Raw genomic sequence first — 111,896 nt, forward strand, 5'->3', positions numbered from 1 at the left:
CTTCAGTAATAACACAATAGGCTTTGGTCGTCTTCACAGTGGCAGCAAACATCTCATGAAGTCTTAAGCCCTTCTTTTTTAAGCCTTTAGTCCTTCCCTGCAGGCAATTTTTAAGGGCAAGCTAGCTGGTAGAGAGAATCAAGGGAAATAAAGTGGTCACTGGAAGTTTGGGCGTTGGGTGGGTTTTGTTAGTATCAGGAGAGGATCACAAAGAAAAAAGCTTGATTTGTTCAGAGATGTCAATTTTTCATTAATGAGAACCCCAGTCAGGACCCTGCAGCGTGTCCTTGATAGAATAACAAATAAAATGGTAAGTGTTATAAAGAAGTATATGAAAGACCTCCTCCACCAAGCCACTGTCCTCAGCTGATGGTAATGGCAGCTGGTTCAAACCAAAAACCTCCAAAGCCTTTAAAAGGCAGACAAGTTTGTGCCTTCCAAACTGAGGCAAACAAAACAGCTAGTGGCTGGATATTTCAGTAGGACCTTTCCATAGGCTCTGCCCACTGTTGGCTGAGGAGAGGCTGAAGTGCCTTGGTTTTGTTCATCCTGGAGAAGAGGAGGCTGAGGGGAGACTTCATTGTGGCCTATGGCCTTCTGACAAAGGGAGCAAAGGGGCAGGTGCTGATCTCTCTTTGATGACCAGTTATAGATCCCAAGGGAACGGTATGGAGCTGAGACAGGGGAGGTTTAGGATGGGCTCTTTACTTTTGGTTTAGGGAGAAGTTCTTTACTGAGAGGGTGGCCAGGCACTGGAACAGCCTCCCCAGGGTCACAGCACTGAGCTTGGCTGAGCTCAAGAAGTATCTGGACTCAGTCCCATGCTCTGACTTGGCTGGCCACGTGTTGAGACAGGAGTTAGACTTGATGGTCCTTAGGGGTCCCTTCCAACTCAGCATATTCTATGATACTATGAAATTTCCTAGCAAGTCAATGATAAAATTAATAACATTCATGTTAAACCCCCAAAATATGGAATCTTCTTGTTTCCCTTACAAACTGTAAGGAATTAAAGGTCTTCTTGTCCAAACTCCCTGCCATGGGCAGGGACAACTTCAACGAGATCAGGTTGCCCAAAGCCCTATCCAACACGGCCTTGAATGTTCCCAGGGATGGGGCAACCAATCTGAGCAACCTGTTCCTGTGTTTTTACCATTCTCATCATAAAAGATTTCCTCCTTATATCTGCCCTCTTTTAGTTTAAGACCTACCTACTGAAATAGGCCCTACTAAAAACTCTGTCCCCATCTTTATTATAAGGCACTTTTAAGTATTGAAAGGCCTGTAAGGTTCTCCCCAGGGCCTTCTCTTCTCCAGGCTGAATAACCCCAACTCTCTCAGCTCTCTCCAGGCTGAATAACCCCAACTGCCTCCCCTGCACAGGGGAGGTGCTCCAGCCCTCTGATCACCATTGTGTCTCTCCTCTGGACTCAGTGCCACAGCTCCATGTCCTTCCTGTGTAAGGGACTGCAGAGCTGGACGCTGCCCTCCAGAATCACCTCCTTCAACCTGCTCATCACACTTCTTTTGATGCAGCCCAGGACATGGTTGGCTTTCCAGGCTTCAAGTGCACATTGCTGGGTCATGTCCAGCTTTTCATCCACCAGATGAAAAGCCCACGCAGGGCTGCTCTCCACCTCTCTGCCCCCAGCCTGCATTGATACCAGGGTAATCATGGCAATCAAATAAAAGCAAGAAGCAAAGAATGGAGAAATTTTATAAGATGCTGTGCACACACATGAGCAAGAGGAGACCAAGAAACTGGGAAGACATCACAAAACAAAGCTACAAATATTTCACCAGTCGATGCAGGTGAAGTTGCACAATTTTGGATTGCTTAAGAGTAAAACCAGGTGCTACTGCTTCAGACCTGAAAAAAGGCTTCTGGGACCAAAACCACATTTGTTAGATCAGTTGATACAGCTAGAAAGCACAGACGATACCTGCTCTAACCTCCAAGCCTCACCTTGCTCATGTTCACAGTGACCAAGCCCAGTGCAGCTCCAAGAACTAGGTACATATGCCTGCTAAGACTCTGGGGCAAATCCACACAACCCACAGCCCTGTGCCACAGGCACACCACTCCAGAGCCAAAATATCTGTGCCCAGCCTAAAGGCAGCTCTGGAACAAAGCGCTGTAGCCATTTCTGAGGACCAGGCTCGCACGGTGTGTGTTGGTACGCTGTTCCCCAGGCATACACCAGGCTGCTCAGCAGCAGCCTGGATAGCTCCAGCCTTCTGTCTGCACCCTGTGCTCATAAATATGCCCTTTGCAGATGTGCAACCCCTCTGGATGTTTCACTGACCTATATTCCCACGCATACATCTCTCAGAGCAGCACCGGTACCGCGCAAGCATCATTTCTTCCGCTCATTGCAGCCGTTTTCCACTGAGCCCACCGATGACATTGCACACTGCAAGAAGGACAACTTCCATCACATCCTCAAGCCTCAGATGAAAGCACGGACCTTTGGCTGAGTATTTTGATGTCACCCCAACTCCAACATGCTCACCAAAGGGGTGTGAGAGACAGTGTGGATCTGCTCGGATCACCAGATGTACGACTGTGTCTGAACATCAACAAGCCAGTATGTCAAATGCAGCAGGAGCTTTAGAAAACAGGTCCATTAGCCAGAAAACTAGGGCACTCTGCCAATCAAATTACTGATTTCCAGGCATATTTAAACACATTTAACATGTTCAGCTTTTCTAGTTTTACTCCTTTTGCTGCACTTGGTAACACATATTGGTCCCAGCGCTATCCATTTCTAAAGAACAAGGTGCTTGATGCGGCTGGGAACATACATCAGGGGAAGATCTGCAGTGTGGGAAGCTCTGAAGTACAGTTCCCACTGGTTTTCATTGGGAACGATTCCCTTCAGCCCCATAAATGCTTTTCAACACTTACTCTTTAGGCACATCTTCCTCTGTAAGCTCCACATCAAGTGGTGCTGCCCTTCAGTGTTGGGCAATGTCTGACTGCTCCTCCAAGGTAATGCAGAGAGGTGAAGGGGACAGGAAAAACTTACCTTAGCTTCCACATGCAGAGCAGGGTCACCTTATTAATTTGTTCCTTATAAGTGGATCCAAGAAAGGTTTCCATAAATTCATATATCTGACAGGGCATTTTGAGAGACTTGGGGAAGTAGAAACTACTTTTACACAGTCAGAACAAAAGCAGCAGGCAAAATCAGCTGTTAAAAAGCCTCTAACTCTGAGGACTTTCCCTTGCTATGGTTTCTTGTGACCATCATATTTTAATTTAATAGGTGAACCTCATTTTACTGGTATGCTCTAGCACCATCTAGCTTATACCTAAGGTAACTAAGCTCCATTGTTTTCTCCTCAAGCAGGCAAACTGTGATAAAAACCACCATCATCCTGCAGCAGATGTCAGAAGGCATCCCCTGAGGAGTCAGAGGGCTGATCTCTTTCCCTGAGACTTGACACAAATGCCAAGTCAGCTTTCAGAAGCTGTGAGGGCACTCTAGTCCTGCCTCCACAGGGCTCGTCATCAATACTTGTGGAGACCTCACTTACATTTTGGGGTGGGCTCCTAGCGGGATTGCCCACTTCTCCCTGAAAAGCACCACGAAGATGAACCCTCACTCATATGGCACTGGCTCATGCTGCAGCACCAAGCACTGGAGGAAGCCAAGTTAAGGAGTCAAATTCTCTCCCTCCACATCAGTAATGGATGCAGCCAAATGTCAGCACCTCGGTCTTGGGGTGCCCACTGCAGAGCTCCAGGAACCACAGCCCCTGCTCGTGACATATACTGCATATTCCTTGCACATGGAATAACCCCAGGCTGTCTGTTTGAGTGGCTTAGTTAGGTCCACTGACACAATTAACGAAGGAAGAAAAAGGAAAGGCAAGAAAAAAGCAGCAAGGCCTCCAGGATGCAGCACAGAGCGTGTTCCACTTGCAACACATTGCACCAGCTCTGTAACCCAAATGACCTTCTCCCTGTTCAGACACGCGGCATGCTCCCAGCAAATGGAAGCGTGGAAATACGGGAATGTTTGCTCCAGAGACATAAAAAGGTGAATGTCTGACCCCCATCTGGAGCCCCATCTGGACCAGAGCAGTTTAGCATGATGCAGCATTCAGCAGAGGCAAGTTCACAGAGTTCTTGCTCTGTACTGGCTATTTTCCTGTATTTGTTGCCAAAAACACGGGCTTATCTATTGAAAAAGAAGGAATAATATTCCAGGATATGTTGAACAAGACATTTTAAAAACAAAATCTGACATGGCTACACTGAAGCAGGGCAACACGCTGACCCTGTGTCCTGGGAGTCTCCAGAGCCCTGGAGGGAGCTCTATTGGCACCGTTAAAGTAGATGTGGGAAATGTGCTTTTCAGCACGTTTTGAAATGTAAAATCTTCCCAGAGGGGAGGCAGTAATTGAAGAGAGAACTGCACAGGAGCCTCGGGAGGCGTTATCAAAATCCAGCTGGGCATGTACCTGGAGAAGAAAATTGACACAAATCTGAATAAAACCTGTGGGGAGAGGAAGCAAAGACAAGACACGCAGGTGCCAGCATTTTATAACTCCACGATTCACAGAAATGCCATAAAGCAAAGATTAATTTTAAGGGGAGCAACCTTGGCACTCTCTTCCCATCCTGTGTAGCTTGTTCCCCCAGATACCACACACAGCAGCAACCACTATTCCTCCATCCCCAGAGAATGAGCCAGTGACTCCACTCAACCAAGGGAGAACTTCACTTCTTCTGAGGTAAGCACATTTTGGTACTAGCCTTTTTTTGAGAAACATAAATTTAATTCCACAGTCAGTGAGATCTCACCCAAAGTAAAACTGTCCATCACATCAGCCTTGAGTAAAGAAGGCTAAGAGGGGATCTTATTAATGTTTATAAATATCTCAAGTGTGGGACACAGGAGGAAATGGCCAGCCCCTTTTCAGTGGTCTGTGGGGACAGGACAAGGGGCAATGGCTGCAAGTTGGAGCACAGGAAGTTCCGCACCAACATGCGGAAGAACTTTTTCACAGTGAGGGTGACAGAGCCCTGGGACAGGCTGCCCAGGGAGGTGGTGGAGTCTCCTTCTCTGGAGATATTCAAGACCCGTCTGAACACCCACCTGTGCCACATGTCCTAGGGAACCTGCTTTGATGGGGTGGTCGGACCTGATGATCTCTCGAGGTCCCTTCCAACCCCTGTGATTCTGTGATCACCAGCATGATGGTTGCTGTTCTGAGAAACGTTGTCAGACCGTAAAACTCCTTGCGAGCTTACAGAGCTGGCTCTTTGCCACCCAGTGGAAGGCAGGCACAGAGCAGAGCTCACAAAGGAGGGTTAGGAGACGTCCATAAGAGAGCAAAGTCAAGATGTTGGCTTGGAGGTTGTTCTGTGCTTTGGAAGATGTAGTTTCTGCTCCTTGATCTGGTACAGCCCTCTTGGGAAACCTCATGTATGGTATTCTCAGCCTCTGCTGTTCCTAGCTCACCTTGACAGTTCATCACATTTAGCTCAGCTTCACAGTTTACCACCTTGTCCCCTGCCCATGACATCTGACCTGCCTGTCAGTCAAACTGCCAGTGATGTCATGGTATGTTAGGATACACCACCACCAGTTCACCCTGGGCATTAATCTGATCAGAGCTGAGACACCTTCATATCCTGGGTATTTACTTCTTTACAACCACTGTGAACAAAAGCTTGCAATTGTCTTAAAAGCTGGAAATAACTGCAACCTTTGCAGGCAATACCGGGTTTTCTGTTAAGCGAGGATGATGTTGCTTTCCTCTTCACTGAGATGCATAGGTGAAGGTACACAGCCCATTTCCTTCAGGTTTGATGCTGTTCAGCTGAGGCAAGAGCCTGAAAGCAAAACCTCACTTCTCAATCTCACATTTCAGTTTAAAAGCTTCATTTAAAGGTTCCACAAATGCCCACAGCCTTCACAAGGTGATTAAGCTCAGCAAATGACTTCAGGAAATTGCCTGTGCTGGAAAAATATGCAACCCAGGTTAGACACAGTTGCTCAGCCACCTAGATCCCCACAAGTCAATGGGTCCGGATGGGATTCACCCAAGGGTATTGAGGGAGCTGGTACAAGTGCTTGCCAAACAACTTACCCTATTTACCAGAAGTCCTGGCTGACTGGGGTGGTTCCATTGGACTGGAAGCTGATGCGTTTGACACCCATCTCCAAGAAGGGCTGGAAGGAAGACCTGGGGAACTACAGGCCTGTCAGCCTGACCTTGGTGCTGGGGAAGGTGATGGAACAAATCATCTTGAGTACCATCATGCAACACATGCAGGACAACCAGGCAATCAGGCCCAGTCAGCATTGGTTTATGAAAGGCAGATTATGCCTGACCAACCTGATCTCCTGTGACAAGGTGACCTGCTCAGTGGATGAGGGGAAGGCTGTAGATATTGTCTACCTGGACTTCAGTAAAGCTTTCAACATTGTCTCCCACAGCATCCTCCTAGAGAAACTAGCCAATCACGGAATAGATGGGTATACTCTTTGCTGGGTTAAAAACTGGCTGGACGGATGGGACCAGAGAGTTGTGGTGAACGGAGCTAAATCCAGCTGGCATCAGATCACAAGTGGTGTTCCCTGGGGCTCGGTGCTGGGGCTGGTCCTGTTTCACATCTTCGTTAATGATCTGGACAAGGGGATTGAGTACACCCTCAGTAAGTTTGCAGACAACACCAAATTGTGTGGTAGTGTTGATCTGCTGGAAGGTAGGATGGCCCTACAGCCTGGACAGGCTAGATCGATGAGGAGGGGCCAACTTTATGGGGTTCAACAAGGCCAAGTGCTGGGTCCTACACTGTGGTCATAATAACCCTGGGCAATGTTATAGGCTTGGGGCAGAGCGGCTGGAGATCTCTCTGGAGGAGAAGGACCTGGGGGTGTTAGTTGACAGCCGGCTGAATGAGAACCAGCAGTGTGCCCAGGTGGCCCAGAAGGCCAACAGCATCCTGGCTTGTATCAAGAACACTGTGACCAGCAGGAGCAGGGAGGTGATGGTTCCGTTGTGCTCAGCTCTGGTGAGGCCGCACCTTGAGTGCTGTGTTCAGTTTTGGGCTCCTCACTACAGAAAGGATGTTGAGATGCTGGAGCGCAACAAAGCTGGTGAAGGTTCTGGAGCACAAGTCCTATGAGGAACAGCTGAGGGAGCTGGGACTTTTTAGTCTTGAGAAAAGGAGGCTGAGTGAAGACCTTATCGCTCTCTACAACTACCTGCAAGGCGGTTGCAGAGATGTCGGGGTTGGTCTCCTCTCTCGGGTGAAACGCGATAGAATAAGAGGGAATGGCTTGAAATTGTACCAGGGAAGATTTAGGTTAGGTATCAGGAAGAATTTCCTTACTGAAAGTGTTGTCAGGCATTGGAACAGGCTGCCCAAGGAGGTGGTGGAGTCACCATCCCTGGAGGTATTTAAAAGGTGTGTAGATGAAGTGCTTAAGGACATGATCTAGAGATGGACTAGTCAGGGTTAGGCTGTGGGTGGACTCGATGATCTAAAGGGTGTCTTCCAACCCAGGTGATTCTATGAGTCTATGAAATGAGTGGGATAATAAGCAGCAGTATCTGAGCAAGGCTCTGCAGTTTTCTAAGGATTTTGCTAAACCCTAAACATTATATATATAAATTTATCGGTGGCACCAGTGCCTCTCACAAGTTGCTTGAACTACATTTGTAACTCAGGTCATCATCCAAATGCGTCAGTTGCACACAGTGACACCACAACTTCACCAAAGCTTTAGGCTACCAGAACCAGGACATTACAGCTTTAGGTTTTCTTCGCTTCCCCTGCTAGCACAGCATGAACAGCTCTCTTCCATACATGAGGAAGAGAATGAGGCCTGCAGACCAACTGTGTAGGTCACATTGAACCAGAACCCATGTTATCTCCCCCGAATGAGAGCAGACAGGCCTGAAGGCCACGGTGTCTGCAACACTGGCTCCAGCCACCCTGGGGAACAGCCTCAGCTGCTCCACCACAAAGGACTTTGGCAAAAAGGAACTGGGCAGGCATTGATTTGGGAATCGTTCCCATTTTTGCTGTGCCAAAGCTTTAGGGCGGAACTCAATTGGTTTGTTTTCCTGTCAGCAGCTTCATCACTAAATTAAATGGTGCATTATGAAGTGGTGATGCCAAAAGTTCAGCAACATGGGGAGTCTGGTCAAAAGTAGGTAGATCTAGACATCAAGCAACACCTATCCTTCTGTCTTAGCTGCAGTGCAGCTTTACTCGTTTATGGGAAAAGCCCTTAAGACTGTCAGTCAGGAGCTTGCAACTTAATTTTGCAAATGTGGCAAGTCTCCAAGACTCGAGTCTTTTTCATACAAGGCGATGAAAACCACAGGAACCAGACTCAGCAGGGACACTGTCCTTCAGAGCAATTTAGAGATCCCCGGCTCAGCGCTGTGCCAGGACAAGCCATTTCCCAAACCTGCATTTTCCTGCCCGCAGGTTGCGGTTACACTCGCAGCAGCGGAACGCTGATTACTGGCCCTTACCTAAAGCCCATCCTTCATGACTCGGTGTCCTTACGACATGCCCATGCTGGCATTTTCCTGCACGGGTGCCGCGTCCCTGGGGCAGGGTGCTCACAGGCAGGGTGTGCGGCCAGAGCACGTGCACAGCGCTCAGACAGCTCGCCCACCGACAGCGCTTGGCAAGGCGGCGAGGTTTCACAGAGGATGCTCCATCTGTCACTGTGCTCTGCGGCAGAGCCTGACCCCGCTAGCACTAAGGAAGCCCCAGCAGATTAACATTTAATGATGCTTTCAGTTACAGCCGTTGTAATTTTTCATCTTTCAGAGGGCACGCTTAGAAGAGGAAAAAAGCCATATATTATGTACAGCATATGGGTCGTCTTCTTGCAGCCATCTCCTTTAATATGCTTGACTTTGACAGGTTTGGATCTTTTTTCTTCTTTCTCAATAGAAAAATCACGTTCTCTCCACATATTTTACTCCAGAAACAGAGCATCAGCTGCTGCTTATATACACAGACCATTTTTGGTTTGATTTGCATGACTGGGATACCTAATTCAGGGGGTATGGTTCTTGGCAGTTGTATGAACAGAAGCAAGGAAACTAAACCTGGTTAAGGCAGAAGGATTGAGTGAGATCCTTCAGGTCACTCTTTTGTTGTCTTGAAAAATACATTTAACCACACAAAATGCAAAAAAAAGGGACAGTAAAATGAATGAAAAAGATTTCTTTTCGTTAAGAAGTTAGATTTTTGTATTTTTTGCTAGTGAAGCATTCAGCTTGTGCCCCGTGCTGAGGAGTGCCCAGAGGTCAGCTGTGTATATCCAGAGGAACCCCCATGCTCTGTGGAACCCCACGTGAAGTCAGTAAAACCATCCAGAAACACTGAAGACATTGAAGAAACGACACTGTAGTATGAAAGCTCATGAAATACAGATCTTTTTATAAGTATGGCTGAGCCTCTGATGATTTCTGTCAGTATTTGCAGGAAATAGTGACCTAGAAGAGGGATTTACATGAGAAAACACAGGGACAAAACGGATGGCCCAAAAGGAGGGAGAAACACAAAAGCCAGCAGAGATCCCAAGCTGCTGAGTATCTTGAATTTATGATATTTACCAAGACACAAGGCAACAGACAGATCCTTCAAATCAAGTAGATCACAAAGGAAAGTGGTAAAAGTACGACCAGGAGGACAATTTGAGCTGCTTCGGCCATGATGGTGTAGGGGAAGCTAGATGGGAATGCAGGAGTCTATAGGGAAAGGTCATTGACTGAATGCCACTACCAGTCACTTCTGCAGCCACAGCCCAGCTGCTACATCTGTTCGTTTAAAGAAAGCACTGGAGATGGCCAAAGTCCAATGAAAGTAAGAGCTGTGCAGTCATGAGGAGAAAAACAAAGCAGTTAACCTACCCCACCCAGTAGTCTTTTGGGGTTTGTTTTTTCAAGCAGTGCCCATGAGCCTTCAGCAGCCAGCCAAGCAACGCCCACCAGCACCCCATCAGCAATGAGGTTACCTCAGCAAGCTGTTCGTACAGGTTTTTATGCCTGAAGAAATCAGAGCTTCAAAAACTATTATCAATGCCCAGAAAACCGACAAAAGTAAGTTGGGGAGGAAGTCAGAACTGACTTTTTGCAGCCGAGACCCTATAAAGGAAGAGAAAGGAATTGCTTTTTTGAAGACTAAAACTGCAAAATCATAAGGTTCCACCAGACCCCAAACCAGCCTAGAAAATAAGAAACATGACTTTGAGGAAAGGGCACCCTACAAAAGCTTAAGACGCCCACAAGAAGGTAAAGAACAGCTCCGCTCCCAAATGGAGCCTGTGTTCAGCAGCTCAAGTCATAGGAAACTTCCTCCTTCCTGGTGTCATGCAAGGCTGTGGTTTTAACACTGCACATACTTCCCATCTTCATGGCCTATGTCTGTCCTACTATGCTGTAGGATGGATACTTCTGCAATGGTGAGAGACAACACTGATCTAAGGCGTATCATTCCTTGGACAGAGAGAAAAGCTTCTAGAAAAGTTTGGGGCCGTGACTCTTCAACCTGTGAATCTTACCGCCCCTTGATAAAGCTCAGAGCAGATAGCAATGGCATAGAATTTGAAAGGCAATTTCTTTTTAATAGTAAAAAGGGGTGTTTGTATCTTAGTGCAACTACGGAAATAAAGGAGTAAAGTGCCTAAGACCAAACCAGACACCCCATAGCAAAATTCTGAGGTGTGATATGTGTTAGGTATGAGAACCCACCACCATTTTGTCTTCTTTCTGCCCCAAATGTAAGCACTGACAGAGTCCCCAACAGCAGCACAGAGTAGGACAGGGAAGAGTGCAGCAAAGTCCTGTGGGCAGATCTCTCTACCCATGTAATGTTTTCACTGAGTACTATCCTTAAGCATAGGATCTTGGCCAAAGTAGAGGTGACTACAGGACATAACCACTTTAACTATCCCTAGATGCAAAGATACCCAAATCCCTCAGCAAGAATATCTGCAGTCTTAATTAACGTTGTGAGAAATCAGGAAAAGATAGATTATGCTTAGTTACTGCCTCATTTTGTTAACGAGAGATAATTGAAAAACCACATGCTAAAATGATTGCCTAATCATCACATCAAATTAGTTTTTTAAAAAATCAATTCATCGTGATCAAATAGTTATTTACAAAAAAGCAATAACACACAGAGCACATTACTTGTTTGGGGTGAATCTCATCCAGTCTGGACAAACAGCCTTTGTGCAAGGAGCTTTGTAGAGCAAGGAAGATCAAGGCTGTGCCACAGCACCCTTTGGACTAATTTTGGGAATCACAGCATCCTTCCTACTGCTCCATCACCTTCCATTTGAGAACATTTCCTGTCCTTTTTCTGGGTGTCCCAAGGAACCTCTGACACCTGGATCCATGCTCCCCCTTTTAGCAATACCCTGACCCCATCCATTCTCCCTCTCCCATTAAGGTAAAGGCACTGAGGGTCCACATGAAGCTCTTGCACAGCTCTATGTCTCCAGGAGGCAGGATTAGGCCTACTGACAACACAAGTCTTCTGTCATCCCCACCCCTAAAGACATTATCTAGCCGTTCAGTGAGGAGATGTGTCAGCCAAACACATAATGAATTATTTGTAAGTAGTTTAACCTGAAGGGCTTTGTTCCAACCCCATGTAAGGATCTGTGGATGTAACAAAGCATTCAGGACACAACTTATTTTAGGAATCAGCAATGTGCTTTAGGCAGAAATCTCGATTTGTAAATACCACATTGTGACCCAGCAGATTCCCTTCCTGATGGACCATGACCACTTCATAATTCTAGGGCAAAACCATGAAGATTAATAAAAAGCAGAAAGCGGATTTTAATCAACACAGCCAGCTGGTCTGTGGTTTAGATTATGTTGTGGAAGGAAAAGTGTAACATTAAGATTGAATGAAAAATGCAAAGCACAGCTTACCCTGCAGAGTATCTCTACCAGCTAAATTAACATTAAACTCAAATTTGCAAATCCTGTGCTATTACTGCATGTTGGCAATTGCAATATATTTAACATCAACCAGAAATTAAAACATCCGCCTTTAAAATAATGAGTTTTGTTTTAAATCCTGTTCAGAAAAGTCACTTTCCCTTCTACCCATTTCTAAGAAGATGACCTATTTTAAATGTCATCCTCTAAAAGTGCTGTAAGGAGGTCCTTTTTTTTGGAGGGACTAAAGCAGGGTACGGGATGGCTGGAAAGCAACCAGTGAGGGAAGAGGAGAAGGAGCCTGCTCAAAGCCCAGGAGCAGGAAGATGAAGGCTTTTCCAGTACAGGGATATGCAGCCAAAAGACGGGAGCTGTGGTCTGCAGGGGAACAGATCTGGGTGTCTGGGAGCTGGTGGCTCCTCCAGGAGACTGACCCGTGGAGCCAGCAGAGGCTGCAGCCATGCTGCTGCTCCTGGCTGGCAGATGTAGACAGCTGCCAGCTGCTGCGGGGTGGAGGGAGAAAGGGAAACAAGCTGACTGGACCCAGGCCAAGGAGCAACAAAAGGCTTGTGTGCCATCACCACATCGCCCTGTCTCATTCATCACCCAGGCTGCAGAGTGCCAGAGCAACCAGGGTTAAAATTGGGTCAGGATTGCCAGGGTGAAACTTTGAATACAGGGCCTGGGCTTGCACTGAAACAGTTCATTCATATGATATTTTGACAGAAAACATGCTATTTGGGGAAGCTGGAGGGGAGAAAGGAGACTATATTTACGAGGACACCAGTGACCAAAGTGCTGTGAGAGCATGAACTTTTCTTTTGTTAACCTACACTGGACGTGGACCAGACACGCTATGACTACCTAAAGTGGCTTAACATGTCTAGAACCTCACAGCCACTGTGGTGGTGCTCAGTAAGTCCCATGTCCTGAGTCTCGCTGGTACCTGAGCCTATTTCCCTCCAGACAGTGACCAAGGTGCCCCAGGCACAACAGCCAGGCTGCTGGTGCCAGCTACTGGGATGTGACCACCTCTCAGCGCTTGCCAAAGCTCAGCAGGGCAGGAAGCAAGTCAGTGGACAAAAGAGAAGTCATCTAGGACTGGGACATGCTTTTGCCTTGGCCTGTCCTTAGAAAGTGCTGTTCTTTCAGCCAAATGATTTTGAGAGCGTGTGACATAGCCAGGAGCTGCCACTCCAGCTGTTATTCGATGGTTTGCAGAAGTTATTTTAAATTACTCATTCCATAGTGAGCAAACACATCCATATATTACAAAAATTTAACAAATGCTATTCATGCATAAGCATGAGGGAGGGGGCATGGAATTGTAACAGTGAAAACTGTTCCTTCCAACTACTTGATCACCATTGTCCAGGAAAATAAAAAGATAAATGTTCATACTTTTTCAGGAGAAATATTTCTATAGCCTAATGAGGATTTTGAGTTAACATGGCAAGATCAAAGCACTCCACCTGAAAAGCTGAAGTCAGACCCACTTCTCACTGGGCCTGATTTTTCAAAAGTGCTGAGCATGATGTTTTACTAAAACAGGGTCTGTCTGATTAGTCCCAAATGTATATAATCCTGACACATATGAGCATCTCAGCATGTTTAATACGTTTACCCTTACAACACTGCCCCATTTCCAGTTCCTCTTCTCCTTCAAGAAGGGAAAATACTGTTAGTAAAGTTTAATTAGAGAGCAATGGAGGCATGAAGGCTTCATCAGTGGTCCCAGCTCTACAGGGAAGTGAGACTGAATCCCAGCCTCCTTGTATCAAAGGCGTTATGCAAAGCTCTGGATTTACAAACTAAAATTTCCCAAACACCCTGTTTCAAAAAGCACCACGTCCCCTTAAAAACCCGAGGGCCATCACCAAAGAGTCTTTTGTCCACAATGAACTAAATCCTGGCTCCAAACAGAATATCTAATTTCCAAGCTGATAACATCAACCTCCCTGTACTGCTTACTAGTAATTTTTACTGCTTTGACCAATTACAATCAAATTCCATAGAGGCTCAGCCACATTATGTTTCTACAAGATTCAATAAAATCTAAAGCCAAGAAGAGAAAAAGACCCAAACCGGCACCTACACAAAATCAAGACAGGAACAATTTAATATTTCCAAAGGTGGGTAGGAATTTCCCGTGTGAGGGAGCAGCCAGTTTTCCCCTCCAGTATGAGGACAGCTCAAATTGGTCCTGCCTTTTGCCTCCTCCACCAGGAGGAAGCAAACCTCAGATGGCAGAGAGATCCACAGAAGAGAGCAGGGTGGCTGGGACTTCGGCAGTGGCAGACTGCCAGCGGCACAGGACACAAATCTGCAGGAAATCGTTTCTCTGTGGCACAGTTTGGCTGCGACATTAAGTAGAATTATTCCAAGATGAAGGTAAGATCAGTAAACGATTTCGGTAATGAGTTTCCATCAGTTGTGTTCAATGCTCTTAAGTGTACTATAATGTCAAATATAAAAGCCATGTCTCCATTCATATAAAGCAACATGCCATATAAAAGTCTTAAGGCAGTGCAACTAGTTTATAAATGATGATTTTCTGTGTGTCTTGAAGTTATCTCTATACCTACAATGAGCTGATTTATTTTAAACACACTCTAGCACTCAGATCAACAGAAAGAGCAAACCTGATGTAAATTGGGTTTTCATTTTGCAGCTGGATTGTCTCAGTGTCTACACAATGTATTTGTAATTTAAGAAGTCAGTGACTCCTGAATGAGCAACTTCTTGCACCGTGATCAGAATTTAACCTGCTAACAATCCCTAATGCAAGGATTTTTCTTATTCTAGCAAGCAAGCTATGATCTTGTAGATAAGCAGGACTTGATCAAAAGCTCACCTTAAGGTGTCCTTGCAGACCTGTGCAGTGCAGGACCCCAAACTCAGCTATGGGATTGCTCACATCCCCACAGTAGGCTCACAACACCTCACCAGGTCAACACAAACAGCCTCCTCACTGTTGACCGAGCCTCTTCTGAACCAGAGTCCTTTGAACTGAGCTGCAGCCAGAAAGCAAAATGCCCCTTCACTCACAGCTCTTTACAGTTCCGGCTGGGGCTGTGCCTGAAGGCACATCAGCTATCCCAGCTGCTCACTCCCACACCAGAACCACTCCTTCTGCTCTTCCACCTTGCACTTGGTTTCTCTTGGGTGACCATGTAGGATTTTCCCTTTATGGTCTCTCTGCTTAGTGCTCTCTTGAGAGCCTCTCTGGGCTTTCAAGTGATCTCAGGTCCTTACTGAAAACATCACAGCTGTCACAAGATCAAACTTACTGACAGCAAGGCCAGGTAATCTGTGTTACAGTCAAATAAAAATGTGAATCGCCACATCATGTTCTTGGTATGAACTGCAGATCTTGAAACCCAGATCAGATGGTACCAGATCACCCTGTTCCAGCTCTACCTTTGCCTCCTGTGATTTACAGATGTGTTTGCCACCCAGAGTGCAAGTTTGCTTTGCCTCAGCTCCCTCTCAACTTAATGGGAAAGTTGTGTTAAAAATAGGTAAGCAAAAAGGAATTTCCTGTTCTGGGTAGAATGTACACAAAACATCAAAAATTTGTTATTCAGTATCACCAAAATTGTTTCAAATTACGTTGTCATGAACACTGTTAAAAATTGTTGCAACTTTCTCACTGAGCACATAGAAATGGCAATAAAACCCCCAATTGAGATACTTGAACCTTTTAGAACCATGATTTCCATTTGGAAGAGTCAACCCATGCTTCCTGTAGTTTTTCATGGTCGGAAATGCTGCTGGCCATGTTTTCCATGTAGTATTCTTCTATATTAGTCCTAGATCAAAGTTGTACAAGGGAGAAGAACTGCATGAGGTAGAGAACATCACTAGTCCACCAGTGTCAAGATGAGTTGCACCTCCTCAAGCACAGAAAAGCAAAGACTCAGCAGGCACAGGAATGAGAATCATTTCCAGGCCTTCTGTATTTCCACACCAAAACAGAATGAAATCTGGGCACATACATCACCCACTGTGTGTGGTGTGGGGCTCTGTCACAGTTTAACCCAGAAGGCAGACAAAGATCACCCAGCTTCTCACTCAACCCCCATGTAGGGTGAGAGAGAATCAAAACTGGGAAAAGTCATGGGCTTGAATAAGGACAGTTTAAATAGGTAAAAAAAAAGCCCCATGCACAAGCCAAGCAAAGCCCAGAATTCATTCACCACTTCCCATCACAGGCAGGTGTTCAGCCATCTCCAGGACAGCAGGGCTTGATCATGCCTAACAGTGATATGGGAAGACAAACACCATCACTCCAAATATCTTCCTTTCCTTTTTATTCCGCCAGCTGTACATGCTGAGCATGATGTCATATGATATGGAATATCCCTTTGGTCAGCTGGGGTCAGCTGTCCTGGCTGTGTCTCCTCACAGCTTCTTGTGCACCCCCAGCCATCCCACTGGTGGGTGAGGAGCAGAAAAGGCCTTGGCTCTGTGTAGCCACTGCTCAGCAGTAACTAAAACATCCCCGTGTTACCAGCGCTGTTTCCAGCTCAAATCCAAACCACAGCCCCACACCACCTACTGTGATGAAATTTATCCCATCCAAAACCAGCACCTGCTGACCCACCCTGGGCTTGCTGAACCCGCTGTATATGCACTGTACAGCCAGCCAGCACTTGCCTGGTGATTCAATGTATTCTGAAAACCTTAACAGGGGAAAGGAGAATTAAAATGTTTTCTGGGACTTACAGGTGTCCAAGCACCTGACTGACCTCTGACAAAAGACCCATAATGCAAGTACAGGTCAATTCCTTACATCAGGCATCTTCTCTTGCAGTTGTGGACATGAAATCCCAGACAAACAGCAAAGTTTTGCTTTTTTTAACTGAACTTCTAGATGAGAGAACAAGGCATCTTTAGGGATATTCAAGGTTCTGATACATTTCTAGTATTTTCTCCTGGCTCCCTGATTCACCAATTCATTCAGCAGTAACCCCAACACAGTTAGTGTCACAAAGGGGCAGAAGTCACCTGATCCCCATTTAAAAATATCAAAACACTGCTGTTAATATGTCATCCCATTTTTAAAAGCCTTTCAGCTCACTGTCATTCACAGATTTTCTAAGGAGCCTGAAGACTATTTATCACAGATTTTTCAGTTCCAACTATTTAATTTCTGCCAGTTCCTACATAGCTTTTGCCAAGGTGGATCTTTGCTACTTTCGGACATGTTAGAACACAGCCTTATACAGCAACTTGTTATCTTAAATCTGAACAAAATCTTCAAGAATACCTTACTAAAAGTGTGTGACAGGAGTAAAGAACTAGTTGAAAAATCTTGAATGGGCAAAGTAATGTGTAATAGAATAACCACAAGCTTTTTCACAAAGAAAGTAGTTGCTCTCTCACATGCATCTCACCCCGAACTCTAATCACAGGAAGTTTTTTGATGAATGGAAGCACTGGGATATTATATTCTCCCACTCAGTGCTCTGTGTGGGAAGAGTATTTTGACCCTGAGCAGTGTGATGAAAACTGGGTAAGTCTAGAAAGGCACAGCTTTTGTTCAAACCACACACTCATTATCATCTGTGGCTGGGTGACACTTCTTAGGAATTATACTCAAGTATGAACCATTGAAGTCTAAAGGCTCAAACTTCTGATGCATTTGGATCCAGAGTTCTAAGTCTAATTAGTCTCTGGACTATTACAGGACATGTGATCTAAATCACAAATACTTCCCAGGGAAACAAAACAAAACAAAACAAAAACCTTATATATTTGGGGTCAAAACGGTGAGTCATTTAAGGCAAAAATATCCATGGACTTTGCTACTGAAGGACATACATCTAAAAAAAATCAGTAAGAAGGTCATACTTAAAGGAAATCCCAAAATAGTGAGAAAAGAAATACCACACAAAGGCACAGAAACAAATTAAACTCTCCCACTGGATCATCAGGCAATAAATATACAATTAAGACACACTGGTGTTTACAAAAGACTGTGGTCAGCTCTTTTTTGGAGATTAAAATGTTTCCCTTTTGTTGCTAAATAAAGAATTTCATTCAGAGTAAGCTTGTTCAAATGTAACTTTTACATTATAAATCTTTAAAAGCCTACAGTCTCTCCATCATATTTACTTTTTCTTCTCTACACAAAATGAATCGTTGCTCTAAACATACCCCACAACACTATTTATACTGTACTAGGTTATTACATCTGTTTTCCTTCTGTCTGAGCAACTAATGTGGCATTTCATTCAAATAGCTTTACCTTAAAAATGTGTTTCCTAAATTCCTCTCTTCCTGTGCAAGAGAGTCTCCATACGCATCTCAGAAAGACATTCTTCTTCTTCAGTATTCCTATTCTTTCATCACACTAACACAAATCACAAACACCAAGACAAAAAATAACCTGGATTTAGGAGTAAACAGCTCATTCCTGCTGTACAGCATTGGTTTTTTTAAGAAGCTAGCTGAAACATATGTGGTTCAAACAGCAGCAGCGTGGTTAGATCACACCATTGTAACAGCAGTGATGGTACAGCTTTCTGAAATGGAAATGCTTACACAGGCCTTGGGATTGACCTGTTGTTCCCCAATTCACAGCACTTATTTTAGAGGGTGTTTGCACACACATTTCTCTCTCCAAGTTTGGTTTGTTTTGTTAGTGAAACAAGATTTATCTATAAATAAAGGGCAGCAGACACTAAAAGAAGGTTCATGCTTGTATGACAGATGCAGGTCTCCTGAATTCAAATAACATTTTATTATCTTACCATCTTCTGAGGTCCGGAGCATATTCCAACTCAGCAGAGTTCCTATCCATTTGTTCTTGCCTGCTACATGTGCAATATCATACTACTTCACTATGAGCAATGGGAATATTTATTTACACATCATATACTCTGCTGCCTTATGTCCTTTTAGAAACAATTCCTGGAAATGCAGGGATATAGCTGTTGACAAACACTTTACTCTTTTTTTTTCTTTCCTTTTAATTTAAAAGTGAAATGAACAAGAAAGTGCCATACAGCTCTGCAAGAGGTTTAAAAAAAATAAATCCAGGGCCATTCACAAGTCTCTTTTTCATATGAAGAGCTTCATTGCCTTTTCTCCAAAGAGCAAAGTGATCAGCCACATTTTAATTACAATGCCGATAAAAATAGAAGTAGTAATCAGTTAAAAACATCCGAGCAAAATAAGGATCTGTGGAGCAGCTTGCAAAACCCTGAAGGAGAGAAATAAAGGAGATTCAAATAGGATCTTTTCTCAGTTCAAATGCTATTTGTCTTTTGCTGTGCTGCTGTTTGCAAGGCCTTACCGGTACAGCCACACGGAAATAGTATGCGCTGTCATACAACTTAGCCACAGGGAGAGCCCAAATATGCTGACGTCCCTAGATGACAAAGGAGGGAGAGTGAGATTAGATAACCTCATTTCACATTGAATTGGAGAGAAGGAAGGGCTCTGGAAACATTTCATTGACAAATGCAATGCAAAGTAATTACGATAACAAGACTTGATAGCTATAGTCAGAGTATTTAAAGACAAAGTGCTGACTTTAAACCCTGCAAACGTGGATTTGTCCTGATCAGCTCTGCACAGGAACTGACAGACATCTGGCTCCCAGCAACACACAGCTGGCTCCAAACAACTGAACTCCCGCTCTAGTTTTCCAAGCAAATCCTGTAATAAATAGGGATTGTTCCTGATGTGCCAGGTGGCCCGAGAGCTTTAAGGTGCAATAGTAGCAAATGGAAGTTCTGCTGATTTTGAAACTGCAACTTTAATTGTCCCCAGAAGGCAGTGAAAGTTCCTTTGTATATTCTAAAGATACAAGTAGCATCTTCACTCAGTAGTTCAAAAACAGACCCAGGCAAGACTTCATGCTATTTTTAGTTGCAATGTCCTGCTATGTACAAAGGAAATAATATATTTTGTTTCTCTTTATGCTACATTGAATAAAATAAAATTCAATCCTCACCTCTTTTTGACCTAATGATCCATGATAACTTTTATTTCATCCCTTTCTACCATCTCAACTCCTTCATCTTTCCCTCCTCCCTTAATTTTCTGACACATTCTATCTGTTGGAGAAGGTATGTTCACATGGTACAATTTATGTGAAACTGATGACTCCATATGATTGCTGTCCTGCCTTTGGTAGGGAATAAGCTTTCCAGCTCCTAGGAAAATCCTCTTGAAAAAAAACCCTCTTCAACTAGGCAGCATTTCTATTCTGAGCCACATCAAACCTGAATGCTTGCTGCTGCTGGAGGCTAGTTAGCTTTAGTCTTTTGATGTGGATTTCAGGTTGACACAGGAAATCTCTTTGACCAGTTTTGGCAGTAAGCTTCAAGGATATTTCTGCATTGCGAAACTCTCCGGGTCTGACTTAATTTCAGTTCTGCTGGAATTATGGCTGACAGGTCAAAACTTGGACAAATTTGGCTTTCTGATGGCTTTGCAGCAGTTGCAGAGAAGCCTGTAACTTTCTGCAAGACACTGGAAAAGCTGATTGGAAAGGCAGCTTAAGGGTGGGGGTATTGCAACTGCTCTAATTTGACAAAGCACCAAATAAGTAATTTAAAATCAATTAAGATCATATCATGTATGGCACCATAGATCAAAAATCTGAAGAAGTCTCTGAATAATTCTTCCAATTTCACAGACATTTCTCCTACAATGAGTTCAGAAATAATATTATACTTCTTCCTGCCTTTCCTACTGTTTTAGCCAGAATAAACATTTCCAAGCAATGCAGATAAATCAAGGCCATGAAACAGGCTTTTATTTCCAGAGAATCTGAAGGGAGTTTGAGGCCTTCATCAGTTTACTGGAGGTGATGAAAAGTTTGCAAGATCCAGTTCCCATTGGGGCAATCCAGAGAATGACATGTAAACAGTTCCCCAGAGAGACTACTGGTAAGCTCCTGTTCACAGAGAAATAAAGAGGAGTACTAGCATTGTTTCCAGTGACTTAAAAACTGGAATTCACTACCCATAACACAACAATGGAAACAGTAGTGTTTTGAGGACACAATTTCTTAAGGCTCTGTGTGAAAACTACTTCAATTTTTAAAGTCTCTCTGGAGATATGATGAGTTATAGAGGTGAGTTAGGCTGAAGTAGACTCAAAACTATCCTAGTAGAGAGTGTCTAGATAGATTTTTACAAAATTCAGCAGAAAATTGACTCCTACATAAAGGTTACATCTTATTATGGCCACGCCATAAGTCAGCTATGACTGTCAGACTCAGAGTACCATTTGGATTTTAGAGAATGCTGGAATCATTTGGGTTGGAAGGGACCTTAAGATCATCCAGTTTCAACCTCCAGCCATGGGCAGGGCCACCCTCCACTAGACCAGGCTGCCCAAAGCCTTGAACACTGCCAGGGAGGGGGCAGCCCCAGCTTCTCTGGGCAACCTGTGCCAGTGTCTCACCTCCCTCACAGGAGGGAATAATTTCTTCCTAATATCAAATCTAAGTCTACTCTCTTTCAGTTTAAAGCCATCAACCCTTGTCCTACCACTACACAACCTTATAAAAAATCTTTCTACAGCTTCCTTGTAGGCCCCTTTAGACACTATCTTAAAGAAGATCAAAATGCTGCAGCCATTAATTTTGTGCAAATGAACCCCATAAGCCAGTGTATTGCTGGAAAACTCTTACCTGTGTGGTTTCTAGGAAATCCGTCCTACTGTTTTGGCTTGAAGAATAACGGGAGCAGTAATTTCCAAATGTGACTTTGCAGAGAAATACAATTAATGGTTCTGTGGTGCTTCAAGAAACAGAGAAAAACAAAGATTTATCCCATTGCTTTTCAATCAAAAAACCATATACATACTGAGGCAGGAGGGGAAGAGGGGGAAATGCGATGATTTTAATTGTGGAGAAATAAAGCAGAGGAGTTTACTTCACTGGTTGACATGAAGGAGGTAGACCTAAGCCACTAAACTCTAATCTTGTCCCATATCTTCTAATGAATGGAGAATGGTTTTTTATTTCAAACCCTGGGTCATCTTTACAGTTGTTAAGACAAATCTAGAAATGTACACTAAATTTCCTCAAACCTTAAGCGTGTTCATACCAGAAGTATATGACTTTTTGTACAAATGAATGGTCATGAGACGACTGAGATGAATGGTGGCTTACATGATGCAAAGGGATAATAAAAAAGAAGTAAAAATATCCTAGCCTATGTCTGGGAAAACAGTGGTAAATGGAACTTCTTTCAGAGTTCTTCAATAGCAAAGATCTCACGGTCATATCTTCTCCAAATTATTCCTAGAGAGCATTTCCAGAACTTCCTAGTTTAACAGATGGCTTTTCTGAGATGATTATAAACAAACAAAAGTGCCTTGGAGGTCCAAATGAACTCAGATATGGCAATGGCTAACAGGGGGAAAAAAAGAAAGCAGAAGGTGGGAAAAGGTGACATCAATATTTATGGTTTATGCTGTGGGGAACGATGAAGCATCCCCAGAAAATATGTGCTTTCAAATCTTAGCCAGGTATTTAAGAAATGTCAACTTGAAAGCATATTATTCTTATATGACAGGTCCTCTGTCCTAAATGGGCTATCAGTACTGTGTGCTAGGTACCATTTGATTTTATTCAGCAGGCATAAAGTTTTCCAAATTTTTGAAGCAGCTGCAGTGCTTTATGTTATTTGGATGCAGCAATAATCCAAATGTTCTTGAGTTTTCTCAACCATTTTGGGTTTTGTTAAGTTTGAAGCTTTGTTTAGTGAAAATTTATAACAAAGCTATATATTGAAGATCTCCCTCTCCCCAAACCAATATCCAAAATAAATTCAACACCTGCTACAGTAAAACCGAATGATGCATTAATCCCTATATGGGAGAGTCACATATTAGTTTCTAATTGCATACACTTAAAAGACATTTTTTCAGCTGCTGTAGAAAACAAGCAGGCACTTCAGGAGCTGTATTTCCTCATATCTGAAAAAGGCAGATGTTTACAAGGATAATATTCAAGATCAAAAGACTGGACCTGAAGACCATCCATGACTTCACAGAACCCTTTCTTGTAGAGACCAGAGTCATGAAGTGTCATCAAGCAGAGAGTTTGGTATCTGTTCTGGCTACTGCTGGCCTTTCTCAGAGAAGAACCCCAAAAGAAATGATTTGTTGCTTATGGGCGAATACAATGGAGCCATCCTTCGATTTGAGGAGAAAATATCTTCAGAGAGGAGTAAGTCTGCTGCTTATTCCCACTCTAAGTCACAATTTTATGCATTGCCAGAGGTTCCTGCACAAATATCTCCTTGTCAGTGCTTAGCACAACAGGCCAAAAAAAAGGTGTTCACTGGAGTTATATACATATATGTTCCAAATAATATTTCTCTACAACAAAAATCTCAAATCCCTATTGGCCACAATCATGCCAATATATATGTACATCTGCTCAAATGATTCTTAGACTGAGCCTTAAGACTATTGGATTTTAATATTTGGATCAATGAATGAAACTCCCTTTGGGCTGAGAGCGTGTTGGGCTTATGCTACAGCAAAGGATCTATCCAAAGGTCTGATATTAAGGACTTCATTGTGCACAGATTTCATCCACTCCTTTGAATGGGGACAAATTCATATCATGACAGAAATTAGGCAAGAAATGAACTACTGTATGGTTATATATGTACCATCTTTAATCTTACTTACTTTATTTCCAGTGAGATTTCTACGTCCACGGGTGTATATTTGTTAACAGGAATAACATAGCTGTAATTTCCAGGCCTGAAAAACACGGCATTAAAATGCACATAAGATTTTGACATAGGTAGTATCTTTACAAAACCATGGAAACTGCATTTAAATTTAAAAAGAAAACACATGAAAAAGTAGGAAAAACTCCTGCAAAGTGGAGAAAACATCTGTGAGATGGAGCCAGCCAAGTACTCACACCACATCAATGGTATCGTGTTCCACCATAATAAAGCATAATAAAACAATTTACCTACCTGCACTGTAGATTTTTGCTACAATAGCGACTGTCAATGCTTTGCTGAGTTTCCAAAATCTGTATGGAACTGATTGTTGTATCAATCCCTAAAAATATTAAGAATAATGTTTTCTTCTTGATTATTTCAGAAATCTTAGGTAAGAGCATAATAAAATAGCAGTTAATACCGTGGCATCCACTCCATTGCTTGCCAACACAGGAGTTGCTACATGTCTAAATTAGCACTCAGTAAAAAGCATTTGGTTAATTACCTTCATTCTGCCAATCCAGGTGGGATAAGATCCTTGTTCGATTTACAAGGACAGATATCCTGGGCAGGCACCTAATATTGCACATTTATTTTGGGCAGGGATTGAAGGCTATTATGAAGGAAGTCCAAGTAGGACTACTAACGTGCCAGTGTTCATTCTGATGTATTAGAAGCCATGCTCATATAAGTACCCATTAATGTGAAAAACATTATCTCTGCTGAGGAAATAATTTGGAATGCAACAAAACTTGTTTCTAATCTTGTGTGCAGGAAAACTACCTAACAGTAATGAATATTGTAATTTCTTCATAAAATGCTCCCTTGAACTTGAAAGAACTTAGAGTTTTGTAATATTCTACATATATGAATATCAGGAAATATGAATCAAAGTATGCTCAGTTAAGCAAAAATATATATGCACTCTGATCCTAAGGAAATGGTGGTAATAGGAACAACTAAGAGCAGCAGCAGCAGGACACTGTATTGTTATCTTCCAAACATATCCTGCCCTTGGAGGAAGTTTACAGTCTGAGGAATGGAAATATGGACTAAAAACTCTACATAAATTTGTGGTTTAGAAATAGCTCAAGATCTTATATATAAACAGATGTATATACATTGTATTTATGCATATGCACATGTAAAATGTTTCAGGCACATGAAAAACTAGCTTCTGATAGGAAAAAAACAACATCAGCCATAACTGGTGTACTGATTACCAGCTAAGACAAGGAAAGTAACAGTTTACCAGAGTGATTATGTCCTTAAGCAGGTTGGATTAGGTTCCCCCATTTGCAACAGGCTTCCTGTGCTACCTTGTGCCAGCATCTCCATGCCATCCAGGCACTCTGTATGGTGGCTAATTATAGTGAAATAAAGAGCACAGCCACGATGGCGTGGCTTCTCCCTGAGGCACACGAACCCTGTGGCAAGTTAGGTGGCAAAAACAAGTGTGCTGGCACAGCAGCACAGCTTCTGCTTTCACAGCTGGCCCAGCAATCACTGCACTGAGCTGCATCCTGGAAAGCTTATTTCTTCTGGCTACATTTAAAGCATTGGAACCATGCAGGTCCATAGTTAGGACCTGCAATATCTCAGACCCCTAAATCATCCCACTGAACAAATAGAAGGGCCCAGCAGGTTTAATCCCTGCAAATGGACCTTGACTCACATTGCCAATGGCTTGGGGAGGCAGTGTCTGAGGTATCAGCAAACATACACACTCCAGCTGTTGCCTATAGCATCAAGCTGCTGTCATTTAAAATCTTGTAAAGTGGTGCAGAAAGTGTAAGGACAATGAGGCTCAGTAGACCAAGCCTGCTTTTCATATTTCACTGTGAATACCGGTTTTGTGTTTCTATTCCACAGCAACAGTTCCCTGCTTTGCAAAGAAACTTGACAATTATAGGCTGACCTGGGCTCCAATTAGGACACATGGTACTGTATACTTAACTTTGAGCATGCCTACATCCACATGTATGCTTAAGTGACAGAGGGAAATTGAGCATGTTCATCTCAAAGAACTAGCGCAGAAGAACATTTCCCTCTGACACAGCATCTCATTACAACACGTATCACAGTAATGCCACAGAGGCCCTCTTCTGAGGTGTGTTGCTATGTAAATAAAATCTGAATGAGAATGATTTTTCCCAGGTTACCCCCGCACTGGGATGACAAGCAGAACCTGTGTTCTATTCCTCACATGGCCCTGGGTACCAACCTGCTTTAAGTGCGTGGCAGTGTATAGATATTTTATCATCCAAACACTATCTAATGGAACATTTAGTTCAAGATGCCAACCCTTAAAACTGAGCATCCACATAAACAGAAAAAAACAAGGCTCATACTGAATGCATGCCTCATAACAAGGCTCATACTGCTCATAACATGCCTCATAAAAAGGCTCATACTGCTCATGCTGAATGAATGCCAGAGCATACCATTATAACATATGTAATCAGCAGATGAACTCATCTTCAAGGAAAAGAACCGGTATTTTCAGCCTGGACTGGCTCTGACAGCAGTGGAGCCTCTAAGAGGCAAGCTGGGTATCAAGCCAAATGTCCTGTGTCAAAGAACTTCATTTCATCTCTACTGATGCTGGCAGGTACAGACGGCCCCTTCGAGCAGCTGATTTTTTGAATCCATTAGTGCAACTGGGCCAAGCCCCAAACTCTTCCTTTACACTGTATCAAGTGTTTCCTGCATACAGATACCACACTTGTACACTCTAAGCATTTTGCCATATAAGGGTTAGCAGTGCTCAGCACCTTCCAAGATTTCAGATCCTGTCAAGGAAAATGTCACTTATCATTTTATTGCACATCTAAAGCCAAGCCTAAGAACTCTCTAGAGAGGGCAGCCAGAATGTCTATAAAAATCTAATGAAGATGTATGAATAGATTGCAGTGACAAGAAAATGATAGTGAATCACAGGTATTTAATAGATTCCTGAGTGCTAATTCTCTCTAATGACCAGTTTATATGTGAAACTTCTCTAAATTCCAGCAGCAGAATTCCGAGCCTAAAGGTAGCTTTTAAAAAGCTATAAAATGATACATTTCAACAATTTTATTAAAAATATGAGACTTACAGTCATTTCCAAGGTCAGGTTTGCCTCTTTCAGGCAACAGGTTACTTCTGTTTCCTGCGAAAGGATGTCCCCAGGTTAGCCATGCACAGTTGTAAAAAGCAAAATACGAACACAACACCAGAAGATGTTTTGTTAATTATCTCTTAAATAAAGGTATGCATAACTCCATAAGGAACCTTTAAAATACAAAGTACCTCAATTCAGAAGGAGGTATATATATTTAAAAGAATCACAGAATCACAGAACATTAGGAGTTGGAAGGGACCTTGAAAGGTCATCTAGTCCAACCCCCTGCCAGAGCAGGATCACCTAGACTCAATCACACAGGAACGCATCCAGGTGAGTTTTGAATGTCTCCAGAGAAGGAGACTCCACAGGCTCTCTGGACAGTCTGTCCCAGTGCTCTGTTACCCTCACAGTGAAAAAGTTTCTCCTTACATTCACATGGAACTTCCTATGCTCCAGCTTGCACCCATTGCCCCTTGTCCTATCACTGGCCATCACTGAGAAGAGCCTGGCTCCCTCCTCCTGACTCTCACCCTTTACATATTTACAAACACTAACAAGATCACCCCTCAGTCTCCTCTTCTCCAAGTTAAAGAGACCCAGCTCCCTCAGCCTCTCCTTGGAAGAAAGGTATTCCATTCCCTTAATCATCTTGGTGGCCCTATGCTAGACTCTTTCCAGGAGTTCTATATCCTTCTGGAACTGAGGGGCCCAGAACTGGACACAATATTCCAGGTGCAGTCTCAAAAAAAGAAGCTTCTACATAACAAGAAAAAAGCTTTTGAAATTCTGAAACATTTTTAAAAATATACCCTAATAGAAAAGACTTCATCCCACGCACAGAATGTCACCAATTGTTATAATGGACAGCAAAAAGCAAAAGTCCACATCCAGCCAGGCATTTCAGCACAAATCTGATCATAAAGCCACATCTTTCTTATTAGGGATAAAATGAATAAATAGGCACCTGCCATGCAAACATAGGCCAGAGGAATAACTTTGCTTTTTCAATATGAGATGCCAGACACTGACCCAAGTAAGGCGCAGTACTTAGAGAGAGAAGGGTAACTCTCCAAATTAAAGAAACTAACACACAGCTCTAACATGATCACCATGTTCACTGATGTGACCTCTGAAATCTCAAACATCAAACTAGGCTGAGAAATATAAGCCGATGGTTTATTTTTGTTACTCTATTCATTTTCTCAACATTTCCCTAAAAAAAGTGAACTTTAAAACAATTTTTAAATATTCATCACATCAAACAACCTGGGGAAGGCAAAAGGCCCTTCAAGCCCATGGGAAATGGTTTAAATCTATTCCTGTGCTTTTACGCTAATTGCCAGCTAAGAATGTCTCCAGAGACATGCAACCAATAAGCTGGTAGGGAGAAATGTTGATCTTGCCTAAACTAACACACTTCGTCAAATACCATTTTATCAGGGTAAAACTGGAATTATGTATTTCTAGAACAACAAAATGTTCCATTCTCTCATTTTCCAAATGAAACATCCTGATTTCAAACCGACATTTTAGACCAGAAGCCTGCTTCATTGTATAAAAATCTGGTTTACAAAAGGAAGGATCAAAATGCATTGTTTCACGGAGACTGAAACAAGACAGCTGGATTGACCTTACTGTTCTATTCTTCACACCAGACCTTGGATTTCATTTCAGTATTGGGAAAAGTGAAAACTCAGACTTTCCTCATGCTAGTAGGTGTAATGACGTTGGCAACTGGAATCTGAGGACCCAAGAACCAATGTAATACAAAATCATCTCTGGGATGTGTTTTGTTGTGAATCTGTGATACTGATGCCAGTTATTTCTTGAATCCATTTTCTATTTACTTGCTCATCATAACGTATCTGCCAGTTCTGCTGCATTCAGTAGTTATGTGCCATCCCATTTCTTTACTGTGTCTAGAAAAATGGCTACAGAACACAGTTACACACATACAGTAAAACACCTTTTCTTTCTCTCACCCTTCTCTTTATTTCCAAACCAGTTGTCACATCTTCTTTTCACTTCCTGCTATTTTCTCTTAATAGTCTAGATATGTTACCAATGCACTAAACCTTCCCTGCAGAGAACTATTCTGTATGAAAACCTATATCACCCCATAAAGATAGAAGATTGCTCACTGAAACAAAGATTTCTCCCTCTAGATAGGATACTTCAGCTGTGCAAGTGTTGGCAGGGATATTACATACTCTGAATTACTAAACATTTAATACTGTGATTCTTTGACTGGTGATGGAAGAAAGCAATAAGAGGGTATCAGAAATTTGTATAAAAACTGGATGAAGACAGATTTACTTCACTAAGATTTCAACTATTTAAACTGAATCAGCAATCAATATACAAAATTATTTTTCCTTTTTTTTCTTTTTACTCTTCATAAAATTACTATTTCATTGTCCTTTAAGCTGATTCAATTCAAATGAAATGCAGAAAACAGGACCCTGAAGTTATTTGTATTTGGAGTTCAAGTTGCCAATTGAGAACCACAAGAACCACCAAAACCATTGCAGCAGCCTTCAACAAATTGTGGTAAACTTACACTCTGTCTCATACCATATGTGTGAGGACTTTCTCAAAGGCCCATGTGGGTTGAGAAGATCCAGTTCAATAACAAATATAAAGGTATGAGCATGACTACAGTGTAATGGGGACAACCATTATCTTCAGATAAGATTCAGATAAACTCATCCAATATGTTTGGTAGATTTTTTTTTCCTCAGGCACTTTCTGGTTTTAATTCACACACGATGTAATATTCTATAAGCAGTACAGAAAAACCTGCTGCTGACTTCTGGTGGTAGTACCTTGCTATGAATCCGCTAACTGCCATCTGAAGACAATAAATGAAAACACATGAAGTTGACCAAAATCCAGCAGGAGTCCTCACCAAGCTTTTCCTGTGAGAGGAGACACTGCAAGGGGAAACAATATGCTAAGAAGAAAAGAGGGACAGCCCCTAGTTACCAGTGGCAACACAAAGGGGTGAGCAATGAGAACTAACGGCATCGAAGCAGAGAGTAGAAAAGGCCCAGATGTTGAATATTCCTTCCCACTGAAATCAAAGGAGTTTGAAAGTCTAAATCCTTCACAGAAGCCAATTTTTAAATAAAGTTTGATGAAAAAGGCCATGTTAAGCTAGACTACATAAAGATGTACTGAATTTACTTATGAATGCTTTTGTTTCTATTTCAACACCCCTAACAGCCATCCCACCAATAAATCTGAGATGCAAGGGACAGGATATACACTGGATGGACTCAGTAGTAGCCTGTACCCACAGAATCCAGGTTTCTCATGGTGGAACAGTAAAAGGTCTGTTAAATATGAACTCCTAAATTAGCATATAATTCAACTATAATGTCAAATAGTTTTATCTTTCCATGAACCAAACTAATCAGCTGATTCTAAAATATCCACTGTTTATCTTGATCATTCCCCATATTTAACTTTTAGGTTTTTGTTCTGAAGGCATTTTCCTTTTCATTTATCTTGGCTACAGCTACATTAAGCAGCATGTTGGTTTCCTTTCTGTTTGGATTTCACATTGACATTGTTACCTTCTGTCTGGGGATACATTCAGCTTCATTAAACTTGTACAGATCTAAAATCTTTCAGTAGCCTGTGTACTGTGGTTATTTTTCACTCTTGGATCCACACATAATGCTATTTGGAGCATAAGACCTTGAGAAGGTAATGCTTTGTGTTTATTCTTATCTTCTCTTTCCACCAAATATCAAAAGCAGCCAACTGGGGATAGAAGGTTTTCATATTTAATTTTCATCTGTCTACAGTTCTCTCATTTGTAAATTAGATTAACGTCTTTTTAATTAATCAACACTCTTTCAGGCTTCAGAGCAATACAAATCACTTCGGTATGACCTCTTAAAAGCACTGTATTGAGCTGTATCTGCCACAGGGCTTACTCCAGCACTAAATCACAAGAATCACGAGGGCGGCCTACATGCAGCTTGTCTGCAGCCAGCAGAACTTTGCAGCATAAAGAACGGCCAGTGGGTGAATCCCACTGAAACTGTTCCTGTGGTAAAGGGTGTCACAGCAGTTGGCAGTGCCTGCCCCAGCAGACATTTGTATTTCGGAGGCTGAGCTGCATTTGTCCCCAATTTCACCTCAACTTGACAACTGTGGTTGGTGCAAGAATTGTTCCCAAGGCCAAGAAAGAAGGAGTATGAAAGCTGAGTTTAGCAATACTGATACTTGCTTCTAGACATTGACAATACAAACGTCTGGGAAAGAGGAATACAGATTCCAACAACTTGTGCATACCTTTATGTATAACCTCTTTCTTATAAATATTATGAAAGCTGTAAACAATACACCTACTCATCTATTACACACATAACATCTGGCAAACAATACCTGAAAGGTAATTCGCTTCAGTAAAAGTCATTTATTTCACATGGGTCTGCCTTCAAATAACATTTCTCTACTCAAAATCCCTGCCTGAATGAGCAGACTTTTAATTCTAAGTTTTATGTTTTCTGGCAGTTGAATTTCTCTATCTGCCCACAGAAATCTGTAGTATCACCACACTGTGACACCATTAAGCACTTCAGGGGTTTTTTTACAGCTGTTAATTCACCCTCTGCTATCCCCAGTGAACTCCTGGCCACTGTAGCCAAAGGTTAATTAAAGGGATTAGTGACTGTCTGGCTCACGTGAAATCATTTATCATGAATGGCCAGGAAGAAGAGTGACACCTGAAAAAACATCTTAGGACCCAGAAATCCTAAAGGTAACCAGTGCCAATTTTTCAAAACATATGGACTGCAGTTAAAATCCTTTGGACTAGGCTGGTTTGTGGGAAACTAATGACCTTTAAAAGTTCTTGCTCCTTCCCCCACACTCTTCATGCAGTTTTTACTTGAATGGTAAATAACAGAAATTAATGATTCAACTTACGTTTCTCCTTTGCATCAGTTTTCTCAAAACTAAATGATCTTACTATTGGTTGATGAATTGGGCAACAATAGACTTTGTCACAAGGCAAAATGTCACAGAAATTCACTTCAGGGATCTTGATGATAGGTTGAGTGCTTGGAGAAATTGTGCTTTCCCCCTGCAGCGCTAAAGGGGAAGGAAAAAAAATGGACCCAGTTCTCATTAGTGCTGTGTGTCCACTGGCATTTTGTAACAGCAAAGAAATCAAACACATGTTACATGTACATAGACCAGAAGAGATACAGTACCTGCTGTAGTGGCCGATGAAGTGAGTAGAACAGAACTTGAGGTAGTGCTGATGAAGGGAAAAAAAAAATCATTAACAAATGGACATCAGAGTTGTGGACCAGAACAGATTGGTCCACAAACTATTACTAGTTCTAACACACTAATTTAACTACTTGCCTGTAAATTGGATGTTTTTCAAAACGTCTGTCGTGAATGCTGAGTAAATACAGGGTTGATATTGTCAGAGCACTGTAGAAAGAGAATTATTCTGTAGATTTACATCCATCGTTTATGTAACATAACATGAAAAATACCTGGGGAGTACCTTGTCCAAATGTAGTAATATGAGAGTTAACTATCTGACCACTTTAACAGGAAAAAATTTGACTAAATTTAATGGGGTTTAGATTTATACAGCTAAGTTCAACACAAAATATGATCAGTTTTCCCTTCTAAGTAGAATTCCATCACCAGTTCAAAGCAGCCAGTTCACAGAGAGATTGTAAGCCAGACGGGAAACAGAAAAGGCAATCTCTATAAAGTGTAGAGCATACTTTCCACAAGTACAGTGTCACAAATTAAACTTTTGGAGTTGTAGGACGGTGCTCCACACTGGGAATAAGTCCAGCTTCATTTCACACAACAGAATCACTCTCTACATCAGGAATTGTACTTAGAATGATTCCATAAAACACGCAGAGCCTCATGAGTCTGGCTCGGCACCTGTAGCATGTGCTGAGATACATCCAAGCTGCACCATACATGGTGACACGGACATGGACTAATTGTGTGTGCAACACATGAGTATCTCACTTTTTAAAAATTATTCCGACTTTACAATATTACCAGGCATATTAATTGTTAATTTTAATTTCAATATGAAGGGTGAGAAGAAGAAGGAAATCACAATCTTCTTTCTGATGATGTAAGTAGAAAGAGGAAGGAAGAAACAAGTCAACTTGTTGATAATTGTTACCATAGTGCCATAATAGCAACCAAAGCTATTATAGTCACCCGGAAAATCCTCACAGACCAAGACTCTTTCGTCTTTGACAAACAAACCTAGGGAAAAGAGAAGTTTGATTAATTGAAGTGGCACATAACTAAGCTACTACTAGTAGATCAAGAAACACTATACTAGCTTTGTTTCTTTCAGAGGAACCATAAAAGTCGTCTTTACATAGGGGTCAATGCCTAAAGAGGAAAACTTAATGAAAGTTTTCATTAGGGACACAAACATTACATGGGAAGGAAGGATTGATAAAAATAACAGTTCCTACTCTTTTCTTTTTTTCATACTCTTGAAGTATTTCAAAATCAAGTGAAGAACTCAGTACACAGTGGCGACAACTAAAAGATGAGCAGTAAATATAGAAGGCACTTTTCAAACAAGTAGCATGATCTTAGAGAGGACTATGCATTTGTTTGTCATTATAGAATAAAGAACATTTGCCCTATTATTTTCTCTTGCTCTCTGGCACTGGCAAAAGCTGCGAACACACATGAGCATTGGTTCATCTCAAAGAACACAAGTTAGAAGCCTAGGAAGACCAACTTGAAAAAGGGCAGCATCTATTTCTTAACTCATTCAATCCCTGGGAAAAAGGGTTCTCCTCTTTCTATAACAAGTTATGGGCAACAGGAAGTCAACTAGCAATAGCAATGACATCCTATCTAGGTCTTAACCACCTGAAAGACAGCATTATCCAGTACAAGCCAGGAGACACTAATTGCAAACAACAGTGAAAGACTCATCCAAGGAAGAATGCTGAGGAAGACTTATCACTGAGCAGACTTCCAAATTGAAACGAACATCTCTCTGTAAGGCTGCACAGCACCACGTGAGCGCACCTACAACCTCAACTATTCTATCTTCTTGGTCTGCTCCCTCACACCACTTCACAGCATGGATGTACTCTCTCACACACAACATATGGTCAAGAAGAAGCAGCATTTTGTATGTATTTTCTGTCTTGGTATGGTTAATTTTTAAGGTTCTAGCATAATACTAAGTAATTCTGGCTAAGGAATTTGATTCTGTATTTAGAAACATGAAAGCTTTCACCGATATTTCAGCACTTGCAAAAAACTCCCTGATCGGCATATTTCATGTCTTTAATTTCACTCACCTTGCTGGGTTTTAGCAGGACTGATCTTCTTGATGGCAAAAGACTAGTAGCTCGACTATACCTGCTGTAAGAGACAAGATCTTTTTAACATCCAAATGCTTCAGCAAGTAATAAGAGAGAGATATTTTCAATAGGGTGTTAATGCCAGTTGCTTTTGCATATTTAACATTTAAAAAAGGAAAGACAGAAGTGTCATCAGAATCATTTTCAAGAACAAAGGTCTGCAGTTAACTCATTCAGATGAATGCTATTAAATGCTACATTTGATTTCAATGAAAACTTGGGGAACTGATTTAGAAATAGGAAATTCTCATCACTTCCACTTGAAGCACTAATGAAGATTCTTTCTTGCAGAAGCAATTCTGCAGATTTCTCTCAGCAGCAATTTCCAAACTCCAGGGCTGTAACTGGACATAATCTACCCTTGCTTTATGCAACTGAAGCAGTTATGAAAATGACTGCAGTTTAACAGCCATTTCAAATATTAATTTTGTCAAGGAGTTAAAAAATATGAGAACTTTGCATTTTTTGCACAACTTAAAAGCTGAACTCCACTGTCAAGCAAAACCCAGCTTCACTTCTACCCCAGAGACTACCACTTTCTGTGACGACAGAGAACATTTCAGACTAAAGTACCTGACTTTGCTGTCTTCACTGACTGTTGACTTTAAACTGCTCATCCGTTTCAGCTTGGCCAATTTCCTGTTCCACTGTTCCAATTCTTCTATTCTGACTTCAAGGTTGTTGGTTAGTTTACAAAGCTGCTTTACAGCACCAACATTCTCCATAAAGATCTGATCCTAAGAAGCAAAACAATGACAAATGTAGATATAATTATTTGTCAGCCAGATGTAACAAGCAGTAATGATTATGGAATCCACCTATGTAAGGATACATTGAATATTCAAATACTAACACAAGTTATCTCACTGTAAATTGGACATACTTACGACTATAAAACTCTTTTGCTATACTGTAAAATCATTTATGTTCAATTTGCAGTAAACTGAAAATGGGGGCTTGCAGAAAAAATTGAAGGGCTTTGTAAGCTGAACTATAGTTTAGCTTCATACTGTTTCGAATTTTAAACCTTAACATGGCCCCAAAAAACATCTACTATTTGATTTGTAGTGCTGCAGCTGAAACACGGATTTCAGAATCCCTTAGCAAAATGTACCTCCAGGACTGACCAACCTGGCTCAGACAAGCCAGAGTTTCTATCCATGTTGTACACATGACATGAATCACACAGCAATCAGTGAGACAGGGAATGATTCAAGCCAGAGGTCAAGCTGTGATGGCATGATATTTTGTCCTCCCCTTCAACCTCTCCAGTCCTCTAAATTCCAGTACCGTGATCAGCTTTGCAACTAACTCAGTTCAGACACCTTGCAGTTACTCCTTCAGAATATTTTTATCCAGGAAATTATTCTACCCCTTGCTTATCATCTAGGCATCAATCTGCTGCTGGAGAAGCCCTCACTACAATCATCCAGGTAAGAACTATTTTATCCATTTCTGAGCCAAAGATGGTTACTGATGCACTGCAGATGCATGGTAACAGCATCTTTTCTGTGCTGTGTTTGAAAGAATGTCTCCTGTAATAATATACAACCAGACTGATGCCATTAAACCTTGGGTAAAACTACTACTGAAATCAATGTCACTAAGTCTTCCAGTCTAGTCAAGTCATGCCAAAGTAAGGCAAAAGCAAAATTTTGCCTTTCGCGTTGTAAATGTCAAACCCCCCTCTCCTTTAAAGGTGACCACATTCCACAAAAAAACAGACAGTATTTTGTATAAACAGAACCAGAGCACAGGTAGCAGTGGTAAGCTGGAGACTCTCTATCACCAGAAGACCAAAAGCCGGTTTAACTAAAAAGCAACTTCAAAATAATCTCCTGTGCCCAGAAATCTGATATCATTTCTATGGTCCTCATATCAATATGTAGCAGCTGCCCTTCTCATTCTCTTCAAATCATGCATGTATCTCTTCTAGGTGGCTTCAAGTAGCTGAGAAAATGGTTCATCTGGCAAAATGAAATAATATTTTCTGTGGAAAAGGACTGATAAGAGTTTTACTGGCTCACTGATGACAAGCTACTGAGCACTATTTGAGAAGAAAAATTCTTGTGCCAGAATAGCTGATTTCAGCACGGTTGACATTTTTCTAGAAATCAACAGATCCTGGGTCAAAAGTGCAATGCAACCAATTAATTTTACAGAGTTCAACACCACCAAACAGGTAACTGACAAAGAGGCACAACCAAACCAGCCCATATGCTGCTTAACTGGAACTAAACTTGAAAAGTGAAATAACAAATTTCAAGGCCTCATCTCCTATCTACTGTTTAATACTCAAGGTGCTGAGTTATTCTGCAGTTGGGATATTCCACCTGGGACATCGGATGTCCCAAAGCTCTGAATTCAATATACTTCTTAAACTGTTAGACATAGTTGTCTCCTGCCCTTGTCTCCCCAAAGGTCACAGAATTGACATTCACATGCTCTGCCAGAGGTGTTAGAAGAAAGCACAGGTTGCACTGCAGTCATTTACCTAGCCAAATTAAACCAATGCCAAAGCATTTGGGAAGTGATCTCAGACCTCGCCAAGAAGTCAAGAAGAAGCTAAGTAGCAAATATGCCATTGCTCTAACAACTCATTCCTGCTTGGACCATGTCCACATCACCCTGCAGGGTGCAGTGGGCCTTCTCCATTTCCTGGAGCACAGCTGGCAAGCACTGCCCAGAGACCCAAGCTAGAGGAGAGATGTAACATAATGAGCTCAAACAGCGGCGCTATGAGGTACTGCTACAGACAGTATTTTTTGTGATATTTCAGCAGAGAGATACTTCCTTTAGATACATCTTGTAGCAGGTTTTTTTTCCCCACTAAATCAAAAGCTCAATTGTCCAACCTAAAAGTTTTAACAGAAAAAAAAAATTACTATCCCAAAGAAGTTTTGTGGGGACTTAAAAATGCAAATGATGCTGCAGCAGTGTGATGGGAAGGGCCAACAGGTGAAATGAACCTCGTGTCGCGATCTAACACCACTGCTCTTCTATGGTCGTCTAGAAATCAGCTACAGGCTGGAAGCCTGACCAAGTAAGAGGAAATTTTCTACAAGTCTCCTTTTTAATAGTGTCTCTAGGAAGTGTACTTTCCACAGCTTTATTCAAGGTGTCCAATTCACTTCTCCTTTATATGGAACACAGCCTAGCACATTTAACCTATGAAATTAATTTATTTGTAGCCTATCAAAAGACAAGTGAAATAGATTTTTTTAATAGCTATTTCCTCCAAGTTTGGCAGTGTAAACTTGTTTTTTTCTATAAAGTACTGAAAGAATTAATGACTATAATGTATACAGGATCATGTTCATGACATCATCCAGACAACACAAGGTTACCAATCAAAACCTCCCTCTTCCCCTTATCAGCTGTAAGTGGGAAAAAGCTGGGAAGTGATCCTTGATCTGCAGTGAACCAGCAACAACAGAGGGGCTGCTCTGAGAGGTATTCTGGACAAGCACTGTCTGCAGTCATGTGTGACTGGACTCTGATTGACAGTCCCTCGCAGTCCTATTTCTACAGGAAAAGTAAGGGAAGAGAGCATAGGACAACAGATTAAGGCATTGTTTCCAGCCTATGAGCATGGTAAGTACTTTGCATGCTATAAACATTGTATAGTATATGAGTTCAAACCTATATTAAGGATTTCGGATGGCCAAACAAACCTTCCCACAGAGCACACAGAGTCAGCATTTGTATTTGGTATAAAGTAATTATAGGATTATTAGAGTAAGGAGGATTTTATTTAACAAATAGAACACCATTGTTGTTTAATTCACTTCTGCAACAATTAACTTAAACACTTGAACACAAAAGAATGGGATGAGTCCTACTTGTTGGGCTATGAAATGACTATCCACCTTTATTGAATAAAATTAGTTTTTTTCCTTTCCTCTTTTATCAAATGTTTATTTATTATCATTACAACAAGATTTCAATGTAAATGTTTTTTGTCATTAAAAAATTCAGCCATTCACTAATACCTGGTGGTTCGTTTTTTCTCAATGATTTACCAAGCACTGTTTTGGTAAATACTTGTTGAGGCCTAAAGCTTTGTGTAAAGCATTTTGTGTGTTTACAGCTCCATACACAAACAGAACAGTCTAACCTCCAGTTTCTCTCTCAAGACCATACCTTGTCAACCATGAGGAAGTTTTCTATTTTTTCTCCATCATTACAAGCAACATCTCCAACTTCTTTAACAGCTTGAGGTAAAAGCTCCTTCACTTCTTGGGCTATTATTCCTGTTTGCAAGGTAACAGAAACTGAAGTCAGGAAACACAGTAGCATACCATTGGCCATAGTTGTATGCTTTGAGTTGCCCATCCTAAAAGCTACAGGAAAGGGCTAAACATGACCTAGAATTTCTCTGTGGTAGGAAAATCCAGGATTTAACTTTTTTTTTTCTTCCCCCCATTGAAAAACAAACAGAAACCTTTAGCCTTCCCATTTTTCTGCAATAAGAACAAAATTGTGATTACATACTTCATTCTCATTGAACCTTTGTAAAAATAACCTCCTATCATTAAAAAATTGAAGCAGAATTTGGAAAAAATGCCAGAAATATTTCATTTTGGCATTTTATATCACAAGAGCCACAGCAAAGTGTGCAATTCTAGTATCCTAAGAAATAAGGATGAAATAGCAAGGTGATAAAAGGCAGCATGGCACAATGAACGATAGTGGAAGTTAATGACAAACAGGAACAGATCTGACCTGTTTCATGGGTATTTTTTATTCCCATAACAGATGCAAATTCAGGCTTGTAGTCATACTCCACCAGCCTCATTTGTGTTATTCTTCTCAGCTGCTCATTCGTATCAACCTAGGCGGATGAATACCAAGATTCATATGTTAAAACATTAAGAATGGTCATAGCATCTAGGACATCACTGAGACAGCAACAAGCCTGACGTGGCCACTGGACAATCTTCACATCGAAAAATATAGACAGTCCCCCCATTCCCTGTTAGCAGAGTGTTACTTGTACTTTTGTTGCCAGCTACCCTTCAGTCTGACAACTCCCATTTACACAGATCTCCCCAGCTTCTATGCTCAGGCTCTTTGAAGATCCATAGGCAATGTCTCTAGAGAGCACAGAGGCACACCCCATTTCTTTAGGCCAGCATTTCAGTACACCCAGGATAAAGAAGCTGCTTCACATGTCACAACAATGATCCACACATGTGCTGTGGTGCAAACATAAATGCCCTAAATACTCCACAGCCCTCACCTCCCGGATATTCTGTTTTGCTCGGCTGTCAGATGGGTGCATGACTCTGCCCATAACTTTTGCATTTCCACAGACAACCAGTGCTTCATCTGGTGCATCTGTGTTAATTCCTACTCGACCATGATAGACTATCGTCTCTGGAACATGTCCTCGCTGCCACAGTACATCACTGTCATTCTCAAACTGCCCCGGGTTAGATGCCTGAAAGAAAAAGAATGCCATCTAAAGATATAGTATAGCATAAATGTACTACTGCTTATTCCATTAGGAATTCAGGGAAAATGAAATGCCAAATCTTTAATATTTAAATTGCATTCAAGAGCTTTTCTAAGTCACTAGCAGAAAAGAACAGAGTGGAGTCACTTCTGAGCAAGTGTTTCTGTTCATACAGCACTGGCCTCGTTGCTTTTTCCCTTGAATTCTATTTTATTATCACCTTAAGCTAAATTACCAACATCCAAAGCTGTCCAAATTTTAACTTTGGAATACCACATAATCGTTTATTTACCAGCAAATTTCCAGCCTCAGCTGGGAATCAGAAAAAAACCAAATAAGGCAGAGATTAAATACATGTAACTCAAAAAAAAAAAAAAATTAGCATGTTTTGGCTATTCCATTTTTTTTCCTTTTACATGCTGTTGTTTCACAAACTTTCCCAGACTGTTGTGAACAGATCAGAGGTTATACTGGCTTGCATTCACAGGTCCTGATCTCCTAAAGTAGATGCTCCAAACCATATTTGGCATGTATTGCAGGTTTCTAGAAATAACTATTTAAAACAAGCAGAAAAAAGAAGCCAAATGGCATTGCCTAAATTTTAACTGAAAGCTATTTGTGGAAAGGACTTATTTTGTTTTCTGTTTACACAATACCTAGTACAGTGGAGTCTTGCTCCACAACAAAAATATTAAAACAAGGAGCAGGAGAGGAGGCAGGAAGGGGTAGTGAGGCAGGAATGGGTAGTGAGGCTGTTCCCACACGCACTCCCCTTTTCACAATCATGAAATCATCTGCTGGGGGCCATGACCATGGAGGAGGTTCAGTTTTGTAGGGCTGAGGTTTACTTCAGGCCCATTCTGCTTCCTGCAATTATTTTGCAGCAATGTCAGACAACCACCTCAGAACAACTGAAGGAATAGACAACTGGGGAGGAAAGGCACCCAAACCATGACCCAGGGCCATAGCTTGATGTACACTTCTTCTGGCAGCAGAACCAATGGAGGCAGCCCGCATCACCCCATCACCCATCTCCACCTGCCAGCCCTCAGTTCTGCTGATACACTGACGTAGATGATGATGGAGTCTGACTTAAAATTAACCAAGTACAAAAATTAGTCTTATTTTTAACACAGATCAGTCCCCATTCCTGGTCATTGCAGGGCCCTGGAAAAACAGCTTCACCAGTATGGCTAAGGAGGAGTGTGGGAACAGGAGCAGAAACAAGTGAAGCATTGTTCATTATGGGCTGCCCCAAAATGAAATGTCCAACAAACTATGGCCCAGGAAATAGTATTAAGTCACTAAATCAAAAATCTTTTGACATTCTAAGGAGCTTAAGTCTTATTAATATGCCTCAAAAATAAAATAATGAGGGTTTTTTTTAATTTATTTGTTGTTTTAGACTGACAGAAAACTCTACTCAATTAAATGGGCAGGAACAAATTAACTTTCTAACAGTAGTTTCTGCAAGTCACAGCTACCAAATTAATTTTGCTTTTACTCAGCAACTGAGATTCTGAAGTATAAATTACATTCAAAACCTGTTTGCTAGATTCCAGAGACCTATGAAGTCTAAAATTAACAGTTCCTGAAGAGGTGACCATCTAGAAAAACAAATAATTCCTACTATCTTGTTAACAAAATGTCATTTTCACTGAGGGATCACAAAATAAGTATATTCATAAATTCTCTAAAATCCTCTCTAATGTTTAAAATTAACTTGTATTAAAATCTGCGTGTCAAGGGAACAGGGTCGTTCAGAGAACACCCAGAAAAACTGATGGAGGCTGTAGAATTAGAAAAAGCATTTGGTTCCAGTAATTAATTTCACTTTGAATTCAGGCTTTAAAACTTGAGTCTGAACAAAAGTACATCCCAATGAGAAGTCTAAACTCATTTAAAGCAGCCAGGTTCTCACAAGGCTTTGCTATCTCCAATGCATGATGTGGGGCACTTACCACTGTCTGTCACAATTAGAGCATGATCTGATATGCCTGATAACCACTACTCAGCTGGTAGCTTCGTTACCTTACGTTCGAGCATATAAAGGGCCAGAACATGAGTTGCTTTCTCTCTCACAGCACACTTGCAGAGCTTTGCCATTTTAAGGTAACCAGTGGCTGGCTCACTGTGCCCTGACAAACATCTGGAAAACTACTTTTTTTTTTCTTTCTTTCTGGCTTCCCTGTTGACATCTTCATCACTTCAAATCACATGATTTGTCTGGAATAGTAGCCAGATTTGCAAAATCTCATTCCCTGGATTCCTATTAAAAAAACACCTCACACACATCGAAGTAGCATTCTTGATTGAAATTTCAAAAGAATCTAGCATTAAAAATTATAGAAAAATGCTAATTTCTACACCTTACAAAATTTTTTTCTCTTATACAGTACCAATAATCCCAAGGATGAGTCAAATGTTAAAACTCAGTGGCTTTCCCTAACCAGTAAAGGGGTGATACTTGTAATGCTACTAGATGCAGAAAAAGAAATTCAGATGAAAACAGTACTGTGAAAATTAATGGGCTAAAAAGGAAAAGAACTAAATATGCAGGAATGACACAAACAATGCTTCAGTGTCTTGAAATGAAGGAAACCGACAGCAGTGGCCAGGAAGATAAAACTTCCCAGGAGGGCAAACTACTAACTCCAAACATGACTTCTAAAGACCTTTTGCAGCTCCACCCAGAAAGGAGCTCTCTAGCTTACTGCTCTCCAAAACCCTAACCATAACTGCAGGAAGAGGCTTTATGGCACAACAGGACACAAAGTTATGGCCCAGATGAAAAAGAAGCCAGGACAGAAGCCGTCTGAAAGCTCTCACCTTCCTTTGGCAGCCCCTATGCAACAGTACATGTACTGGGGATTTGGACTTTTTACTCTCTCTCCAAAACCTAATGCTAAACCATGCTGTAACCATACGCTTAGGCAGGCAACGTGCTGCCAAAAGGGACCCAAGCAACAGCCTACAAAAATTGATGCCAGGACTAAAAGTTTTTGAGAAGTCCTCACCTTTCTTTGGAAGCTGCTTTCCAGTCCCACTTACTAGACTGAAACTCCTCATCTTATTTGAGTCCAAAACAAAATGCTATGCCTATTCCTCGCCATAAACCGGGGACTAGAATGACTCCGTGCAAAGAAGCAGCTCCTTGACCCAATCTTTGCCCTACAGATAACAATAACCCTAGACTATGCCCAGTGGAAACATTAACCACCAGGTACTGGTCACACAAAAAGGCACCAGGACTGCAAGCTTTTTTGGCAGCCCACACCTTCGCGTGGCAGCCCCCTTCACAACCCCACTCATGCTGCGGCTCTGCACTTTCTCTTTCCAAACCCTAACCTTCCTTACCTTCCGTTACAATAGAGTTCTGTGGTTTTTCCTTCTTCCAATTCTAACTGTAGGCCAAAGCTAAGTTTTAAAAGGAAAACTTCAGGTGGATCATGGGATTGAAAAGTAACAATCATGAGGAAGAATGAATAATTCTTCCTTTTTCTATTTTGAAACCTGTATTAGAACTACCAAATTAAGAGCTGGGACACTGAAAACACACTGGAAAGGGGCACCTATGGGTCTTAATCTTCCTACAGCTGCTTGACCTTCTTTCCTTGCTTCCACTTTTTTTCCCCACTCTCATCCTCCTTTTAAAATGAAGCATCTGCCCAATTAAAGCATTTTCCAAATTCCTGGTAAACACAGGAAATGGTTTCACCTCAAAGAAAAAAACATCTGGGAAAAAATGGGATACAAGAATGCATTGGAATTTACAACAAGCTTTCACTTTAAATTCTTCTATAACGCTACTTTTAACATTTTAAAATCCTGATAATTAAAAGATAACACCATACTCATACAATATGCAACCACTATCTTTTTCCTCAATCATTCTGATTCAATGGTAATTTTTATGCCCAAGAATCACCCTCCATAGTCTCTTGTGAATATCAAAACAGGTTTGTAAATACTTTTCACATGAAAGCAATATAAATTTCTACCTACCCTCACAATGATCTTTTCAGAGACATTTGCAGACAGTAGGTAGAATTGGTCCTGAGAGACAGCGTACAGTCCAACTACCAGCATGAAGTATCTAATTCAAAATTGATTTAATCAAGATAATGATCGAAGTAATGTCTTCTCACAGAAAAAAAAGTATTTTAAATGCAACTGCTATTACTGATACTTAAAGAGATAACCAGAAGATTTTTTTTTTAATTTATTTGTTACAATAGGGAAGAAAAATAGATTTCCTACACTCTCAAGTAATATGCTCTTTCAAACACCACAATCACTGAAAATGAACAAAGATTACAGTCATTTTGACAAATTTGAGTAATGAGGACTCAGCGATGAAGACCCTTTTTTCCCCAGAAGAAAATTATCATTATTTGTTTTCTTGGCTGCCTGATTTCAACAGCCAACATTCTGGTTGATTTCCTCAAACAATCTCTAATCGTGAGGATGGGATATTTCCTTTTATCCTCACATCATTCTGTGACTCTAGAAGAGAAGCCTTTAAGCAGACTTTGAGTATCACAGTATTTGAAATTCAAAAAAAATCACAGGATTTGGCAACACTGAGATTTTCACAAGCATCAGCTCTGTGCTAGAGTAGATCTCTTTCCCACTTCACACACACAGGCCAACCAGCTACAGCAATACCTCTGGTCAGGATTAGGTTTTCCCTTTTTTCTCATATTATTTGCTGTTGTTTCACTGAAATGCAACCTTCCCAGTGTTACTTTAGTTACCTGGTCCCCTGGCAGATCAACTCTAAAACAGAAAAGGAAACAAGATCAGGGAAATAAGCATTTGGAGACCTACCTGGCTCAAGCCAGATTTCCTCAAACTCATTAAAACAGTTTTGAGAAAGTGTCAAATGAAAAAAACACAAAATCTGAAAAAGTTACCCTGGTTTATAAAAATGCATTAAAAACACAGTGACTATGTCAAGGAGATAAACAAGATAAAGTATGTGTTCTGTATGATGGGTATTTGTTGCTTGCCAAGGGTGACATTGCTTTTATTGCATCTGAATTTCCACATTAAAATAAACAAATTTACTGCCTGTTGCTCTTTTTGGCTGCACCTAATTACTTGACTTTTATGTCTGGGAGTATAAAATACAGACCTATGTCTCAAATACATAGTGGCATTGCTTCTGTGATAAATAGTATGAATAGCATGCATGGAGAAAACAAGAGTCTACCAACTGCATTCTCATCTGGCACAAATGAAAACTACACCATTATTCCCCATGAAATGATTTGCACACCGATTCTATTCTTCCGTAGACAAAAGGAAGAAAAATGCCATGAGAGAGGTAACTAAGTAAAAACAGAGCTCTTCTCCCAAGCTCAAAGTTAATTTTTGCAGATTATATATTGCAGCTTTTATCCCAGCAGTGTCCTGTCAAACATGACACCATCTTATCTTCTTCTGTTTTAAGGTTTATTTAATAATTTACAGATAACAGAACAGCTCCAACAGAAGATGCTTGTGCCAGAAGAACAAACATTGATTCTGTCAGCGAGTTAAGATGCAAAAAAATGGCAGAGATTTCCAGGGAGAAGCTGCACCCATGTCTCTAACAGACACATTGAAAGCACACACCCTTGAAAGTACTACAGATACATCTCGTGCCCATGTAGAACAGGAACATTACTGACATTTCTTAAGGTGAGAAGTGCATCTGCCATACAACTCTAAACACCACGCAAGAATGTTGCTAGCTGAATAGAAGTATTTTGGACACACATACCTAACACATTTGTAAAGCTGCTGAAAATCCTCCCTAATGAAGGGAGGCCAGGTGTGTATTACTACTGTGATTCTATGTGAAGTCCTTAAGGACATGCTGTAGAGGTGGACTAGTCAGAGTTAGGCTGTGATTGGACTCAATGATCTAAAGGGTCCCTTCCAACCCAGGCAAATCTATGATTCTATGAAGGATCAGAAAACCATCTTAAAGCTATTATAAGTTTCTAAGAAACAGCCACTATACATTTCAGAGCAATCACATATTAATTAAAATGGAATCCATTTCTTGAAATTCTTACTTAACGGGATGGAAAGTTTTTTTGCTTCGATCTGACTGAGACTGTTCAATAGCAATTGTTTGGCTTGGTGCTTCCACCTGTAAGATAGGAAAAAAAGAATTTTCAAAAATGACCAGAACACTAAATTTTCAAACACATAAAATTAATAGGCAAATCGTGTGAGAGACAGTGAAAACTCTCTAATTTCTCATGGAACTACATAGAAAATAACATGGGAATTGATTCCTGATCAACTGACACTTGACAGTCTGAAGTCCCAAATCTTGATGTGGATGTAATTGGGAGGAAGGGAGGGTTTTAAGAAAAAAACGTGCAAAAGAAAAATTGCTTTCTGAATCTGGACTGTTGTGCTCATTCTATTCCACATCATAAATATAGATATTTAACACAAGAACTGAACCTAGGCCAGGTAGTTTCCTAAGTTATTTTACTGTAAATTTCTGTACCTTTCTGGAATGGTACCAAGCAGCACTTTGCTTCAGAATGGAACAGATGACAGTGGTATTCACTAATTTCTTCTGCATTAGACTACATTAAGAAAAACTGGCAGTAACTGCCTTGTAAAACAGCTACATGGACTTTTGAAACCACCAAATTTTGGTAGTAAGTAAAAAATATGGTGCAATATTTCAGAAAGATTAAATTTTCTTACTACTTCTGCATATGCAAGCTTGTGGACCTATATTGGGTAGGAAGAATTTGGTTTTTAAAATGAAAATGGAAAGCCTGGCAAGAAGAAATGAGGAAATTTTATTTTATGAATACTCACAGACAAACTTATTAGAGCTAATTAATCACAAAAAGGAGAAAAACTTGCCTTTATTCCAAAAACTTTCAAGTAAAACTTTTCTACTGGTTTACCCCCTAGCTGAGTTTTGACATATTTTGGATGTCCAGTAACTCTGATATGGACAGTGATTTGGAAATGATTCTTCTTCTGGCACACAAAGGCATCATCTGTTGCTGAAAAATTAAATCCTTTATCCGTGACAATGTGATACCCTACAGCGGGTCTACAAAAAGAAGAAGAAAGAAAAGCAACTTTAAGTATAGGCATATTTGAGTGACATCTTGAACTCCATTTTTCACGTGGTCTGGAAATCCATCTGATTTTTACTGACAAAAGGGGAGTCAAAACATACCGTTACCATCACCGGCTCTACCAGTATTTTCTTAGCATCATAGAGATGTAAAAACAAAAATGCACACAAAGTGTACTCTGATTCTAGCCTGACACACAAATGTTTGGAAACCAGAGGTAGAGAAGCTTGCGTAATCCTCGTTTACAAATCTGGTATAGAAGAATTCTGTGCACCTAGAAGCACAACCAAACCTTTTAAGTGTATCCACGCATCCATCGCTACAAACAACAGAGCTGAAGGGGTGAGGCGGGCAATAACAACGTGCTAATGAGCCAGTAAGACTTCTTGTTTTGTTCCCAAATTCCCACCCCAAGAGCTTCTGAAGAAGGTTTTACTCAAGCTAAAAGAATAGCTATCGATACTGATCAAATGACTGTAAAACTCTCCTTTATATTGTTGTCTGTCCTACCCCAAGTAATGAAACCCTATTCTATTTATTTAAAAGGCTAATTTGTCACCCAAAGATAAAAGGTCTTTCTGATCTAGAGCAAACAGGGAAAGGTCTTTCTAAAAGAGCCAGTGAACTCACCATCCCAACAATATTTCCAGTCCTCTGATTTAAGTGATGTACAATTCTAAAATAACAGGACTACCCCGCAAGGTTCTTTTATACAGACACTGGCTTTTCTCACTAATGAAAGTCTGATAATGATGATCTCGCTGGGTGCTACTGAGAAGCCCTTATTAATACAATTACTGAAGATGGCTTCTCATTCGTTTGCACATTATTAGTTAGACAAATCAGACTGTGAAAACTTCACAAGAAAAGTACAGTCCTTATTATCGTTTTATAAATTATGAACAAAAGGCCCCTTTCAAACAATCACTGATTATCTGGAGCAGGAACTAAAGAGACAACTACTTTATAACTGCTTCAAAACTACTAAGTCATATGTTAATTCATATTTAAAATAATAATGAAGTGTCTACCATCTTCTCAAATCATCACTATCAAAGAAGAAAAACTTCAGTTTCTTCCTACAACTGGTAATTCTTTTTATTTAAGTAGGAAATGTGCATATTTCATGGTAGGGAAAGGAGTTGGTTTTCAAATTCAGACGTGAAGCAAGATTATTAGCTATTGGTTTTAAAGCAGTTTCAGAGAACTTGCTTACACATGCAAGCAGACTGAGAATCAGAAGCACAAATTTCCATTTCTCCAAGTTGAATTGTTTGGAACAATTCCAAAGAGGAACTTCATGTTTAGCTTTTTCTGACTATGTCATTTACAGTATTAAGAGCAAATACATGTTTAGATCTCATCACACAAAGGATGGTCAGTCTTGCCAAGCAGCACAGTAAATTTGAAAAACTTTTATATAGCAAGGGATATGCCTGTCACACGAGCGTCCCTACACTTCAAATTCATCATTCTATTCAGAATTTGACCCTTCAGACAACATCTTTGGAACAGAGTCCTACCAATCACAATAGTAATGGGGCATGGGGCTAAAAAAAGCACCTGGCACACACAATGCAGGGTACAATTAATGGTAGAGTAACATTTTCTAATTAATCTACCTCAGCTAATCATCCTTTTGTTGTGAATGAAATAATTTAAAGGTTAAAATATTGGATGAACAAAGTGGAAAATAAAAAATAGCCTGAGAAATGTCCTTGACGCAGGCACAGCAATCTCAAGGTACAGGACCAAGTCATCTACACAGAGCAGTGATAAGCACGTGACTCTCTTGAAGCTTGAACAGAATGGAGGATGGCTACTCAGAAAATCTGTGCACTGTGCTGTAATTACAGCGCACCATCAAACAAAGGCATTGCCACTGACCTCACTTCAAAGTAAAACTGACTTCCTCTGCAAATAATATCTCAATCCTCTTCCACAGTAATGGTAACAATACATGCATTTGGATGTTTTAATGCTCAGCATCACATTGTCTATGTTGACACAAGCCACCAAGAAACGTGATGCTGGAACTTCAATTTTAAGTGTATGGGAACCAACAGGAATTGGGTAGCAGGAGAGCAATGTCCCTCCATCAACTCACAGCTCTACAGTAGTCATTGACTGAAGGCGTAACTGAAACCATTGACTGAACGCCCCCTCCTTGGCAGTGTTCAGGGCCAGGCTGGATGGGGCTTTGGGCAAACTGGTCTAATGGAGGATGTCCCTGCCCATGGCAGGGGGTATAGAACTAGATAATCTTTGAGGTCCCTTCCAATTTGGTTCTATGAACAGGAGTTGGAAGCCCCTTCCATTGAGAGTGACAACTCACACCACAAACACAGACAGAGGTTTCTTTGCCCATCCAGTTCCCAAGGAGCAGAAAGGTGTGGGAACTAAGCTATCTGCCCTTTTGTCATTTCAATACCTTAGGAAGAAGGTTGAATGGGACACAGTAAGGTGTGTACTGCCCCATTACATGTGCACAAACAGGGAATGTCAGTGTCCAGCAAAGACACCGATAAACTCCAAACTCCCATGAGTGCTTTCAGCAGGTTGGGCTTAAAGAACATTAAAATTTACTATGCTATTTAAGTCCTGTGGAGACAGTGATAAATTGTTTGCACCAATCCTGGTGAACTGACCAGATGCTATAGAAGTGGTTTTTGTTCAAAGGGACCATTCATTAAATAAGAGAATGAAGAAAACTCAGGATGCAAATTGAACTTGGAATGACCTTCCTCAGATCATGTGGCCAAAAAAAATTTTACAGCTCTGATTTACACAGGAAAACTCTAACTCTTTGACTAAATAGTTGTTGCACATAAACATATATTTCTGTAGTTAAAAAGACTTATGTTAAATGAGCCCAAAAGTAACACAGGTACCTTCCATTTCCATTTTTCTTTAATGTTTTGGGCCATTAGATCGAAAAGTGCCACAGGCTCTGTAATTATTTGACCCAATGTGCTGGGCGAAATAAAGAAAAGTTATCAAGTATTTTAAATTAAACTCCTTTTTCTTTTGCCCCTAAATGCCCAAAGGGAAAAAAAAAAAAACATGGCATGAATTTCAACTAGTGTTTAGGGTTCTGCTTGTCTGATACATCTGCAGGTTCATATTCAATCATGCCTCCTTCTTCAGTCTTATTTTCAGTATGAACAAGGGATGCCAAATATAACATTCCTACAAAACTATAATATCAAAAAAAAAAAATCCCTAAGAAATCACTTTTTCCAAGTGTAAACATCAGTGCTTACAGTTTTTCATAATTGGAGTTCAATAAGCTGTTCCACTGAGAAGTTTGATATGGTTGCCATGTCAGAGCTTGACAGCATTTTTCCAAAGCCGCATTCTGTCCATCACTGTCATATTCCTGCACTTCAGCAGCACAGTCCTTAACACTTGCTGTAGAGAAATAGTGACAATTCAGTTACTACTTTTGTGACTAGCCAAAAATCCTGCACAAACATTTTTATAAATATATTTACATATACATATATACATATAAAGCACAAATATATTGCATATGTATTTAATTCTGATTGTCCTTTGTAGTTATTCCAAAAAGCTGTGGCATATTCCCTTGCCCTAGAAAACAAATTTTTCAACTTTCCTGATTTACAAACTATTACACAAGTAGCATTTCCTATTTTTATTCTGGCCAAAAGGATGGACAGTTTCCTTTGGAGAGAGGGAAAAAGAAAGACCAAAAAAAAAAAAGGAAAGCTAAGCATTTTACCATAAATCTGCAACACTGCAAGAAGCAAATAAGCAAAATAATTATGTATGTTCCCCATTCTCTCTGCTACAGGTTTAAACTGAATATACTCCAACTCACTGCAACAGGTACTTTGTTACAGAGCAAGCACGTTCATCACTACATCTGGTTGACTGGTTACTGCTTTGTGACTACACATTATGGTGTCCTGAGATAGACAGTGTCAACCATAATTCTTGAGATATTATACATTTTATGAAGACAGAGGAGAATGTGATAAGAGAGACAGATAAACAGAGTGCAGTAAAGGCATTTTGAGAAAGTATGTCACTGAGCATATAAGCTAAGATTCATCCACAGCCAGTGGCAGCACAGAGTCCTGCACTTGGGACATCACAACCCCCATGCAGTTCTACAGGCTTGAGGGAGGGTGGCTAGAAAGCTGCCTGGCAGAGAAGGACCTGGGGGTCCTGAGTGACAGCAGACTGAATAAGAGCCAGCAGGGTGCCCAGGTGGCCAAGAAGGCCAACAGCATCCTGGCTTGGATCAGAAACAGCTTGGCTAGCAGGACTAGGGGAGTGATTGTGCCCCTGTAGTTGGCATTTATGAGGCTGCACCTCAAGTAGTGTGTTCAGTTTTGAGCCTCTCACTACAAGAAAGACATCAAGGTCCTGGAACATGTCCAGAGAAGAGCAACCAGGCTGGTGAAGGGGCTGGAGGAAACTGGAGTTGTTTAGCCTGGAGAGGAGGAGGGTTACACCTCTTACAACTACCTGAAAGTTGCGCCAGGGCAGGTTCAGACTAGACATTAAGAAAAAATTCTTCACCAAAAGGGTTATTGGGCATTGGAACAGGCTGCCCAGGGAGGTGGTTGAGTTACCAACCCTGGATGTATTTAAGAGAGAGGTAGACAAGGTGCTTAGGGATGTGGTTTAGTAGAGGACAGGTACAGTTGGACTCTATTTCAAAGGTCTTTTCAACCTAGTGATTCTCTGATTCAGTAAGACAGAGCCTGCAGAATCATTTCAGGCCCAAGATTCATTTGCAACTCCCCACTTATGACATTAAGCAGAGTGAAAATATAAAGAAAACCCCACAATAGTGAAATTCACATCTCATTTCTACATGATCTCCATGCCATTTTTACCAATCTCCATGTTCTTTTCCCAACAGCACGTGTGTCAGCAAGATCTGATTAACAGTCACTCCCAAGGAAAGCATATTTCAAAAAAAGTATTAGAAGCAGCAGTTAGCACTTGTAGATACAGAAGCATCTGCTCATCATTTCTTCCCAGCAATTGTGGGCTTAGAGGCCTAGTCACAATCAAGCAACACTGATGGAATAAAAAACACCACAGGACAAGTAACCTAGTGAATCCAGTTACTACTTGTTACAGGTGTTCAAAAAAATCAATCTAATTCTTAAAAATAACTTACTCCAAAGAAATAACAAGCACCTCTCAGATTTTCCACTAACAGAAAAAGGTGAAATTCCTCAGGTAAACTGTTCATTACAAACTGTTCATTCAGAGAGAGCCTCTCACTTCTCCAAACCTGATCCATTTCAGTACATTTGGTAAGGTTTTTGTATCAGTTCATACAAACTTAGTGTTTTTACCTTGATAAAACAGTGAAACAAAGTAATTTGAGGAAGGGGTGGGGATAGGCAGCTACTACCAAGCTAAAGCTTGTGCAGGGATACACTTTGTAGGAAAAAATACAGAGTTATAATGATAAAGGGAAACTGCAATCTGTTTGCTCATCCATCACATTAATTCCTTGTTAGGCTGAACCAGGATGGTTTCTTTGCCCAGTCAATTTAGTGCCAAGCAAAGTCAGCAGAGCATAGTATCATCTGTGCACTGCAGGCTTACACATGGAGAGAGGCAGAATATTTTGTCCAGAAACCTGAGGAAACATGAATCTTTGACTCTTATTGTCTCTTCACCAAATATAAATAGATGCTCACTTTCAAAAATGCTGAAAAGGTAAATACCCCCAAACCTGGTCATGGAGTACATACTGGTAACACTACTACCTTTCCAAAGCCAGCAGGATCTATGCTCTTAAAATATTTATTTACTGGCATGAAACATTAAATGTCATTTTCACACAGTTGCTTACCTTGTCTGGAGTCCTGAGACCTGGCTGGAGAATTGGTGGCATCTCCCAGAAATTGTGAGAGCTTTCTTTTCTTGCCTGACACTGCAGAAATACTTTTTAAAAAATACATGTTACATTACTCATTTTTAAGTATAAATACAGGTATCAGAATCACAAGACAACACCCAGGTATCTTATTCTGCATATTCACCCAAATTCCGAATTGCTGGGGAGAAGATTGTTGTTGGCTTTTTAAAGCTGAATTATTTGTAATTTTCCTTCCAAAACATAAATTAATTTATTTATTTCATATTTTGGTATCTTTTTAAAAACTACACAGTGCATATGTGGCACGGTTTTATTGTCTCCTGTTATTTGCATTAAAATCACAGCTTTATCTTGAATAATTGTACTCCACCAAGCATGAATTCACTTCCCTTTTACACAGAAAGCACTAGTAGCACTTAAACTAATGCATTAACAAAGAGATCTCAACCGGTACCTAGCAGTTTTCCCTTTTCCCAGAAACTGAGACTGCAAAAAGCGCTCCTTTGCACAAAGAGGAAAAACCTTATTCCAGAGTTTTGGTATAAAATGTAAACTAGAATATCCTGACAGATGGTCCTTCTTTCCAGGTGGGGGAAAAAACAAGCCAAACTCCAGATCTCAGGCTCAGCAGGTATCCAAACTAAGGTTTCTCCACCAGCAGAAGAGAAGCCCAGCCATCACATTCCTACTCTTTTTCTAGGTTTTTTTCAGAAGTTCCATATTTGGTTAGGAAGCATTTTAAAGTTTAAATTCCAGTAACTGAAGTATTCGCTCAAAAAATAACGTGATCTTGACTATCTGACACCTTCCATTGGAAAACAAAGAACACAAACAGCTCCCCTGAGAAACCCAGGCACAGCAGTAACGTGTACTTGAGCTCTGTACAGAAGAGACAGAACGTCTGCAGGTCCAGGACTAACACTGATGAATTCACATTTCTCTCCCCATGACCAGGGAGGTCCCCCTATGGCACACATCAGTCAATCCATTCTTGCTAGGTATCGTGGTTGGATGCTTGCACTACCCAGTGTATTTTAAATAATTAAGCACCCACAACATGCTGGCAAGTTAATATGGCAGATGGGCTGTGAATACCAATTCACGTGCTTACACAGATAGGGCAGGTTTGGTTTGTTCTTCTCTCATGCCAATTGTCAGAAGACGTACAAAAAATGGACAAAACCCTGCAGTAGGTACTGCAAAATGCCTGAATATTTTTATAACCCGGTTATGAAGGACCTGTTGGTCTCTCTTTAGCCTTATACGTTTGAAAAGTTGAAATCCGTTCCTATTTCCAATCTGAAGTTTAATCGAGATGTTTAAAGAGCCCTCAACCACTAGTGTCTCAAAAACGTCTCAACACTGCCATCCTGTGGAAAACCTCACATTGCGGGGGATTTTACACCACGTCTTCCACTGACTCTTTTTTATCTGTCCCATCCTTTGCATAAAAGCTGTATCACTTACCCAGAAATCTGAGATGCATTTGGTGGAAAGTATGAATAATTAAAACCCAAACCGCTGGGGGGTATAGAATTATTCCAGGGAGTCACAGCATTTTCTGTCCGCAGGCAGCAGCCTTGGGGGATGCCGCAGGAATGCCCCCCAGCATTGGGGTCGGGGTAAGTCTCCGTGAACCTGCAGGGAAGCTTGCTGGCTGCCAGAGCAGATGGGCACGAGAGCTGAGGCTGCTGCCCACTGGGCCATGTGGTGTCATACCACGGGGCTGCAAGAAGTAAATGGACAAGAAAGTGAGGAGAAAGACCAAGAGCTGGAGACATTTACGTGAGCTTGGGAGAAGATAAATTTGGGTGACCTACTCTGCAGCTGTGGTGGAGAACATGGTTCTGATCCAGAGTCTGGTGGGGAATCTGGCAACTGGCTTTGCCTAGGGATGAAAAGGAGATTTTCATTTCTACTGGTAAGAGACATGGAAGATGACCACAAAGCAACGTTGAAAGCAGCTGGAGGTGGATTGCCAGGCTACTGACTAAAGTCTTCAGGAAGCATTGCTCACTACAGTGGCTACCCCTTCTCACAGGAACAACATCACTTATACTTCATCTGACCATCTCTGACTCTCTGCCTCTCCCCCACATAGGGAGGCCCCATCCCTACCACTTCTTGCCCAAAACCCCTCCAGACCCTTAGAGTTCAACCCTCCTTCCTTCCCACAAGCCATTTTTCAGCCCCCTCTGGGCACACCAGCAACTCTGAATACAAAGAGCTCACAAGGGCTTTGAACCCATTCTCTCTGGGCTACAGGTTAAACATCTGTAGCATCTTCATCCACTAACTTATTTCTTAAGACCTGTTTGGCCAAAGTGCCTGCAGATGTTAGCAGGTGCCACATTAGCACCTTTCTCACCACAAGAGGCAGCTCTTCTGGGGGGCTGCTGCATGTGGGAAGCACATTTGCCTAGTTTGAAACAAGAGCTTTTACAAGTTCACCAAAAAGATCCAGAAGCCCACATGGGGTTTCTACCCATGACAAGCAACCTTCCTTCTTTCCAGTCCAACACAATCTTCCATTTGGAAGAACATAGCGGGGCACCAGTAATTAATATCTTCTATTCCTAAATCACAGAATAACTGAAAATAGAGTACCAACACAACCATCCCAACAGCCTCCTCAGAGAAAAGCATCAAAAATCAAAACAAATAATTAAAAAAACACCCTTTCACTTCTCACGAAATAGAAGCCATGTTCACAACAAAGTAAAAGTTTCTTGAGTCTAGGCTCTCTTCCCCATGGCAAAGGGTGCTCACAAAGTGCAGATCCCTGTAGTAGCCAATGTAATACAGCATGTTCCCTGCTATGAAAATGCCTGCAGAGTAGGACTGCACTGTGTGCCAAATTCAGGCAGAGCTGGGCTGCTTCCCTCTGTGTGGAGCTACGTAAGCAAGAGGATCACGTCCCAGTTCACATCCTGTGTGGCCTATGGGTTCTTGGCAATCAGCACTGCATAGGACCACCACCCTTGGCACCTTGGTGAGGCAAGGTCCCAGCACAGCACAACACAGCACCTTCAAATCCCTGCTGGGACCATGACAGGGAACAGGTGCAGAGGCATGGGAGAGGAAGTCAGTTAGCTCTGGCAGAGCCAGGGACTGGAGGTATGACAAGAATCCTGGCCAGGAACCAAGAAATTCCATGTGATCCACAGCCACCTCGTTGCCAAACCCAGTAGCCAAGCAGGGGAGATTTATGTTTTAACACCCTTGCTTGGAGAGGTCATTTGCAGAAAGCCAAACAGCCTTACGTGGCCTCTGTGATTTTTAGTGTTCACTGGTTTTTGCTACTCAAAGAGTTAAAGCTCTGAAAACATGACCTCTCCTGATTCCTTTATGAAGAACTTCAGGAACACAGCCCCATATAAGAATATACCAGCCCAGATTGTACTGTGCAGCTTTCTCCTGATTTTCAGGCAGGAAGTGAATGTTCCCTTTGTGTGCCACTGACACTACGAACTTTGCTCTCAACTTGTCTCCAGCAGCTCAGTCCATTCACGTGCCTGAGGTTTTGAAAGAAGCTTCTTGGTTATTTACTCCCTGTTACATATGCTTGATTATACTGTGTTCTACCACCCTGTTTTGCTTTTACACTTACAGTTTCCCCTATCAGACAGCGTGTGCAAAGGATTACTCTGTTAGAATGAGACCTGGAACTACACCATAGCTTAAGTTAGGCCAAGGCCTTCATGAGTAGCTCTCAGCAACAAGCAGACATCCCCACACTACGTACCAAAACCACTTTATTCCTTCTCCGTTGAAAGTAGGAGCATCCTAAATCAGAGAGGCTACGCTTCTGCCTCCAGTCGCTTGAGAGCACAGGTCTGTCACATCTTCTATTTCACTTCAAGTTTTTCAGTCCATGATTGTAAGAGAAAGTCCTATGCCATCTTGCTGCCATTTAAAGGAACTACAGAGGGTTCCTCTAATACGAGGAATATATGAAAGTTCACTAAATGGACTCTTAACCCTTTCCAGGTGTTCCTATGAACTGCAGGCTCGAACACTGCTCTGAAGCACTACCTGAAAGACAAGCCCTTAAGATGCATGTTGGGCTAAAAACGGCAGAGCAGAGGAAGGATGACAGGAGTTTAGGGATGCGAACAGTGTTCCGGATGAAGAATCCACACGTGTTCCCATGTACATGTCCAAAACCCTAATTTTAATTCTACAGCTTCTACTGCAGGTTTTGTATTCCTTAGTTTAGATGGCATGAAACAACAGTTTCATTTTAGGTCGCTGCTTGTTACTTTTGACACACAGTCATGTGTTTCATAATGGCATCACAAGTGGGTTTCTAACGTGCCACATCTGCCAACCTTACATTTTGGGTTAGCTTTAACTACGTGATTACTATTAAACAAGAGATTTTAAAATTCCACATTAGAATAATCTTTACTTTAAAAAAAAATTCTGATGCTTCTAAATACTTTGCCTACTGCTCCAAACATTGTTTCCATCTTTGAATAGAGAGTTAGTAAACTTTGGAATTCTTTTTATGTGGAATACTTGATCCATAGCTACTGAATTTCAAATATGCCTTGTAAAACTTAAGAGAGAGGATGCATCCATAAAAGTCTAAATCATCCCTTTTGTGCATTCCGTTCATGTTCCTGGTTTCAGACACTGTCTTGGGTACTCGATTTCTGCTTAATGTATTTCAGTAAAACACAGAGACAAACACTGCCTAGGACAAACAAAGAACTCATAAAGCTCAGAGGTAGCAGGGGTACGTCTCCAAGTTAGAACTTTATTGAAACTGGTATCAAGATTTTTAAGGAAAAAATACTCTGCAGTTTAAATGAATCTGTATCACAAACACAGCGTATCAATTAAATGCCTGCATAGGAAAGGACCTGCAACCCTCGTTCTCCTTTCACCACTCAAGAGTAAGCTATTACTATAGGAAAAGATGAGGAAATCACATAGTGCCTCACATGTGGCACAAGAACAGAATAAATACAATGCCAATGGCCTGTCTGATGGAAGGTGATTTTTAATGGACACTTCCTTATGCACCTAAGACCTTGGTGGTAACATCACCCTTTTCATTGCAGTCTGCATTCAGTATTGTGCATGCTGTTATGCTGATCTGCTTTTATAATTTCACATTTAGAGATCTAATGATTCAGAAAATGTTCTTAATCCCATAATTAATGAAGCATTATGGTATGCATCAGTGTAAAATCCTGTTGAGCCTCTAAACCCATAGTGATCTTTGAGGTCCGTTCCAACCCAAAGCATTCTATGATTCTATGATTATTTCTTTGCATATAAATACTTACTAGGACCGCAACTATCATATCTATCACATTCACGTTTCTGCTGGCTTATGTATAATAGCAAAATAATAACATTTTAAAGTTGTCATACAGGAGTTGAATAACCTCTTTAAACTGATACATGTTTAGTTACTCTAAAAATGAAGGTTGTGTATATTATATACAACCACCTCCCTCTTCATTCTTCACTCTCATACTGTAGGCAGAGAGAGAATCGATTCATTATGTATGATTTAGAGCAGGTAGAAGCCTGTTTAGCACTCTAAGTAAATGTGTGCTGCTGAGCGTGTCCAGAATGAAAAATCCCATGCTTAATTATTTTAAAATATCCCCTCTTGCTCTACTTCTTGCCAAGTGCAAGTGTCAGCCAATTAATAATGTTTTACATTGAACAAGAGTCATCTGATAGTTGTCTAGATGAAAGATTTGGGTTTGAAGTCCTTGATAGATCTGCTGTAACTTTCCACTCTTGACATGACCTTTCGCATTATGTATCCTTTGTATGTCTTGAAGTTAGCCTCCAAAGAGATTAATCAAGAATTTATCTCCTCCAAAGGAAGGAGTAGGTTGGAAACAATAGCCCTGCTTCCCTTGAACTGGGAGATTTACATTGTTTGCTTAATTTGTTATATATTAATCTCACTAATATCTCCTATTCTACACTGTAAACACTAAACTAGCACTTACAGGAAAATAACAGTTTTGCATTTAATGCCACAATTAGCATAACAGTTTTGAATTAACCCAGGCTTCATTATCACTCATCTGTCAGAGCTACAAGACAAGCATATTTCCATTAATGCCTGTAATTAATTTTTCCAAGTCTTCTTCTACAGCTTCAAGTGAGTAAAAGTATCGAGAGAGCCACAATCCTCTTGAAACTCAGATTTCAGATCTGAGTGTTGCATTCAGATTTTATCATGGAAGTAATGAAAACAGCTTAAGAGATGCTGCTAAGGAGGGGAAGCGCATGCTGCTGCAATACTTACAAAGTTCCAAACTCTATGTCACTACTAATGAATTCTTCCAACATACTTGTATCCACCATGGGATTCTCCAAAGCTCCATGGACATCTTGCCCTAAAATTAAAAATGTCAAAAGGACATAAATTATGAGAGGGGAATTCAGAGGTAATCATTTGTACTTCAGACCAAGCAACGCTGCCCACTCTCCTGCACAAAGGAAAACCAGATCCATCCTGAATCATGTTTAACAGGTGGGTTACGCTTCTGGGTTTAGTCACTCTGTGAGAAAGGGTAACAGGAAAGGCAGAGTACAGGAGGATGTGCAGGGGAAGGTGAGGATGACGCAGCAGCACCAGGCAAACACCAGCTCATGCATTGAAGTCTTTGAATTACCACAGCAAGAGGATAAAGACCCAAGTCTGTAACTGGGGGGGGGGGAAGGGGAAAGGTAGTTTGAAGATAATTTCATACTCTCTTATAAGAAAGCAAAAATAAAGCTTTAGAAATATTACAGGGATTTGTGGCTTCCTTTTATTCTCCCCCAAAAATCAGCCCACTAACACTTCCAATGTACTAGCGAATAGAAAGGTGCAGTACTTTGTCCTTTGTTGCTTGGTAACTGAAGACTATAAACAGATTTTATGATTATAAAGTCTCCGGAATTCACAACAACTTTTGTGGAAAGTCAGGCGGAGCTCTTCTAAAAAAGCCAGACAAACAGAACTGCTGTGCAGGCTCCCCGCCCCTCCGCCAGCCTCCAATAAACTCGGGTGCGGCCAGTCAGAAAGCAAACAAGATAGCAAACGAGATATGGATCTGGAGCTGGTGCTCTCTCCATCGCAGGGCTCTGCTCCCCTGTGGGTAAGGCAGGAGGGACCAGCCTGCAGCCGGGAGACCGGCGTGGCTCAGCCCCGAGCAGTGTCACTGACCGTTTGTTTGTGGGGCACCACAAGAGGTGAATCACAGCCGTCGAGCACAGGAGCAGTGACTAACTGCCTTTGGGGCCCTGACTGCCTTCTCGCTGCACTAGCATCAGGTGTGTGCGTGGTCAGGATTCCTAGCATAAAATTATTCCTGTTCTTTTCCTAATGTCTCTGACATGGTTTCTTCTTGTGTTCCGACATTGCTGAACTGCAAGCAGCAATTCATCCACCTCCAGCACCTTGCCCACGATTCCCCTCAATTCTGTCTTGATGCATAAATGCACATTGCTAATAAACATCTCTTAAATTGCTTTGTGATCACAGATTAATCCAGGCATCATTTATTTATTGCTGCTGCAGACTTAATTGTGGCTGCCCTTTACTGAATGATAGCAACTTGCAGGTGTGCTACCAATGGACCTTGGCATCCAATGCCAATGTACTGGCATTTTATATAAACGTGTCTCTTGCACATCAGAGAAGGCCAGATTCAGTAGGTGCAGCATACTTACTTGACTCAGCATCACTCTAACTTGAAGGGTCTTGAAGTGCTTTGCAAAAACAGCTCGAGAATGCAAAAGAAACTGGCTTTCTTTAGCAGCCTTTCTCAAACTTGCTGGATTCCTATCTCCTCGTTCTTCATGTCTGAAATTAGGATATCTGCTCCCCCGCCCTTAAATTTTATACACTTCTTGTGCTAATGTAGCCCATGTGATTCAATCACCTTATCTTCCTTTTGCCTATCTGTTCCTCCTGCTCAAACTGCCAGGCCCTCGTGCAGAGTGTAGTTTGGTATGTAACATGAGGCCAGAGCTCAGATATGAAGTGTCTCACCAAACAAAGAATTCCTTATTTTCATCAAGGTCAGAGATGAGCTCTTTTGAATAACAGCTGTGAATCAAACGGGGACAGGGCCTCTAATATGGGCATCCCACTGTCCAGAGATGAGCTCTGTTGCTAAGTGATGACAGCAGCAATATGTGCCATCCCCTCTTAATCTCTCCAGTTTGCATAAATCTCTAAACGGGTAGGACGAGAAGGAAGGAACAAGCAATTCTGTGCTGGGAGAGGAAGGAAGTGCACAAGAGGGTAGGCCACCACTAATGACAGTTGGCCATACAGGTGCACAGAAGAGCCAGTGCATTTGGCTTCCCTTTACTTTTTCTGAACGTACATTCCAGGTCAATGGCATTGTGTGCTTGCATTGGCATCAGTTTCAGCAGAGGAAGAGCTGTTGGATCATATGCAGATTTATTTTAAACTGGTGGCATCCATTTCACAGGCATTTCTTCACAATAAGCTCTTAATAGACATGGGTAGCAGGAAAACCAGTCGCTCACCTGACATTAGGTGGCTGCGAGAGCAGAGAACTGTGTACATGTAGGTGGACGAGCCCCAGTGAGCAGCCCTTGGGAACACACATCTTCCTGTGCAGAACTGTATAACTGGCCAAGAGCTGCCAGAGAATGTGCAAAGTCAGCAGCCTTTATCAGCTTGTGCCAGGGATCTCTGCTCCCAGTCCACACTCCACACTGCAATGTGCCCAGACATCTCTGGGAAGAGGCTGCATCAGGTAACACATTTGGCTTTGGTAGCACTATGCAGGGGGTTGCCAGCTACCCAAAGTGATGAAGATGAAGGGCCAAGACAGTGACTGTGGTTTCACAGAATCACAGAACGGTTTAGGTTGGAAGAAACCTTAAAAATCATCAAGCTCCAACCCCCCTGCCATGGGCAGAGACACCTCCCACTAGACCAGGCTTCTCTAGGCCCCATGCAACCTGGCCTTGAACACCTCCAGGAAGGAGACATGGACCACCTCCCTGGGCAACTGTTCCAGTGCCTCACCACCCTCATAGTGAAGAATTTCTTCCTAATATTCAATCTAAATCTACCCCCTTCCAATTTAAAACCATTCCCCCTTATCCTATCACTACATGCCCTTCTAAAAAGTCCCTCCCCAGCTTTCTTGTAGGCCCCCTTCATACACAGGTGTTTGCAGAATAGAGACTGCAGTGACAGGTAGGATAGGACTGTATTTTTCCTATTTCTCCATAATCTTAATATTCAATTGTCATGTCTCCTTCAATCAGAAGTCTAAATCCTGTCATTTCCATCACTGGTTTCTGCTTCTCTGTCCATTCTTGCCTAGCCTGTCCCCATTCCCAGCCCCAGGCCCTCAAGGAGTAGCCTGAACTCCAGCCTCCCCATCTGGCAGTTTCTTTCTTCATCTCTGTTTGGCAGACATCCCCTCCTTTCCTCTAGCCATGAGGATGATCACCTGGCTCCTGAGCTTCCGCTGATACTCTACATTTCCATAGCCAACAGCCTCAATCCCTGAATTAGCTGCCTTAATGAACTCTCCAGAATTTCTGTGTAGTGCCTTACAGGGGATTGCATTTAAATCATTTGCCTCCTTTTCAGTAGTATCTAAACACAAAGTAAAGGATAGGGACAGAGAACCTGAAACTCTGCAGAAAGTTTTATTTCTTTGAGTAGCTGTTTCAGAGAAAGTCACACACATTTGTGAATATGGCTTGAATATCGAACAGTACATGTATGACCTGTCCTCGGGACCTGCTTTAGCAGGGGGCTGGGCTTGATGATCTCTGGAGGTCCCTTCCAACCCTTACAACTCTGTGAGTCTGTGAATCACTTTCCAAAGGAGTAGCCAAATCACCTGGGTCTCAGGGTGCTCTTTCTGCAAATTCAGGCCATGACCAATAGTTTTCTTTCAAACTTTTTGTATGGACTAAAAACCAGTACTAAACTAATAATTTCTTGACATTTAAAGAAGATGCCAAGAAGTTCCCAACCAAGGCCAGCTATTTATAGCAATATCTGTGTTAAAACACCAGCTATTCTATACAGGGAATAATCCTTAAATAACAGCATGAGAGATAAAAACAGCGCAAACACACACACACACACACACACACAGTCAGTGCTCCTTAATACCTGCTTGCTGAAAGAACAACTTAATAACATTATAAACCCTCGCAAGTTGAAGGAAATGTTTCTGCTTAAGAATTATTAACTGATTTTTTCATCTGAAGATACTTTAACCATTGAGGCCATACATGCCTCAACGCCTTACAAGCTCCACTAGACAGGTTCCATGAAGAGTCCAGTTGAACTTCATGAGCTTACTTAAGTAAGTCTTACTTAGGGGGCTGATAGTTTATCAACTTCATTCACATTAAAGGCCACTATTTAAACCGTTTAAGACAGCCACGTTTAATGGCATGGTGGTTCTGTGGCCTAATTTATTTACCAAGAGCCCTAAATTATATTCAGTGTTACCCATGCAGGAGCATGAGTATACAGAGGTGGTGATTCCACTGAGATTTCCTTAGGTGACAGAAAGCCCTGAAAATAAACATGCATTTCAGATACTTCAAGGTACCTTCCAACAAAAAAGAAAAAAAATGAGAAGGCTGAGTTTAACAGTGTAACTAGGTCGGCCTTCATTCAGTTTTTCAACCCATTGACAACACTAGCAAGAGTAGATTGTGCTGCTCACGGGCAGAAGAGCTAATCAGGACCTCTGAGTCAAATGACAAATATGAAATTATTGATTAAAAAATACAAATGCTTTAATTAAAAATATTAATTTCAAAATAAATAATGGGAAAAAATGTGCAAAGATGAAATCTGTAGTGTGGGAGGAATGAAGTGAGACAGGAAAAAAAGACCTTCCCTCAGCAGCCACACCACAAATGCAATTTACTTGAATGAGAAAAAGCCAAGGTCAAATCACAGACTCGTATCTAACCTACGAGGTCTATTCATTATTGAGAGTACTGATCAACAGAAAAACAAATGTTATCTCAATTTCCTCGGGAATAAAAAAACAAGCAACCAACCAACCACCTTTCCCAGACTGTCCTGATATTGCAAATGTGAGTTTATCTTACTAACAAGTGTCAAAACAAATACACACCACTAGGAACTTGGATCCTTTTACTCTTGAATTTCAAATAATCTTACAAAACAAATCTATACATGGGCTTAGCTGCCAGCTGATGCATTTGGAAAGCAAAACCAAACCACTGATAAAGCAGACTTCCTCAGTGGCCACATTCTCCACATGATACTGCAAGACTCAGCTATTTTGCAGAGCCCTGAAAGACAAAGTTCTAACACTGCTATGACTAACCTCAGAGGCCACCAGGTTAAAATTAGTTTATTGATCTTGCTTCATGAAGTGGCATTATAAAGCTAAGCCACAAGCTGTAGAGCTAAGCCAGAGAGAAGACATCAGTTAAAGTTGGCCTTACGTTCTTACTATTTAAACCAGCTCGCTCCCTTTGCAGATTTACCTACGGCTCAGCAGCAAGAGGATACTAGCTACTGTGTGCTCAGTGAAGGAATGATCAGCTCCTGTGGCCTCAACACGTATCTAATCTCAGCATCTGGATAATGAAATCTGACAGCATCCCTGGACACTGCACAGCATTAGCAAACCCTTACCATATCCTAGCGCTACACAGCACAAGTACACGTTACTGAAGGAACATAACTTCCCAAGATGTTCCTTCCTGCAATTAAATTGAAAAGGCTGCTCCCCCTCATGCTGCCTCAGGCAGATGTTTTACCAAATTACTTTCTAAAAAGGTAAATTCATGATTCTAGTTGAAGAGCTCATACAGCTGAAACATCTGATACCTTCTACCACCGAAGTACGGCCGTCGCAAAAGCCAACAGAACCTACCCCATACGCCCCAGAGTAGTTTTTCAAGTTTATGTAATTTATGTCCAACACTATTTTGAGTATTTAACAAAAGTACAGTGCAGTACGTGAATAAAGAGCTTGCCAAAAACATACATTGCTGAAAGGAAAGCCCAGCCAATTTGTTAGCTTTTGATCTCCATGACTTAAAGGAAGCTTAACAAACATGGGATGCATTGTTACTTTTTAGCAAATTCATCGCCTGACTAGAAGCTCTAGACTGTGGTTCACTTATGTAAATTTCTTGACTTGAAATATATTTTCTTAATCAATGCTGAAGAATCTTTATTTTCCTAGTTTGAAATTAACTCAGAAGTTAAGTCACCACCTCTCACTAAAGCCAACAGTGCTGGAGGAGTGGCAGTGGGCAGGTAGAAGAAAAAAACCCAAGGTAACAGAAGGAAAACAATTCAGAAAGAGAAGCTCGTAATAGAAAAGTTAGTATTTAAAAAAAAAAGGCAAAGTGTAAACTAGAAGAAGGAAAAGATCTAGTAAAAAAAGTAAGAAAGCAAAGTGGCTTGAACAGCCACTTTGAAACATGTTATGGCCTGAGAGATGTGGTTTTGTTACGGAATCTTTTAGAAACAAAGGTCAGTGGCAAGAGAAAAGCAGAAGACTAATGGGGCCTACTTGAATGTAGAATGTCTTTGGGAAAAAGGCAGGACAGATCCCAACCCAAAGAAAAAAAAATAATAAATTGTTTAGCTTCTCTAAAGGATCCTGAGGATTCTGCCACAATTACCATCTCACCAATTCCAATCAGGCCATTTCAGAAGAATTATATCCTTGGGAAGAAACCCCTCTGACAGAGATAATAGAGCAGAGAGAACTATGTGATCAACTGTGAGGAGACCTCAGCCACTTCCCGGTTTTCCTTCCTGGCAATTAGCACAGCAGTTGTGCGGCTCCGCTGGGCCCACCCTCCCGTTGGTGTCTGGCCAAAGAACAAGGAAAACTCTGGTGTGACCTCACACCACAGCTTCATGTGAATAGGGGTTTGGGGGCACTTTTTCTTCCTAAATTAATCCCAATTACTGTATCTCTTGCTGCCACCGTAGTTAGCCACCTCTTGCCTCTTACCTTCGAAGAACTGCTGCAAGGCCTCATTTTCTCCCACCACATCCATGAAAAGCTGGAAGTGTTTTGCTTTCCCACTGCTTGAAAAGTCCCACCGTCTCGCTTCCAGATGACTATGAATGTGCCAAGGAACGCATCATGCCTTTGTCAGAAGCTTCAATGGCCTCGTTCCAACTGATTTCATTCCTTTGGAACTAGAGCCAGGACAACACTTAAAATTCTGCTACACCTAAAGGAGAACCCGGCAAGGCTTTTGAGGCAAGATGAAGGTGATGCGCGTCCTCCCGTTCAGCGTGTCCAACGTTCTTGTTTTCAGGACCTTTGTTCCCAGCACTAACCACAGTTACACATGCGCAAAGAAATGCAGTGATAAAAAATTACTTATCTTGTCTCTGTACTTTCACACAGGTGATGCAATTAATACTACTGATGAAAGCAACAGCAATCAGAAATGCAAGAGCAAAGCCAGACCAGTGGCTGGTGTGTACAATCCCACTGAAGCAGCTCATTGTCAGACTGTCCAACTGCTCTAGAAACATTACCCCACAGCAGTTTGGTCATAGACAAGCAGAACTTTTATAGTATTATGATTATTAACAAAACTAAATTACAAATTCACCTGTTTGTCTTAAGAAAACATTGAAAAACATATGGGAAAGCTGAACATTTGAACAGAGGTCCTTTAAAGCTAGTAGCAAATCCTATTTCACTTTAAATTGATCGTTGTACTCTGAAAAATGCTCCTGTTCTGTCACCCCTAATCAAAGAGGAGGAAAATGTTCAGGCATTTTGAGAAAGCATTTTTAAGAAGCATTTGGTCGCGAACAAAAGCTTCAAGGAAGTCAAGAAGTCTGGGAACAAAGCCATTTACTGAAGCAGCTTTAGTCATCAGACAAGTTAACTGCTGCACAGTTTCTACAAGCCCCAGGCGTTTACAGTGACACAGGTTTCCTGTGACAGTTTATGCTAAAAGTACAGAAAAGACTTTTGGGGAAGGGACTTGAAGACATAAGCAAGCCCATCAGCGCTTACAAGATATTGACGTGATAAAGCCAGTCAACTACTCTCAGCTAATCCAGTACACAGTTTGATTTCATTATGTAAACTAAGGATTAACAATCATTTAAGGAAGCATTTATGAGGCTAACATAAAACATACTGCACAAAAAAAAAGGCTTGTTTTCTAAGAGCAAGTAAGACCAAACTTCCTTAGTGTTACTGAAAAAATACACAACCTTTTGACAACTGAAAGAATAATTCTTCTGAGTTCCTGCAGTGGGAACTAGCACTCAGTGACAGGAGACCGATAAAAATTTCTCCAGCTCTGAAACAGCCCAAGCTGGATATAGTCCACTACTGCTAAAATATTTACATTCAATTGTTTCTGTTCACATTGAAATGCCCCATCAAAGCCAGTGCTGGCAAAGTGTTTTCAGACACATTTATATGCAAGCAACACAAGTTAAATGTCACTGCTCATTGTTTACTTTTTTACAACAGAGAACACTCCAGGAAGATGGCAATGAACAGAGTTAATTTCTGTTCTGCTAACAAAAGAAGTCTGTATCCAGAGATGCTTCTTGTTAAAGAAACAACCATATATAAACTTGCCTTGACTTCTAATGTTTGTCAGTTTACCTGCCAATGGTTTATTCCCACCTATAACTGATAAATGGTTCATGATCATGACCTAGTGTTTTTCCAGAAGGGCTGTCGCATAGCTGTGGGTATGTTGTGGACTTGGTATGTTCCTTGTAACCTCATCAACTGCTTTCAGCTTAGACTACGCCCAGAGAAAACGGACCACGTGAACATAAAAGTGCAAAAGTATCACTGGAACAGAAAAAGCATCCTCCTTAAGAAGCCATGATCTTCTTTTGGGTTCTCTTTATAGCAAATTCTGTGTGTGAATAAACTGCTCACAGTACATGGGAATCATCAGCAGCATGTTGAAGAAATCATGTAATGCATATTTTCCAATTTCAAGGACAGCTGTGGGAAACCAATGTATAAAGCACTGGAAACTGGAAATCCCAAAAGAACAGGAGGAAAACACACCAAAAACATTTAAAGGCATGAAAAACTTCTAATGAAAGATAATTAGAGGGGAAGAGAAAGTTTTTAGCAGTCAGATAGGGACCAGGACAGACTCCTAACTAAAGAGTGACCAGGGCAATTTTATTGCTCCTCTATGTTTGAAAAGCACCCTACTTTAGAAAGGAAATACAAAGCCTGATAAATCTGGGTATCAATTGTTTTAAAAATTAAAAATACAGGAAAGCAGCACTTCAATGAACTCGAAGTTCTCCTAGTTGTCTGTTAACTGTTGGCACACAGAGATACACACACATGTATCTAACACTACTACAACTACAAAGAAGAAAATGTCAGGTGTTTATTCCCTCCTTCAGAAAATCATCTGGGTTTGACAGGACAAGGGGCAATGGCTTCAAGTTGGAGCACAGGAAGTTCTGCACCAATATGCAGAAGAACTTTTTCACAGTGAGGGCGACAGAGCCCTGGGACAGGCTGCCCAGGGGGCTTGTGGAGTCTCTTTCTCTGGAGACATTCAAGACCCGTCTGGACACCTATCTGTGCAATATGAGCTGGGGAGCTGCTTTGGCAGGGGGGTTGGACCCAATGATCTCTCGAGGTCCCTTCCAACCCCTACAATTCTGTGATTTTACCTTTTGGAATGACTTATCAGGGAGCTTCACATCATTCTGCACCACAAAGAATAGAAGACAGACACTGCTTCAGACTAACACTTTAATCAGAAGTTTTGTTTTAAAATGTAAATTACAATCACTAATACACTTGCAAGTGCTTACCACATTTGTTCAACTAATTATATGTACGCATATACAGCAGAAGTCAGTTCAAACCAATCACAGTACTTCTTAGTGCAATCTGCAAAAGGAGAAAGATCTTGGGCCCACTTTGTGGAAATAAATATCAAGTGACAAAAAAAAAAAAAAGAGATTCAGCAATTTTAGTTATGTATATTCAATGAAGTTCATGCATGCGCAAGAGTAAAAAGATTTAGAGCTCTTCCTTGTAATAGCCAAGTTTTGCTAGTGACATCTCTCTTCTCAGCTGCATAACTTCCCAGAACATCTGATCCACTAAAACACAAAAAGACAGAAATATCATTAAACAGACTGAATTCCGATTTTATTTCAACTGATGTGTACAGGCTGCCTGCCTCACTGTACATTAGTTATGGGGAACTACAGAAGAAATGCCAACTAAAACCAGAATTGATGTGTGAGGGTTTTTTGTGCCTGCTTGTGACAAAATCTGTTACTCATTTTAAAATTATAAATTTTGGCCCTGTAAAAAACTTCCCCAAATTTAGGTTATTTCTTTTTTGATTAGGGAACAAAAAAATACATCAATATCTCTTGTCAGCTTCAATTAATCACTGTTTCTCATTTTAACTGCCCTGCTCCTTGGCTCATTTTCTCTAAAATTAAGGCTGCAAGAAGAAAGAGTAGAACTTGCTGGAAAAAACTGTTCATCACAATCAGCAATCTTTGTGTAATCTTTCTCCTTCCCTCTTTATTTCCTATCAGTAATTTGCCAGCAGCAATGAAGTGGGGAGGAAAGAAAACCCTTTTTTTGATTTCACCTGTATTCTGCTGTACTTGATAAGCCTGGCACATACCCTAAGCTTCTAGACACCACAGCAATACAAATCCAAGTTGAATGTACAATTATTCAAGACAAAAATAATTTCCATACAGTCAAAATCATGATGTAGAGTGACTACAAAGATTATTAACCTGAGGAACTAGTACAAGGTATTCCTGACCATATTTCAAAAATGATGTTTGTAAAAGTGACCTCTGGCTCAAAAGTTACATGGTGCACAAGCAGAAGCACATGCAATGCAGTCCAGAGAGGCACTCATGATCATTCTAAGTTCTGCTAAACATATTGAAGTATTTACATAAAGCTACAAATGCACAATCTGTGGTTTTAATGGTAAAGGTTACAAGTGATGTGAAACATCAAGCTTTTTTTTCAAAACTTATGCTGAAGAATAATTCTGATAAAATGTTCTCAGTGTTATTTGACAAAAATATTCATTTCTTTATCAATAACAGGGCAAATGATTTTTGTTGGAATTATACAGGTCATTTTGCTCAAAGTAAAAGCCTTTTAGCTAGAAACCAAGTTAAAACTTAAATTAACACTCTTTTAAGATCTTCTGCAATGCCTGTACATCTGTAAAAATCGGAACCATCTCAAGGTTTTATTAAACATAGTGTATGGAACAGGTGAATTCTTTGTGAATTCCATGAAAATTATTTGACAAGGAAAGATAACAGCATTATTTTTTTGTAAGGAACATATTTGTGTGTAGCTAAAATACAGAGCTCTTGAAATTGGGAAACACCAGAAGAGATGACTATAGGTGAGGTAGATTAAAGTGGGGCTAATTCTAGCCAAATTCTGGATGAAGCCAATCCACACACTCGAAAACTGGAAGAACGAAAAGCACAGATATCCATAAACATAACAATGCTGGTTTACTCTACTTTCAAAAATGCAACTGAACTAAACAGGAAAAAAACCCCTATCTTTAAAAGTGAAAGCCACTTTTATAATTGACTACTGACACCGGGCTAGCAACACTGCTATCTGCGCTTAGAAAATCCAGGAGCCGAAGTCTGATATGGTCTGCTTCAAAAAGCCTTGGACTAAAGGTCGTTGGGCAATATTCTTTCTTGCTTGGACTGGAATTATAATTAAATCAACTGTCTATAGTTAAAACACAACCAAATCATCATCATTTTCTTCTAGAGTGATAGATAAAACAGTCTTGTAAATGAAGATTGGTAACTGCAAATCTATCATGCAATATATTTTTTAATTCAAGAATTAAATAACTAGGTAAACAGTGAATACATTTTCAGAAACATCATCTTTATTAAATGGACATACTGAAACTAAATAGCACAGTTAAGCAAATTTCTAAATTACTAGGCAGAGTTTAATTACGCAGTCATTGGATATGCTAGTCTGAGAGGAAGAAAGCAACCAGGTAACTCCAGTGGGGGGAAAAAGCCCACCAAACCAGCCTGGAGTAATGATAGTAAAGAACACACTTTTGGGGCAAGGAGTAATCAAGCCTTATATTGTCAGGCACACTTATACCACAGCCCTAAATCACAAGACTTTGCCATGCCACAGCAGTGGCCAAGACCTCATTTCTCACTCACATGTACAATCACAGTATGGTTTTCTGTTCAGTTTTTACAACTTAACTCAAAACATAGGTATGTTTCCAGTTCTCCCTGAAAGGCAGCCTGACAACAAGGGCTGTCTGAATTCTCAAGCACAAAATGAGGATGCACCAAAGCAAATGAAAAGAAAAAAAGGGCCCTGATCAAGCCAAACTGATCTCTCTGGTCTAAAATATCTCCACATTCTGTGAGAGCCCCTTGATTTTTTTAATGCTGTGTAGAAAAACTAACTCCTCTCGTTTTGGAATTTTATAGTATTTCTTACTGAATAATATAAGGGGGTATTAAACGGACTAAGATCCTGGCTTTTTTATTTGTTGTTCTTAAAAACTCCAAACCCTACCTTAATGGACAGTGGTCTATCACCAAATTCTCACATTTACAACCATGACTCCCAACAGATAGTTTTCCTGTGCTGTCAGGTCCCTGCTATTGCATACAGGTAGCAAGTTTTATGCATACACACCATGAACATTTCTGTTACTATATGCCAAATGCAATTTCCTACTCACCATCTTGCTGCTTCAACAGTCCTTGCTGGATGTACCGAATATACGTAAAGAAGTTACACACAGACGTGATCTGAACCCATACAAAAGTAAAAGTGGTTAATGTCATTTTGTATAACAGTATGGAAAAACAACTAAATAACTACTCCTCAACCCGAGGTCGCAGTACATCTACTTACCCTGTAACGACAGAAAGGAGAAATGTAGTAATAACTGCTTGAATCTCCTAATTTGATTCTATGCTTGCATGACTTACTTTGTCCACTGAGAGCACATTTCCTACAAAATACAAAGTTTCCACGATTTAGCAAACAAATCCAACATTAACACCTAAACACCTGCATGTGTTTAAGGTGCTCATGCAATTGCTTCATATTGGCACAGATACCCAAGTGCCTGCCTTCATTTTACAAGTTGCAATTATTACATTATGCTGTCAATTACACAGTTCCACAAGGACTAATTTTGTTTCAATACCAGTGCATCGTGAGGCATTTCTGATTACACAATTTTCTCCTGCTCTAGTCATTTACTTCCATACTCACTAATTCAAGCTGGCGTGGCAACTCTGAACAGTGGGATTTCTTTAATTCATTCTTCATATGCAAAATAAGTATTTTTTAAGCTATCAGCTGATGCCACCATTCACACAATTTTTTGAAAATAATACTGCTTTTCATGTATTGCAAGCATGTCATGTTCAGGAGCAAGGAAAGGTCAATAGTCATCACAAACTCTTCCCCAAAAAAATTCAGGACAAAGCAAGTATGTTTCCCCCAACATTCTTAGAAAAAGAAGGTTTGAATCTCCTGAAGAAACTGCTACCAATACAATCTTAATAAATGTAAATAAACCAGAAATTTTATTTATTTTGAACTTTCCTATGGCAGGATCTCAGATGAACTGGGTTGTCATGGCATCCACAGCTTCATTGATTTTAAAAGCTGCTGGCTTTTCTCCCTTCCATTTCTACCTCACAAAATCAGTGAGTTCAAGAACAAGCAGCCTTTCAGAAGTGAAACATTACTAAGCTACTGTGGTTCTAAACAGTGGCTCAGAGGCCCCTTTAAAAAGCCTGCAGCTGGTCCACAGAACCATGTAAGACAACTGAAGAGTCTGTGTGATTTTCCATAGCAATTTATGAGGACTGACAGCAGATCATTGATCCAAAAAATCCTATGGTAGCTGAAGCAAGCTGATCACAATTTCAGTCGAGCTTTTAAGACAGGCTTTCAATGCTAGGAAAATAAAGCCCTCTTTTCCTTCTGGCTATAGAATTACCTTCTATATTTTATCTTCCATCACACCAGGTTAAATGCTGGCATGATGGTTACTACTAAAGACTCAGTTCTGTGCTGTACAGCACACATGCAGCTTAGCACTTTGTTCCCTATGGGGACAATTATCCGAATCCTGTGGGGAAGCCCAGCTGTCTTTCCTTAAGGCAGCACTTACTCACACACCACCACAGGCACACTTCAATAACTTCTGTGTGTCAAGAACCTTTCTCCACTATTATCACAGCTCTCCGCCCACTGTTCCTTGTCTCACTATTACCCACTATTTTATGCATCTGTTCCCCCATCCCCCAGGCAACTGCACAATAATTCCTTTGAAAACATTACTCTATTTTTTGTTACTATTTATTTACAGTTTGTCTATATTTTGTTGCCTATTTAAGAACGAGGTTTCAGTAAAAACAGTGCTTTGCACTGTACAAAAATATGAAGTGTGAAACTGCTACCCTGATTCAGTGAAAACTGGAACACCTGTTTCCCACCCAGTGCCAGCAATCACATACAAGGCAAAGCACATTTACTGTCAAATTACACTTAAATAACTGCCTATTCCTTACCTATTACTTACCTACAAGCAATACCACAAAAGTTTTTGTTCCCAGATGATTGGGAGAAAAACCCTGGCATTTTGATACCTCAAAGGTAACTAAATTACAATTTGTGCATAGTCATCTTAAAACATTAATTGATACCTAGCCAGCTACTTAAAGGCTACATAAGTTCTAATTTTAAAGTTATCATACGCTGGAAAAAGAAGGTTTAAAATCTCACGAAACTTCGAACGATGCAACTGAGTCTCCCTGTTTTTTGAGTAAATCTTTCATGATGCCAAGATGCAGGGAAGTTGCCTGAACAACAGTAATTTTAAAATCGATTTGCCAATTGCTCTTTAATGACCCACGATTTTTTTCAGTCACTTCTGTCTGTCCAGATTCTCTACTGCATTCACAGAACACAGCTCACAGCAGCGTGTCACGGCCTTGGAATCACCGCCCCCTGAGCAGCTCCATTACTGGTGGCAGGCCTTTCTGGTAAGGCACTGGTACAGCTCAAAAAGCATGTTTTCTAGTGACAGGAGTAAGCTGAATAATAACTCAAATGCCTGAATTATGTACGCTAGAAATGATCAAATACGCCATGAAACACAATTTTCATTTGATACAGCTCCCTTAAAGTAAAAAAATTTGCACTGTGTTAAAAGTGTTTCCACTTCCATTCAAAAAGATGGGAAAAACAAAAAAAAGCAAACAGCCATGAGAAAAGGAAGAAAATTTCAAGAGCCAGGTGAAAACATTTTGATGCAAGTTTTCTGTCAGAAAACTGAGCTCTGCCAAAACAAGTGTTACAGAGCGAATTGTCAACTTGTCCAAACAGTCTCCAACAGTGAAGGAAAAGCTTTATCAAGATTTGGAAGGCTTCAGATTAACACCAACCTTGCTTGCTTAACCCTGACACATGCCAAAGTACACTTACAAACCCCTTCCTTCTCCTTCACACCCATGGAAACCCCAGTGCCTCAGGCAAGTCCCTCCCCACCTAACTTCACTGTCTACATCAGCACCTGGCAAGAAGTCTTGCCTCTGATTCCTCTGGGACCATTCCAAAATTTCTGAAGTAACCTTCCTGTCATTCAAGCACACTACCTGGTTTAGGTTCAAACTCACCTGTGTCTTCATTCCCACCTGACTACATTTCTCCTGCTCAAATTCAGAGAATTTCCTCTATAGATCTCCTCTCAAATCCTTCAGCTACCTTTGTCAACGTTATATATTTCCTCAATTTCTTATGCCACAAATGTACCAGTTGTCAGATGCTCAGCATGTACTACTTCAGTATCTGTTTCTTTTATGACACTACTGAAGTAGTAGCCCCTAGTTTAAAAGCATCTGTTTTAAGTATCAGGCTGGCCTTTTCCAAATAAGTGAATGTTACTTTTTTTGTGGTCAACACATTGTAAGAAAAATAAACAGCTCTCCCAGAAAGGGAATTTGCCTCAATGGATTGTTCTATATTAGTCTGTTTAAAGTTAAATTTATTAGTTGCTAACTTTCACCATAAAATTTTGTAACAGCAATCTTAAAGACGGAGATTTTAGGAAATAAGTTTAAGACACACAAATTTAACTGAGGTGATCAGTTGACAGCAGTTTTCTCAAATGAGTCAAGTTCCCCCTCTTAGTTTGACATACTTTGGTCCCCCACATTCAACTGCAGAAGCTTTCACAAATCGAACAGGTTGCAAGCCAACAGGTTCAATGCTCAGAGTGTTGTTTTCAACAGCTTCCAGAACAGCTGAGGCCAACTGCAAGAGAAATTTAGAAAGCAGTTAAAAACAGCTCTGTGTTATCCATTGCCTCAAAGCAGGGACATATTTCTTCTGCAAAATTCGGAACACCCAAAAAAAGAAATAAACTCAAACAGAAATTCAATTACAAACGAGCTTTTCCTTTCACCATGAGCAAGGCTCCTGTTTAAATTCTGCCCTCCAAATAACCCTGCCTTGAAGCAAGATAACTGCTTTTACAGCCAGGAATGTAGTCAAGCATGTTTAAATTGTTAACTGCATTTTCAGTCATTCCTCATAAGCTCAAATAGCACATCCACTTGTGCATGCCATGTTCTCATCAGAGACTGGATATGGCACAAGCTTTGTTTATTTTTTAAAAATTGCTCTGATTTTATTGTGTTCTATGGAAACAAAATGATACAGCATGCTTCCTTATCTTTCAAAAAACAAATATTATGTCACTTTTTCAGCAAAGATAGCTTTAGAAATGCATTCAAACAAGCAAAGGTGAACAATATACAGAAAAGCCAACATACTATAAAGAAAAGCCAATGGCAACTTTCAAACATTAGTTAAAATATCATCTTCACAAGACAAAGTGCAACTTTTCCTCAAGCTATGTTATTTCTTTATAAGCATAGAATCGTAAGACACTAGAAACATGCTCATTTTGCTTGACTGGACCTCAACACTTGCCCAAGACTACTGTTTAAGTATGGACAAGTAATAGCCATTACTTGATTTAAAAGGAATAATTTCCTGTTATTAGTGAAATAAATCTGTGCTAAGGTTCCTTCCTACTGAGTAATAACATTTTTCTATTGTACTTTGAATATTTTAAAACCAGAATATTACTATTGAAGCAGTTCAAATGAAATTCTCTGCCATCTCCCCAAAGCAACACACTACCCATATACACAAGAGGCTACTGGGAGTTAATGCATCAGCCATTCAGATAACTGCATTTCCAATGATTCAAAACCATAATACACGTATAGTTTGGTTTAACTGCACATTAGTTTACCAATATTCATAGTGAAAACAGAAGTTGGTCACTGTGTACAGCATCTGGAAACAATTAGCAGTATAACTGGCAAGTCCTAGAAGCCTCATTCTTTCCTTAATAGGAAATACTCATCTACAGTAATCATACTGCCACTGAAGCAGAAAAAACCAAAATGAAGTTGCTGGGAAAGACAACAGGGTGGCTTGCTTGCATATAGTGCAGAAGCAATCTAACTCTCATAGTAACCAAGGAAACATTTTAGTGGGAGAGGTTCATATGATGCTGTACACCAACCATAATGAACCAGTACACGAATAACTGAAAGATTGTGCATGCTTATGGCCAGCAAGTAATAGTAGATGAAAGGCACAGGAAAAGAATGTAACACCACATGAAAACAGCAGGTAAACATGATGAAGAAAATAGAGCCTTTTCAATGTGAGGTTGAGGTGTTAAAATTTATTGGGGAAAAAGGTATCAAGTTTGAGGGCTTTAAAATGTTAGTCTTATTGTAATAAAGTTCTAAGAATATGGTCTCTTTCCCCTAGAGACAGATAACACAATTACAGTCTATAAATGCTGCTGAAGATTAAAAAAAAAAAAAACACAAAAAAACACCCTAAGTAAAGCAGTTTGAGCTGGAATCAGCTCCACATGATCCCGAAGATGGGTAAAACTGAAGTCTTTCCTCCGTATAGGAAGAGTTTGTTGAAGTAACACCAATTAAAAAACCTCTCAATTTGTTTAATCTAAAACCATATTCCCAAACTCTACCTGTTCAATCATCTGAAGTCACAAATTCTAATTCTTGTAAATTAAAACTTTGTTCAAGAAAAAGCCCAGACTGTGCTTGCAGCCTGCTCTGGCTGACATGAGAAAACACAGGTCCGCAAAGTTAAATACATTAGTCTCTACTGCCCCCTGCACAATGAACAAGAGAAAGTGACAGGACACTTCCTACAAAACGGCATCTTTTGAAGAATCAGGGGAAAAAAAACCCACCATCCATTCCTACATCTGAAAGAGCAAACCTAAAGAGACCATATCTGGAATAACATACATGAAATAGTGAAGAAAAAAAGTGATCATTTCAATAACCCAGACTACACTTCAGCACTGTACACTGTCATAATGACACAGAAAAAGTTACATTTCATATGAAAACATTTTAATACATTCTACTGGCTTAATGTAAAACATTTAAGGGAAAAGCATCAGTAACCACATTTAGACTATTTCCATTACCTCACTTTTTGAGAAGGTTAAACATGGAAAAATATCTTCCCGATAAATTTTGTCCAAGAAAGGACACGTTCTATCCATAGTAGGCTCATCCTTCCAAGACCTGAATTCATTGTACAAAGACAGGTCAGCCTAGAACAGACACAACATTTACATATTTTAGTACTGCCATCATCACACTGGTATCCATCATTTGCAAATATCCACAGGTAAATAAGGAGCATTAAAACTAAAAGCTTTCCATTACCCTATGAAAGAATGCTGTTGCAACCCAGCTACAAACACTTTACAGCCACTCTCCTAAGACTGTAAATATAAACAAATCAAAACATACCATTTTCAAAACACAGAGGTAATGCAGTCACTGGTCACCACAACTCCAGGGACAAGCTAATTACCTGTCCCCTGTTTTTTAGGCTTCCAGGATAGCTTATAAAAGCCCAAACTGATTGTTTAACAACGAAACTAAAAATTTTTTTTCTTCTCGATGCATCTTCGTTACAAAAAACAACTGAAATAAGTTCTTTATAATCCTATTAAAAAGATCAGTAACACTGCTTTGACTTTAAACCTTTTACAGTTCATTCTTTCCTCACACATTACCCCCCTTCTCTGACCTCTCAGCATTGTCATTCTTTTACATATATATTTTGGGGACAAGTACTGTCATTTTTGGTGGGATGTTCTGCTGTTTGGTGTTGTTTTTTTCTTAAAAAAGAACCTACAAAAATTAAGACTGGTAAATTTGTTTTCCATTAAAGCTACTTGCCTTACACTCCGGTGCAATCAAGAACAACCATCTTAATTAAGCTAGTCCATAAATGTTCTGGTTGCTAAGCCACAAAGCTCATTGTACAAATGAAATTCAATAGGTGTAACTTGCTCCCTAAAGGAACATTTCCTATATGTTAAAACCCATCTCAGGTCTGGCTTTAAAATTAATACAATCAAGAGATATCAGCGGGGCGGAGGGGAATGCATTTTTGATACGCATTATATGATCCTAAATTAAGATTTCCTTCTTATTAACTTGGTTATTTTCTAGATTTAACTCAATTTCACCCAGACCAATTTATAAAGAAGCTGCCTTGAATAAACTGCTCAGTGGATATATTTTGATGCTCTTCCACTGCAGTCTTCGTTGTGCGCTATGTGTGTATCTCCTCCCTGCCTTTACCTGTGCTTTGACTAGATCAAACTTTTGATTACCTACAGCCAATTGCAATAATAATTCCATTTAAATTTTTAATACTTTCATTTTACACAACATCAGAGAAACATGTCAGGTCTTTGAAGAGCACTGCATTTACACTGAGTGGATGCCACCTGCTTGCCTGCAATGCAGGCAGCAACCTCACTCACTGGCAAGAACATTTAGCAAGAAGGGAGCAGACCAAGGGTTTCAGACCCAGATCCCAGAATTTCAAAAACATTTACCTTAGACCAACAACATACAAAAGCAGTAAAGAAAACCAGAGCACCAGGTAAGGAGGAAGGCACGTGTTTCATACTGATTCCCTGGGCTGTCACTGGAAGAAAGAGTCACTTGCTTTGGGAAACCTCGATCAGCCTCAAAGTGCCTCCTCACGCAGCCAACAAAAGGGACATTGGACTAAAGAATGTCAGGCAGACTGGGCCTCCTGCAGCACATCCTTCACATTCACCACTTTCCCTTCACAAGAAATTGGAGGCAAAACAGATTCCTCCCATCTCCCACTTTTGCCCAATGCCTAAAAATTTCATTCAGTCATGACCTCAATACGATGCTTATAAAGGAACTGGACTTTCTATTTTTCTGAAGGGCAAGAGGATCCACTTGTAATAAGGAAATCATCCTGGATACCACTAAGTGGGCAGGCAGGACGCAAAGCGCTTTTTTTCCCTTCACCTTCTCTTTTTTTGAAGACCGAGTATGAAACAGAAAGCTGGAAAATCCTTTATTTTCTAGATTTATAGTAAAAGGGTGTATGGTATAAAGACATTTAGGGATAACTAGCAAAAGAAAGTATAAAAATGGTGACTGTGAATCACATTAAAGATGCAGTTAGCCTGTTACCGATCTGACAATGGCCAGCAGTCACAGGGCTGGCTGCAGACCAGTACAAGAGGAGGAAGTGACACACACACCTTTGTTCTACAGCCTCCCAACTTCTCACAATGTGTAGTTAGAGAAGATTCCTAAACCAAATGTCCTATCTATTCTCTATACACATTGGCAGGCTTTTCATCACTTTGCAGAGCTACATTTGTATCATATTTTTGTTTTTAATCTTGCTACCTCATGACAATGAGTTGTACCGTTTCATCACATACTGACTGAAAATTATTTTCTTATGAGCTTCCAGGGTTTCCTTATTACAAAAAATCATTAATACTTGTTCACTATTAATCATCCCAATGACACTGGTGGTATTAAAGATTTTTCTTCTACCTCAAACATGTGTGTCTACACAGAAATGCTTCCACAGATTTCACCATCTATGTCACACTTCCTCCTATTTTCATTACGTCCCGTTTAAGACGAAGATACCATAGCAGCATACATAGACACACATTTACTACGTGTTTACACAGCAAAATATTATTCCTTTCCTAAAAAGTTCTAAAGCTCTGTGCACCTTTGACAGCCACTGAGCACTGAGAATTACCCACAAGTACAATACTTTTTTTTAATCCAGCACAAGGTAGCTATTTCTAACTCCACAACTGCATCTCTACTTGAGTTGCATTTTTCCCCCCAAGATGCCTCATTTCTCATGTACTGATTTTTAATTTTATCAGCTGTTCTACTAACCATTTGGTATTGTAAGATCCTTCTAAACTCTTTGGTCACCTTTTGCTTCTACCATTCTAAAGACATTAACTTGTCGCCTCATTATCTGCCCACTTTCAACTACATGACAAAACAATAAGAAATCACAGGCCCCTCTGTGACTCCAGTGGTAAGTCTCATCCTGTTCTCCAATAAATCATTGGTTCCATCTTTTCCTTGGCCTCTTTCACCCATTATTGATCTGTAAAGAGACTATTCCCCTTTTCTCTGACAGTTTATGAAACATTTATGAAAAGTTTATGAACTTTTTGGTGATGGGCTTTGTAGAAGCCACCAGGATTTATCATTCAGCTATACTGCACTTTTTTTAATACCCACTTTTAAATTAAGCATTTAAACTCATATCTCATATTCACTTAATGATTTAAAGGTAAACAAGACATGGAAAAGTCACCACTATTGGTAAGAAAAAAATCTCTTTCATTAATGAAAAACATCTCTAAAGTAGTCAGTATTACAGGAACATTTAAAATATATTAGATTTACTGTTAATAAAACAAAAAAATAAGGCCAGCTTATTAGCAAAAAGTGGACAAGCCTTGTAACGTTACCTCTTTACAGTCTTTTACAATTGGCTGCATCATGGTAAGGTCCTGATGACTGCCCCCCATAGCACTGCTTGTGCTCTTGTTTCTTGCATGGCCTTTCTTAAAAGGAGTTTTTCCAGTAGACTGAAACTCCCTAGTTGGAGATGTTGGTGAAGTAGACAGTACCAGTGTTTTCAGGGCTGCTACTTCAGCCTGGAGGACATCAATCTTGGCAGAGGGAAAAAAACCAAGTCATAAACAAACAAAACAAAACAACCTAACATGTTTATAATAGAATTTAACAAAAAATTCTGTTATCTTGGTTCAAATCAAGACTTCCACCTTCCAGCAGTACTAACCCACAGATGCCTATGCGATTGCATGCTGCACTAACACCGACTTCCTATGCATCTTACTAACTCCCTGATATGCTGACACACCAGCTGTGGGCCCAGAGCTGCTAGCTAAGAATGTGTGAAGGTGACACAAAACAACTTAGTATGTATTTTAATCAAGTATACAGGTAAGACTCTGTTTACATCTTTATGAATCACACTTCAGATTTATAACCATGTGAAGAGGCAAAGCAAGTCAGAAAGAACCTCACCTTTCCCTGTGCTTCTTTTAACTGTTTTTCTGCTGCAGCTTGTTTGACATTAGCTTCTTTAACCATTTTGTGTGCTTCCTATAAAAAGAATGTTTAACTAGAGTAAACGCTTTATACAAATTTACAAGATGCAGTAAAAATACCCCAAACCCTAAGGACATATTGTTGCTTCACAGAGACTACTTGTGCAACCATCTGAAATTAAACCGTTACACACCAAAAAAATACCTACAAATACATCATTTGGATTCACCACTGGCCCACCACCTTTCTTCTCCTTGGTCCTGAGCCCAGATTCAGAAATTCAGCAACTCCAACCACCCCCCCACCAGCAGGAACAATACCTGTCATGAACGCCAAGCTCCAATCATGCTTCAGTAGCTGGCAAGTCAAGTTCCTTGACCCCCAAAGAGAAAGACTCAACCGGCAGCCAAAAAAAAAAGCAACGTGAGCCCTGTAGCACACTGAAAAGAACTTCTCCCTCCTTCTATCTGGAATAACCAGTTTTAGTCAACTGTAAATTTCTGCATGATGGAACCGGTCAAACAACTATGAATTCTGAATTCTTACCATCAATAAAACAAAGCAACTGCTTGAAAATAATTTGTGAATTAATAAGCATTTCTTAAATAGTATAGAAAAATCACTGCAAAGCAATCCAAGTACAGAAACAAGGCTATGCCAATAAAGTAGAAAGAGTAAAAGGACTGGGAATTTTTTAAACATCCTTTTACCTCATACCTTTAAGCCTTTTGTCTGTGTAATGTATTTGTTTGGGCTCTGATCCAGCAATTTGACTCTGTGATCAAATTACAGTTCTTACTGGGTACTTACTGAAGGCAACAAAGATCGAAAGAGCAGGCCCAGTGACTATATTACTTGGAATAGGACCCTTCTGATATCTGTAAAGCGCCTAGCATGTATCTGGACACTATATAAATCAAAAGTTCATACACCACCATACCAAGTGATCTGGCTCCCACTGGCATACAATGCAGCTGTATAATATGGGTTTGTAAAATTCTTTTAAGTAACAACAGACACATGCAGGAATGGGAACATACACATTTATACAATGTGTAGAAATACATTTAACATTGACCATGCAGCTTCTGCTTAGTGATGCACCTTTGAAAGCAAAGCATGTGACAGTGCTATTACAGTGGAATAATGTAATAGATACACCCAGCTGTGCACAACAGGTCTCAATCCTCCACTGGGATGCATTAATATAAGCTCCAGCACATCCGCTTATATGGTCACTGAAATTAGTGGGATTCAGAATACAATATGAACTCAAGGGCTGTAGATCCCACTGAAAAAAAAAAATCAAGCAACCTCAACGTGGTGTTTTCTTAGGGCCTCTAAGTGAAATCAAATCCCACAAGTGACGTGCCCAATTGAAACTCAAACAATCGTTACCACTAGACTGCATTTCAAACATAATTTTAACAAATTCACACATTTTTCTATTTTATAAAGTGTCATTATTAGAAAATTTCGCAGATTTTATTTTTTCCTCTACAGTTAAGATACCTGCCCCACATTTTCCTCTCTCCCAACATACACAAGTATTTATGCTAAAAACAATCGAGCCTCCCATTTGGTCACACACAGGAACTGCTTAATATTTTAACTAACTCTGCCCTACTGGCATGATGAAATAAAACATGCTGCCAACCCACGGAACAGTTTGTAATTTGCTTTTTGAATATCAACATTTTCAAGGTTTTAATCACACTTTTATACCAATGCATCATCACAGGTTTAAAAACTGTTTCTGAAACATAGCTGATGTTGTGTCTTTATGCATATACTGAAAGTAAATACTTAGGATTTGGTAAACAAAATTACAGACTGGTTTGGGTTGGAAAGGACCTCAAAGACCACCTAGTTCCAAACCCCTGCCATGGGCAGGGACGCCCTCCACTAGACCAGGTTGCCCAACGTCCAACCTGGCCTTGAACACTGCCAGGGAGGGGGCAGCCACAGCTTCTCTGGGCAACCAGTTCCAGTGCCTCACCACCCTCGCAGGGAAGAATTTACTCCAAATACCAAATCTAAATCTACCCTACTTCAGCTTAAACATATAAATCATCTCCAGATTATGAAATTTATTCTGACAGTTATGGGTATCTCAATTTAGCCTCTAAGGCATTCCTATATATATTCCTATGATAAAATGAGAACTGATCCTCTTTTAAACATGGATTTTTTTTTTCTCCCCCTGTGCAATACAAGCTCACCATCTTTACTGGCACTAATGCCTTTTTTTCTCAAAACGTTCTCACTTAAAGTTCATGCTTCTCACTTGGTAACCAGGTTCCAGCCTGGTACACCACTCAGCATTAATGTTTCTTTTCAAGCTTGTGGGAGTAGCGTGCTGCCAGACCCAAAATTCAAAAGCTGAAAGCATGGTTGAGTTATGTACTTGCTACCTCCATTGATCTGGAGCTACATTATTTTTTTAATTAGTCACCATGGCAACCCCAAATTTAGCTCTTATCTAGATAGCCTTGTTGTCAGACAGAGAAGCTGTCTCAAAATAGTTATGCCAAAAAATAACTCTAAATAGTTTTAAGCTTTCTAATGTATTTTCCTTATTTTCTTCACTTTGCATCTAGGCAGACTGACAAGCTCAACAAGGTCTCTCTCATCTAAATGAAAAGCCTACTGCTTGCTCTAATCCTCTACTTCAACACATATGGGTCTTCAGGACACAAATCCCCTTATAAGCTTATGGCAGAAAAATTCAGCATACAATGTACTGATTCTACACAAAACATCTGGCTCAGCTTCCTTTAAGTATATCACATCGAAGACTCCAACAAACCTCAAACAGACTAGCTGTAAGTTCTTCCAATTCCTGTCCAAGTTGATCTCGCACTTTAGAAAGCCTTTCACATTCTTCATCTTTTAACTTCAGCTCCTATGGAAAATTGAAAGTTATTTATTCTGACTTAGAGTAGTAATTTGGCCTTTTAAAGCTAATACCACAGAGAGGGGGGAGAAAAAGAACAAAAATAATCAGAGGAACATAAAACCTTTGCTAAACAAAGCCTTTCAAAATAGAGCAATGAAATTACTGCTGTACATACAAATAGCTATTCTTACTGCTATACAGCAATGTACCAGGCCAATCTAAAGTGACTCTAATCCAGACATCAGCATTTCTAAAATACTCTTAAATTAAAAAAAAAAAACCCACTTTTTTTTTTTTTGAAGTATAGAAGACTTAAGTCACATGAAACATAGATCAAATTAATTATTGGGACAGACCAAATACCAGTTCTGTTTACCCATTCCTTAACAGCCTCTTAAAAAAACTAATCTGGAAAAAAAAATTTAGAAGAGCTTTGTCTCAAGATAATCCGCAGTTCTGAAAGAATATTAAACCATATTTTACTACAAAGAATATGTCCTGCATATCCCCTTACAGCTAATACAATTCCAAAACCATACTGTAATTACATCCCATCTCGTGTTCATACAGATACATAAATCAAAATAAAATTGACTTAATGAAATTTAAAATGTTATTTGTCTACACCACTAACATTTGAGCAAATAAGGCCTGACCATCCCATTTTTAAGGTAAGGTTTTAACACAGATTTGGCAGTATTACACATGTCCCATCTCAACTGTATTGTCCTAAGTCTGAACATTACCCTGCTTTCCCTCAGAAAAGTACAAAAAGTTTGACAAGGAAGTTGAAAGAAGGAATCCTTTCCCCTTTCCCAACCATTAACCCCTGGGATGTCTTGCAAGAAAGAGAAAGATGAGGAAAGAAAAGCAGCACACAGCCCACTTTGACCTTCCAAGCATTTATGGTTTTTTGGCCATAACCCATCTCCATCTAGTTCTTCCTCCTCAGCTTTTCCCTGCCAAGCCAGCTGTTACACTACCATCACTCATGAAATACAGGACCCAAGGCTATCGCTGACACGTTAAAGACTCCAAACACAATCTAGCAATGATTTGCTGTGACAACCTCCAGAAGCCAGTAAAGAAAACAGCTGCCTTCAGACACAGGAGGCCAGTCACTACAGACAAAGAGGCCCAAACAACGGCTTCCCTTCTATTTCTGGGAGGTGGTTACTATTTCTCCCAATGTCTTCAAGACTAATGTTGTCCACAATTATGTGGGAAACTACATCTTGCATCCTGATACCAGGTCTTGTTCCTAGTTTCTGCAGTGAAACTGGCAATAGATTTTCTTCAAAGATGAAGGGTCCTCCTTGACTTCAGCTCCTAAATTGGACAAGCATTAAAGGATTACTCTAGACTCATTCAGTATCAAAGGCACTGTTTCTCCCTTCTTTTATTTGGTTTTATCTTTGGACATTTTGATTGATTTTTAGCCTAGTTTGTTTCATATTTTCATTTTTTGTTTTCTCCATAAGCAACCTTTTAACTCTTTTGAAAGGTACCACTTAAATAATAGAGTTTTTTCCAAACATGGTATTTCTCAAATAGTAGTCAACTCTTACTAACTACTACTTTGCACAGTAACTCATCTTTGCCTCTCAAAAAAAAAAAAAAAGAGAAGCAGAAAAATAGCTACAGATGGAAGAAAAAAAAAAGAAAATACGAAAAGCCAAAGGAAAATTAATAGAAAACAGAGGAAGTTAAAAGGAGGGAGAAATTTTAATTGTGTTGAAGTATGTCCTATATAAAGTATGATTCTTAGTAAGGAAATTAAATATTCTGACAAAATCCTTTAAAATCCATTTTCACATGTCCCTGTAGATGCAGGGAATAGATCTATACATTTATTTTCCTGCACTTCATTGCTTTGTAAGGAAAATGCAACATAAAACATATTACAGCTTAAAAAGAAGCTATATTAATATTCAGGTCAAGAGTTACCAAACTCACAATGAAGGCAGAACTACATCAAGTTCAGTTCTTGGCTACCACTATCAATATATTAGTTTAAGACGATTACAGTTTTGCCTGCAACTAGAACAAATGGGAGAGGGGGCTAGATTAAAAAAATCAGGAAAATAAGTAAAGCTACTAATGAAAACAAAAAGGAGAGGACATCAGGCAGTCTACTATGCATAGCTGATTAGCTAAATTTGTCAAACACTGGGCAAGTTTCCACGACATGATTCAAGAGGAGCCTAGCATAACACATCATTCTGCCAAGCAAGTTCAGTAGCTCGGGCTTTTTAAGGAAAGGAGAAATAAAAGTGCCCAAAGCAAAAAGCTTAGCAGTCAGTAGAAACATTACTACTGCTTGTGTCTTAAAGGCATTGCTGGAGACTTCCCAGGCATACGCAATACAGAGGTGGAAAGGACAACTACGTGTGCTGGACAAACCATCAATGCTGCAGTCCTTGGCACACTACAGTTCTAAATACCTACATAAAGATGAGCTGTTATAAAGTTCAACACACAGTTAACAAAGTAGGCAATTAAAAAAAAAAAATAACTTACATTGAAAATAAACTTTAAAGTTAAGAAAAAATCTTTTATGAGAGTCATATTATTGCTTATTTCACTTTGATCTTCACAGGCTACAAAATGGGTCTTTAGAAAGTGCCAGTGAGAGAAGGAATGCAAATTACTGCATCAAAACAAGTCATATTTTAAATTCTAGAGAGAAAAATAATCTTGAATCTAGTTCAGCAAATTCACTAAGTCAGAAATAGATGCAGAAGATAAAGTAGCAAAGATTTTCACAGAATCACAGAATTTTTAAGGTTGGAAAAGACCACTAAGGTCAGAGAGTCCAATTGTCTGTCCAAGATCACCATGTCAACCAAACCGTGTCCTGGAGTGCCACATTCACACATTTTTAAAATACCTCCAGGGATGGTGACTCCACCACCTTCTGGGCAGCCTGTTCTAATGCCTGACCACTCCATTAGTGAAGAAATTCTTCCTAATATATAATCTGAACTTTCTGTGATGCAACTTGAGACCACTTCCTCTCATCCTGTGGCTTGTTACTTGGGAGAAGAGACCAACCTTCAGCTCAGCTATCACCTAAAATCAGAAAGCTGTCAAAAAAGTTTGTATTTATATTGCAATATTTCTATTTGACTGGTCTTCACTTAGCACTCAAGTTAAACAAGCTACATAAAAATTAGGAAATGCAGTTGCAATGGGGAAGGGTGTTCCATGTAGAGAAAGCCCAAAATATCTTTTCAAAGATAACAGCATATCATAAACTACTGAATTAGTATCTCATGGTATGGGTGAAGACTGCATGTTTTGCTTGCATGTAGTCTACTTGCCTGAGAAAGTTTCTACGCCTACAATAAGCTACACAGGATCAGAGGTGTGGAAAATGAAAACTTTAATCAAAGACACCTTGGGAGAACCAACTGGTCTTTAACAACCACAAGCCAGTGGCCTTACAACTTAGCAGCAAAGTGTTTTAAAAAGTTTGCAAGTACACTCTTCCGTGGAGTTCTGGGGTGGTGTATTATCCTGGAGCATCCTCATTTTCAATTGTTCATTAAATTCTGAGCAAATAAAAACTGAAGAATGCTGAATGCACTGTATAGTACTGCTGGAATGCCTGGATAGTCATTCTGAATCTATTCATTAATTCAGGCAGAGTTTTAGAATGTTGTGTTTTATTGTGGAAAACCAAAGATTTAACCCTCAACATTAGCCTCTGCAGAAACACATGTAACAATGGCAGCAGCCTGCTATATTGGATTCTTTGACAACACAGGCACAACAAGCAGGAAAAAAAACCAAAATCTACGCTAAAACCTGTATCAACACATAAGATCTGAAGACAAGAGATTGAATTGTAACACGGTTTTAGAGATAAAGAAACCATACAGAAATTGAAGCCTTTGAAAGAAAAATCTAGAACTGAGGGTCTGATTCTTAAACAACACTAAAATGCACAATACCACGTTCTATACTGTCACCTTTTTCACAAGAATCACTGTATCAGTATGGAAAAAGAAAATCTCAATTTCACTCTACTAGGAAAATACCAGCAATTCCTATTTCTTCTACAAAAAGCCAAACCTGCTTTTACTTGGTACCAACAAGCCTACTGATCTTACTCTGAAGACCGTGGGAAGCATGGAATTCATTCTCAAATGGAATACAGTATTCATCCAACATCTAGTATTCTACCAACATCTCTGGTAGACCACTCTTTGCTCATCAGAGAAGGGGGTTAACCATCTGTGAGAGCTGGTAATTTCAACACTCCAAGAGAAAATGTATCAACACGGAAAACTAAGTTTCTCTCTGCAGTTATGGATGAGGTTATATTGACAGGCTGAATCATGGGGAAATAACTTCAGGGCCAAATCACATAAAAATTCAAGGAAACGTGACTATGAACTGCCACAGCTCAGAAATTACAAGAGAGCTATCCAACATATGCACAACGTGCTAATAAAGATGAAAAGCAGAAAAAATGTACTCTTCTCCAAGCAGTCCACTAAGAGTGCACAGGAAGAAATAACCACCTATCAAAATACCATCACCATTCTCTCTGGTGTGATCTATATGTTGATCTTCCTTCAGTAACCACGGTGACACAGCTCAATCCAAACATGGCAGAAAAAAAATGCAAATGCAGAGAGACCTGAGGAGATAAGGTCTCAGGCATTGAATCACTAAGCCTTTTAACAGCTTTCTCAGTTTTCCCTATGCTACTTTAAAAGGATAGCAAAACAAGGAGAAAGGTTCAGATCATCTAAAGCTAGGGCTCTTCAGCTCCACTTCATAGAATGTAGCCAGAAGTTAAGTCTTCAGTGAAAAAGATAAGGAACAATTAACTGAATGGTCTCAAACACTGAAAAATCCCTGTCATTTTAACTAAAGGGGCATTTTAAGGCAAAAGTATATCCAATCTTATATGCTCCATTAGCATACAATGCCACCCTTCTGTTATCTCTGACCCAACCTTTCTCCCAAACTCATTACATGACTTTGTGCTGCTGCAACAACCCATACTGAAGTAGGAAGTATATTTCCTCTCCTCAGGAAACAAATGTTTGAAAAAGCTTTTTTGGGTGTTTTTTTTTTTTTAAACAATTTTGCCAGCAATGCCATTCATTTTGAGAAGTGTTGTCTGCAGTCTTAAGGCACACAAAGGAGAAAAAAAAAAATCTCTATTCTATCCCTGAATAATTTCTTCAAGAACCATATTTAAATATCTAACAATTACAGAACACACATATATTCTAATACAAAAAGCTGAGAGCATATGAAGAAAAAAATCCAAACAGAAACATGAAAAGAAATTACATAATGGATCCCTAAGCTTCAAAATTCCCTTTTCCTTACTAGTTGCCTTTCTGATCACAACTTATCTCACTGCTCCTAATAAACAGCAGAGACTTACAGAGAATTTAAAATCATTATGCAAAACAAGAACCAGTTATACACAGGCACTACCTATAAATTACATCCCTACAGATTTTTAAACCGAGTACTCATCGATAAAAGTGAATATACTTGGTAATAAAAGCTTAAAACTGCATAATATACTGAATATCACAGAATCATAGAATGCTTTGGGTTGGAAGGGACCTTAGAGACCATCTAGTTCCAATGCCTCTGGTATGGACACTAGACCAGGTTGCCCAATGCCCCATCCAGCCTGGCCTTGAACACTGCCAGGGAGGGGGCAGCTCCCTGGGCAGTCACAGCTTCTCTGGGCAGCCTGTGCCAGAGCCTCACCACTCTCACAGTGAAAAACTTCTTCCTTCTATCTAGTCTAAATCTATCCTCTTCCAGTTTATAGCCATTACCTCTCATCCTATCATTACATGCCCTTGTAAGAAGTCCCTCCCCAGATACATGGGCACAGAGTGGGCACAGACCTATGTGAACAGCCATGACTTTTGGAAAAAAGCAATCAGAGGAGAATTAGAGACAGAATAAACCTTGTACAGGAAGTGGAAGAAAGTAGGTATTACAGAAGGAATAGGGTTTATTGTTGTACAGGCTGTAAAGACTTTTGTTATGACTCCAGCTTTACTGAGCAACTCTGAACCAGTGCAAACTTCAGAAGACAGGGAGACAAAATAAGTTATCCCTCCAGTGTAACACTGGTAAGAATCAAACTAAAGGGTTGACAATTAGCAAGAACTTTGATAACAACAGTCTCAAATTAGTGCTGAATCGATTTTTGTTAAGACCACCCAGAGGGTTTCAAAACGACCTTAAATCTTGCAGTAAAGTAGGAAACATTTCAATCCTTAAAAGACAATGTGGTATACACTTGAAAATAAGACTTTAAGATAATTCCAAGGTATCAGCAGCAAATCTGAGTTGTGGTTTTCAAGTTAGCTGTACTTTGGTACTGTCAGGAGCTGGAAGAACTTTTCCCCAAGTTTAAACTTTAATTTGTTCTTACTTTCTAAGGTTCCAAGTTTAACTGCTGGACTATATATTCACATGCAAGGTCCTCAAACTTAGCTCAGGTTAACGTTTCCTTTCAGTGGTCAAATGCTAAGCAAACACACACATTGGCCAAAGAAGCAACTACTAAGCAGTAAAACAATCAAGAGAAGTGATGTCAGAATCCATATTTAAAATTCACTTCAAGGGCAAATGCAACTATGACAGAAACAATGACTACATTCAACAAGATGAGGTAACAGGAAAACAAGTTCAAACATGAGATGAGCTTAATTCTAAACAAGAATGGAATCATGTAGAAGAGAGGAAAGGGCACAGATACAAACAGCACAAAATCTGCTTGGAAGTTTAGGCACAGAACAATGTTCAAATGATAAATAATGGCTTTGAATTTATATAGCACCATCCACCCAAACAAGACAAAGCGCTTTACAAATATTAATGAACCATCATCAAAGGTATCCATGTTCAATTTGAAGAGTGGTATAGCAGTATTCTAAAGAACAGCAATGACATCTTTATTGCTTCTTTCCTATGCAGGCATTCTTCTATGAAACACAAGTTCCAAAGCACTTCTATATTCCATGACACACGCTACACTTTTATATTCTAGGAAAAAGAAGACTCAAGAGGCATATAATCAGCATCTATAAATACTTACACTGTAACAATAGAATTACACAAAATTACTCCTATTCTCAAATGTCACAATGAAGAAATGGTCTACATTTCAAAAAAGTGTGTTCAACCAAATATTGCAGCTTTCCATTGTTCAGTAGCAGCAGCACTAGAAAAAACGCTAACAAGGAATAATTCCAAGACATTAGCACTGAACATTAGAAAAACTTTACATAAAATAATTACATCCTAATAATTCTAGAAGAAATCAGTAGGCTCAGGCTGCACCTTCTGGCCCACCTATTATTGTGCAGTATTAGAACCCCTTTGAAAAACAGAAAAAGTAGGAGGAGACAAGACAACAAGCCTTACCCTCTGAGCTTTTGCAAGTTCTTCTTTCAGTCTTTCATAGCCCTTTTCTCTTACTTCCAGGACAGATGGGCTCCGTAAGTGAGATAAACTGTCTGTACTTAACCCAAAAATATCTTCATTTCCTTCAGCAACATCTGCTACTGTAGAACCCTGCAAAAACTCTTTGTCTGCGTTATTGCTCTCCTTCCTGGAATTATTGTGATTGAATGACCCACCCTGGGGTCCAGAGGTAGAACACAGTACGGCGTCAGTAACATTGATGCTGTAAAAGAGAGTGATATATTTTTTTATTCATATAATACATTAAGAACTACTATTTTAGAAGTGGTAGTAGTGGTGTTGAATATACCAGTGTGAACACAGTTTAATATTACATTGTCAGTAATATTAAAACCGTATCTTTAGGGAAGCAAGCGTTTTATATGCAAACAAACGTCAATTAAAATAAAGACACACAGAACTTACCTGACGCCTGATGCTTCTCCACTATTTAGCTGTCTGGGAGATGAATAAACAGGTTGTGTGGGAAGGTCAGAAACATTTAATGCATTGGGTTGGATTGGTGTGGAGGACACAACAGCAGGATGTGGTCGGTAGATAACACCGGGTGAGGTAGTTTGTTCCTGAGTTGCTGGCTCATTTACTCCAAGAAGATCTGGTGTAGTAGGCGAAGCGAGGTTCACTTCATGAAAGCCTTCCAAGGGATCACTGGCCATAATAAAAGCCTCATCATATGAAACCCTGAATTAAATAATTCCATTATTAGAATGCAAACAGGAAATATTTGATTATATCTGACAATTATTTTAATAAAAAACCACCCAGACAAAAACATCAGGAAGTATTCAGAACATAATAGAAACTGTGGACTAATCTTGCAAAACTATCAACTTCACCAAGAGTTTTTTTCACTGCACACTGGACCACTGAGTTCAGATCCAACAGCAGACTCCACATCTAAACGGGATGATGAAATCAAGAACACAGACTATATCACAAAACAGAGCCATCTTTAATATAGCCTAGAGTAATTCTGTATCAAAACACTAATACTACATTCGTGAAAGATGGCGGCACCTGGGAACCATTAAGAAACAACACAAAATCCTGAAGCTTCTAGTTTTAATCTCAATGAAGCAAATAATCTAAAGAAATCAGTGAATATTTACATAAATGACAATCCATAGCAGTTTTGGTTGCACTACACATTTATCTTCTTGTAGTTCACGGAACTGACAGAACTACCCAGTAAGACTTCTCATGAAACATGGTGTGATTTAATACATGACATGATTAAGTGATGGCAACAATTCATACCAAAAATACATTACAGGTAAAGCATACGAATTGGATATTTAACTGGAAGTATCGTCTAATTTTTAATTTCATGTGTTTTTCGTAAGATCAACAGAAAACAAGTACCACAGATGAATTTTCCCAGACCAAATAGAAAGCTCCTCTTTTCTAGCCATTTTTCAGAAAGCACAAAACTCTGCATGATTCAACACTTATTGGAAGGAGTATGACGAAATTTGTGAAGGAATTACTTAGAAGTGATTATTCACTGCAAAATCCATTTTCCATGTTTATATAAGAGAAAATGAAGCTTTAACAAAGGTACTTAACATGCATAAGAACTGTAGCATCTAAATGAAATAATACAATGCATTTTACAGAGAGATCTGCTTGGTTCTAAGAACTGAAAAGACAGGACAGAGAAGATCTAGAAAGATGATGGTCATAGCCATGAGAGATGACTTCTACTTATATGATACTTCATAAGACACACAGAAAATACCAAGAATGAAACCCAAAATTAGCATATGCAGTAACATTTAAGTTACATCAATACTTTTCAGTCATCTTAAGGAACACTGTTCAAAATGGGTTTGCATCTCAAGTATTGTACTGAGTGTGTATGCACTCACATTAAACAAGCTGCTCTACCAGGTACCTGTGGAAGAAATGCCTTTGCTCAAACAGCAAAGTGCCATCTTTTTCTGTTACTTGCTCCCACAAAAAAAAAAAAAAAAATTAACCACCTTTAAGAAACAGTCCAGACTTAAGGGACAAAAAGAACCTCACAGGAATAAAGAGGTATGTTTTTTGTTTTGGGGTGGGGTTTTTTCCCCCATTTGATGCAGAAATTTGTTTTGAGCTAGCAGCACTTACACAAGCATGATTTACAAAAAAAAAAAAAAAAAATCAGTTTTGTGCTTTGATGCTTTACTACTGAAACACAGAGATGAAGAGCCTATGTAAGTTTTAAAAATATTCTTATTTGTTTTCCCTAAATTCTTCTTATAAGCACCGTAACTACATGCTTTACATGATCATAAAGCCTGTTGAGTCAACAAATTTAAATAGAGGGACTGCCAGAGCTACAGGACATTTCTTCAAGGTTAAGTTTTAAAAATGTTTCCAGCTCTACAGTGCAACTATCAGATGCCACTGTTTTACATTTAAGGTAATACCATCTTGAAAAAACAAAACGGCAGACACAGTCCTTTAAAGTTCATCAGTCCAATTGAAAAATATCCATCTCATCAGTCTCAAAGTCAGGCTCACACCTGCAAAAACACGATGGCTTTCACTGTTCCCACCACTCTCCTCTTTTTTGACGACCAAGGAAGCCATACCCAACGGCAACACCACCAAGATGCGTCTTCACACTTCCAACTCTTTGGATTCCAGTCCTCACAATTAACAGAAAATACAGGCTTCTGGACTGGGATGTAGAAAGGCTGCCCAGATGCCTTCCTTGCCTTTCTATGTCTGCAGCAGCTGGGAAAGTGCACCAAAACCCACCCAACAGAAGCAAAGATTGAGAACGTGCAGCTGAGAGGAAAACAGGAACAACTCTTCAACCATGTCTCCCCTTCTGTTGGTTTGATTTCAAACCTGAAGTACACATCCACAGTTCCATTGAAAACTCAGTCTGATTTGATGTTCAACAGTGGTACCATAGTATTTTTGCATCTCCAGTACCACTGGTTGTTTTCAGCTGCATACCCGATTGGGATGAAATTTTCTGACAGGTTTTTTTTCCTCAAACCAACTTTTTAAAAAATACTATTTAGCCCTTTCCAAAAATATGGCTATGCTGCAGGAAAAAACTTATTTATCAGTTTTTAATGTATTTCACTATTTCTGTACAAATCCTAGGACTACCTGTTTGGACCAAATACTTTAAGTACATCAAGTAAGTGACATGGTCAAAGATACATCATTCTATATCTTTATGATAATTTACACAAATTCAGCTATGTTATGGAGTGCAGAAAGTTATGCTGGCTCACACAGAGAGAAGTGATCCAAATGTTCAAATGCATTTCTAACTCAGCCTCCAGACCATCACATCAATCTACAATATGCAAAGTAGTATGTTTGCTTTAAAAAAAAAAAAATCTATCCTACCTACATGATCCCATTCAGATGAGAAATGTTCCACTTCACTCCTTTCCTATGGCTTTTCCACCCAACCTCCCAGTGTTAGTAGTAAAAAAAAAAGAAAAGGGGATTTTATTTACAAGACTATCACTTTGCTTATATATTAAATATCAACCTCAGCCTAAACAAACAAGAGAGATTTGTGAGTAAATAAATCCATGCACATCTCAGTTATCAAAACCTGAGCTCTTTCTAATACAGAAAGCAAAAAAGTGACACAAGTTATTCCTGGAAGAGCTTAAAATAAGGTCCCTCAGCTAAACTTTCCCCATAGCCTGTCAAACGGGCACTCATAAGCACACCATCTGTGTAAAACACTTTCCATTCACAACATTTCTCTTTCCTAGCGTTACTTCTCACTTAGCAGCGAGCAGGCAGAAGCTGGGTACACCACCCATACAAGACAAAGGAGCCCGTATTAAATATCTCCATTTCAAGACATCAGCTGAACACGTGTCATGCATTAGTGAGGCCAAACGTACACGCAAAAAGCTAGGTGGTCCTAAAAATAAAAGCTCTTTTTTGGAAAAGAACTCTTGGAAGTAGTATCAAACAAAAGGACAAAAAAAAAAAACCCACAATAAATCTCATTATCGTTAAGATTACAGGCTTCATTAAGGCTGGGGGGGTGTCATATTATTGACTAAGGCAGCAAGGAACAGCCTTGCTGTGAAGGAGCACAAAGCATGTGGTGAGCAGAGAACTTCACTAGGAGCCAAGCTGACAGTTTGTAAAAAAAAAAACCAACCCAACAGTGTTGACACAGCACTCTTTAGTAGTAATTCTGCTCCTGTGAACAAAAGCTGATATTCTGACATTTCAGGGCAGCACACTTAAAACAAAATACTGAATTTTCTCTAATACTTTCTCTATTGCTTTAATGTATGGTGAAAGCTGGGAATAGCATTAGTACCTACCAAATACATGATTATTTTTGTCTCAGCTGATAGTAAGCGATTTAGATGATGTAGAAAATTCAAGTACTGTAATAAATCAGGATGAAACAACAAAGTAAATTAACTTCCTTATACTTTCATCTGGAAATAATGCAAATTTGGTAGAAGCTGTCAAAACGTTGCAGCTTTTTATTACCTCTCCAGTGCCACGCTTGCACTGCTGACTACCCAAGTAACTTCATGACAAAGCCATGCTCAAATCTGTTAATTTATCTAATATTAAAATGCAAATGCACTACAAAGAAAACAGTTTAACAGTCAGCACAACAAATTTCTACAGGTTCTAACAGGAACCAGGAACTGTGAACGTTTTCAACAGCAGCCAAATCAAAATGCGCAATCTAATTTTCCTGTTATTGCACTAAGAGAAGTTCAGCTACTTGCCTGAATCAAAGCAGTCACTAACTAAATACTGCAAAGCTTCCTGAACAGCAGTACTTACTGTGGTCTGTTTTCAGGGGAAAAAAAAGTAAAGTCTTGTTGGAAACTGCCCACTACAAACTATAGAGTTTGTTTTTCACAGATTGCTTTTAAATATAAGAGTGGTTAAAGATGGAAACTTTGAACAATCTCCTAATTGTTATAGCTCATTTAAAAGGAAAAAAAAAAAAAAATCACCAGCACCAAAAATCTCATTTAGAGGTTTGATAGTAAAGAGCACCATCACAACAGAAGGGCTACTGGCTCAAGTTAAAAAAAAAAAAAAGGAAAAAGAAATTACTGTTTCTAAACTTTGTTTTTTAAAAAGGTGCCTGTTAGCCATAATTTTTTACTCTTAAAACAAAATAAAGTCTTAATGACTTCATTTACTAGACTCCAACGACTGTTTCAGTGAATTTGGGAGGGGACAGGAAAGTGGATTTTCCGTAGCCATTCTGCAAAAGGACTGGCATTAGCCCAGCACTGGGCCTGCATTCTTCTCAGCAGGGCAAAAAATCAGTTTTGAAATATTCAGCCTTATACAGTCTGGAATGTAATACGGTTTAAGCTCTGAAGAACTCAGTTGGGAATTAGAGGCATTCATCAGATGCTGGCAAAGGGAAAAAAAAAGTTTGGAGGATTTTATATTTAAGCGTAGCCACAGAATTCAGGCAAGTTTAAACACCGTTACCAATGCCAGTTCTTTATACAAATACAATTCAAGATCTGGCACAGGAATTCCCTTAAGTTTTGCAAAAAACAATTCCCACCTTTACAATTATGATAAAAATGTCTACTCTAGAAGCCCAAATACAGAACTTTTTTTAACTCTAGTCTTTAGATACTCTATTTGTGAGTGACCTTTCACTACATATTTACCAACTGACGGTAAACAGAAGGTAAACCCCAAGTTAGGCTAACCTACAGAATTTAAGAACTAGCAAAAGCACCCTTGGATTTTGGAATATTTTTCTACTTCAGTGCCACTGGTTTTGTCATCTAAAACTATGATGTAGGTCTTTTTCTATTTCTTGCTCTCATGACAGGTATCCAAAGCACTTTCAGGCTGTTTTAAAAGAAACACGTAGTCTGATAGCAAGACTTTAGAAAGGGAAAAGATTTTTTGTTTGCTGAACTGTCTTTTGAAAACATTACTATAGGGATATCTTCAACTAGAAAAATACAGTGGCAGCCACTACGCGTGTCTCTTATAGAAACAAGCAGCACACAAGAGTCAGTGATCTATATTTATGAAGTGTTTACAAAACCAATAAACAAAAGTGTTTGAGAGTCTGGTATGGAGCAGACCTCTTACTAGAGAGAAAAATCAGTGTTTTGTAAGGTAAAACACTGAAAACCTTCATTGTAAACAAACAATCAAAGAATGCTGCTCAGCTAGCAAGGATCCTCTAAACCAAGTTAATTTAACTGCAAATATTTTCTTTGCAGATGCTGGGTTAATGGTTGGGGTTTTTTTTAAAGACAGAATACTGTTCTGCCTTATCTTGGAAAGAACTTCACAACCCCATCTCAGGTTTAAGCCCGATCACTGTGACTGCAGTGTCATTCTTGCCAAGACTTGGACCTAAAGACCCTTTCGTTTTCAGTTACCACTGAAAATATTCAATGAGTACACCGAAGTAAAAATTATTACAACTTCTAAACATAAAATTTTCTAGATGTATCTGCAACTGCATTTAGATAAACATTTTCCTAATTTCGGGGGGGGGGGGGGGGGGGGGAATTAGCATATTACTAAGAGTAATTAAAGTTTTAGTCAAGCAACAGTAGGTCAAAATCTTAAATACCATATTAAAAATGGTCTTAAAAATACAAATCCAAGCTACATATTTCTTTGCTGGGAAAAATCCATAGGCATAAGTGGAACAGTGAGAGACCAGCTCATTTGGCATTTACCATGAATTTTAAATCAAGTCAATAAAAAGCTATGAAGATAGCTGCAGTCTATTAGCAAAAGCCTTATTGTGACTGTTTTCCTACAGAAAAAAAAATCCCCTTTTAAATATAGTGTAACAAGATGGATATTTCAGTCACAGCTGTGAGGTACACTCCCATTTGTTATTTATTAAAAGCATAATGAGAATGGTAAATTATTTATCCTTCTTTGCTCACTAGGTAACGTTAACCAAGCACAGCAGAAGAATGACTGCCAAGACACAAATAAAGGAGGCCTGACTTTAACCCTCCCCAGAACTCATTAAACGGATCTATAATAAAAACAACAATAAAGATATTAAAGGAACCAGACCTCAGGTTTTGCCCTATATTTTACCGAGGAATACAAATATTTGAACAGATGGTAGCTGCCAATACACGCTTCTAGACTGAATAACCTTACATCTGCTTCGAAAGAGAAGCTGATAACTTCACAGTTACAGCAAGTCTGGGGAAGATTAATTATTTTAGCTATCCAGATCACTGTTTTTGAGACTCCCCAAGAACACACGCTGACAAATGAACATGGGGAACGAACCAACGCAAAGCTTAGCGCACCATCCCCAAACAAAACATAAAACACCCTCAAACCCATGAAAAACACTGTTGCTTGCCGTCAGCAAGAGGAGCATCGAGGGTAGCAGTACGGATGCGGCCGCTCCGTGCTCTCCTGCCCCCAGAGCCCCGGGACCCCCAGGAACCCGGCGGAGCAGCAGCACTGAGGCCGCACCAGTTCCTGCACAGCTCATCCCCTGCAACCCACTGTAACCAGGCTCTCCCTGCCGCGCCTTACCCTCGAACCTAAGCGTGTTACGAAGTTAAGGTTAACTGAAAGCCCTACAGCTCACAAGGCTCCTTCTCGCCGACCAGGTACTACCCTCAGCACTGCTCCAAGACCTTAAAGCAGCCAGACACGCGAGAGGGGAGGAGGGGAGGGGGGGAAGTTTGTGAACGGCCGGAGCAGCCGTGCTTCCCTCCCGCCGCCTCTGTCCTCTTACCGCCGCACCTCCCGTCGACAGGTCTCCGAGCGGAGGAGGAGACTTCAGCACCAGCTTTGCCCCTTCTCACAACTCCCCCCTCCCGTTTCAGGCATTCCCGCCCGGCCGCCCTTCCCCACCTGCCCTCAGACGCCTCGGAAGGGCCGCTGCCCGCACGCAGGTGGCTCCGAGGGGAGGAGCCGCTCGCTCCGGGCATGCGGCCGGATCTCCCGGGGCAGGTGCGCCCGACGCTTCCCGGGCTGACGCTTCCCTCCCCAACAACTACTTTTGCCAGTTCTGCCTTCGGCCGCGGCCGGATTTGGAAGCACCCACGCAAACCCTGGGGTAGCCCGCGGCACCGCAGGCAACAGCGCCTTCCCGCCGCACGCTGCCAGAGCGGCACGCCCGGGCCGCCACCTGCCCCCCCCCCCCCCCCCGCTCTTTCCGAGGGATGGGAGGGGGGGGCGGGGGGGTAATACGCGACACCCCTCACCCCCACCCCAGTCCCCGCAGCCGGGGTGGCCACAGCGGGCTGGCGGCGAGCCCAGTGCGACGAAGCCCGCCTGCCCGCCCCCGGCCACCGCACCCTGGCAAGGGGCAGCCCTCCCAGGCGGCACCGACTCCGCCCGCCCGGGCACAGGCTCCCGGGAGCTCGGCGCCGGGCAGGTGCGGCGGCGCTATCGGGGAGCCGCAGTCAGTCCGGCCGACCAGCCGGCCACCCCCCTCCCGCCGGCAGGGCCAGGAACTAAACAACCCCACCGCCACGTACCTGCCGAGCCCAAGAACGGCCGCCGCACCGCGTCCCCTCAGCCAACCTGGTGGGGGGGCGGGGCGCTGGGCAGCCGCCGCGCATGCGCCCCGCGGACGCACCGCCCGCAAGGGGGGCGGCGGGGGGTGGCAGGTGTGCGCGACCCCCGCCGCCGCCCCCTAGCGGAGGAAGGCAGTGACCGGCCTCGGGCTCCGGCCCCGGGGTAGGTGATGGGTGTGGAGAGGAGGCGGGGGAGCTCCTTCCACCCCCGCCCCCGGCAGCTCTCTCAGGCCGGGGGACAGGCTGAGCGCCCCCGGAGGCCGTCTCCCATCCCAGGAGCCGAGCGCGGTGCAAGGCCGGGTAGAGCAGCCTCCGGTCAGTGGAGACGCTCAGGCATCAATGTGCTCCCTCACCCACCAGTGCCCCAAAACACTTCTGAGGGATGGGCTCAGGAAGCTCTTCCCCCCTGGTCCTCATAGCCAGCCACACTGCTGATAGGCAACCGGGGCTTCAGGGGGCCAGTAGGTCTGTCAAGAGGAGGCTGAAGGCAAGCAGACATATCTCCAGCCAGGACGGATGGGTCAGGGGCAGCCTCCATCCCTCCTCTACAAGCAGCACCAGGGTGGCCCATGAAACGCTGTTAGGTCATTCCCTCAGGGCCTGGCTGGAAAACTGGACACAGCGCAGGGCTGTCAGGTGCCACATGTCACAGGAAGGGAGGCTGGAAGTGGACAGGCTGCAAGCGCTCACAGCTTCAGGAGGGGTCAGCGGACACTGCTGTGCCTCCGCTCCTCACCTGGGAGAGAGGGTTATAGCATTGCTTCTGTTCGAGGACACGCGGGGATGGGGCTATTAAAGTCTGAATGTTTTGTAACTGGAAAAAAACACAAGCAAGTTAATAATTCTATATTTAATGGTGCACAGTAACAAAGGCACAGGATTACACAATTAAAAATGAGACTTATGCCAGATCATTATTCAGTTTCATTCACAGGGCATGCACTGCCCCAGATCAGGTACCAGGCCTGCCTAATGTATATAATAATTAAAGACTAAACTGTAATTTATATGCACAAAACTTGTGAAATAAGGCCACATGTAGATCTAAAATAGGCCCCACCTGCTAAAAAGATTCCTTTTTCTGGCTCTACTAGTTTTTCAGATAAAGAGATACTACTGCTACCTCTCACATTAGCTTGCCTGTGTCCTTAAGGCATCATTACTTTGGCCCTGACATCACCAGGGTAGTTCAGGCAATCTTCTAGCTTTTCAGAGGTTGATGTGCAGCCTTTACGTTTTTCCTTTAGGAGCCATAGTCTACCCATTAGCATTTTTTGTGTCTTCCAAAGCAGTAGGTAAATGGTTTATAGCAGCTTTCCAACAAGTCTCCCTTTTACCGCCATTTAGATTAGATCACCAAAAAATACTCTTCAGATGACAGCAGACTTGGCTGGGCGATTTACTTTCTTTGTTGTTAGTGCAGCTGAACAGAACCATGTGCTGCAATGCTGAGGAGCTTTAGCATTGTTTTTAGAACAAAAACCAAATGTAAACAAGATCTTGTCCCATTCATCAGTTAAGGAATCTAGGCCACATTCCAGTCAATAATTGAAAAGTTAATTATCTTGACAGCTTTCCACTGAATGTGAAAGAATCTTGTTTGGCCAGTCCTGCAGGACATAGCTACAGACAAATAATGTTCTCAGTGGCACATTCACCCTAGTATCCACCAAGCAAGAAGTTCATTGAGGGCAAGTCAATATGACGAAGAGGATGTCAAAAGACAGAAGTATCAATGTCATTCATTGTAAAGTAAATATATTACCCATAAGTAGTAATATCTTCTAAATTCCTTTTCTGTACATTCTCTACATTCTTTTTCTACATTGACTAGAAGGGGGTTCAAGCATGAAAAATGACTACAGGAACTCATTGTCCGCAGTTTTTTCCGGAAGCAATCTTAAAGCCGAGAAACCAAGAAGTACAAGAACTGGAACATTCAAATAGCAGTATAATTTGAAGTTTGTTTAACAACTCAGAACAGTGATGATCAGTTTGAAGAGCTCTGACCTTTAAAATTCTTTAATTCGCTAATACTGACCTCCAATAGAACCCAGGTAATGCTATCAGAATACAGGTTTGCCAAATCAGAAGATGTATCAGAAAGTTCATTAAAAACATGATTGCAGAGAGACACGACAAGTGGAATCAGAAGTTGAAAACAATGCATTAAGACATAGTAAACTGACAAGAGTCTATAATTAGGATCTGTAATCCTATAGTTCTTAATCCTGTACAATGACTGTACTTGGCATAACGATCTGCTGTCTTAACCAGATTAGACATCTTGCATTTCAAGAAATAAGAGCAATACAGTTCCAAAGGCATTTGACTGTTCTAAAATTAATCACCAACAGATTTATTTTGTCAGAGTACTCCTGTAATTTTCTGTATGCAATACTTCAAAAGTCAGGCAGCAACAAACCACAGAAATTATAACTTACATAGTTAAAATTAAAAGTTGAAACCATTTGGATTAGATCCAGAAACATAAATAAGAGAAGTAAGCACTTTTTTTGAAAGAAAAAAAAATCCTCTTTAAAAGGGTACTCTTATCCAACCCTTGGTGCCTTCCTGTGCTGCACATTAGAGCAGGGCTGCTGCTCCAGGCATAGTGAGCTCGGAACCACAGGTAACCTCACCAATGTCAAGAACAGGGCTAAGGTAGTGATAGCAACAGGCTTTGTCACACACCCAGTGGCCATCACACAAGGTGAGATGTCAAATCAAGTCCAGAATCCATTCAGGAAGCCTTGTCAGGAAGAACAAGAGACAGAATTAGAGACTTAGACATATACCTACACCTATAATTTAGGTCTGAGGCTCATTCAAGGAAGGAGCAATCAAGACAGGCTCGCCTAAGGCACAGCACTGACAAACACTGGTGGCCAGGGCTTGATCTTAAATGGAGTCCCAGAGTCCCTTCTCATTATGGGGAGAAGGTGCCAGAGTACGGGTCCCAGATGAGGCTGATAAGGCCAGTTAAAGCCTTTTAATCTCCTTAGGTCCATGGCAATTGGGAGAACTGATGTACGTGCAGAAATAAAACCACACTTCGCTATTATTCTAAATGAGCAAAGTTGTTGTTGCCAGTGGACAGTGATGTACAGTTTACGGCTGTGGTGGAATAACATATGCCATGGGTGTTGTCTCTGAATAAAGAGATGTAATCTGACAGCACCATTCAACAAAACTGCATAATGTACAAAATCTGGAGGACTGGGTTGGCTGAAACCACGTTGTTTCTAGTGAACACTAGTGTGTGCTGCTCCCATCAAATCTACTCACTCGGCTTATTAAATTGGTTCATTTGTTCCTTTTGAACTCCTTAATGTGGTTCAGTTCCCGTTCTCCAGCTAGATAGAAAGCTGGCTAGGAATCTCTCCACAGATTTGGCCAGAGTGATTTACGTGCTACCAACTGACAGTCTCACTTGTGTAGCTTCTCTCCAGTTACACTGGTGCAAAACACAGTCAACATTCTTGCAAACTGTCCCCCTGTCCCCCTGAATTGCATCTCTCCCTGTTCAGGTCTTCTGTTGCATTTGAACCATCAGCCTGAGAGACTTTGTCTTCTAATGAGTCTGTTTCCATTGATAGTTACAATCTGCTGGACCTAAGAAATCTGTTTCAGGGAGGTAAAAGCACAAGAGACAAAGGTGTTTCACAGAAGGCAGCCCCAGACCATGGCAGCCTTCTCTGTTGAAGGCTAGAATGGCTGCAGGACTTCAAAGAAGCCAAGTGCAGTATTTTTCTTTGATCTGACTTTAGTTACAGTTTCTCATCTATACACACAAACACAAATGCTAGCTAGTCAAATTCTTCTTCCTACAGTTTGGGAGGAATAAAAGAATGAGACGGTTGTGTTCTTCATGGAAGATATTCAAGTGTGTGGTAGGGGAGGATGTCTCAATACTTTACAGATAAATACAGCAGATAAACTTCGAAATCTTATTTTCTACTTGTTGCCTGTGGTTTTTGAGTATTGAATAAACTCTAATTACCACCTCCCTTTCAATTAAGATGTTACAAAACAATTAACTCTAGCAAACCAAAGGATGAATCTATTAATAGAAGGCACACATGCACTACAACCCCATGTTACAGTGAAAAGAAACAAAGGATGATCCACTATGCACAGAAAAGGTACAGAAACTATAGATCTTATGAATTTTAGAGATTCCCCCCCCCCCCCTTCTTTTAGCTCAGATGAACCAGTGCTAGCCATTTTGGGAACCACAATATGGACAAGAATTCTCCAGTCAGGCATATTTTTTCAACATCTAGCTAAGCATTTGCAAAGCAAATCTAATTGGTTCATTGGCATAAATAAGCATCCAGCTTATGGCAGTCCTAAAACTGCACCTTATCTTTTTGCTGCTTCCCTTGATTCAGCTGATAGAATGTTAAAACTGTGTTTTTCTTCAAAACTACCCACTACCTCCCTACCCCACCCTACCCCCTCCCCCCCCACCCCCCCCCCCAAAAAAAAAAGGTAAATAGGGCAAATTGATGTTAAGTGATCCTGAAGCTCATTCTCAAAACTTCCAGTGGTGGAAGACAGCACAGCCCCCCCTAAGCAATTCATTCCAGTCCCCAACTAATCTGGGAGTTAGAAATGTTTTCCAAATTCTAACCTAATCTAAACTAGCTGATCTACTAGGCAGATTCTGTTGTTGCATATACAATAAATAATGCTTCTAGATTTTTTTGAAAGTGCTTATAAATGTAACTTAATACTAAGCAGAAGAAACAAAAAAAACCCCACCAAACTGAAGTGGCCTTACCAATTATGTAAGGACTGGCCTGTGGTTTTGTTTATCTTTAGAAGCAAGCTAGGGATGGATCCAGAGTACAATTAAAAATAGTTCTACCTATTCATCCCTAGTTGGAAGACAGCAGAGATGCCAAACCTGACCGCAGAAATCAGAAAATAAAAATACAGAATATATTTTCACCTGAAAAATTAGCCCCCCTGAAAGACAAACAAACTATAGACCTGACAAACCTATAGCTAAAATTCAAGAGGTTTTTTACCTAATGAGACTTCAGGAATAGTTCTATCAAATATTCCAAATAGTAACAGTGAAAAGCGTAGGGGGAGGATTCAGGAATCCTCTGTTTTATTCACAGCTCTGCTTTGGATCTGGATACTCTCCCTGTGCCTTAATTTATCCATCTCTAAACTGAAATTCATGAGACTTACTCTTCCTTCATGTGTGGTCACATGATCAAATTTAAATAATGAATTTTTCAAAGGTCTTTGTTCGTTCAGGCTGAAGTTTCTATAAAAATAGAACATGTGGCTTTAATGGGCCGATTTTTTCTTTATTTTTCCTCGACGACACAGAGATTCAAAACCAGACTTCAATCAAGGCTGCCACTAATCGCTACATTCTGATCTAGGAGGTGAAGTTGGTCTGAAGGAAAAGATTTTACAAGTACTGAATGTTTCCCTATGTGATAGAAACACTGTTTTGTTCATCTTCTGTCCAGCATTATCTAGCTGGTACAGACATCACTGCACCGGGCATAGGAATGCCTCCCAGTTTAGAGTTAGCCTTTTTTTCTCCTTGTCTCCTTCTGTCTTCTCCAGCTTGGGACACTTATGGTGGCAATGCTTTGTAAGTTCAGCACAGCAGAGAGGCATTTCTGAAAAGTAATCCAAACCTTTCATTCAGTTGCACAGGTGGTAAATAATGCTGAAGTGGTATCGAAACCGGAGCAGCTCCAGTTCCACTAAAAGAGGGGGATTAACTCTGCTACACCTCCCAAAGGGACCTTTAAAGTTCCAGGCCGCCCAGGAGTCTTGTCTCCAATAGCATTTACACCTGTGTTACCTTGAGTAGAAACCGGCCCACACTGAGCGTGGCAGAAAAAGTTTTCTGTCACCTCACTAAAATAGTCAAAGGATGGATTTACCCAGAGGAGTGTGAAGGATAAACTCCTGCCTGGCACCATCCGACGCCCGTGTGTGTCCTGGGCCATGCAGTGGGCTCAGCAGTGACACGATGAGAGTAGGGCTTGTTTCATCTGCTCTTGGCTCACAGACTAAACCCCGTGTCTGGGGGAGCAGTGAGCCTTTTGATTTTGAATCAAGGTAAACAAGGACCGTGTGTATTTTGCAAAAGCCACCCAGGCTTTAAGAAAATCCTCCCTTCTTACAGTCCCAGTTACACTTGGTAGTAACGGCTCTACATTTTTGGTTTGAGGCCACTTTTAATTTAAATCCACATAACGGAGGGTATTGTTTGTCCTCTCAGTTGCAGCATGGTTTGATCATGCCTCTGACAGTGTTGTATATGGTCGATTGCACCACAGCTTTGCACCAGTCATTGCTGCCCACTCTTACAGGTGGTTTTTCACACACGCAAATCAAAATATGCTCATACAGAGAATTTCTTCAAAGAAGCAGCAAAGTTTTCCTCATTATTTATTAAATGGGAGAAGCAGAATGATTCCACTGCACTGTTACATGTATTGTCCATTTTTACTGTTGTTATTATTGTTGTTGTTACTGTTACTATTATATTATACTTTCATGCAGGCAACAAGAGTTACCATTGGCTACCTCCAGAGATGTAACACCACTCACTGAAAACCTATGCTAATCCATAAAGCATGTGACTTTATGATGCTTCCAGTGATACCTCTAGAAGTCTTGACTGAGAGCACAAACTTGCCTGTTACAAAGAAAGATGTGCTATTAACTTTAATACAAATAAACTCTTTTGGTATACTTATAAAGAAACATTCTGATGTGAGCAAAGATCCCTGTTTCTTAATCCAACTCCCTGAGAAGTGAGGGGGACATTGACGTACATTATAAAGCAGTGGCTATTTATCAACCATCACTATTCTTCAATGTCCACAACACAAAATTCTGCAAACAAAACTTCTTTGTTAAAAAAAGAAAATAAATTACAGTTTCAGAGTGTCCTGTGTGTAGAAAAGGATGATTATGCAAATGGCTTTGTGCAGTCAGCTACATTTTTAAGCAAGCAAGGAAATGAGCTAATATCAAATGCTTGACATTGTGCAAGAAGCTTTGAAACCCTGGTCACCTTGTGAAGCAGAAAGACACTGACGTTATAAGAGCTAGTCCATAGAGTTAAACTAAGCACCTCTCCTTCTGCAATTGCCCTTTTCACTGCTTAGCATTCATTTAAGCTGAAGTTACATTACTGTATGTTAACTAACCCATCCAGCCCATTTCAGATGAACAGGATGAGTAGCACTTTGGAGAGGCAGGTCTTCAGTCAAAAGTTCTCCCAGTCAATCCATGCATTGACTTTTGAGATCAGTTCCTGGACATCCTATTCCTAGTTGATTTATTCAGCCCATCTTCATCGAGCACATCCCATGCTAGGACATCAGTTTGCTTTTGTGCATCTGGGCCTTCTAGCAATAGAATGATTGCTGTGGCTGATAACAGTCAGAGCATTAATAACATTTCTAATACCCAACTCAGCAGTACTGCATAACGAATTATGTTTATTTCGTTACAAGGAAGTTGCAAAGCAAGTCTTTCTGAATACAGTTTTACAGTACTTGGAGAATTAATCTGTCGGGGCAGCAGGCTTTATCCTGCAGACAAATTCATTTGTAATCCTCTGAAGTATTCAGACATGTGACTTCCAGAGATAAAAGAGCCTCCTTTAAAGTATATTTTCACAACCCACACTGAGTGATGTTAAGTACGGTGGTATCTCTCCCACTAGATTAACTTTTAATTATTGCAATTTCTCTCATGAAAGAGACTGTAAGATATCGTAGCAGCTCTCTGCACGTTCATTCTATGGGCAGAGGACATTTTATGTTAATTTACTGATTTGTTTAAGACAGGAATTCCAGCAGCAAGTGACAGCAAGAAGGAAAATAAAGCAAAGCTCAATATATTCTTGTTTGTGAAAATCTGACAGCAGCTTCTTTAATACTGCCCTCTTCCCAACACTTTAATTATTCACTTCTTTCCAATAAGAAAATTCTTTCATCTTGTTCAGACCGCATTTTAGCCCAGTTATTATGGCATTTCTTTGGATATCAGCATTACGTGGTGTCATTACAGATACTGACATGTTTGCTTGAAGCTTCACTAACACACAATATGAATTAGTGTCTCTTCCAGAAATCTTCTGGTATAAATGGGCACAAAAATCAAGAGGAAAAAGAAGCAAGAAGCACAAATAAATAAAATAACTTTTATTTGATGGATTTCTACCATCTGTTGTGCTGTGTTGTCTTGTTAAACACCCATGGATGATATGAGTAGAACCCTATCTAGTTACACAGTGCTAAAATGTTTTTCTCTGTGTGATTTACACATGTCCAGAGCACATCAATAGGACCTGAATGCAAAATGCACCATTAGCAGTTACCAGCGGTAGAGCTACATATACAGAGGAACTTGTAAGAGCTATTTTTGTAGATGACACCCTTCAAATTCTTGCCATATATACCATACAGTCTTGTAAATCAACAGAACCTCTTTTGCCCTTATTTCATGATGCTGCAACAACATTTGCTAAGGACGTCCGTCAAGAAGGGTCAGAAAAAGGACAAGTGATAAAATTAAACTACACACTGCAAAAGTGAAATACTATTTTACACGTTTCACAAATCCACCCTTTTTTTTGTAAGCTTTTAGGAACATAGTGTGTACAACCAAAATTTCTGCACGCTATATGCAGCATGACACCTGCTAAAGATAATTGCATATTATAGCAAAGGTGTGAACATCTTAACAAAGTATTACTTACTGCAGCTTGAAGACAGATTCAGTTGGGTTAGTATTACATAATAAGACTCCATATAGATTTTAAATGGTCCCCAAGATCTGCAAAATCATTTCTTAAATACAAAGGTGAAAAAAATGTTGATTTATAGTATACAAAGCACTGGAATTATAGCAGCAATTTGCAGGTCCTTGCTCATTATTATGAGATTTTACAAACTTCATATAAAACTTTGTTTGCTGCAGTGCACTCGGTGGACTAATACATGGTCATGACCACCCATATATCTTGTGGTGGAAACAGTCACATGACATAGGGCAGACAATAAAAATATGAATCTCTTTTTTTTTCCCTTCAAACATATTTATTTATTTTCTCTAAAATGTTGTGTGCACCTGCTGCCTATTAACCAGTTAATCAGTTAGCACCCTATTTGAACAAGCTTCTTCACTAAATAATGTATTAAAGTGCTAGGAGATCTCTGTGATTGTCCAAGTGTCTCTCTAGCATAGATGTAGTCATTCAACATATTTGGCAGAAAGACAGGGTTATGAGAAATAGGAGAGACGAGTTCCAGTTCCTAATAACAGGTCACAGACTGCTATGCTACTGTTACGTTATGGACTTTCTGTCCTTTGGAGTCCGTTCCCAAGCTCAGCACTTGATAGAGCACCCATTACCAGCTTGGCAGAAATCATCAGAATTATTTAAAAAAAATTATTTCTCTTGAATCTCTGGGAACTAGTCCAGGCTTGTTCCTTGTTAACTCCAGGAAGATAATGCTCTAGAAAACCCACGTCCCCTTTCCTGTCAAATTGCCCAAGACTGCCTTTCCGGGCTAATGCCTGCTGGCCCAACTCAGCCTGTCTATCCCAGCCTTACTGGAGGCTCGTCAGCGATGAGCAGCATGCAGCAATGGGGATTTATTTGGAGGCAAGTTGGAGGGAGGCTGCATGAAAGGACCCTGCTCTGGAGGGTGATTTGCTGCAAGGGAGCAGCCCTGCCCAACCCTGGCTGGTTACTGCTGCTATCCAGGAGGAGGCCAGGAGTTCAGCAGTTTCCATGAAACTGTTCCTTTTGTCCCTCTGTCTGCCAGCCCCATCTCTTCTCCCCAAAGAGGCCATTGGACACTCTGCTTTCACTGCCACCACAGCCATGTTGTCCTGGCCACTGGTATGCAGTGGCCAACAACGGGAGAGAGGAGGATATGGGACAGTTCTCTCCACCCCCAATGCTGTCACAACTGCAGACTTCAGCCCAAAGGTGTGAGGAGGGCAGAAGGATGGATGCCACAGGCCTCCCTTTGCCCAGTGCCTCCCTACAGCTCTGCTTAGCTGTGTGGTCACTGTGGCAATATCCTGCACACGGCTTCCGTGCCATCAGCCCTCCCAAAGATCCAGAAGGCATTTCTTATAGAGCAGGCCTGACACAGCTGTCTCCACATCACCCCGAAGCAAACAAGCATGACTGTCATTAACCAATATTTCCTCAGTCCTTAGCCTTAGCTGACATGTTTGTCAGAGACTGGGAGAAGCATTGAGTGCTGTTTTATTCCTTCCGAGTCCCCATCTTTAGCCCCTGCCTCTAAGGCAGAAGACAGCTTCTAGTGTCTCAAAAAAAAGGGGTTTTTTTTAGAGCTCACTAGCTAGTCCCTGCTAAACCTCAGACAATGTGGTGGATTTCGCATCCCTTCTCTAAAAAATGAGCTTTTGGAGCCCACCCCCAATGCATTGCTAATGCTGTGGATTCCAAATATGGATATAAAGCCAAACTGAAGAGCTGAATCAAAATTTAAGACTGCCTTGAAGTTTACAGTAAAGGTATCCACTCACACGAACACAGACATTGGTATCAGATAGAAAAGGCAATAAATTAATTAACAGGGGATGTTGCAGTAGCAGTGACAAGTTATCACTCTCCACCCCCCTTCCTCTCTCACAGAGAAGGACCAAAGCAACCTATGGAGGTGGACAGCTCAGAATGGGAGGGTCATTAACTGGGAAAGGATGTGCCCAGCCCAGGCAGAGGGTGCAGTAAAGCCATGCAGCTGCCTCTGTTAACAAGGGCTTGCACCAGTCAAGTCTGCTTCTCTTGGGGATGGGGGAATGGGGAAGGAGAGATAAGAGCATCATCTTTTGGAAAAATACTGCAAGGACTTAGGGGTGCCTTAGTGATAAAAAGAGGGGTGTTTCCTACAAAACAGGTCACAGTGCAGCTACATGGCTGGAAACCTGTATTTATTTCTACCTCTGAACACATAGGAGCTTTAAATCTTGTGATTCTGGAAAACAGCTCAGAGCCAGCGGAGCACTCTCAGCCACTCCAATCTGCAGGAAGACCAAAGAGCTGCCAGAAAAACCACCTGATACCCACTGACACACAGAGGTGCTATTATTTACTTCTCAGCAAGAGCAGCAAATGATTATACTCAGCAGAGAAAAATGTTTTACTCTAAGTAATTATTTTACCAGTGACCTTAAAATATCCCTCTTGTTAGGAGTTTTCTGTGCAGAGGGCAGTCACTATAATAAGATCAGGCAGTGTGTTTCTTCATGCCAAGTCACTGAATGCTAAAATGATTTGTCATCCTTGCCACAGGCCACTGCCTGACACACACATGCCACAGTCTAGTGTCTCGCCTGCGTTGACATCAAAGTGTCTTCCTTCTGCCATTGCCAGCGAGAAGAAAGACAAACAGTGTCAGCAACCGATTTTCTCTCCGAGAGAGATTTCATTAAATAAGTAGTCTCAAATTGCTTAATGGGGCTAAGGCAGGGGGAAATACCTTTCATTGTGAAATGTATTAAATCTATAAATCTTGCTTACTCTCCCCCCCTGCAATTTTTTTTTATTTTATTTACTACACAGTCACATTATTTCATTCTCTGTAGAGATTTATGGCAACATTATATGACATCTCCTGGGCTTTCACAGTCTATCACCTTTTACAACTCCCTCTTAATGCCATGGGTCATAAAAGACAGCATTCATCTCATTTTACAAAGGGAAAGGAGTCAAGAAGTCCTGTGCAGATCCCCCAGTCACAGAAAGGCTTTCTCATGCTGCATTGTACCATTGTGGGCAGGT

At 40.7% G+C, this 111,896-nt stretch overlaps 2 protein-coding genes across 3 annotated transcripts; both read right to left on the reverse strand.

Annotated features, from left to right (window-relative positions):
* Window positions 1-19,072: 19,072 nt before the first annotated feature.
* Window positions 19,073-65,652, reverse strand: MYRFL (myelin regulatory factor like; the record flags this gene model as incomplete). The annotated part of the gene is made up of 25 exons (XM_084276533.1): window positions 19,073-19,159; window positions 19,253-19,327; window positions 21,605-21,713; window positions 23,620-23,694; window positions 23,919-24,006; window positions 26,764-26,817; window positions 31,714-31,878; window positions 32,001-32,047; window positions 32,158-32,229; window positions 32,957-33,042; window positions 34,110-34,173; window positions 34,746-34,909; window positions 38,316-38,425; window positions 38,898-39,006; window positions 39,415-39,615; window positions 43,636-43,726; window positions 44,299-44,409; window positions 45,696-45,772; window positions 46,513-46,708; window positions 50,000-50,147; window positions 50,365-50,423; window positions 54,079-54,337; window positions 54,432-54,499; window positions 58,895-58,985; window positions 65,607-65,652. 25 exons carry the CDS (start codon window positions 65,650-65,652, stop codon window positions 19,073-19,075), a joined length of 2,652 nt encoding a protein of 883 aa, XP_084132659.1.
* A 2,713-nt stretch (window positions 65,653-68,365) lies between these two features.
* RAB3IP (RAB3A interacting protein) lies at window positions 68,366-100,071 on the reverse strand. 2 transcript variants are annotated; one of them, XM_084279128.1, is made up of 11 exons: window positions 100,037-100,071; window positions 91,974-92,249; window positions 91,509-91,770; window positions 83,997-84,092; window positions 81,164-81,241; window positions 80,581-80,784; window positions 77,200-77,328; window positions 74,851-74,963; window positions 71,544-71,643; window positions 71,368-71,437; window positions 68,366-68,728 (listed from the first exon to the last, which is right to left on the reverse strand). In XM_084279128.1, the coding sequence occupies exons 2-11, from the start codon at window positions 92,222-92,224 to the stop codon at window positions 68,646-68,648; spliced, it is 1,386 nt and encodes a 461-aa protein (XP_084135254.1). In that variant the 5' UTR covers window positions 92,225-92,249; window positions 100,037-100,071; the 3' UTR covers window positions 68,366-68,645. The 2 variants fall into 2 exon arrangements, with proteins under 2 accessions (XP_084135254.1, XP_084135255.1); XM_084279129.1 differs by lacking the exons at window positions 83,997-84,092; window positions 91,974-92,249; window positions 100,037-100,071 and having other exon boundaries at window positions 91,509-91,612.
* Between the last annotated feature and the right edge of the window lie 11,825 nt (window positions 100,072-111,896).

This window comes from Gallinula chloropus (assembly GCF_964237585.1).
Source record: "Gallinula chloropus genome assembly, chromosome: 1".
NCBI lineage: Eukaryota > Metazoa > Chordata > Aves > Gruiformes > Rallidae > Gallinula > Gallinula chloropus.

Bases quoted from the DNA above. Each gene is read 5' to 3' on its own strand.
- RAB3IP (XM_084279128.1), bottom strand. From the start codon at position 92,224: ATGGCCAGTGATCCCTTGGAAGGCTTTCATGAAGTGAACCTCGCTTCG. The intron at 77,329-80,580 runs GTAACGTTACAA...TGTCTGTTCTAG, and splicing joins TTGTAAAAGACTGTAAAGAG to GCTGACCTGTCTTTGTACAA. The intron at 74,964-77,199 runs GTAATGGAAATA...TTTCTCTTGCAG, and splicing joins TAACCTTCTCAAAAAGTGAG to TTGGCCTCAGCTGTTCTGGA.